Raw genomic sequence first — 131,494 nt, 5'->3', positions numbered from 1 at the left:
GGGTAGGAAAACAGAAATGGAGACAACTTAATATAGATGATGCTTATGAAGCAAAATAACAGACATTGAAGGGTAGGGTATGCCAAAAGATGGTGTACAGATTAAAGGAATATGAATGACTGTGAGGAAGCAGTCATTTAGAAGCATATTGGAGTATAAATGTTGTCAGAAAATTTACCAAAATGCAAACCCTGATCAGAAAAATAAAGTGAAAAGGTCCATAAAAGTGTTAGAGAGCAGAAAAAGAAGGAAAATATAAATTTAATGACAACTCATATGCAGTATTAAATATACCAGGATGTAGGCCAACCCACAAAATTCACACACTCATGCAAGTACACAAACACACATGTACACATGTACACAGAGCAGCTGAAAGTTACCTTTTTCAGGAGAATATTGGTTATGAATATAAAAGAAGAAACAATGAATTTACTTAGGAAAAATATCTGGAACAGTTGTAATAAAAAATGTTTCTGACATGGTTTTATGTAATTTTTGCAAAGAATTTCTTTAAAATGAAAAGGATAAAAATGAATGAACTTTCTGAATTGAAAAAAAATTATTTCTTCCTATTATTATCATACAAAAATTATGTTGATCCCATTCAAATTGTTTAACTTTCTAATTACTTGGAGGTTAACCTTCATAAATTCCTTGACTGCTACTAAATATAGAGTCACTGCTTATTATTTTGGTAGCACTAGCTGTACAGTAGCCACACTCGCTGAATTAAAGGAGTCTGAACCACTGCTAATAGAAAAAATACCAAGTTAGGTTCCTGGGTGCTCATTTTCACAAAATTTTCTACAACTGAGTAAACTATAACTTTTAAAACATAGATTAATATTTAAATTGATGGCTAAAAGAAGTTCATTTTAATTAAATCACATGAAAAAAGGAAATGATGCTCTAGACATAGCATATGGGGATTGAAATAAAATGGCTGGGCATATGTGGGACAAACTTTCACATTAGTTCCTGAGGATGCCAATACTTTATAAATGTATGATTAATAAAATTTACACAGTAGGAAGGGTCTGTTAATGCCAGTTTAAGCAAGTGACAAAGAAGTGATAACTGGGGAAATTGAATGAGAAATAAAAATGGTGAATTTCACTTGAAAAGACAAAATAATGAGACAAAACTCTATAAAAGTATGTATAAAGACTTAAAGACAAAGGTACCAGAAAAGAAAGAATCCATGACTAGGTAAGCAAGGAAGATGCCTTTATGTTGGGGACTTGACCTTTTTCTCCTCACATGAAAAAGGAAAAGAACTCAAAATGCATTTAAAATGATAATCCAATGTGAAGAAGAAACAAAGAAAAATTGGAAAAACTTCCATACTTTACTCTGTGGTTCAAACATAACCTAATTTTTTGTAAGATTTGAAGAGCTTTCTAGAAATCTGGGAAAAGATTGTTTTACTTTCATTCACCCTTTGAGGTTAAAGGAATCAAGATAAGAAATGACACTGGGGAAGGAGATAGAATAGAACTTCCTCTTGGATAAACAATGTCTGTCATTAGTCCTGTATTAAACCTTCTACATTTTTCAGAATAAATTGCAGACTCACAGTTTTGCACAAAAGAACAGCTTAAAAAGAGGTGAGGAAGCAAAGACAAAAGGCATTCATTTTTCAAAAACAATGTATAACAATAGTCATATGAATCTTGCTACATGCATTAAAGAAATATATTCCTAAATTCCATTCCCTTTGAAGACAAAATTATAATAGAAAATTTCATTAGAAGAGAAGGATGTTAAGTTTAAAATAACTCTATTCAGATCAGATCAGATCAGTCGCTCAGTAGTGTCCTACTCTTTGCGACCCCATGAATTGCAGCACGCTAGGCCTCCCTGTCCATTACCAACTCCCAGAGTTCACTCAGACTCACATCCATCGAGTCAGCGATGCCATCCAGCCATCTCATCCTCTGTCGTCCCCTTCTCCTCTTGCCCCCAATCCCTCCCAGCATCAGAGTCTTTTCCAATGAGTCAACTCTTCGCATGAGGTGGCCAAAGTACTGGAGTTTCAGCTTTAGCATCATTCCTTCCAAAGGACACCCAGGGCTGATCTCCTTCAGAATGGACTGGTTGGATCTCCTTGCAGTCCAAGGGACTCTCAAGAGTCTTCTCCAACACCACAGTTCAAAAGCATCAATTCTTCGGTGCTCAGCTTTCTTCACAGTCCAACTCTCGCATCCATACATGACCACTGGAAAAACCATAGCCTTGACTAGACAGATCTTTGTTGGCAAAGTAATGTCTATGCTTTTAAATATGCTATCTAGGTTGGTCATAACTTTCCTTCCACGGAATAAGCGTCTTTTAATTTCCTGGCTGCAATCACCATCTGCAGTGATTTTGGAGCCCAAAAAGATAAAGTCTGACACTGTTTCCACTGTTTCCCCATCTATTTCCCATGAAGTGGTGGGACCGGATGCCATGATCTTCATTTTCTGAATGTTGAGCTTTAAGCCAACTTTTTCACTCTCCACTTTCACTTTCAACAAGAGGCTTTTTACTTCCTCTTCATTTTCTGCCATAAGGGTGGTGTCATCTGCATATCTGAGGTTATTGATATTTCTCCTGGCAATCTTGATTCCAGTTTGTGTTTCTTCCAGTCCAATATAGTGTGATATAAACAAAAGAAAACAACAATAAAAACTGCAACAAAGAAATTGGCTACATCTGATGGGAGGAGAACAGAAATACGGAATGCTTTTGTAGCTTACTCCAAGTTTCAAAGTGACCAATATTTTTTAAATTGGAAGCAAATATTTCCAAAGGACATCTTGTCAAACAGGGCAAAGGTGTATTACACACACACACACACACATGCACACACACCACCTGATGCAAAAGTTATAGAGATGGAAAATGACACTATGAGGTAAAAGATTTCTTCTGGGATAAACAACATCAGTCATATATGTTTCACTGGACTTTCCCCTTTTTCTCAGAATACAATCCAAACATGCACATGTACATGAGTGCTTAAAGTGCTTAAGAAATCATGAGCAAGCCTACAACAAAAGCATCCATCTGGCTAAAACTCTATCAATAGCAGTAGACCTATGAAGTCCTTCATGCATTAAAGAGGTGTATTCCTTAGTTCCATCTAATCTGTAACCAAAAATATAATTGAAAATTATCACTGTAAAAAGAAGGTTGTTAAGCTTTTAATGGTTATATTAGTGCTTCATTAAAAAAATGTATATATGTATATGTATATATATATACATATATATATATATATATATATATATTTTTAGGAGTATCCTAGAACTCTAGCCTCTTGTGTCATTCACACAAAATTTCAAGATGGAGAAATATGTTATAAAAAATCTTGCTCAATATATAACCTTCCACAAACACTTAAAAGTTATTGCAGTGTGACAAATTAATAATTATGTCAAAAAATACAAGAAAAAGACAGTAAAATTCCTATCGTATGAGAGAAAATTAAGCCAGAAGTGGTATGTAAAATATCTGTGCCTGAGAGAAGACTCTAGTGAATGGTCTAGGGTATTGACCCTAAAGCCCACATTAGATCTACAAGGTATACCTGAATTTGTACTGTCTTTGAAAGAATATCTCAGCAAATCTAGAGTCTAGTCTTAAAGTTTGGAGAGGTATCAGTGGCATATTAAAGACTCCTTGAATTTTGAATACATGACAGAAACCCTAAGTTATTAAAAGTGTACCAGAAAATAAGTACAGAATGTAAGCCACATGCTCATCAGTCTCATCCCCTTCATCTCACAAAATTCATAGTGAAACTGACAAGGATCTGGATGAGAGAAGAAGACAGGGTATATAGGGAGGGAATATAGGAAATGAAACAAGAAGCACTGAGAAAGAATCAGGTTAGGGTAATAGATGGAAAGAATTTAATATGACAGAAGTCCATAAACAAAAACATCAAGGAGAGAAGAGTAGAGAATAAGATAAAGTGTGAATGAAAATTGGGTTTATAGATAAACAGAAAAGGAATGTTAAAAGAACCAAGAAAGTAGTTGTTTAAAGCTTATTGGAATAAAAATGTTTTCAGGGAAATTTATCTAATTTTTTCCCAAAGATTAAATGAAAATTTAAAAGAAAACATGCAGGTAAGTATAATGGGATTAAAGCACCAGGGAAATTCAAATTTAGTGAAAAATTCACATAAAATGTTAAATGTAGTAAGATTTAAACAAGTGCAAACACATACACAAATGTGGTGATATACACAATGTGCCACAGTTTCTGACAGCTTCCTTTGGTTTTGATCAAAAATTAAAGGAAGAAAAAGATCAGTCTTGCTAACTTGAGTAAAAATTTCAGGCATATTAGTGGTGATGTTTACCATGCAAAAATGTTCTTGAATTATTTGGACACTACATGGGCTGTTATTGTTTGGTAGATTACCTTTAATAAATCCTTTGGCTGCTACTAAATATACATTATTAAGTCTCACAATTATTGTAGCTATGTTGCATAAAGTATCCACAAACAGTGAATTAGAGGCTACTGGACTGCTTCAAGAGAAAAATGCAGGGCTTGGTTCTTAGGAACCTCTGTTTACACTTTGTTAAACAATGATGACATGATTTTCTTTCTGGAGAACTGCTGTATTAGCCCATGGCAAAATGAAGCTCATCTTATCGTGACTGCCTTTTCAGAAAAAAAGGTAAACATGTGCCTATGAAAGCAGAATTGGTTAAGAAGAGATGAGGAACTAAGGAGAAAAAGAATCACTCATTTGTTCAAAATAGTATATGTAGCAGTGCCTGCATGCATTAAAGAGGTAATCTGATTTTTCTCTGCAGATAAAAATATAGTGAAAAATGTCATTAAAAATAGGATATTTCATTAGAACTGATTCAAATGTATTCTTTTTAATGGCTGAGTAATACTCCATTGTGTATATGTACCACTGCTTTCTTATCCATTCATCTGCTCATGGGCATCTAGGTTGCTTCCATGTCCTGGCTATTATAAACAGTGCTGGTATGAACATTGGGGGTACACGTGTCTCTTTCCCTTCTGGTTTCCTCAGTGTGTATGCCCAGCAGTGGGATTGCTGGATCATAAGGCAGTTCTATTTCCAGTTTTTTAAGGAATCTCCACACTGTTCTCCATAGTGGTTGTACTAGTTTGCATTCCCACCAACAGTGTAAGAGAGTTCCCTTTTCTCCACACCCTCTCCAGCATTTATTGCTTGTAGACTTATGGATCGCAGCCATTCTGACTGGCGTGAAATGGTACCTCATAGTGGTTTTGATCTGCATTTCTCTGATAATGAGTGATGTTGAACATCTTTTCATGTGTTTGTTAGCCATCTGTATGTCTTCTTTGGAGAAATGTCTATTTAGTTCTTTGGCCCATTTTTTGATTGGGTCATTTATTTTTCTGGAGTTGAGCTGTAGGAGTTGCTTGTATATTTTTGAGATTAGTTGTTTGTCAGTTGCTTCATTTGCTATTATTTTCTCCCATTCTGAAGGCTGTCTTTTCACCTTGCTAATAGTTTCCTTTGATGTGCAGAAGCTTTTAGGTTTAATTAGGTCCCATTTGTTTATTTTTGCTTTTATTTCCAATATTCTGGGAGGTGGGTCATAGAGGATCCTGCTGTGATGTATGTCAGAGAGTGTTTTGCCTATGTTCTCCTCTAGGAGTTGGTATACCTGTGGTGGATTCATTTCGATATTTGGCAAAACTAATACAATATTGTAAGTTTAAAAATAAAATAAAATTAAAAAAATAGGATATTTAAATTTTAATGGATAATTTTGCATCTTATGGAAAATATTTTTGAAAGCATTGAAGACTATGGTTTGTGGCTTCATTCATATAAAATATCAAGTTAAGAGATAAAAAGTTCCTAACAATACAAATCTTTCCACGAATATTTGAAGTACTTGCAGTTGACCAAATTGACAGTTGTGTTAATAAAAGTAAGGAACAACGAATTAAAATTATTCTCTTCATATATAAAACAAATTGGAGGGGAAAATGGTGAAAAGTATTTTAATACTTGGAGTAGCAGATTTAGGGCAGTGTAAGAATGACCCTCAAGTTTACATGTGACCAATGAATGATTTCAGATATTATTCAGGTTTTGAAGACCAGAAAGAGAGTACTATGGGAGAAGTCAACAAGCAAAATATTGCCTTAGGATGGCAGAGATCTGGATAGTGCAAGGCAAGGATGGTACATTGACTGAAAACTGGTATATGATTAAGACATCAGGAAAGTAAGGATTTTAAAGTCTTTTGGGAATAAAGGGATGCCAAAGATACTTTCCAATTTTTAAAAATTTCATCTGTAAAATTCAAAGATGTGTCAATATAAATGTCAGTGGAAAGAAATACACAAAAAATTCATATTTGTTAAAAACTGTATGTAAATTTAAATAATTAGGATACAGATAAACACACAAACCCCACTCATTTACACCAACACACACACAGGCACACATACAGTGTTTGAAATTTCCGTTTAGAGAAATGAATAGTATTCAATAAATGAATAAGGAAAAAAGGAATACATTTTTGAATTGAGAAGACAAAACATTTTTTTTTTTTGTTAAATATCTGATGAAATTATTATGATTCCTTTCAGCAATATGTTTGGCCTGGAGAATTCCCTGGACAGAGGAGCCTGGAAGGCTACAGTTCATGGGGTTGCAAAGAGTTGGACATACTGAAAGATTAACACACTCAGCAATATGTACTCTTTTGTTACCAACTTTTTTATCTTTAATAAGTGATTACATGTTGTTAAACATATCAATAAATACACAACTGTCCTAGAGTAGTAGTTTTGCCATATAAAATCACCAAACACTGAATTATTGGATCCCAAACAACTGTTCTTATAGGTTATCACTTTCAGGTTCATGGTGCCTCTTTCCACATTTTAGTCAACTGATTAATACGTAACTGTATTTTATGAGAGTTTGATTTTAACTCATTCCTCAATGAAACTTACCTTCACAAAGTAAAATAAAGGGAATGGAGATGAAATAATAAGTGGCAGTGAGGGAGCTTTTAAATTAAATGAATGAAAATATCTTGGACAAAAATTTCAAATCAGAAACTTAAAAATGGCAAAATTTTATAGGTAAGTTAGTACATATATACACTTTCCCAAAAGGAAAATATCTACATGAATTACACAGATGGGACAAATCAAAGCAAAAGTGATAGAGCATTGAATAACAAACGAAGGGGGCAGACTTCAGTTGAAATAATCATAAAATGAGAAAGAATGATGTAAAGCTATACGTACATTGCAGCTGAGGAAGATGATTGCTGAGAGTTGAAGACTAAAGTCAAGGAAACAAAAGAAACATGACAAACTGCAAACTGTGAAACATTAGTGGGACTTACATTTATCCTGTTCACCCTTATCTGAAAAAATAAAAGGAAGAAAGAGCCATGTAAACCAAACTAAGGCACAATGTAAAAGGAGACAATAATTTGATTCCTTTCCATCATTTACTCATTCAATAAAAATGACCTCCCTTGTCTAAGAGTTGGAACCTAATGTTCCAAAGGCCATATCACTCATGTGAGATAATGCTGCTTTTTATTCCCTCATCCTTTGTGGCAAAGGAATAACTATAGGAAGGGAAATCAGGTAAAGTGAATTCAGTTTATCCCAGTTTATCCTCTGGGATAAGCTGAATAAATACCATATATGAACGCACATACCACTAGACCATTCAGGTATGACCTAAATAAAATCCCTTATGATTATACAGTGGAAGTGAGAAATAGATTTAAGGAACTAGATCTGATAGACAGAGTGCCTGATGAACAATGGACGGAAGTTCATGACATTGTACAGGAGACAGGGATCAAGACCATCCCCATGGAAAAGAAATGCAAAAAAACAAAATGGCTGTCTGGGGAGGCCTTACAAAAAGCTGTGAAAAGAAGAGAAGTGAAAAGCAAAGGAGAAAAGGAAAGATGCAAACATCGGAATGCAGAGTTCCAAAGAATAGCAAGAAGAGATAAGAAAGCCTTCTTCAGTGATCAGTGCAAACAAATAGAGGAAAACAACAGAATGGGAAAGACTAGAGATCTCTTCAAGAAAATTAGAGATACCAAAGGAAACATTCCATGCAAAGATGGGCTCGATAAAGGACAGAAATGGTATGGACCTAAAAGAAGCAGAAGATATTAAGAAGAGGTGGCAAGAATACACAGAAGAACTGTACAGAAAAGATCTTCATGACCCAGATAATCACAATGGTGTGATCACTGACCTAGACCCAGACATCCTGGAATGTGAAGTCAAGTGGGCCTTAGGAAGCATCACTACGAACAAAGCTAGTGGAGGTGATGGAATTCCAGTTGAGCTATTTCCAATCCTGAAAGATGATGCTGTGAAAGTGTTGCACTCAATATGCCAGCAAATTTGGAAAACTCAGCAGTGACCACAGGACTGGAAAAGATCAGTTTTCATTCCAATCCCAAAGAAAGGCAATGCCAAAGAATGCTCAAACTACCACACTATTGCACTCATCTCACATGCTAGTAAAGTAATGCTCAAAATTCTCCAAGCCAGGCTTCAGCAATATGTGAACCGTGAAATTCCAGATGTTCGAGCTGGTTTTAGAAAAGGCAGAGGAACCAGAGATCAAATTGCCAACATCCGCTGGATCATGGAAAAAGCAAGAGAGTTCCAGAAAAACATCTATTTCTGCTTTATTGACTATGCCAAAGCCTTCGACTGTGTGGATCACAATAAACTGTGGAAAATTCTGAAAGAGATGGGAATACCAGACCACCTGACCTGCCTCTTGAGAAATCTGTATGCAGGTCAGGAAGCAACAGTTAGAACTGGACATGGAACAACAGACTGGTTCCAAATAGGAAAAGGAGTACGTCAGGGCTGTATATTGTCACCCTGCTTATTTAACTTATATGCAGAGTATATCGTGAGAAACGCTGGGCTGGAAGAAGCACAAGCTGGAATCAAGATTGCCAGGAGAAATATCAATAACCTCAGATATGCAGATGACACCACCCTTATAGCAGAAAGTGAAGAGGAACTAAAAAGCCTCTTGATGAAAGTGAAAGAGGAGAGTGAAAAAGTTGGCTTAAAGTGCAACATTCAGAAGACGAAGATCATGGCATCTGGTCCCATCACTTCATGGGAAATAGATGGGGAAACAGTGGTAGATTTATGTTTTTGGGGGCTCCAAAATCACTGCATTGGTGATTGCAGCCATGAAATTAAAAGACTCTTGCTCCTTGGAAGGAAAGTTATGACCAACCTAGATAGCATATTTAAAAGCATAGACATTACTTTGCCAACAAAGATCTGTCTAGTCAAGGCTATGGTTTTTCCAGTGGTCATGTATGGATGCGAGAGTTGGACTGTGAAGAAAGCTGAGCACCGAAGAATTGATGCTTTTGAACTGTGGTGTTGGAGAAGACTCTTGAGAGTCCCTTGGACTGCAAGGAGATCCAACCAGTCCATTCTGAAGGAGATCAGCCCTGGGATTTCTTTGGAAGGAATGATGCTAAAGCTGAAACTCCAGTACTTTGGCCACCTCATGCGAAGAGTTGACTCATTGGAAATAACTCTGATGCTGGGAGAGATTGGGGGCAAGAGGAGAAGGGGACGACAGAGGATGAGATGGCTGGATGGCATCACTGACTTGATGGACATGAGTCTGAGTGAACTCTGGGAGTTGGTAACGGACAGGGAGGTCTGGCGTGCTGCAATTCATGGGGTCGCAAAGAGTCGGGTACGACTGAGAGACTGAACTGAATTGAACTGAACTGAATATTCATATGAAGCTTGCTACATGAATTAAGGGATATGTACCCAAGTTCGATCCGACATAAAAGCCAAGATACAGTTGAAACATATCATTAGCAAAGTAAGATGTTAAACTTTGAAACTTGAATTGCGTATTGAAAAAAAACTTTGGAATCATCCTAGGAAAATAGCTTTCCTTGTCATTCGCATAAAAAGTCCTGAATTTTAGATATAGTATATGTGAGTTTTTCTTAATATATAACATCCTTGTATATTTATTGAAAAGACATTGCAGTTTTTATAACTATTAATTATGTGGATAAAAAATGTAAAAGTATAAAAAATAAAGTAGATAGAAAAAGACAGAAAAGTACTCTAAAATATTTTAAAAACAGGAATATTTGAGTAATACACTCAAAAACAGTAAAAGCATGTGACTCCGTCTCACAGTTAATCTAACAGTGGATGGCATCAAGTTTTATAATATCTTTAACAGGAAAATGGGAGGAGAATCTTCATTATCAAATTGGAAATCCTCTTTTATCTTAAACTTGGGAAGGAATTAATAGCATAGTAATGTCTCCTTCAACTTTAGAACATGTTAAGGTCCTAAATTAACTGACAGCTTTCAGAAAACATAGAATGGTAAACCGTGTGATGGTCAGTCCAATTCCTTTACCTCAGAAAATCAAAACAAGTTTGGTAAGTCCTGGGCAGACAGACAAAGGCAATATGATAGGATGGAAATGGAAAAAGTGTAATGAGCAAGGGTGGATGGAACATAGGTAAACAGCAATGAAAAGAATGAAATAAAAAAGAGGCTCATATCCTAAAATTGCCCGGAGGTGAATGGACAGCCAGGTGAAAAGTGAGTGAGATAAAAGGCCAGAAGATGTTCAAGACAACATGAAAGCAGGCAATGGAAGAGTTACTGGAGTGAAGAGTTACAAATTTACCAAGTCTTTTCCGAAGATCACCTGGAAAATAAAATGGAAAGCTTCATGTAAACACCATGGAATACAAACACGAAGAAAAGTGAAATATTTTGAAGAAACCAAAAGTAATGTCAACACTCTCTAGATACACTGAAACACACTCACCCATGCACATTATGAACACAAAATAAACTCACCGACAATGGCTGAGAGCTCCTCTGTTTTATCCGGAGAATATTCTGTGTTAAGAAAGAGAAAGAGTTGAGCTGTAGGAGTTGCTCAAAAAATGGGCCAAAGAACTAAATAGACATTTCTCCAAAGAAGACATACAGATGGCTAACAAACACATGAAAAGATGTTCAACATCACTCATTATCAGAGAAATGCAAATCAAAACCACTATGAGGTACCATTTCATGCCAGTCAGAATGGCTGCGATCCAAAAGTCTGCAAGCAATAAATGCTGGAGAGGGTGTGGAGAAAAGGGAACCCTCTTACACTGTTGGTGGGAATGCAAACTAGTACAGCCACTATGGAGAACAGTGTGGAGATTCCTTAAAAAACTGGAAATAGAGCTGCCTTATGACCCAGCAATCCCACTGCTGGGCATACACACTCAGGAAGAAGGGAAAGAGACACGTGTACCCCAATGTTCATTGCAGCACTGTTTATAATAGCCAGGACATGGAAGCAACCTAGATGCCCATGAGCAGATGAATGGATAAGAAAGCAGTGGTACATATACACAATGGAGGATTACTCAGCCATTAAAAAGAATACATTTGAATCAGTTCTAATGAGGTGGATGAAACTGGAGCCTATTATACAGAGTGAAGTAAGCCAGAAGGACAAACACCAATACAGTATACTAACGCATATATATGGAATTTAGAAAGATGGTAACAATAACCCTGTGTACAAGACAGCAAAAGAGACACTGATGTATAGCTCAGTCTTATGGACTCTGTGGGAGAGGGAGAGGGTGGGGAGATTTGGGAGAATGGCATTGAAACATGTATAATATCATGTATGAAACGAGTCGCCAGCCCAGGTTCGATGCACGATACTGGATGCTTGGGGCTGGTGCACAGGGAGGACCCAGAGGGAGGGTATGGGGGGCTGGGAGGAGGGAGGAGGGTTCAGGATGGGGAGCACGGGTATACCTGTGGTGGATTCATTTTGATGTTTGGCAAAACTAATACAATATTGTAAAGTTTAAAAATAAAATAGAATTTAAAAAAAAAAGAAAGAGAAAGAACAAAAGGGAATTGCATTCAACTTTTTAAACGAAGAGAGGTTTTTAGAAATATTTGTTCAGATAGTTGCATTTTCAAAATTTTTGTGTTCCTTTTGACTTTATATGGGCTTAAATTTTTTTTAAATTTTATTTTTAAACTTTACAATATTGTATTGGTTTTGCCAAATATCGAAATGAATCTGCCACAGGTATACATGTGTTCCCCATCCTGAACCCTCCTCCTCCCCATACCATCCCTCTGGGTCGTCCCAGTGCACCAGCCCCAAGCATCCAGTATCGTGCATCGAACCTGGACTGGCGACTCATTCCATATATGATATTATACGTATTTCAATGTCATTCTCCCAAATCATCCCACCCTCTCCCTCTCCCACAGAGTCCAAAAGACTGTTCTATACATCAGTGTCTCTTTTGCTGTCTTGTACACAGGGTTATTGTTACCATCTTTCTAAATTCCATATATATGCGTTAGTATACTGTATTGGTGTTTTTCTTTCTGGCTTACTTCAGTCTGTGTAATAGGCTCCAGTTTCATCCACCTCATTAGAACTGATTCAAATGTATTCTTTTTAATGGCTGAGTAATCCTCCATTGTGTATATGTACCACTGCTTTCTTATCCATTCATCTGCTCATGGGCATCTAGGTTGCTTCCATGTCCTGGCTATTATAAACAGTGCTGGTATGAACATTGGGGGTACACGTGTCTCTTTCCCTTCTGGTTTCCTTAGGGTGTATGCCCAGCAGTGGGATTGCTGGATCATAAGGCAGCTCTATTTCCAGTTTTTTAAGGAATCTCCACATTGTTCTCCATAGTGGCTGTACTAGTTTGCATTCCCACCAACAGTGTAAGAGGGTTCCCTTTTCTCCACACCCTCTCCAGCATTTATTGCTTGTAGACTTTTGGATTGCAGCCATTCTGACTGGTGTGAAATGGTGCCTCATTGTGGTTTTGATTTGCATTTCTCTGATAATGAGTGATGTTGAGCATCTTTTCATGTGTTTGTTAGCCATCTGTATGTCTTCTTTGGAGAAATGTCTATTTAGTTCTTTGGCCCATTTTTTGATTGGGTCATTTATTTTTCTGGAATTGAGCTGTAAAAGTTGCTTATATATTTTTGAGATTAGTTGTTTGTCAGTTGCTTCATTTGCTATTATTTTCTCCCATTCTGAAGGCTGTCTTTTCACCTTGCTTATAGTTTCCTTTGTTGTGCAGAAGCTTTTAATTTTAATTAGGTTCCATTTGTCTATTTCTGCTTTTATTTCCAATATTCTGGGAGGTGGGTCATAGAGGATCCTGCTGTGATGTATGTTGGAGAGTGTTTTGCCTATGTTCTCCTCTAAGAGTTTTATAGTTTCTGGTCTTATGTTTAGATCTTTAATCCATTTTGAGTTTATTTTTGTGTATGGTGTTAGAAAGTGCTCTAGTTTCATTCTTTTACAAGTGGTTGACCAGTTTTCCCAGCACCACTTGTTAAAGAGATTGTCTTTTCTCCATTGTATATTCTTGCCTCCTTTGTCAAAAATAAGGTGTCCATATGTGCGTGGATTTATCTCTGGGCTTTCTATTTTGTTCCATTGATCTATATTTCTGTCTTTGTGCCAGTACCATACTGTCTTGAGGACTGTGGCTTTCTAGTAGAGCCTGAAGTCAGGTAGGTTGATTCCTCCAGTTCCATTCTTCTTTCTCAAGATAGCTTTGGCTATTCGAGGTTTTTTGTATTTCCATACAAATTGTGAAATTATTTGTTCTAGCTCTGTGAAGAATACCGTTGGTAGCTTGATAGGGATGGAAGAATCAATATAGTGAAAATGAGTATACTACCCAGAGCAATTTACAGATTCAGTGCAATCCCTATATGGGCTTTTATTATTCAGTATGCTTGCTGTAATAAGTTTCTTAACATCTACTAAATATAATGTAAATATATTGTAATCTTTTTACATAATATATTTGTATAATATCTACATAAATATAAAGTAGTCCAAATCTTAGTTTTGTTATATCTCAATTGAATGTTAGTCATAAACACTGAATCAAGAATCTTTAGCCACTGCTTCTAGTAGAAAACATTGAATTATTTTCCTAGTTTCTTTTGTTCACATTATCTTCATTGGCCAAATAATATATCACCTTGTTTTATGTGTGTTTCTATCAATGAATGCCTAAATGAACTTGAAGACAATGGTACAAGAAAAGATGTATCTTTAACTAGGTTCACAGGGAAATACATCAAGGGGAATTGGGATTTTTTTTCTTCTCACTTTTTGAGAAGTGAGAATTAATTCAAACTGAAGGTGTAATACCAGGAAAGGAAAAGGACAGACATTTGAAAAACTTCCATCCTTCCCACTGTGTCTCAGCCTGACCCACATTTTCTGAGAACTGGCATCATTTTCAGAGAAGGTTCAGTGCCCTTCCCAGAAGTCAAAGGAAACTTTTTTTTTTTTTTTTTTTACTTTCATTCAACCCTTGTGCCAAAGAAACAAGACCAGAAATGATAGCAGGGGAGGAGGTAGGACAGGATTTCTTCTGGGATAAAAAACACCATCATGGGTGTGAGCTTAGAGCCCACACTGGACCAATGAATTCACACAGTCTTTGAAAGGACAAGAGCAGTAGAAACTTCACTCAATAACTTTGGAGTCTTGTTTTATCTCATAAGGTTTGAAGAGGTATCCATGGCATATTAATGGCCCCTGTTCTTTGAAAACATAACAGAGGTTCCAAGTGGAATGGGAGTGCTCCAGAAAACAAATATAGAATGTAAACCATGTTCTGATCAGTCTTACCTCCTTCACCTCACAAAACATAATGAAACGGGCAAAACTCTAAATGATAGAATGCAACAGTATTTATAGGGAAGGAACATAGGAATAGGCAAAGGAAGCATTGGGAAAGAATCAGGTATAGGGTAACATAAATGAAGAGAATATTAGTGAAGTTCCTAAGCAAATAATTTGGGAAGTTAGAGTAGGTGTCCGTGCAGAAATAGTTTAAGGTTAAAAGGACAGGAAATATTCAAACTGTTGAGAAAGGATAGTTTAGTGAGGGCTTGGAATATCAGTGGTAAGAAAAATTTACCAATTTTTTTCTGAAGGTCACCTGAAAAAAATAAAAGGAAACACCATTATAAATATGCCTCAGAAACGAAAAGGAATTTAAATGTAGTGGAAATTTCACATACAATATTAAATGTAACAGAGATAGACAAACACAGATACTTACACAACATATGTGCAGGCATACACATATGTACCAATATGACTGGTAACTTCCTTTTGTTCTGAGAATATTGGTCGAAAATTAAAAGAGGAAAAGGAGTGATCTCACTGACCTGAGGAAAAATTTCAGGAATGATACTACTCGTGGTTATCCTTTTGTTTTTGATTTACCTGACATCACTTGGGGTCTTACTGTATGGTCTGTTGCTGCTGTTGCTGTTTAGTTGCTAAGTTGTGTCTGACTCATTTGTGAACCCATGGATTATAGTCTGCCAGGCTCCTCTGTCCATGGGATTTCCCAGGCAAGAATACAGGAGTGAGAAGGAAGTCACAGTTGCCAGCAATTCCAGCCCTCCAGGATGCTCAGGAAGGAGAAGAATATCTGTGCAATCTGGCAGCCCCCAGGCTGCAGCCACTCCTTATGATGAGCACTGAGGAACTCAGGATGTGGAAAAAAACACAGGATACTGGTCCCAGGATGGCTGAGGTGCATATGAAAAGAATGATTTCAGTTAGCCCAGAAAACTCTTGCATCCTCCCATACATACAAAAGTGCTAAATTCCTTAACTTAGGATATCTAGTCCTGTTTAATTCACAAAAATATTTTTGATTTTCTGACTGCATGCCCTTTGTTGCAAACTTCTATATAACCTGACTTCTTCCCCTGCCTCCTCAGAGCAGTTCTCTCAATGTCACTTGAGATACCGTCTCCCAGGCTTGAAGTCTTAAAATTCCCCACCGAATAAAACACAACTCAACTTTTGTGTTGTGACTGTTTTTAAGTTGACAATGGTCTTTTCTATTATCAAGACCTTGACAATTTGGTATAGTGAAATTTTATTGATTTACAAATACTTTCATGTTTCTTTTCTCCTTTCAGAATTGAGCTTGCTCAGTTTGAGAGTCAGGCTTGTTTTGGTTAAGAATTTTCAGGTTAGGGACAATTGCAAGACAAAGGAACAAATAGTCCTGTGGTTTTCTTCCATAACATTTCAGTGATTTGCATAATTTATGATTCTTTAGTGCTCAGACAGTAAAGAATCTTCCTGCAATGCAGGAGACCCAAGTTTGATCCCTGGGTTGGGAAGATCCCCGGAGAAGGGAATGGCAAACCACTCCAGTATTCTTACCTGGAGAATCCCATGGATAGAGGAGACTGGCAGGCTACAGTTCATGGGGTTGCAAAGAGTCAGACATGACTGAGTGACTAACACACATACACACAAAACTAAGAGCTAGCTTGATTTCATTTAACTGAGCTATACTAATATATTGGGGAAAAGTATTCAACTTTCAGATATAAATGTTCTCAACTTAAAAAAAGAATACTGGAGTGGATTATCACCGCCTTCTCCAGGGGATCTACATGACACAGGGATCCTACCCATATCTCTTGAATTGGCAGGTGGATTCTTTACCCCTGAGCCACCAAGGGAGCCCATTTGGTTGGTTACTTTTAATAAATTCTTTGCCTGCTACTAAAAACAAGCAATCAAGTCTCGTATTTGTTTTAACTATGTTGTATAAAATATCCACAATAGTGAACTAGAGAATACTGAACTGCTTGAAGAAAAAAATGCACGGTTTGGTTTTTTAGACTATCTATTCACATTTTATTAAATGATGATGACATAACTACTTTCGCACATGTCAAAATGGAGTTCATGATATCTCAATCACCTTTTCAGAAAAAAAAAAAAGATATTACATGCACCTATGCAAACAGTATTAGTTAAAAAGAGATGAAAAACCAGAGAGAAAAAAAATCATCCACTTGTTCAAAACAGTATCTGTAGCAGTGGCTGGCTTCCCAGGTGGTGTTAGTGATAAAGAACTCGCCTGCCAATGCAGAAGATGTAAGAGATGGGGTTTTGATTCCTGGGTCAGGAAGATACTCTGGAGAAGGGCATGGAAATCTACTCCAATATTCTTGCCTAGAGAATCCCACATACAGAGGAGTCTGGCAGGCTAGAGTCCATAGGGTCACAAAGAGTCAAACACAACTGAAGTGACTCAGCACACAGCACAGCACAGCAGTGGCCACATGACCTCTGCTGCCTGACTTAAAGAGGTAAATTTTATTTCTTCTAAAAACAAAAGTATATTGAAAAATGTCATTAGAAAAACAGGATATATTAAAGTTTTAATGAATAATTTCTGCTTTTGTGGGGGAAAAATCTTTTGGAGACACTGCAGGATGGTAGTTTTGGTGAAATTTACATAAAGTATTTGGGTTTGATATATGTATTATTTTTCAGCTTTCCTAACAATATAAAGTTGATAGTCCCCTGGACTGCAAGGAGATACAACCAGTCCATTCTAAGGGAAATCAGTCCTGGGTGTTCATTGGAAGGACTGATGCTAAAGCTGAAGCTCCAATACTTTGGACACCTCATGCGAAGAGTTGACTCGTTGGAAAAGACTCTGATGCTGGGAGGGATTGGGGGCAGGAGGAGAAGGGGACGACAGAAGATGAGATGGCTGGATGGCATCACTGACTCGATGGACATGAGTTTGAGTGAACTCTGGGAGTTGGTGATGGACAGGGAGGCCTAGCGTGCTGCGATTCATGGTGTCACAAAGAGTTGGACACGACTGAGTGACTGAACTGAACTGAACTGAACAATATAAAGGGGCTTCCCAGGTGGTACTAGTGGTAAATTACCTGCCTGCCAACGCAGGAGGTGTAAGACACCCGAGTTCCATTCCTGGGTCAGGAAGATCCCCTGCAGGAGGACATGGCAACCCACTCCAGTATTTGTTCCTGATAAATCCCACTGATAGAGGAGCCTGGCAGGCTACAGTCCATAGGGTTGTACAGAGTTAGACATGACTGAAGTGACTTAGTATGCAATCATGCAGTAATAGAAAATCTTTCCACAAATATTTGAAGTAATTGCAATTGGCCAAATTGACAGTTGTGTCAATAAAAGTAAATAAGAATGAATTAAAATTGTAGTCTTTGCATGTAAAAAAAGTTCCAGGAAAAAATTATATTTTAGTATTTGATACTTAAGGGTAATAGACTTAAGGGCAATGTAAGAAGGACCCTCAAGTTTACCCTTCGCCAATAAATGATTTCAAATTTTATTCAGATCTTGAAAGAAAAGAAGAGGGAGGCATATGGTAGAAGTCCATAAGCAAACCTTTGCCCTAGAAGGGTAGAGATTCAGGAAAGTATAGGCCAATGAGGGCATGTTGAATAAAAGCTGGGATATGTTTAAGACATCAGGAAAGCAAGTCTTTAAAGTGTTTGGGGAATAAAGGGATGTCAAATATACTTTACCAATTTTTATCTGAAGTTTGTATGTAAAATAAAATGAAAGACAATTTAAATTTCATTGGAAAGAAACACAAAGAAAATTCAGGTTTGTTGAAAATTGTATATAAAATTAAATTATCAGAATATAGATGAACACACAAAACACAAACACACACATACAGATTTTGAAAGTTTCCTTTTGAGAAATAAATAGCATTCAATGAAAAAGAAAAATGAATACATTGTCTGAATTGAGAAAACTTAGGAAATATTATATTTGGTTAATTACCTAATAAAATTTTTCATGATTTCTTTTGAAAGCATTTACTCTTTTATTACTTAGTTTTTTAAAGTTTTTAATTACTTATCTGAGCCCTGCTGAATATATATATATACAAAAATCTCCTATACTTGTAGTTTCTCTGTATATAAGGTCACCAAAAGCTGAATTACAGAATTTTGATCCACTGCTCTACTGATATTCAGGGTCAGGCTAATGGGTGCCTCTTTTCACAACACTTTGTCAACTGATCAAAACATAACTGCATTTTATGGGAGTTTGATTTTAACCATGGCTTAATGAAGTTTACTCTCACAAAATCAAAGAAAGGGAGGGGTATGAAATATTAAATGAGAGTGAAAGGAAGTCTAAGTCAAATGACTGAAACTATTTGGACAAAGCTTTCATATCAGAAACTAAAAATAGCAAAATTTTGCAAATAAATTCTTAGTCGTATGTACTTGACAAAAAGGAAATTTCTTTTAGATAACAAGAACAGGATAAATCACAGAATAACACATGAAAAGCATAAACTTCAGTTGAAATAATAATAAAATGAAAAAAATATGATGGGAAGTTAGGTATATAGGTTGGGGTTGATAGAGATGGAAATGACAATTAAAGACAATGTAAAAGAAATAGATGAGACATAAGATACAGAGTGTAAAAAATTACTGGTATTTATCTTTATCCTGTTCACCCCTAACTGAAAAATGAAACAAAGAAATAATCATTCAAATAAATAAATCATTCAAATATCGGCAAGAGGACAATAATTTGCAACATTTTTTATTATTTATTCTTCTTTTAAAACTGTCCCATCTTTCTAAGGATTGAAATCAAATTTTTCCAATGCCATGTAACCCAAGAGAAGTAATGTTGCTTTATAACCTTTCATTTTTTTTTTCTCATTTACAGAGTGAAACCAAAACCAAAATATGACATTATTATTTCCCAAGGATTTTTCTCCTTTCTTTTTTAATTGGAGGGTAACTGCTTTACCATGTTGTGTTAGTTTCTGCCATACAAGGATAGGAATCAATTTTTATATATCATTATATAATCAATCAATCATTATATATAAATTTATTTATAATATATGTTCTCTCTTTCTTGAGCTTCCCTTCACCATCCTATCCCACCCCTCTAGGTAGTCACACAGCACCACTTTGGTTTCCTGTGTTCTATAGTAGCTTCCCACTACCTATCTGCTGTACAGGTGATAGTGTACATATGTCAATGGTACTTTCTCAGTTTGTCCTCCCCTCTCCTTTCCCTGTAGTGTCCACAAATCTGTTCTCTAGTCTGTGTATCCATTCCTTCCTTGCAAATAGGTTCATTAGTACTATTTTTCTAGATTCCATATATATGGTTAATACACAATACTTATTTTACTCTTTCTGACTTATTTCACTCTTTTTAACAGGCTCTAGTCATATACCTCACTCCAACTAACTCAAATTTGTTCCTTTTTATGGCTGAGTAATATTTCATTGTGTATATGTACTGCATCGTATTTATCCATTCATCTGTCCATGGACATCTAGGTTGCTTCCATGTCCTAGATATTATAAATAGTGCTGCAAAGAAAACTGGGATACATGATTTTTGAATCATGATTTTCTTAGGATATACACCCAATAGTAGGATTGCAGTGTCATATAGTAGTTTTAGTCCTAGTTTTTTTTTTTTTTAAAGAATCTCCATAACTATTCTCCATAGTGACTGTAACAACTTACATTCCCATCAACATTAATTGTTTGTAGTTTTCTGAGGATGGTCATTTAGATTGGCATGAGGTGATACTTCATTGCGGTTTTGATTTGCATTTCTCTAATAATGAGCAGTGTTGATCATCTTTTCATGTGCTTATTGGCTATCTGTATATCTTTTTTGGAGAAGTCCCTCACAGTTTTGTGCAAAGAAGATTAACTTGAGAAAGAAAATAATGACAGAATATAGAGTAGAACTTTCCCTGGTATAAGCCATGAAAATCATTAATCCTACAATGGGCTCATGGGCTCTTTCACAATAAAAGACAAAGATGATCACATGTATAATAAGATATCTACAGTTTTACTTGTGAAAGCATATGGTAAAAGTACCCTCGTGTTACAAACTGCATTTGTTATTATATCCGTATGAAGTCTACTTCATGTTATTAACAAGATATGTTCCCTAATTTCATTCAATTTGTAAATCAAAATATAATAAAAATATTATAAATATTTATTTAGAAAAACCTTTTCGATTTATGCTAGAACAGCAGCATCCTCTGTCATTGACATCAAAAGTTATAAATTGAGATATGTATTGTGCATAAACTTTTCTTAAAATATAACCTCCTTCTGCAAACATTGAAAAATGATTGCAGTTTGAAGAATTAATATTTATGTTAAAAAGTATAAAAGAATGAAGAACATTTATTGTAGTTGAAAAAAAAGGAAAGTATTGTAAAGTATTTGTAATATTGGGAACAGTTTGGTAATAAGATAACAGATTAGGAAGGGAGGAGGACAACATTTTGAAACTACCATAGTGTTCTGTGGGATTCTAACAGACACATATTTCTGAGACTGAAAATGTGAGATTCCAAGGTTATCTCAGTAATTAGAAGATAACGTTTTTGTACTACCATACATGTCTGGTTGCAAAAAAATAAATATTGAAAATGATACCCAACAATGCTGCTGTATAGCACTCCCTCTTGTATAAAAAGATATCAATCATTGTTCTTGCATTGAACCTTCCACTTTTTCAGAATATGATGGAAACATATACTCATTCACCAGAAAGGTAACTGAAAATAAATGACAAAGACAAAGTAAAGACAACCATCTGTCCATAGTTCTGCTGTAACAGTAGTCAAATAAGTCTGCTACATAAATAAGTTTAATATATAACTGAAATGAATTCTTTCTGAAACGAAAATTATCATTAAAACTGTCTTTTAAAAATATCAGTTTTAAGGATTATATCCTGTTTTTGGAAAAATTCTTTGGCAATTTCCTAGGACAACGTTTTCCTTGACTTTCACATCAAAAGTTAAGAACTGAGAGAGAGGTGTAAACCAAATGCAAAATTTTTGGCATATAAATTTATTCTAAAACATCAAACAAAATTCAAGTTGTCAACACGATCACTGTGTCATTCAAAATCCAAAAAAGAAAGAAAACAATTTTAAAAAGGAAAATTGCCATTGTTAGAAGAAAAAAAAATCCCAAACCAGTCTTTGGAAATATTCTTATGCCTTGGAATGCTAAGGTAATGTATTTGGGTACAGTGGGTCAACCGCCTTTTCCAAAATTCAGTAAAAACAGACTACAGGAGAGGTACTTGACAAGGATGAGGAAGAACAGAGTAAAGAAACCCATCTGTCCACAATCTACCTGCAGCAGAAGTATCAAGCTTCTTAGATACATAATTTGATATATAACTGAATTAAATTATCTTTAAAACAAAATATACCATTGAAAGATATCATTAAAAAGTATTAAAGTTTTACATATTCTATCATGCTGTAGGAAAAATAATATTTGGCAACTTGCTAGGGCAATGGTTTCTTAGTCTTTCAAACTGAAAACTGAGAGAGGAATATAAACAATTGAAAATTTCCCAGGATACATATTTCTTCTAAAACCATTAAGTAAAATTTGGTTGTGAAGAAGATCATGTGTTATTCAAAGTGCAAAACAAAGAATGAAAAGGGAAAAAATTACTAATATTGGAAGAAAACATTGCAAGGATAACATTGGAAATATTATTATATCTGAAAATGTGTTCAGACACAGTGGAAGAATGAGTATCAAGTTAATGGACCAAGAAAAGAAAGCAGAATTTATACAGGCTTTGAAGATTCAATGAGTAGTCAAGCTTTACTCAGCCTGTTAGTGGTCTTCTCTGATCTCTGCAGGTTTGGGAAAGTCTCGTTGACCTAAATTTGGGCCCTAGATATTGGAATTAGCCAGAGGACCTAATTGTGATGTGTTCTGACAAATGACGAGAAGGAACACAGTTCCTGTCAACCTAATATCCTTCATTTCCTCACCTTTTAAGTAAGCCTATAACATTTCTTAAAAAAGAAAAAAAAGTTAATGTAAACAGGAAAGAAATGCCATGGAATGGAATAAGGAGGCATTGAAATGGGTTTTTAGAAGTGGAAATTAATGAAAAGAACTCTCTATGGACAAGTCTATAACTAACATTTGGAGAGAGAAAAGTAGACATCCAAAAATAGTGCAATACAAAGAAAGCGTATGGATTAAGAGACTGGGAATGTCAAGGCCTCAGAAAATCACTTATGTAAAATAGGTTTGTGAGAAACATGTTTAAGAATACTTACCATTTTTTCCCTAAGGTTCTTTAGAAAAATAAAATAAGAAGTTTAAGGGCAATGTCATGGAAATGGTACATTAGGAAACAAAATTTGTTATAAAATTCATATTTATGTCTTAACGATCTAAATGCAAATACATAAACATGCCCACACACATACACAGAGTGGCTGAGAGCTCACTTGTTTAAGAGACTATTCTCCCAAACGGAATATGCATAAAAAGTAAAAGTATTGTGCTAATTGTGAAAAAAATTTAAAATAATAATTCTAAAGTCTACATTTAAAAAATATTCATTATCTATATTGAATATACTACTGTTGTTGCTTTCCAGCTTATTATGTCTAATTTGTCACTGGGCTTTTATTCTATAAATGGAGTCAACTTCATCAGTGCTATACCTAAGAGAGATTGCAACAACAGGACAAATCACAGAAGCACCTATGTGGGAAATTGACTAACAAGTATATATGGCACACAACCATTGAAAGGACATAAAAATGAGATAAAATCATACAAGAATGTGTGTACTGACTCTAAGGAAGATGATGATCAAGCATTGAAGGCAAACTTACAAAAGAAAAATGAAGCTATGACTAGGTACACAGGGAAATACGTTAACAAGAGTTGGATTTAAAGAAGTAACTTGTTAGGAATGGTAGAGGACGATATTTTCAAACACTGCCATATTTTTCTGTGGAGTTCTAACCAACACACATTTATAAATATTTGAACCATGAGAGTCAAAGGCTATTTCAGCAATTAGAGGGAAATGAGTTGTACTTTTTATATGCCTGAGTTCCAACACTTCCCTGGTGGCTCAGACAGTAAAGCATCCGTCTACAATGCGGGAGACCTGGGTTTGATCCTTGGGTCGGGAAGATCCTCTGGAGAAGAAAACGGCAACCCACTCCAGTACTCTTGCCTGGAAAATCCCACGGATGGAAAAGCCTGGTAGGTTACAGTCCGTGGGGTCACAAAGAGTCAGACATGACTGAGCGACTTCACCTTCACCTTATGCCTGAGTTCTAAAAAGAATAAGATTGAAAATGATACGAAGCAAACAGGTAGTATAGTTCACCCTTAGTGATAAAAATCATATCAATAATAGGTCTTGCCTTAAGCCATTTCTTTTTAAGAACACACAGACAGCAAACAAAAGCTCATTTGCAAGAGAGGTAGTTGAGAAGACACGAGGAGGACGGAGTTCCTCTGTCCACAAATCTACCCTGTAACAGTGGTCATTTAACTCCTGTCAAATATGTTAATTTGACATATTCCTGAGTTGAATTATCTTTGAAATAAAAATTATCACTGAGGGCGGTCCTAAGACGGTGGAGGAGTAGGACGGGGAGACCACTTTCTCCCCTACAAATTCATCAAAAGAGCATTTAAACGCTGAGTAAATTCCACAAAACAACTTCTGAATGCTGGCAGAAGACATCAGGTACACAGAAAAGCAGCCCATTGTCTTTGAAAGGAGGTAGGAAAAATGTAAAAGACAAAAAAAGAGACAAAAGAGGGAGGGATGGAGCTCCGTTCCGGGAAGGGAGTCTTAAAAAGACAGAAGTTTCCAAACACCAGGAAACACTCTCACTGCTGAGTCTGCGGCGAGCCTTGGAAGCACAGAGGGCAACATAATAGGGAGGAAAAATAAGTAAATAATTAAAACCCACAGGTTACTAGCCCAACAGTAACTCCCCCAGCAGAGAAGCAGTATAGACGCCTGCACTCACCACTAGCAAGCAGGGGCTGGGCAGGGAGGCACGGGCTGCATTGCTTAGAGTAAGGATCAGGCCTGAATGCCCTGAGGGTAATCAGAGTGAACTAATTTGGGCTAGCAAACCAGACTGTGGGATAGCTACCATGCGAAAAGCCCTAAGACTCCACCAGGCCAGCCACAGAACAAAGGGCTGAACAGAACTAGCCGGCTGCAGACCATCCCCCTCCAGTGACAGGCAGCCAGAGCTGGAAGGGGGCAGTTGCATCCCCAGAGAGACATTATCTACCAAACTGCAAGCAGGCTTCTTTGCTAACTAAGACTTCTTGGGGTTCTGGACAGTCATCATCCGCCTGAGAAGGTGCACCGGTTGTACACCCAGAAAACCGAGCAGCAGGGACGGGAGAGGCGATAAGTCGCAGTGACTGCGGTCACCAAACACATCATCATCTGAGCTGCTCGGACCTGGGAAGGGCACAAAAAGCAGGCCCAACAGCGTCTGTGCCCCTGGGGACTACCTGAGTGCCTGAACCTGAGCGGCTTACACCTGGGAGGTGCATGCAGCCCAGGGCTGGCCTCAGGCGGTTCCCAACAAAGCAACCTAGAGCCTGAGCAGTGTGGGCAGGGAGAGTGCACGTGCCATGAGCAGGGGCAGGCCTAGTGTGGCTGAGACACTGTGAGCACACGCCAGTGTTATTTGTTTGCAGCGTCCCTCCATCCCCACAGAGCGACTGAACAAGTGAGCCTAAAAAAAAAAAAAAAAAAGTGTCCACCACCGCCCGGCTTGTGTCAGGGCAGAAATCAGACACTGAAGAGACCCAACAGAAGAAGCTAAAACTGAGGGAACCACCTTGGAAGTGACAGGTGCAATAGATTAAAACCCTGTAGTTAGTACTGACGACATAGGAAGGGGCCTATAGATCTTGAGAAATATAAGCCAGACCAAGGAAGTATCCGGAAATGAACTGACCCCACACCCCACACTGCCCACAAGAACACCAGAGAAAGTCCTAGATATATTTTTACTATTTTTCTGATCATTCTTTTTTTTGTTCTTTCTTTCTTTTTTAATGTTTTTAAAATTTTAAGTCCTCTTTTACTCCTTTAATTTTCATTTTTATAACCTACTGCTGCTGCTGCTAAGTCGCTTCAGTTGTGTCCGACTCTGTGCGACCCCATAGACGGCAGCCCACCAAGCTTCTCTGTCTCTGGGACTCTCCAGGCAAGAACACTGGAGTGGGTTGCCATTTCCTTCTCCAATGCATGAAAGTGAAAAGTGAAAGTGAAGTCCGACTCTTAGTGACCCCATGGACTGCAGCCTACCAGGCTCCTGTGTCCATGGGATTTTCCAGGCAAAAGTACTGGAGTGGGGTGCCAATGCCTTCTCCTATAATCTACCATTACTTTTCAAAAAAAAAAAAAAAAAAACTTTTTAAAAGCAAACTTCATATATATATATTTAAAATAATTTTTGTGACTTTTTTTTCTTCTTCTTTCTTTAATATTGTATTTTTGAAAATCCAACCTCTACTCTAGAATTTTAATCTTTGCTTTTTGGTATTTGTTATCAATTTTGTACCTTTAAGAACCCAATCTTCAGTACCCATTTTTACTTGGGAGAGAGATTACTGGCTTGATTGCTGTCTCTCCCTTTGGACTCTCCTTTTTCTCCATGAGGTCGCCTCGGTCTCCTCCCTCCCACTTCTCTTCTCTACCCAACTCTGTGAATCTCTGTGTGTTCCAGACTGTGGAGAACACTTAGGGAACTGATTACTGGTGGGATCTGTCTCTCTCATTTTCATTCCCCCCTTTTATCCTCCTGGCCACCTCTGTCTCCTTCCTCCCTCTTCTCTTCTCTGTATAAATCCATGAACATCTCTGAGCGGTCCAGACTGTGGAGTGCACATAAGGAAGTGATTACTGGTAGCTTGTTGTCTCCTCTTTTGATTCCACCTCATCTCATTCAAGTCACCTCTAACTCCCTCCTCCCTCTTCTCTTCACCATGTAACTCTGTGAACCTCTCTGGGTGTCCCTCACTGTGGAGAAACTTTTCATCTTTAACCTAGATGTTTTATCAATGGTGCTATATAGAAGGAGAAGTCTTGAGACTACTGTAAAAATAAGACTGAAAACTAGAAGCAGGAGGCTTAAGTCCAAATCCTGAGAACACCAGAGAACTCCTGACTCCAGGGAACATTAATCGACAGGAGCTCATTGAACGCCTCCATACCTACACTGAAACCAAGCACCACCCAAAGGCCAACAAGTTCCAGAGCAAGACATACCACGCAAATTCTCCAGCAACACAGGAACACAGCCCTGAGCTTCAATATACAGGCTTCCCAAAGCTACTCCAAAACCATTGATATCTCATAACTCATTACTAGACACTTCACTGCACTCAAGAGAGAAGAAATCCAGCTCCACCCACCAGAACACTGACACAAGCTTGTCTAACCAGAAACCTTGGCAAGCCACCAATACAACCCCACCCACAGTGAGGAAACTCCATAATAAAGAGAACTCCACAAAAAGCCAGAATACAGAAAGGCCACCCCAAACTCAGCAATATAAAGAAGATGAAGAGACAGAGGAATACCTGGCAGGTAAAGGAACAGGATAAATGCCCACCAAACCAAACAAAAGAGGAAGAGATAGGGAATCTACCTCATAAAGAATTCCAAATAATGATGGTGAAAATGATCCAAAATCTTGAAAACAAAATGGAATCACAGATAAATAGCCTGGAGACAAGGATTGAGAAGATGCAAGAAAGGTTTAACAAGGACCTAGAAGAAATGAAAAAGAGTCAATATATAATGAATAATGCAATAAATGAAATTAAAAACACTCTGGAGGAAACAAATAGTAGAATAACAGAGGCAGAAGATAGGATTAGTGAAGTAGAAGATAGAATGGTAGAAATAAATGAATTAGAGAGGTAAAAAGAAAAACGAATTAAAAGAAATGAGGACAATCTCAGAAACCTCCAGGACAATAAAAACGCTCCAACATTCGATTCATAGGAGTCCCAGAAGAAGAAGACAAAAAGAAAGACCATGAGAAAATACTTGAGGAGATAATAGTTGAAAATTTCCCTAAAATGGAGAAGGAAATAATCACCCAAGTCCAAGAAACCCAGAGAGTTCCAAACAGGATAAACCCAAGGTGAAACACCTCAAGACACATATTAATCAAATTAACAAAGATCAAACACAAAGAACAAATATTAAAAGCAACAAGGGAAAAACAACAAATAACACACAAAGGGATTCCCATAAGGATAACAGCTGGTCTTTCAATAGAAACTCGTCAGGCCAGGAGGGAATGGCAAGACATACTTAAAGTGTTGAAAGAAAATAACCTACAGACCAGATTACTGTACCCAGCAAGGATCTCATTCAAATATGAAGGAGAAATCAAAAGCTTTTCAGACAAGCAAAAGCTGAGAGAATTCTGCACCACCAAACCAGCTCTCCAACAAATGCTAAAGGATATTCTCTAGACAGGAGACACAAAAACGGTGTATAAACTCGAACCCAAAACAATAGAGTAAATGGCAATGGGATCATACTTCAATAATTACCTTAAACATAAATGGGTTGAATGCCCCAACCAAAAGACAAAGACTGGCTGAATGGATATAAAAACAAGACCCCTATACAGGGGACACGTACAGACCGAAAGTGAAGGGCTGGAAAAAGATATTCCATGCAAATAGAGATCAAAAGAAATCAGGAGTAGCAATACTCATATCAGATAAAATAGACCTTAAAATAAAGGCTGTGGAAAGAGACAAAGAAGGACACTACATAATGATCAAAGGATCAATCGAAGAAGAAGATATAACAACTATAAATCTATATGCACCCAACATAGGAGCACTGCAATATGTAAGACAAATGCTAACAAGTATGAAAGTGGAAATTAACAATAACACAATAATAGTGGGAGACTTTAACCCCACTCACATCTATGGATAGATCAACTAAACAGAAAATTAACAAGGAAACACAAACTTTAAATGATACAGTAGACCAGATAGACCTAATTGATATCTATAGGACATTTCACCCCAAAACAATGAATTTTACCTTTTTCTCAAGCACACATGGAACCTTCTCCAGGATAGATCACATCCTAGGCCATAAATCTAGCCTTGGTAAATTAAAAAAAAATGGAGATCATTCCAAGCATCTTTTCTGACCACAATGCAGTAAGATTAGATCTCAATTTCAGGAGAAAAACTATTAAAAATTCCAACATATGGAGGCTGAACAACACGCTGCTGAATAGCCAACAAATCACAGAAGAAATCAAAAAAGAAATCAAAATATGCATAGAAATGAATGAAAATAAAACACAACAACTCCAAACCTATAGGATGCTGTAAAAGCAGTGCTAACAGGAAAGTTCATAGCAATACAGGCATACCTCAAAAAACAAGAACAAAGTCAAATAAATAACCTAACTTTACACCTAAAGCAACTAGAAAAGCAAGAAATGAAGAACCCCAGGGTTAGTAGAAGGAAAGAAATCTTAAAAATTAGGGCAGAAATAAATGCAAAAGAAACAAAGGAGACCATAGCAAAAATCAACAAAGCCAAAAGCTGGTTCTTTGAAAGGATAAATAAAATTGACAAACCATTAGCCAGACTCATCAAGAAACAAAGACAGAAAAGTCAAATCAATAAAATTTGAAATGAAAATGGAGAGATCACAACAGACAACACAGAAATACAAAGGATCATAAGAGACTACTATCAGCAATTATATGCCAATAAAATGGACAATGTGGAAGAAATGGACAAATTCTTAGAAAAGTACAACTTTCCAAAACTGAACCAGGAAGAAATAAAAAATCTTAACAGACCCACCACAAGCATGGAAATCGAAATTGTAATCAGAAATCTTCCAGCAAAAAAAGCCCAGGTCCAGATGGCTTCACAGCTGAATTCTACCAAAAATTTAGAGAAGAGCTAACACCTATCCTGCTCAAACTCTTCCAGAAAATTGCAAAGGAATTTTCAAATTCCTTCCAAACTCATTCTATGAAGCCACCATCACCCTAATACCAAAACCTGACAAAGATGCCACAAAAAAAGAAAACTACAGGCCAATATCACTGATGAACACAGATGCAAAAATCCTTAACGAAATTCTAGCAATCAGAATCCAACAACACATTAAAAAGATCATACACCATGACCAAGTGGGCTTTATCCCAGGGATGCAAGATTCTTCAATATCTGCAAATCAATCAATGTAATACACCACATTAACAAATTGAAAAATAAAAGCCATATGATTATCTCAATAGATGCAGAGAAAGCCTTTGAAAAAATTCAAGATCCATTTATGATAAAAACTCTCCAGAAAGCAGGAATAGAAGGAACATACCTCAACATAATAAAAGCTATATATGACAAACCCACAGCAAACATTATCCTCAATGGTGGAAAATTGAAAGCATTTCCTCTAAAGTCAGGAACAAGACAAGCATGCCCACTTTCACCACTACTATTCAACATAGTTTTGGAAGTTGCAGCCACAGCAATCAGAGCAGAAAAAGAAATTAAAAGGAATCCAGATTGGAAAAGAAGAAGTAAAACTCTCACTGTTTGCAGATGACATGATCCTCTACATAGAAAACCCTAAAGACTTCACCCAAAAATTACTAGAGCTAATCAATGAATATAGTAAAATTGCAGGATATAAAATCAATACACAGAAATCCCTTACATTCTATACACTAATAATGAGAAAATAGAAAGTGAAATTAAGGAAACAATCCCATTCACCATTGCAACGAAAAGAATAAAATACTTAGGAATATATCTACCTAAAGAAACTAAAGACCTATATATAGAAAACTATAAAACACTGGTGAAAGAAATCAAAGAGGACACTAATAGATGGAGTAATATACCATGTTCATGGATCAGAAGAATCAATATAGTGAAAATGAGTATACTACCCAAGGCAATCTATAGATTCAATGCAATCCCTATCAAGCTACCAACGGTATTTTTCACAGAGCTAGAACAAATAATTTCCAATTTGTATGGAAATACAAAAAACCTCGAATAGCCAAAGCAATCTTGAGAAAGAAGAATGGAACAGGAGGAATCAACCTGCCTGACTTCAGGCTCTACTAGAAAGCCACAGTCCTCAAGACAGTATGGTACTGGCACAAAGACAGAAATATAGATCAATGAAACAAAATAGAAAGCCCAGAGATAAACCCACGCACATATGGACACCTTATCTTTGACAAAGGAGGTAAGAATATACAATGGTTTAAAGACAATCTCTTTAACAAGTGGTGCTGGGAAAACTGGTCAACCACTTGTAAAAGAATGAAGCTGGAACACTTTCTAACACCATACACAAAAATAAACTCAAAATGGATTAAAGATCTAAATGTAAGACCAGAAACTATAAAACTCTTAGAGGAGAACAGGCAAAACACTCTCCGACATAAATCACAACAGTATCCTCTATGACCCACCTCCCAGAATACTGGAAATAAAAGCAAAAATAAACAAATGGGATCTAATTAAAATTAAAAGCTTCTTCACAACAAAAGAAACTATAAGCAAGGTGAAAAGACAGCCTTCAGAATGGGAGAAAATAGCAAATGAAGCAACGGACAAGCAACTAATCTCAAAAATATACAAGCAACTCCTACAGCTCAATTCCAAAAAAATAAAGGACCCAATCAAAATGGACCAAAGAACTAAATAGACGTTTCTCCAAAGAAGACATACAGTTGGCTAACAAACACATGAAAAGATGCTCAACATCACTCATTATCAGTGAAATGCAAATAAAAACTACAGTGAGGTACCATTTCACGCCAGTCAGAATGGCTGCGATCCAGAAGTCTACAAGCAATAAATGCTGGAGAGGATGTGGAGAAAAGGGAACCCTCTTACATTGTTGGGCGAATGCAAACTAGTACAGCCACTATGGAGAACAGTGTGGAGATTCCTTAAAAAACTGGAAATAAAACTGCCATACGACCCAGCAATCCCACTGCTGGGCATACACACAGAGGAAACCAGAATTGAAAGAGACATGTGTACCCCAATGTTCATCTCAGCACTGTTTATAATAGCCAGGACATGGAAGCAACCTAGATGTCCATCAGCAGATGAATGGATAAGAAAGCAGTGGTACATATACAGAATGGAGTATTACTCAGCCATTAAAAAGAATACATTTGAATCAGTTCTAATGAGGTGGATGAAACTGGAGCCGATTATACAGAGTGAAGTAAGCCAGAAAGAAAAACATCAATACAGTATACTAACACATATATATGGAAAATAGAAAGATGGTAACAATAACCCTGTATGCGAGACAGCAAAAGACACACAGGTGTATAAAACAGTCTTTTGGACTCTGTGGGAGAGGGAGGAGGGGGATGATTTGGGAGAATGGCATTGAAATATGTATAATATCAAATAAGAAATGAATTGCCAGTCCAGGTTTGATGCAGGATACACGATGCTTGGGGCTGGTGCACTGGGATGACCCAGAGGGATGATATGGGGAGGGAGGTGGCAGGGGGGTTCAGGATTGGGAACACGTGTACACCCGTGGCAGATTCATTTTGATGTATGTCAAAACCAATACCATATTGTAAAGTAATTAGCCTCTAATTAAAATAAATTTAAATTAAAAAATTAAAAATTATCACTGAAAATTGTCATTAAAGGATATTAAAATTGTTAAAATTTTATCCTCTTATAGCAAAACATAATTCTCAGTGACTTCCCAGGTAATGGTTTCTTTATCTTTCACATCAAAAGTCAAGAAACAAAACAGAATAATATAAACAATTGAACATTTCCTAAGATATAAATTTCTTCTGCAATTATTAAGCAGAATTCAGATCGCCATGATGACCTGTCATTCACAATATAAACAAAAAGCATTAAAAGATGATTACTATTCTTGGAAGAAAAAAAAATCTAAGAATAACATTGGAAATATTCTTAAAACTAGGAGTGCTTGGGTAAAGTACTCAAGGACATGGAAGAATGTGCCTCAAGTTTATGAATGATGGAAAGATAGCAGAATTTGCACAGGATTTGAAGGGACAATATTTCCCTTGTAGCTCAGCTGGTGAAGAATCCACGTGCAATGCAGGAAACCCTGGTTCGATTGCTGGGTTAGTAAGATCCCCTGGAAAAGGGAACAGCTATCCAGTCCAGTATTCTGGCCTGGAGAATTTCATGGACTATCCATGAAGTGGCAAAGAGTTGGACACAACTGAGTGACTTTCACTCACTTTCACTTTGAAGGGACAACGAATATGGAAATTTGACTCCGTCTTTTAAGCATTTTCTTTCATCACTGCGGGTTTGAGAAGGCTTCATTGACATAAATGTGGACCCATGAAGTTGGATTTTCTTGGAAGTGCTAACTAGTAAAGTGCTAACTAGTCCTGGGAGATAAACAGAGTGGAGCCCAGTGCCTTTTAACTTAATGTTCTTCATCTCATCACCATCTTAGTGAACCTATAACAAGTCACTAAAAGGGTTTCCCTCATGGCTCAGACGGTAAAGAATTTGCCCACATTGTGGGAGACTTGGGTTGAATCCCTGGGTTGAGAAGGTCCCCTGGAGAAGGGAATGGCAACCCAATCCAGTATTCTTGACTGGAGAATTCCATGAACAGAGGAGACTAGTGGGCTATAGTCCACAGGATTGCAAAGAGTCGGACAAGAATGAGCAACTTTCACTTCACTAAAATAGGAAAAAACGAATGTTAACAGGACAAAAATGATATGGATACACACTACTATATGGAAAATAGTCAAAGAGGATCTACTCTATAGTACAGGAAACTCTACTTATTCTAATATTTATTATATGTCAAATGGGAAAAATTTGAAAAAAATAGATACATGTCTATAGAAATGAATTACTTTCTTGTACACCTGAAATCATGATGGTGTGATCACTCACCTAGAGCCAGACATCCTGGAATGTGAAGTCAAGTGGGCCTTAGGAAGCATCACTACAAACAAAACTAGTGATGGTGATTGAATTCCAGTTGAGCTCTTTCAAATCCTAAAAGATGATGCTGTGAAAGTGCTGCACTCCGTATGTCAGTAATTTGGAAAACTCAGCAATGGCCTCAGGACTGGAAAAGGTCAGTTTTAATTCCAATCCCAAAGAAAGAAAAACGCCAAAGAATGTTCAAACTACGGGACAATTGCACTCATCTCACACGCTAGTAAAGTAATGCTTAAATTCTCCAAGCCAGGCTTTAGCAGTACGTGAACCATGAACTTCCAGATGTTCAAGCTGGTTTTAGAAAAGGCAGAGGAACCAGAGATCAAATTGCCAACATCCGCTGGATCATGGAAAAAGCAAGAGAGTTCCAGAAAAACATCTATTTCTGCTTTATTGACTATGCCAAAGCCTTTGGCTTGTAGATCACAAAAAACTGTGGAAAATTCTTCAAGAGTTAGGAATACCATACCACTTGACCTGCCTGTTGAGAAATATATTTGCAGGTCAGGAAGCAACAATCAGAACTGGACATGGAACAACAGACTGGTTCCAAATAGGAAAAGGAGTACGTCAGGGTTGTATATTGTCACCCTGCTTATTTAACTTATATGCAGAGTACATCATGAGAAACACTGGGCTGGAAGAAGCACAGATTGGAATCAAGATTGCCAGGAGAAATATCAATAACCTCAGATATGCATATGAAACTACCCTTATGGCAGAAAGTGAAGAAGGACTAAAGAGCCTCTTGATGAAAGTGAAAGAGGAGAGTGAAAAAGTTGGCTTAACTCAACATTCAGAAAATGAAGATCATGGCATCTGGTCCCATCACTTCATGGCAAATAGATGGGGAAACCATGGAAACAGTGACAGACTTTATTTTCTTAGGCTCCAAAATCACTGCAGATGGTGACCGCTGCCATGAAATTAAAAGACGCTTACTCCTTGGAAGGAAAGTTATGACCAACCTAGACAGCATTTTAAAAAGCAGAGACATTACTTTGGCAACAAATGTCCGTCTAGTCAAAGCTCTGGTTTTTCCAGTAGTCATGTATGGATGTGAGAGTTGGACTATAAAGAAAGCTGATCACTGAAGAATTGATGCTTTTGAACTGTGGTGTTTGAGAAGACTCTTGAGAGTCCCTTAGACTGCAAGGCGATCAAACAAGTCCATCCTAAAGGAAATCATTCCTGAATATTCATTGGAAGGACTGATGCTGAAGCTGAAACTCCAATACTTTGGCCACCTGATTGGAAGAACTGATTCATTTGAAAGGAGGCTGATGTTGGGTAAGATTGAAGGCAGAAGAATAAAGGGATGACAGAGGATGAGACGGTTGGATGGCATCACTGACTCAATGGATTTGAGTTTGAGTAAACTCCGGGAGTTGGCGATGGACGGGCGGCCTGGCATGCTGCAGTCCAGGGGGTTGCAAAGCGTTGGACATGGCTGAGAGACTGAACTGAACTGATGGATCAATAAAAAAACTATATTCCTGTAGTATGAAAGATATTTGACATTATCTTTGGTAACTGCGTCTCATGAAATTTTAATGAAAACTGATATTTTAGAGATATTTATAATAGACCAATTCCTGAGATATAGGTCTTTCTATAATTATGTATCAGGAGGGTCAATTTGGCAGTTTAAATTATGTTAATGAAAACGCAAAAATAAAAAGAACAAAATGATTGCTCATTAAAGTTTTTCCAAGAGAATCATGTAAAATTATTTATATACTTGGAAATATTTTGAGAACATGTTAAAAAGAATTGAATAAATAAGCCTTAATTTCATATTAACTAATGATTGAAATTTACTCATGTTTCAGAGGACAATGGATGGAGAAACATCACTCACATGATAGATATCTTCTCTTGTCTCTAAATATTTGGGATATATAATTGATATATTAATAGACATGGCCTCTTGGACTTGGTATATGTGAGAGTTCCTATCTTTGGATGTGTTTTAGAAAGACAATAAAACATTCCTGTCAACTTAATTGCCTTTAATCTCACCAATTTCTCCAAGAAGCTATTGCAAGTCTCTAGAAAACAAAAAAAGTCTGACCTGCCTCTTGAGAAACCTGTATGCAGGTCAGGAAGCAACAGTTAGAACTGGACATGGAACAACAGATTGGTTCATAATAGGAAATGGAGTACGTCAAGGCTGTATATTGTCACCCTGCTTGTTTAACTTATATGCAGAACACATCATGATAAATGCTGGGCTGGAAGAAGCACAGGCTGGAATCAAGATTGCCGGGAGAAATATCAGTAACCTCAGATATGCAGATGACACCACCCTTATGGCAGAAAGTGAAGAGGAACTAAAAAGCCTCTTGATGAAAGTGAAAGAGGAGAGTGAAAAAGTTGGCTTAAAGCTCAACATTCAGAAAACGAAGATTATGGCATCTGGTCCCATCACTTCATGGGAAATAGATGGGGAAACAGTGGAAATAGTTTCAGACTTTATTTTTTGGGGCTCCAAAATCACTGCAGATGGTGAATGCAGCCATGAAATTAAAAGACGCTTACTCCTTGGAAGGAAAGTTATGACCAACATAGATATCATATTGAAAAGCAGAGACATTACTTTGCCAACAAAGGTCCATTTAATCAAGGCTCTGCTTTTTCCAGTGGTCATGTATGGATGTGAGAGTTGGACTGTGAAGAAGACTGAGCACCAAAGAATTGATGCTTTTGAACTGTGGTGTTGGAGAAGACTCTTGAGAGTCCCTTGGACTGCAAGGAGATCCAACCAGTCCATTCTAAAGGAGATCAGTCCTGGGATTTCCTTGGAAGGAATGATGCTAAAGCTGAAACTCCAATACTTTGGCCACCTCATGCGAAGAGCTGACTCATTGGAAAAGACTCTGATGCTGGGAGGGATTGGGGGCAGGAGGAGAAGGGGACAACAGAGGATGAGATGGCTGGATGGCATCACTGACTCGATGGACATGAGTCTGAGTGAACTCCCGGAGTTGGTGATGGACAGGGAGGCCTGGCCTGCTGCAACTCATGGGGTTGCAAAGAGTCAGACACGACTAAGCGACTGCACTGAAATGAACTGAACTGAACTGAATAGGTAAAGAATGGTATGAAATAAATGAAGTTAAGAATGGAATATGAAGGAAAATGGGAAAGTAAAAGGAAATTAACTTCAAGTAACTTAAGAAAGAAGTGCATAGATATTTAATTGAGAGAGAAGGTAGATATACCAGAGAAGAGCAAGCCAATGGATCATTATAGATTAAAAGGCAAAAGACATCAATGCAAGGAGAAACCATCATTTTAATGGTGTTGAGAACAATAGGTTTTTTGAAAAATTTACCTATTTTAACTGATGTTCTTTCTGAAGAAGAAAATAAAAAGATCAAAGTAAATATAATATAAAAATGGGACGATAATTCAAATTGAATGCGAAATCTACATTTTGAACCCACATGAATGTGCACACAAATACACACATGTATGTACCACTGCAGGAAGGCACACACATTCACATACTTATACACATGCCCAGTAGCTGAGAGTTCAGTTTTATTCAATGAGTGTTTTTCTCAAAGTGAAAATGGGCATAAAATGAGTGAGTATTCTGACTTGTGAGAACTTTTAGAAATAGCAGTTCTCATGCTTATCTTTAAAATATTACTCTCCTCTTTGAGATAGTTAGGCTTTTATTATTCAGTTTGTATGCTTTCCCGATAGCTCAGCTGGTAAAGAATCCTCCTGCAATGCAGGAGACCCCAGTTTGATTTCTGGGTTGGAAAGATCTGCTGGTAGAAGGGATAGGCTACCCATTCCAGTGTTCTTGGGCTTCCCTTGTGGCTTAGCTGGTAAAGAATCCTCCCGCAATGCAAGAGACTTGGGTTTGATTCCTGGGTTGGGAAGATCTCTTGGAGAAGCAAAAGGCTACCCACTCCAGTATTCTGGCCAGGAGAATTCCACGGACTGTATAGGCCATGGGGTCGCAAAGAGTTGGACACAACCGAGAGACTTTCACTTTCACTTTGTATGTTGTAATAATTACTTTGCCTTTTAATTAACATGTGCATTCAATCTGGTTATTATGACATCTATATGTGATAAAATAGCCACAAACACTGATTTGGAGGATCTTAGACCACTGCTTCCAGAGGTACTATAGGGTATATTACCTGGCCTCCTCTATTAAGAATGTTTTCATCACCTAAAGAATATATAACATGGTGCATGCAAATTTATCTTTTAAGTATGCACAAATAAAATTTTTCTTAATTTCCATGAATAGAAAAGAAATATTAAAAGTCAGTAAAGTAGGTCTGAATGAAGTGACCTGAGCATATCTTGAACAAAATTTTCACTTCAGCCACTTGAAAAGACAATAGTTTAGAGGAATATTATTGATAAAATTTACTTGACTCAATAGGAATGCCTGCATACATGACAGCAATAGGACAAATCAAATAGCTATACTGGGGGATAATTGAATAGCTAATGAATATGGAACCCTTTAGTTGCAAAGATAAGATTGAAGTGAAAAAATCATGTAAAATATGTGTATCTTGGAGTTGAGAAAAATAATGTTTGGAAGTTGAAATAAAAGGTATTAAAACAAGTAACAGTTGAAATAAGACTCAGTGGTAAAGAATCCGCCTGCCAAGCAGGAAATATAGGTTTGATCCATGGATTGGGAGATACTCTGGAGAAGGAAATGGCAACCCCACTCTAGTATTCCTGCCTGAGAAATGCCATGGACAGAGGAGACTGGCAGGCTACAGTCCATGGGACTGAAAAGGGTCAGACACCACTTAGTGACTAAGCAATAAAGAGTTGAAACCATGCTTAGGTACACAGGGAATAATGTTTATGGGATTTATGTTTTTTTCTTCACCTTTGTCAATAACTAAAAGAAAGAAACCATTCATTCAAAATGATGCACAAGGTCACAAAAGAGGAGCACAAAACTTTCAAACATTTCCAAAGTTGCTTCTGACAGTTGTCTTCTGAGAATTGAAAGTTCAGTGTTCAAAGACCATCTCACTAATCAAAGGAAGATTTATTTCACTTCTGCATATCTTTTGATGATAAGGGACTAAGCAGAAATTACAGAATGCAAGGCCGTGGAATAGTACTCCCTCTGGGTTAAAGGCTATGCGTATGTATACTAAGTTGCTTCAGTTGAGTCTGACTCTTTGAGACCCTATGGACTGTAGCCCGCCAGGCTCCTCTTTCCATGGGATTCTCCAGGCAAGAATATTGGAGTGGGTGTCCATGCCCTCCTCTAGGAGCTCTTTCCAACCCAGGGATCGGATCCATCTCTCTATGTCTCCTGCATTGGCAGGCAGGTTCTTTACCACTAATGCCACCTGGGAAGCCTGGGTTAAAGGCTATAGGATACATCGATCATTGATTTCTATTGGGTTTTTGACTTTTTTAAGAAAAATTTTTCTTTTTTAAAAGTTTTTCTTTTTTAAAGAAAAACACACAGGCATACGCAGAAAGAGGTACTTGAAAAGAGACAGACTGAATAAATAAAGGCCCCATTGTCCAATACTCTCTGCATTACTAAACTTCAGTTCAGTTCAGTCACTCAGCCATGTCTGACTCTTTGAGACCCTGTGGATGGCAGCATGCCAGGCTTCCCTGTCCATCACCAACTCCCAGAGCCTGCTCGAATTCATGTCAATCGAGTCAGTGATGCCATCCAACCATCTCATCCTTGGTTGTCCCCTTCTCCTCCTGCTAAACTTATAGACAGTTGCTAAACTTATACACAATTTTATAGGAGCATTGAATCAATATATGCTTGAATTGAATTCCTCTTAAAATAGAATTTTCATTTAAAATAACGTTACTTGGAGTAAATGTACAAATTAAGGAGAAGGGTGAGCAAAGGAAAGAATACAGATTAACAGACTGGGAATATTAAGGCCTCAAGAAATCCACCATGTAAAAGGGTTTGTGCCGGGAGCCACCACGGGAGATCCCATCCATGACAAGGTCATGTGGAAGAGCCATGACAAGCAAGGTGGATCATGGCTCAAGGGACCCCCTGAATCTGCTCAAGCATCTATCCCAAAGCCAGAATCTGTCTGTCTTACTATTTTGTGCCTTTCACCAACTCTTCTGACATTAACAGGGGGCTATCTCCGACCACCTTTCTCTGGAAAAAATCAACTTAGGGCTTTAGTTAATAAGTCTCCTGGGCATGAAAGGAATATTTATATTTTAACCCCTCTGTTGGCATTCTAGCTTTCCTGACAGGTTTATCCATACTCTTACAATTAACACACATGATTGTTCACAACTCCCCAACCTTGAAAGGCACGGGAAGCCAAAACATTCTAAAAGTCCTAATGAGCATAGAGTCCTTTAAGGGATGAAAAATTATTAGAATAGATAGTACTGGTAAAGGGCTTCATTATTGGGCCAATGCTTGCTGCCAAGTTCCCATATCCCTTATCCATTGTGCACCTGGGAGTGCATTGGTTAACATAGTTGGAATGTAACAAAAACAAGTAGCAGCCTTGGAATTAACCACATCAGACCTTTGAGCTAATTTGTTCTTTCTTTGTTGTAACTTACTGCACCTTTGCTCTGTGAAAATGTAACTCTGTTTAGCACTTTCTGAGGCTGACATAGATTAGCAATATAAAGAAAAAACACTTCAAGGGAAAATAAGTTTTCTGGCTGATCAGCCTTTATCAAAAAAGGGTCATAAAATGTCCACAGGCCTCCAAGGTCAGAAGATAATGTACACAACATTCTTTATGGGAAAGGTATGCAGAAAAAACCCTGGTTTTGATAAAGACAAAACAGATGTAATGTTTGGGCTGACTCTGTATGACTTTGCGTCTTTCATTTCCCTCTATGTACAAGTCAAGGTAAAGTTATGGGCCTCGCTCACTGAAGCTTGGTCTCCCCGTGTCATTCTTTTTTTTTCCTTTTCTCTCTTTTTCTCTCTCTGTTCTTCTTTCAGGATGACTCCTTGGAACACAGGAGCTTTATTGGTTTTCTGTGTAAACCAAAGAAGATCAAGCCTCTCTCTCTCTCTCTTTTTACTTTCCTTATTGCCTATGCCGTCATCCTGAGGGTACCCCTGGATCCTGCTGGGGCTGGACCCTGGCAAGTTTGTGAGCAACAAGTTTTTAGCAAACATACAATTTCTTTCCTGTGTTTCTTTAGAAAAATAAAATGTAAGTTTAAGGGCAATATCATGGAAATGGAACACCAAAACCCCAAAATTTATTGAAAAATTCATATTCAAAATTATAGCTATCTGAAAACATATACAAACACACACTACAGGAACACACACACACCACACACACACACAAAACAGTTGAGAGCTCGTTTTGTCAGGAGACTCTTCTTCCATATGAGAATAGGGTAAAAGTTAAAACTTTGTGTGTTAATTGTAGAAAAATATTAAAATAATAGTTTTGAAGTTTACCTTTAAAATATGCTCTTTATCTATTTAGTTATTACTAGGGCTAATATTCTGTTTATTAACTCCAATAGGTTCTTTGGCAGTTATTAAGCAGATGGAGCCAAGTTTATTACTGTAATAGCTAAAATGTGTTAAGAAGGCATGAACATTGAAATAACATCTTGAACCATTGACATAGAGAAAATGCCTGGTTCATTTCTTGTGTGATTCTATTCATACTTAGGTCAACTGGTGAATACATAAACTCTTATAATGTGAACTTCTACTTTAGCTGAAACCTGAGTGATACATGTCTTAATGAGATCACACAAAAAAGGGATTTAACTACTAAATGATAGTGAAATTGGTTATAAATCAAATGATGTGCATATACTGGAGAAAACCCACACTTCAATATCTTGAGAATGGCAAAAGTATGAAAAGCACCATTACTCACATTTAGTTGACACAAAAGTAATGTCTTCCTGCTGCTGCTAAGTCTCTTCAGTCGTGTCCGACTCTATGAGACCCCACTGCTGCTGCTGCGGCTAAGTCACTTTAGTCGTGTCCGACTCTGTGTGACCCCATAGACGACAGCCCACCAGGCTCCCCCGTCCCTGGGATTCTCCAGGCAAGAACACTGGAGTGGGTTGCCATTTCCTTCTCCAATGCATGAAAATAAAAAGTGAAAGGGAAGTCTCTCAGTCATGTCCGACTCTTCACGACCCCATGAACTGCAGCCCACCAGGCTCCTCCGTCCATGGGATTTTCCAGGCAAGAGTACTGGAGTGGGGTGCCATTGCCTTCTAGATTACATCAAGATGAGAAATCACAGAAGTACTAATGGAGAAAACTGAATAACAATCACAGAAGGTGAACTTCTAATACCTAGCCTAATATCTCTCATGCCTATAAAAATCAATAAAATAAGGGCACTTCACTGATGACATGTACAATAAAACCCTAATGCTTACAGAGAGGAAAAGGTGTGCAATGAAAATCAAGAAATGAAAAAGGAAAGAATTAGTAAAAACAGATCAAAGACATTAATACAGCATAGTCTACATCCAAAAAATTGGGAGGGAAGGGTGAGCCATGGGTGGCATACACATAGAAAGGCAGAGAATTTTAGCATTCATTTAAGGTTATGGGGCAAAGAATGTCAGAAAAAATTATCAGTTTCCCCCCATAAATTCTGAAAAATAAAATGTAAATATCAAAAGAAAAAAAGATATTTCAATTTTATTGAAAAATTTTATAAAAATTTGTATGTGCTATAAATTAATTAATGTAAAGATATACACACACACATACTAGGAACACCTCTATGGAAGACATGAATATATAAGAACACACACACACAAATATGCTCACAAGTCCACACTGGCAAATCTTGCTCTTGCTCAAGGATAGTCTCCAGAAATAGAGAGGGTCATAAACTGAGTAAATGTAATATGTTTAGAAATATATTTAGAAACTTAGTCCTGGAATTTACCTTTCAAAAAATTTCTTAATTATATTTATCATCAGTTTTACTGTCTTTTTCAGTCTGTAAGACAAAACAAGCTATTTGGGTGCTACTATGCATCTTGAAGGTAGTAGGGAAAATCACTAGACCATTCAGGAATAACAATTCAAGTCCCTTACAATTATACAGTGGAAGTGACAAATAGATTCAGGGATTAGACCTGATAAAGTGCTTGAAGAACTATGGATGGAGGTTCGCAACATTGTACAGGAGGTGGTGACCAAAACCATCTCCAAGAAAAAGAAATGCAACAAGGCAAAACGGTTGTCTGAGGAGATCTTACAGATAGTTGAGAAAAGAAGAGAAGCATAAGGCAAAGGAGAAAGGGAAACATATACCCATCTGAATGCGATGTTCCAAAGAATAGCAAGGAGAAATAAGAAAGCTTTCTTAAGTGAACAATGCAAAGAAATAAGGGAAAACAATAGAATTCAAAAGACTAGAGATCTCTTCAAGAAAATTAGATACCAAGGGAACATTTCATGCAAAGATGGGCACAATAAAGGACAGAAACGGTATGGACCTAACAGAGGCAGAAGAGATTAAGAAGAGATGACAAGAATACCCAAAATAACTATACAAAAAACATCTTAATGACCCAGAAAACCATGATGGTGTGGTCACTCAACTAGAGCCAGATATCCTGCAGTGTGAAGTCAAGTGAGTCATTGCTACAAACAAAGCTAATGGAGGTGATGGAATTCCAGCTGAGCTATTTCAAATCCTAAAAGATGATGCTAAAGTGTTGTACCCAATATGGTAGCAAATATGGAAAACTCAGCAGTGGTCATAGGACTGGAAAAGGTCAATTTTCATTCTAGTCCTAGAGAAGGGCAATGCCTAAGAATGCTCAAGCATATCGCACATTTGCGCTCACTTCACATGCTAGCAGAGTAATGCTCAAAATCCTTCAAGCTAGGCTTCAACAGTATGTGAACTGAGAACTTCCAGATGTACAAGCTGGATTTAGAAAAGGTGGAGGAACCAGAGATCAAATTGGCAACATCTGTTGGTTCATAGGAAAATCAAGAGAATTCCATGAAAACCCCTACTTCTGCCTCACTGACTATGCTAGAGCCTTTAACTGTGGAGCATAACAAACTGTGGAAAATTCTCAGAGATGAGAATACCAGACCATCTTACCAGCATCCTGAGAAATCTGTATGCGGGTCAAGAAGCAAAAGTTAGAACCAGACATGGACAAAGGACTGATTCCAAAGGAGTGAGTCAGGAAAAGGAGTATGTCAAGGCTGTATACTGTCACTCTGCTTATTTAATTTACATACATCATGTGAAATGCCAGGATGGATGAATCACTAGCTATAATTAAGGTTTCCAGGATAAATATCCGCAAACTCAGATAGGCAGATGACACCACCTTAATGGCAGAAAGCAAAGAGGGACTAAAAAGCCTCTTGATGAAGTTAACAGAGGAGAGTGAAAAAACTGGTTTAAAACTCAACATTCAAAAAACTAAGATCATAACATCTGGTCTCATCACTTCATGGCAAGAAGGTGGGGAAACAATAGAAACAGTGACAAGCATTATTTTCTTGGGCTCCAAAATCACTGCCAATGGTAACTTCGGTCATAAAATTAAAAGATACTTTCTCCTTGAAAGAAACGTTTTAACAAACTTAGACAGCATATTAAAAAGCAGAGACATCACTTTGCTGATAAAGGTCTCCTTAGTCAAAGCTGTGGTTTTTTCAGTAGCCATGTATGGATGTGAGAGCTGGACCATAAAGAAGGCGAAGGCCATAGAATTGATGCTTTCAAACTGTGGAGCTGGAGAAGACTCTTGAGAGTGTACTGGGCAGCAAGGAGAACAAATCAGTCAATCCTAAAGGAAATCAACCCTTAATATTCATGTGAAGGGTGAAGCTGAAGCTCTGATATTTTGGCCACCTGATGCAAAGAGCCAACTCATTGGAAATGATCCTGATGCTGGGAAAAGTTGAAGGCAGGAGGAGAAGGGGGTGACAGAAGATGAGATGGTTAGATGGCATCACCGAATCAATGGACATGAGTTTGAGCAAACTCCAGGAGATAGTGAAGGACAGAGGAGCCTGTCATATTGCAGTCCATGGGGTCGCAAAGAGTTGGACATAGACTGAGCGATTGAACAATAACAAATGCATCTCTGGGCTTCCTTAGTGGTTCAGATAATAAAGAATCTGCCTGCAGTGCAGGATACTCCGTTTCAATCCTCTGTCAGGAAGAACCCCTGGAGGAGGGCATGGCAACTCACTCCAGTATTCTTGCCTGGAGAATTCTATGGACAGAGGAGCCTGGCAGGCTACAGTTCAAATGGTCACAAAGAGTAATAAATGACAAGCAACTTGGCACACATGCACCATTTGAGCCAATGCCTAAATGAAATCATCTGAATTAAATCTCATGAAACGAAGGGAAATAAAATATTCAATTCCAGTGAAAGAAGTTTAAATTACAGGACAATAATTTGTATTAGACAAACATATTACATCAGCCACAATGAATATGACAGTATTTCAGTGGTATGTGATCACTAACTTTAACTGGATTGGAATAAAACATCTGCAGAGATTGCAACTCTAGGATGGATCATAAAAGTACCAATGGGGAAAACTGAATGACAGCAGAATATGTCAAATATCCTTGAAAAGACAAAGAAATGAGAGAAAAATCATACAAGAATGTTCATACAATATCTTTGAAAACGATGGTAACTGAACATTAATGACAAAAATACAGTATCAGATGGATCCATGACTAGGTACACAGGGAAACACATTAATAGGACTTGCCACTTTCCCCCCACATTTATTCATAAAATCAAAAGCACAAATAAACAATTCATTCAAAATGAAAATAAAAAGTCAGGAAGGAAAGAGGACAAAATTTTCAACCTACTGGAGTTATCTGTGAGGTTCTTATAGACACATATTTCTGAGCACTGAAACCGTGAGATTCCAAGACTATCTCATTAATTATAAAATAGTTATGCTTCTATGCCTAGGTACAAAACAGAATATTATTGATAACGACACCAGGTAAAGTGGTAGTATAGCAGCCCTTCTTGGATAAAAACCTATCAATCATTCTTTCATTGGGCCTTCCACCTTTTCCAGAACAGAATGAAACCATATATCAACGCATATACATACCAGAGAGGTAGAGGAGTCAGATTCAGAGATGGAGAATAGAATGGTGTTTGCACATGGTGGGGAGAGAGGAAATGGAATGTTTGTTTAATGGGAACAGAGTTTTAACTAGTGAAGATGAAAAGTTCTAGAGTTGGAGAGTGCTGATGGTTGGAGAAAAATGTGAATGTACTTAATGCTACTGAATTGTACACTTAAAATGGCAAATCTTATGCTGTTTATTTTACCACAATAAAAAATAGTGAAAAAAAAAAAAAAAAGAGAGAGACATGAGAAGAACAGAGTAAAGGCGCCTGTCTGTCCACAATTCTAGCTGTAACTGTAGTCAGATAAAACCTGCTATATAAATAAATTTGATGTTTAACTGAATTGAATTATTTTTGAAGTGAACATTATCACTAAAAATGTCTTTAAGAAATGTCAAAGTTTCAAGGATTATATCCTGTTGTAGGAAAAAAAATTCTTTGGTTACTTCCTACAACAATGTTTTCTTTGACTTTCACATCAAAAGTTAAGAACACACAGCTGAAAAATTCCTGGAATATATATTTCTTGTAAAAACAGTAAACAAAGTTTGGGTTGCCAAGATGTTCATTGTGGCATTCAAAATGAAAACAAAATATCAAATAAAAAGGAAATAATTACCATTGTTGGAAGAAAAAAATTCCAAGAATAACTGGAAATATTCTTATGTCTGGGAATGCTAGGGTAATATATTTGGGTACCATAAAAGAATGTGTCAAGTTTATGGACCAAGAAAAGAAAGCAGAATTTACACAGGCTTTGAAAGGACAATAAATAGGCAAACTTCACTCAGCCTGTTAGGTGTCTTTTTTCATCTCTGAAGATTTGGGAAAGTCTCATTGACCTAAATGTGTGCCCTTTAAAATAGAAAATGATGAAATTCCTGACTAGGGATGTGCCCAGAAGATAAATAGGATGGAACCCTGGGCTTTAAATTTAATGTCCTTTATCTCATCAAGTTTTCAGTAGACCTATAACAAGTCTCTGGAAAACAGAAAAAGCTGATAAGTGTAGGAAAGAAATGATATGGAATGGGAAAAGTGGAAACTGAAATGGCTTCTAGGAGGAGAAACTAAATGGAAAGAACATCCTCTGAATAAGTCTATAACAAATTTGGAGATATAAGACAGACATCCAGGGGAAGGGCAAGACAAGGAAACCTATGGATTAAGAGAGTGGGAATTGTTAGGTGTCAAGAAATTAGTCATGTAAAATTCATTTATGAGTAATAAGTTTTACTTGCCAGTCCTTTCCTGAGGTTCTTTAGAAAAATAAAATGGAAAGTTTAAGGTCAATCATGGAAATTCAAGAGACAAAATTTATGGAAAATATTGATACATATGATATCATGTATCATACATGTATCATGTTTAAAATGATAACTAACACACAGACACAACAGAAACACACAGAAAACAAGTGGTTCTGGGAAAACTGGTCAACCACCTGTAAAAGAATGAAACTAGAACACTTTCTAACACCATACACAAAAATAAACTCAAAATGGATTAAAGATCTAAATGTAAGACCAGAAACTATAAAACTCCTAAAGGAAAACATAGGCAAAACACTCTCTGACATAAATCACTGCAGGATCCTCTATGACTCACCTCCCAGAGTAATGGAAAAAAAGCAAAAATAAACAAATAGGACCTAATTAAACTTAAAAACTTTTGTACAACGAAGGAAACTATAAGCAAGGTGAAAAGACAGCCTTCAGAATGGGAGAAAATAATAGCAAATGAAGCAACTGACAAATAATTAATCTCAAAAATATACAAGCAGCTCTTGCACCTCAATTCCAGAAAAATAAACGACCCAATCAAAAAATGAGCCAAAGAACGAAACAGACATTTCTCCAAAGAAGACATACAGATGGCTAACAAACACATGAAAAGATGCTCAACATCATTCATTACCAGAGAAATGCAAATCAAAACCACAATGGGGTACCATCTCACGCCTGTCAGAATGGCTGCTATCAAAAAGTCTACAAACAATAAATGCTGGAGAGAGTGCAGAGAAAAGGAACCTTCTTACACTGTTGGTGGGAATTCAAGCTAGTACAACCACTATGGAGAACAGTGTGGAGATTCCTTAAAAAACTGGAAATGGAACTGCCATATGACCCAGCAATCCCACTGCTGGGCATACACAGTGAGGAAACCAGAATTGAAAGAGGCACGTGTACCCCAGTGTTTTTCACAGCACTGTATACAAATAGCTAGGACATGGAAGCAACCTAGATGTCCATCGGCAGATTAATGGATAAGAAAGCAGTGGTACATATACACAATGGAATATTACTCAGCTATTAAAAGGACACATTTGTATCAGTTCTAATGAGGTGGATGAAACTGGACCTATTATATAGAGAGAAGTAAGTCAGAAAGAAAAACCACAATACAGTATATTAACACATATATATGGAATTTAGAAAGATGATAATGACGACCCTATATGCGAGACAGCAAAAGAGACACAGATATAAAGAATAGACTTTTGGACTCTGTGGGAGAAGGTGAGGGTGGGATGATTTGAGAGAATAGCATTGAAATATGTATATTACCATATATGAAATTGATCACCAGTCCAAGTTTGATGCATGAAACAGGGCACTCAAAGCTGTTGCACTGGGATAACCCTGAGAGATGGGGTGGGAAGGGAGATGGGAGGGGTTTCAGGATGGGAGACACATGCACATCTATAATTGATTCATGTCAATGAATGGCACAAACCATTACAATATTGCAAAGTAATTAGCCTCCAATTAAAATAAATAAATAAAAAAAAGAAAACACATACTGTGGACTATGAATGAGAGCTCATTTTTTAAATATAGTATTCTCCTGAAAGAGAACAGGTGTAAAAATAAAAGTCTTGTCTAAATTGGGAAAAAGTATTGAATACAGGGTTTGTAGACTGGATGATTCTATTCACATGTTTGTCAATAAATGAATATATAAACTCAATTCAGTTCAGTTCAGTTCAGTCACTGAGTAGTGTCCGACTCTTTGTGACCCCATGGACTGCAGTACACCAGGTCTCCTTGTCCATTGCCAACTCCCGGAGTTTACTCAAACTCATGTCCATTGAGTCAATGATGCCATCCAACCATCTCATCCTCTGCATCCCCTTTGCCTCCTGCCTTCAATCTTTCCCAGCATCAGAATCTTTTCAAATGGGTCAGTTCTTCGCATCAGGTGGCCAAAGTATTGGAGTTTCAGCTTCAGCATCAGTCCTTTCAGTGAATATTAAGGACCAATTTCCTTTAGGATGGACAGGTTGGATCTCCTTGCAGTCCATGGGACTCTCAAGAGTCTTCTCCAACACCACAGTTCAAAAGCATCAATTTTTCAATACTCAGTTTCCTTTATAGTCCAACTTTCACATCCATACATGACTACTGGAAAAACCATAGCCTTGACTAGACGGATCTTTGTTGGCAAAATAATGTCTCTGCTTTTTAATATGCTGTCTAGGTTGGTCATAGCTTTCCTTCCAAGGAGTAAGTGTCTTTTAATTTCATGGCTGCAATCACCATCTGCAGTGATTTTGAAGCCCCCACCCCCCCGCCCCAAATCTGACATTGTTTCTACTGTTTCCCATCTATTTGCCATGAAGTGATGGGACCAGACGTCATGATCTTAGTTTTCTGAATGTTGAGTTTTAAGCCAACTTTTTCACTCTCCTCTTTCACTTTCATCAAGAGGCTCTTTAGTTCTTTGTTTTCTGCCATGAGGGTGGTGTCATCTGCATATCTGAGGTTATTGATATTTCTCCCAGCAATCTTGATTCCAGCTTGTGCTTCATCCAGCCCAGTGTTTCTCATGATGTACTCTGCATATAAGTTAAATAAGCAGGGTGACAAGATACCCTTGAAGTACTCCTTTCCTTATTTGGAACCAATCTGTTGTTTCATGTCCAGTTCTAACTGTTGTTTCCTGACCTGCATACAAATTTCTCAAGAGGCAGGTCAGGTGGTCTGGTATTCTCATCACTTTCAGAATTTTCCACAGTTTATTGTGATCCACACAGTCAAAAGCTTTGGCATAGTCAATAAAGCAGAAATATAACTCTTGCTTTTTCCATGATCCAATGGATGTTGGCAATTTGATCTCTGGTTCCTCTGCCTTTTCTAAGACCAGCTTGAACATCTGGAAGTTCATGGTTCATGTACTGTTGAAGCCTGGCTTGGAGAATTTTGAGCATTACTTTACTAGTGTGTGAGATGAGTGCAATTGTGCGGTAGTTTGAGCATTCTTTGGCATTGCCTTTCTTTGGGATTGGAATGAAAACTGACCTTATATATATATAAACTAGTGTTATGCAAATTTCTCTTTTAGCTAAAGTCTAAGTGAGGCAGGTCTTTTATGTATGAAAACACGTGAAGGAAATGTATAAGTACTAAATGATAGTGAAAGTGTTTGCACATCAAAAGACTGAGCATATATTGGAGAAAACTCACACTTCAGAAGCTTGAAACTGGTAAATCTTTGAAATATACAAATATTAACATTTTGTTGACAAAAAAGAAATGTCTGCCTAGGTTGTATCAAGAAGAGAAAATCACAGAAGTACTAATGGGGAAAATGGAATGTCAAATACAGAAGGCAAACTAAATTTGGGAAGATTGAATAAAAAGACAAATCATGTAAGCTATTTATATGATGGTGTTTAGAGACATGGAAATAGATTATTGAGGAAAAGGATATAAAAACACAGATGAAACCGTGTGTATATTCACAGTGAAATACATTTGGAATCATATGTTTTCCTTCTTTACTCTAATTGATCAACAAAATAAAAGAAATTCAATACATTCAAAAGAGAGAACAATGTCAGGAAGGGACTAGGTCAAAAATTGGAAAAACTCCCTTAGTTTTTTTTTTTTTTTGGTTCAAATGGACCACGATTTATTAGAATTAAAACTAAAAGTTTCAAAGTCCATCATACTAATGAGAAATAACCATTTCATGCCATTCATTCCACTGTGCAAAATGACCCAAGATTGGAAATGGCACCATCAGAAAAGTTAAATTAGGAGTTTTGAGTTCAACAGTATCAGGTCCTTGGTTTTGTGTAAGCACTTCTCCCTATCTCAGAATAGGAAATTAGCATGAATAGATGTATGAGCAACATATTTAAAAAGTGATGAGGACCTATAAAGGGACCTTTAGTACACATGTATCAGTAACCACTTTTAGCCTCCTACTATACTGCTAAATTCTATTTCCTCTGAAACAAAAATATAAATGAAAAACATCAAGAGAATAAAGGAGATAAATATTTAGTGTTTGAATTAGTGTGTTCCGAATAAATCTTTTAAATATGCATTTTGCACCAATAGAAATTTTGAGTTCAAAGGCTGCACAATACTGTAGGGCTTCCTTATTGGATAAAACATTTGTATACCTGGAAACAACTGGGTTTCCAGGTATACAGGGGGGATGGGAGAGTAGGTTTAGAGGTCACATGTAATCAAGGAACGTCATCTGAATTAATAGTCTTTGAAAGAGCAGAAGGCAGAATAATTTACTCAACAAATTTGGAATCTTCTGTTCACTTAAGTTTTGGGTCAGTATCGATCACATAGTTATTGTCCCTTAAACTTAAAAGGTCATAATGACTCAACATTAGTGGTCATTTGCATGAAAACATCTATTGCATGGGAGTGATGTGGTGATCAGCCTGATATCCCTCATGCTTACAAAAATTAGAATCAAATCAAGACAACTCTCAGGAGACATAAAAAGGAAGAAAGAAAACCAATGAAGTTTATAGAAAAGACCAGGTATATAATGAAAAGCAAGGAATAGGAAGAGTTGGAACTAGGGAAAAACAGATAGAAGAAGTTGATATGAAAGTAGTCCATATACAAACAATTGGAGAGGGTTGAGGGGAAGAATGAGTGAAATGATGCCAAAGAGAAAGAAAGGGAGGGAATGATAGTAATCATTTAAATGGTTATGGGAGAAGTGTCTGAAATAATTACCAATTTTTTCCCCTAAAATATCCAAAAAATAAAATGAAGATATCCATGTAAATATCAAAAGATACAAACACATAATAACTCTATTCTACTGTAAAATTTGGCATTTACAGTTCAATTTATTAGTGTTCAGAAACACAAAACACTCATATAGAACATGTATATACACAGAAGAGCTCAAATAGGAATATCAATACCGACAATCTAACACATCCATAGTGAGAAACCCTCCATTTGCTCACTGTATCTCCAGAAATTCAGAGGGGACAAAAATGAAGTAAATTTACCACACTACAGAGAATTTTAGGAATGCTAGTCCTAGAAGTTACCTTTTTAAAAGGTTTTTAATCACTTGTGACACTAGTTAGGCATTCATTGTTTTAAGTTGAAGTATAAATGATTTACAACATTGTGTTAAAGTTTCAGCTGTACAGCACAATAATTCATATATATATATGCACACATATTTTTTCAAATTCATTTCCATTATAGATTATTATAATGTATTGGATATAGTTCTCTGTGCTATACAGTAGGTCCTTGTTTTTCATCTGTTTTATATGTAGTAGTATGTATTTGTTAATTCCTTACTTCTATTTACCCTACCCACTCTTTCTTTGAAAACCAGAGGTTTGTTTTCAATGTCTCTGAGTCTGTTTCTGTTTGTAAATAGGATTTTGGTATTATTTTTAATATTCCATATAAAAGTGAATATTACGTAATATTTGTCTTTTATTTTAATGCACACTAGGGTTGCTTCCATGTCTTATAAATAGTGCTGCCATGAACATTGGGGTACATGATAATGTGTATTTCCAAAATAATTTCTTCTTCATTAATCAGTAACATGGCCTAAATTTCTTTGCTATGTCACTTCTTCACAAATTTATTGTTTCTTTGTTTAAAAAGTATATAAACATCCAACTTGGATTACTTCCTAGTTTTCACATCTATGAGACCTCTGTTTGGACAAAATTAATTTTTTTCCCTGTTAATCTACCTGTGTCAATGTCATTATTAGACCAGCAAAAGAACAAAGAGAGATGGGGGAATTTTTTTTCCTTCTCTGGGAATGTTGCTTTTCCCTAAATGGTCCAGGACAAAATTTATATTACTCTTTCCTTATTTTCATTTTCCCACTCATTTTATTGGTTTTGTCATAATTTATTGTATTACATTTTTAAATCTTACCCAGTTTATTGTCTATTTTCCTGCAATAGTAAATTCCAATTATGAACATTCCAGTTCTAAGCAGTTCTATTACACCTTTCCATGCAAATTTTTCTGAAAAGCAAAACAAAATATAGATATGTACAGTTAGATTTAATATTCATTCTTACTCCCCTTTCACCCCAAAAGAATCCACTTTCATTTTTCTTCTCGCATTTGGAGGAATTTAAAGGATGTCTTTTTGTTCAAAAAAACAAAAACATGTTTTTTAACATCAGCTATGTTTGTGATATTACACTAGTTGTGATGGGGAACGCATCAAAACAGAATTTACACTTTCTTTGCTCAGGAAGGTTCCCTGCAGTTATATGATGTATTAGTTGGATCTCCAGGAGTTCTTGTCCTTAAAAAGTTAGGTACACCTTAGAAAAATGGCCAATGAATGGTTGATTAACTTAATTTAGCCATAGAGGACTAAACTAGGAAAGAAAATTTGTGGAGACTCTTTATGGATCCCCATCAAAACAGCAAAAGGAAATAGAATTTAAAATTTGCAGAGAGTTTAAGGGGACTCTGTGACCATATCAAGCATATTCACTTTCACATTATAGAGGTCCCAAGAGGAGAAGAAAGAAAGGAACAGAAAACACATTTGAAGATATAATGGCTGAAAACTTCTCTACCCTGGGGAAGGAAATAGGTATCTAGGCTCAGGAAGCACAGAGTCATAAGTGAGGTGATTTCGTAAGAGATTTACACCAAGTCATTTAAGAATTAAAATGGCAAATGATAAAGATGGAGAATATTAAAGGAAAGGAGAGAGGTCTTTGCCATAAAAAATTCTTTCTGTTTAGTTTTCCTACTTGCTAAATATCAGGTCTTCCTTGGTGGATCAGATGGTAAAGAATCTGCCTGCAATTTGGGAGACCTGGTTCGAACCCTGGGTTGAGAAGAGCCCTTGGAGAAGGGAATGGCAATCCACTCCTGTATTCCTGACTGGAGAATTCCATGGACAGAGGAGCCTGGCGGGTTACAGTCCATGGAAAAGTCGGGCATGACTTTGCTAAATAAGTCAGACAGAGAAAGAGATATTGTATAATTTCATTTATATGTGGAATCTAAATAATACAACAAACTAGTGAATGTAACAAAAAGAAGCAGACAAAGATACAAAGAACAAACTACTGGTTACCAGTGGGGAGGGGAGAAGGGCAATATAGGGATTAGGGCCAGGGAGATACAAATTATTGGGTGTAAGAAAGGCTCAAGGATGTGTTGTTTAACCCTGAGAATATAAACAGTATTTTGTTAATAATTATAAATGGAGAGTAACCTTTAAAAACTGTATAAAAATAAAAAAAAATCTAAACTTCCAACCTAATATCTGATGAAAATAGAAGCAAATTAAATCCATGAAAAGTAGAAGGAATAAAATAATAGAGATTAGAATAGAAATAAATTAACTAGAAAATATATGATACAGCTATTCTACTTTCAAGATAAATGAAATCGTACATCTATACAAAAACTTTCCCAGAAAGTGCATACCAGTTTTATTTACTATCCAAAAAGATGGAAACAAACCAAATGCTTGTAAACAGGTTAACAGATGAATCAATTGTGATACATCTATATAATAGGATACTACTCAGTAATAAATAACATGGATGAATATCAAAATAATTACTGATTGGAAGAAGCCAGAAGATAAAATATGGATGTAGTATGTCATTCCATATTCATAAAAATCTATATAAAAGAATGTGGGCTGTGTTCTTAGTCACACAGTCATGTCCAGCTCTTTGTCACCCCATGGACTGTAGTCCGCTGTCCACAGGGATTCTCCAGACAAGAATGCTGGAGTGGGTTGCCATGCCCTCTTCCAATATAAAAGAATAATTTTTATATATAACTTATAAAAAGAGACTAAAATGGTCTGGTTTCCTCAAATTTGTATTAAAAAACCATAGTGATATATTGAGGATTTCTCTTTATCAAAACAATCTTGTGACACTGTATGCATATACAATATTTTACAAATAAGTCTCTAAAGCACAAAACTACAAAATATCTCCATATACAGTTGAGAATGATGCAGAAACATATTTTGTGATAGAAGGAATAATGGTCTTCTAAAAATGCCCACATACTAATCTTTGGGTTCTGTGAATATGTTATCTTATATAGCAAAAGGGACTCTGCAAATGTGATTAAGCTGACATCCAGATGGGGAAGCTATATTTGATTTTCTGGGTGGGTCAAATGCAATCACAAGGAAAAGTGAAGGAGGGAGGTGGAATGTCAGAATCAGAGGAGGTATGAAGAAAAAGAAGGCAAGGTGTGGAAGAAAGGGTACATTTAAAAATCATATAACCTTCAGCCTGAGAGGCAAATTTAAATATTATTTATATGCCTTCTCACGGAGAAGGCAATGGCAACCTACTCCAGTACTCTTGCCTGGAAAATCCCATGGACAGAGGAGCCTGGAAGGCTGCAGTCCATGGGGTTGCTGAGGGTTGGACACGACTGAGCGACTTCGCTTTCACTTTCATGCATTGGAGAAGGAAATGCAACCCACTCCAGTGTTCTTGCCTGGGGAGTCCCGGGGACGGCGGAGCCAGGTGGGTTGCTGTCTATGGGGTCACACAGAGTCGGACACGACTGAAGTGACTTAGCAGCAGTAGCAGAGCATACGCAAGCTTCAGTCTGAGAGATACATTTTTCCAGGTGGCGCTAGTGGTAAAGAACCTGCCTGTCAAAGAAGGAGACATAAGAGACATGGGTTTGATCCGTGGGTTGGGAAGATCCTCTGAAGGAGGAGATGGCAACCCACTCCAGTATTCTTGCCTGGAGAATCCTATGGACGGGGGAACCTGGCGGGCTATAGTCCATGGGGTCTCAAAAAGTCAGACGTGACTGAAACGACTTAGCAATATGCCTAGGAACATAAAGAAATTCAATGAAAGGTGAAAGCCCAAGGGAAAAACTGAAAAGCTAAAAAAATAGCAATAGTGAGTAAGTAGATGTAAATAGGGCAATGAAACTCATCTTCTTTTGCTTCTGAGCAGTTTCTTGACAAAGCTGTGCAGAAAATATCAAATTCAATCAATAAAATTAGGAAGCAGATAAATCATTCGGTTTGGTGATACAGGTTCCCAAAGCAACGTCGTCTGACAATTATAAGTGGGAGCATTCAACAATGACAGAATGACAAAGGAGAAATTATGACTTAGATCTTTTAAGATGTTAATAAAGATTTATTGATAATGTCAGTTAAAAAGAATTTCTCTAAAGTAATAGTCACCAAAAATAAATTTATTAGCCACTTTGGATACAGTTAGGCTCCTTGAAGATTTGAAAAAATTAAAATGAGTGCTTCAAGGAAATGCTACATCAGAAAGTACAATAAATAACCAAAATCTCAAAAGCTTTGAAGAAGCTATTCTACAAATAGTGACTTCAGGCTCTATACATCAGTACTTCTCATCTCAACATCTTTATACCTCGATAACTCTCATCTCAACATCTCAAAGAATATGGTAATCATTGGAGTTCACTAAACAAAAATATTGCTCACCTCTCTCTGTATTGATCACTAAAAAACAAAAGAAAAATTGTGGCTAGTGAGCAAAGTAAAAGTGAAAGAAAAAGAGAAATGGGATAGATTAAAGTTGAAGAATAAAAGTTAGAAAAGATTAAGATAGAACAATCTGGATATCAACAAAGTTATATAAAATTGCCATTTTCTTGAAGGCATGGATAGAAAAGAGGAAATTTAAAAATAAATATGTAAATACCAGTGAAGACAAATAATACAAAAATGTACTGAAAAACCCACAAATAAGATAGACACTAGGATAACACTAAGGAAAAATATTACTCATGTTCTCTCTGTATTGATCACTAAAAAACAAAGGAAAGATCTTCAGCATTTATGCAAACATCAGAATAATTAAGAAAATTTGTGTTCGTGTTCTAGAGAGGTAAGTAGGCTAATTTTCAATTTGTTTCTCATAGACTATTTTGCAGATTTTATTTCTGCCTCTTATCTATAGCATATATACTATTATCATCCTGAATCACTTATATGGACAAACAACCATCACACTCTTGCCATTTCCATTTACATATAGATTGCATTATTTTCAACTTAATGTAAATGTATAGCTTTTCAAGCACTTTTTTTTGGTCTTTATTTATTTATTTATTTTGGTTAATAAATTTTTTTTTTTTTTTTTACTTTACAATATTGTATTGGTTTTGCCATACATCAACATGAATCCGCCACAGGTATACATGTGTTCCCCATCCCGAACCCTCCTCCCTCCTCCCTCCTCATACCATCCCTCTGGGTCGTCCCAGTGCACCAGCCCCAAGCAACCAGTATCATGCATAGAACTTGGACTGGCGATTCATTTCATATATATTATACATGTTTCAATGCCATTCTCCCAAATCATCCCACCCTCTCTCTCTCCCACAGAGTCCAAAAGACTGTTCTATACATCTGTGTCAAGGAAGTGTAATATCTCCATTTTATTCTTGTTCAAGATTGCTTTGGATCTTTTGTGTCTTTTGTGGTTTCATACACATTTTAGCATTGATTTTTCTATGTAAAATACCATTGAGATTTTAATAGGAATTTCATTGAATCTGTGGATTACTCTGGGTAGTATGGCCATTTTAACACTATTAATTCTTCCAATCCATGAACATATTTGTCCATTTATTTGTGTCTTCTCAAATTTCTTTTATCAATATTTTGTAGTTTGAGTATATAGATCTTTTACTTTCCTTGTATTTGTATTTGGTTAAATGTATTTTGCTCTTTTTGATGATTCTGTAAATGGGGTTGTTTTCTGTAAATGGGAAGGTTTTCTTGATTTCTTTTTTGGATATTTTGTTTTTAATGTAAAGATATGGTACTGAATTTTGTGTTTATTTATCTTGAAAATTTATATGATTTTTTAATGAGTTCTAGAAGTTTTTTTGTGACATCTTTATGGTTTTCTACATGTAGAAGCATGCAATCTGGGAATAGAGACAATTTTATTTTTCCTTTGTGATTTGGATAACTTTAATTTTTTCATGTATAATTGCTCTTGCTAGTACTTCCATTACTAGGTTGAATAGAAGGGAGAGAATGGGCATGCTTGCCTTGTACAGGATCTTAAATAAAAAGCTTTTTCTTATTAATTATAATTCTATCTGTGGGCTGTTCACATATGGCCTTTATTGTGTTAAGTTCCTTTTATATCTATTTTGTTTGGAATCTTTCTTTTTCTAAAGCATGAATGGATATTGAATTTGGTCAAATGCTTTTTCTGCATCTACTGAGGTGATCATGTTGTTTTAAATATTATGGTCTGCGATGTCCCTTGGACTGCAAGGAGATCCAACCAGTCCATCCTAAAGGAGATCAGTCCTGGGTGTCCATTGGAAGGACTGATATTGAAGCTGAAACTTCAATACTTTGGCCACCTGATGTGAAGAGCTGACTCATTGGAAAAGACCCTGATGCTGGGAAAGATTGGGGCACAAGATGAGAAGGGGAGGACAGAGGATGAGATGGCTGGATGGCATTACTGACTCGATGGACATGAGTTTGGGTAAACTCTGAGAGTTGGTGATGGACAGGGAAGCCTGGCGGTGCTACAATTCATGGGGTCGCAAAGAGTTGGACACGACTGAACGACTGAACTGACTGACTGATGTTGTATCACACTGACTGATCTGGGTACGTGGAACCAACGCTGTATCCCACTGGTAAAATCCCATTTGGGCATAGTTTATAGTTTTTTGATGTGCTGTTGAATTCAGTTTGCTAGCTTTTGACTGAGGATTATTACTTCTATGTCTAAGCAGTACTAAAAGGGAAGTTTCTAGTTATAAAAGATTACACTAAAAATATCTCCAAAGTTTGAAAAAAAGATCTCAAATAAATGATGTTATATCTCAAGGAACTATAAAAAGAATAAACTAAACTCAAAGTTAGCAAAAGGATGGAAATAATACCTGTGGTGGATTCATTTCAATGTTTGGCAAAACTAATACAATATTGTAAAGTTTAAAAATAAAATAAAATTAAAAAAAAAAAGAAAACAGAAACAATGAAAAAAATTAACAAAACAATAAGTGAGGTTTTTCAAAAAAGATAAAATTTGCAAGCACTTAGCAGCAGCTAGACATGATTAATTAAGAAAAAAAGAAGACTCCAATAAGTAAAACAAAAAATGAATGAGACATTGTAAAAGATCTCTGAGAGATTTTTTAAAAAAGGATCCTAAGGCCTTGCTCATCTGTATATTTTCTTTGGAAAAACATCTATTTAGTTCTTTTGCTCTTTTATGAATTAGCTCTTTTTAATATTGTGTTGTATGAATTGTTTATATATTTTGGATATTAACCCATTTGGTCATATCATTTGCAAATATTTTCTTCCATTCAGTGGGTTGTCTTTTCTTTTGTACAAAAACTTCTAAGCTTAATTAGGTTCCATTTGCTTATTTTTGCTTTTGTTTCCCTTGCTTGAAGAGAAAGTTCTAAAAAATATTGCTAAAACATGTCAAAGAGTGTACTGCCTATGTATTCTTCTGGAGTTTTATGGTTTCTGATCTTACATTAAGGTCTTTAATCCATTTTGAATTTATTTTTGTATATAGTGTGAGAAAATGTTCTAATTTCATTCTTTTACAGGTAGCTGTCCAGTTTTCCTGGCATAGGTAAGGATATAATTTACAACATAATAGAGGTAATAACAATGCTTTACATTATAGGTGAACATTGTTAAGAGAATAAATCTTAAGAGGTTTCATCACAAGAAAAATTTTCCTATTTTATAAATATGTGTTTATATGAGATGAGGATGTTCATTAAAATTATTGTGATAATCATTTCATGATAAATAAAAGGCAAAAGATGCTGTATGCCTTAAACTTATACACTGTTGCCTATTAACTTTTAATAAACCTGGAAGAACAAATTGAAAAACAGTAAACATTTACTGTGGATTAAAAAAATAATTCATACAGATTAGTCCTAGTTCTGCTTGAGTAATCCCCTCAATTGACTGTTCATTAAACTAGATAGTCCATTATATATTTGAAAGTAAAATAATTGCTACATTTCACAAAGCTTTCCTTTCCCTAAGTCTTTTATTTATTTAATCATTTTCTCTCCATTAGAGTTTGCAGACCCTGCAGATTCTGGAAAATATAATCTGATGTCTTTGGCAATGTTGATTCCCAAAATTAATACAGATTTTATATAACCACTGAATGATGAAATGATAAAGTGAGTTTATCAGATATGGTCCATATAAGTTACTTTCTTCAGATATGCTAAAATGCTGTTCAGATTTTTTCTGGCACCATGCAGAAGTCTAATATTATAAATATTCAGATCTGTCACTTCACTCATTTTTTAAACTTACCATATCCTATAGCAGCCAAAGTGACAGTGAATAATTTAATCATAATGTCAGATGTGAAATATGGAACTCCAGAGATCTCTTAGTTGGTTCCTATATACAAAACAGTGTTTTTCTTCCCTTCTTTCCTGTAAACAGAAAAATCACAGCTCAGGTCCATTTTCCTCAGGAACGCTGACCTCCATCATTCCCTGGGGAGTCAAGGGAAGATTGCTGGGTCTGGGTTGGCCCATGGTGGGAATTCAAGGAGGGGTTGGTATGAGAAGGAACTTCTCTCCTGGGTCCTGTGCTGTGAGTGAGGTAACCTCATCTGACAGCACCAGCACATGGGAGTGAGGGAAGCTCCACCTGACCACAGACCTGCTCTCATTCCATCTTCCTTCCTGAAGGAGTGTGAGAAGCTGGAAGAGGTAGGAAAGATTCCAGACCTTTAGAAGAAGGTTTGCCTGAATGAATTCTCACATTGGGTTTGGATGAGTGATTGAGTTCAGGGGAGGAAATGCAGATGAAAGACTCAGTGTTCTCATCTGACACAGAATAAATGCCTCTCCTGGATAGACAGTGAAGGAAAGAAAACCGAGAGATGTAGAGATAATGCAAGGATCATGAAATGTATCCAGAATCAACCGGAGATAAATAAGTTCTGAGGACCAGAGAAAGATAAAAGCCAAGTATCTGAGATTGGAGAAGATTACAGCTTTTCTAGAAGAAACTTTAATGTTTTCTAACTAGGGAAAGAAAGAAATCAGAACAAAGATAGACAAATCAGAAGAGTCAAAGACGCTGACTTTAGATCCTTTTTCTTAGAGTCTCTGCTGTCTCTATTGACCTTTCTCAGATCCTTCACACACACACACACACGCATACACATACTCCACCAGTGCCCTTCTTATACATGATAAACGTTTCTTTTTACACTTACCTGGCTTAATCACCAACAGAAAATATCAGTTTATTAGCACACACTGAACATCTCTCTTCTCTTAAGCCTGCTCTGAAATACTGAAGCCCTAGAAGCGTCAGTCAGACCACTCAGTTGCTTCCCGTCTATGCACTCCAACCAATAGGAACAGAAGCATAGCGCAAAGACACAAGGTAGCTGGGAGGGGACTTTAGATTGCACTTTGCTCTTCTCCATTCATGAGACCATAATAAAACCCCCACATGACCGTAAAGCCAAGTATTTAATCCAAATAGGTATGTCCGCATATGAACACACACACAGACTGCCTTTTTCCCCTGCTTTTATTGCTTTTGTTATTATTTTACAGTTCATAGCATACAGTAGAGATTTAAACAATACATTCTCACACCAACTTCTGAGATTTATGTATTTACCTTAATCAGAGGAAGGAATGTGTATATATGCTACCTCTACAAGTTTTTGCAGTCTTAGCCTTATTAACCCTATGGTTTATGGAAAATCTACTTAGGACATTGAAAATAGCTGATTTCCACATCTCCAGCCCCATAAATATTTCTAGCCCTTTCATTCAAAAAGCTGCTGCAGTTATTGACAATCATCAAGAGTTTATTTTCTCCAAGATATTCCCATGAATTATGTATTTTCAGACCATAATATTAAATTAGAACTCTAATGATTGCTCTAGGCAAGAGGAACAGGAACCATCAACCTTTCATGTGTTGTTGGAACATCTGCATTCCAGTTTAATCCATTAGGACAAAAACTAAATCCTTGGGATCATGAACTGAATTTATAAGATATCTCCTGGTTCCTTGCATTTGATCCCTGATGCTGCTGCTGCTGCTAACCACTGTAATTGACCTGCAAGGCTCCCAGGCCCTATACTTATGTCAACATCATGCACTTCTTAGGCCTTGGAGCTGTTTCCTCCTGGTCTAAGAATGCTCTATGTGGTCCTGCCTCTCACATGGCAATTTGGGTGACTTAGTGCAGCAAATTCCCAAATGTTTCCCCTCCTGCTTTCATATTAGAGAAAATATCCACACAGGAACCTTTGCTGATGAAAACTGCTTAACTATGCTGTTTGGAGGATGCTCCCTGGTGGCTCAAAGAGTAAAGCATCTGCTTGCAAGGCAGGAGACCTCGGTTTAATCCCTGGGTAGGGAAGATCCCCTGGAGAAGGAAATGGCAACTTTCTCTAGTATTCTTGCCTGGAAAATCCCATGGATGGAGGAGCCTGGTGGGCTACAGTCCACGGGGTTGCAAAGAGTCTGACATGACTGAGCAACTTCACTTTCTTTCTTCCTTTTAAATGGACAAGATTAAGAACAGATTTCAATGGTCTTGAAAGCACAAGGGAGACCAGAAATGCAAACACCTCTCAAAACCTCTCCCCTGCTTTGGAGAATTTCATGGACTTGAAGGATGGTATGGCCTGCGCCTGTGCAGCACCTGTGGCTACCTCGTCTCTTTGAGCCTGTCTAGTGATTGCTAATAACTCTCTTTTTACTGGACAAATTGTTAGCTCCATGGCCAACGTCAAACAAAAAATGTTAAATAGGAAAAATCTAAGGCAAAAAGCAATAGCCAACACCTATTATAAAAATTCCATTAAAAATATTGGGAATTTCTACCACTCGGGATTCCCAGGTGGTGCTAGTGGTAAAGAACCCAGCTACCAATGCAGGTTGATGTAAGAGACGTGGGTTTGATCCCTGGGTGGGGAGGATCACCTAGAAAAGGGCATGGCAACCCATCTCAGTGTTCTTGCCTGGAGAATCCCATGGACAGAGAAGCCTGGCAGGCTGCAGTCCATAAAGTCACACTCAGCTGGACATGACAGAAGTGACTTAGCACAGACACATGCAAACCCACTATTATTCTAAGCTGCTCAGGTGGGAGATTTGGCTACTGGTGCTAGAGGAATGGGAATTGGTTTCTCTACCACTTACCTTTATGGAGAGCTCCAAAAAGAAAAAAAATTATAAAGACATTTCTGGAGCTTTTTTGCTTTAAATCCTGAATTCCCTAGGTAAAGACAACTGCTTAGGTTTCCCTGATTTGAGACTATGTCTTGTTCCCATGGAGAAGGCAATGGCAACCCACTCCAGTACTCTTGCCTGGAGAGTCCCATGGATGGAGGAGCCTGGTAGGCTGCAGTCCATGGGGTCGGTAAGAGTCAGACACGACTGAACAACTTCACTTTCACTTTTCACTTTCATGTATTGGAGAAGGAAATGGCAACCTGCTCCAGTATTCTTGCCTGGAGAATCCCAGGGATGGCGGAGCTTGGTGGGCTGCCGTCTATGGGGTCGCACAGAGTTGGACACGACTGAAGCGACTTAGCAGCAGCAGCAGCAGCAGCAGCAGCAGCAGCAGCTTGTTCCCATATATCAATATTCTGTCTGTGTAATTTTCCTTCTGTTTTAGTTTCTGGCATATATATATTCTCCAATTACATAGTGATTCCTGAAAATTTATTTCAAATAATGAATTCAGTCACATGTCAAATCAAGGGACAATAATTTATTTGTCTCTCCTAATGCTCAGGAAACAATTTCCTTGATTGCAAGCTTGTTTTAATTTTGTTAGTTTATACTGGCTTGCACAGAGTGAAAGAGGGTAAAAACCTAGTAATTACATTTAGAATAAATGAACAATTGAATGAATGAATGTCATTTTTCATTATATTTACTGTCTTTACCATTCTCTTGCCACTTATATTTCAAAGTAATTCATATAGAATAATCTGCAAATTGTTTTTCCCCCAGAGTTTGCTGATTTTCTCATCTCTGTTTGCTCTCCCTGGACTTTCTGCTGAGTGTCATAGGTGCCTGTCTGTCTTTTTTAAATTCCTTTTTAGGTTATTTTTTACCTTTAAACACCTTAATTTATATAATGAGGAAAAGCTATGTAAGATTTTATTGCCTACATGCTAACGATTGCAGCAATAAATCAGCCACAACTTAGGACTTAGTGAAGATATCTGGGTTGTAAATTGGTTGACCTTTGTCCACGAGGGAAGGGTAAGGAAAGATATAGTTTTTATTGCTGGGAGAGTAATTTGATGAGAAATTTTTTTATGTGCTTCATTGTTAAAAACAGAGAGAATTTCCCAGGTTCATAAACATATTAGGACATTTCAGAGGCAAAATCATGACAGAAATGGTGCACAAGCACAATGAGAGAAAAGGAGATTTGAAAATAATTTAACAGTTAAATATAATACAGGTTAGAGGAAACTTTGAGAAAGACTGAAAGTAAATATCTGGAAGGAGCTGACAGAATGTTGGAAAGTCATTTCTGCTCAAGATATGATGTTGATTATGGATGTCATCAGTACTACATGTAAAGAGAGGCATCCTCTAGGTCTTTTGCTCCTATGGTAAAGAATCTGCCAGCAATGCAGGAGACCCAGCTTCGATCCCTAGGTGGGGAAGATCTCCTGGAGTAGGGAATAGCAAGCCACTCCAGTATTCTTGCCTGGAGAATGGACAGAGGAGCTAGAGGGCTATAATCCATGGGATCACAAAGAGTTGGACACAACTGAGCGACCAACACTTTTCTATAGGATCACAACTCCGGGTTCAATCTAGGGTTGTAATAATTAGATACAAACTTCATGTGACTTGGCAGTGTTTGAGCTCCACTCTTGAAAAGGTCAAGTGGCGGCAAACAAGAAGAGGCAAAAATGAGACTGAAACCATTTTTATGATTTATCTGCACAAACAATTCCACAGTTTCTCATACTCGTTTATTGTCTTAGACACTCAGTGATGCCCCTCTCCCCAGAATGTGTTGTTCCCTCTGTTCTCATGATGTTTCTACCAGTTTTTGAGAGTCTTGTCCTCCAGAAGCATTCACTCTCCACAGGGTGTAACCTTGCGTAGATTAGTTTAGTCAACTCATAACTGTAGCTGAAATGACTACTTTACTCATAATTTAGTAGTAATGTTCTTCTGCCTTGATGATATTTTCCACTTCTGTGGGGCTTCCAAAGTGGCTCAGTGGTAAGAATCTGCCAGCCAATGCAGGAGCTGCAGGAGCTATGGGCTGGATCCCTGGGTTGGGAAGATCCCCTGGAGGAGGAAATGGCAACACACTCCAGTATTCTTACCAGGGTAATCCCAAGGACAGAGGAACCTGGTGGGCTACAGTGTACTGGGTTGCAAAGAATTGGACACAACTGAGTATGAACACACACACACACACACACACACTCGTTCTCTTATGCAGTCCTCACTAGAGGGTGAAATATCACCTCCTATATTCTTTCCCAGGCACAATCACTTCGGATAACATCATTCCCCTGTGTCTTCCATCTCTCACTCTGTTCTCCTTTCTATATAAATATATATTTTTATATTTCCCATTTAAAAACAGAATAAAATTAAGCAAAGCTATTCAAAACAAGCTCAAACAAAATTCCTTCCTTCTAACCTGCCTTCTGTTAAAGATTCTGACATTTCTCTTTTTTGGGTATTAGTTCTAGAAGGTCTTGTAGGTCATCATAGAACTGTTCAACTTCAGCTTCTTCAGCATGAATGGGAGGGGCATAGGCCTGGATTACTCTGATATTGAATGGTTTGCCTTGAAAACAAACAGAGATCATTCTGTCATTTTTGAGATTGCACCCAAGTACTGGATTTGGACTCATTTTTCAGTGTCATATCTTTTTGTCTTTCCATACTGTTCATGGGTTCTCAAGGCAAGAATAATGAAGTAGTTTGCCATTCCTTTCTCCAGTGTATCATGTTTTGTCAGAACTCTCCACCATGACCTGTCCGTCTTAGGTGGCCCTATATAGCATGGCTCATAGTTTCACTGAATTAGACAAGGCTGTGATCCATGTGATTAGTTTGGTTAGTTTTCTGTGATTGTGGTTTTCCTTCTGTCTGCCTCCTGATGGATAAGGATAAGAGGCTTGTGGAAGCTTCGTGGTGGGAGAGACTGACTGTGGGGGAATCTGAATCTTGTTCTGATGGGTGGGACAGTGCTTAGTAATTATTTAATCCATTTTTCTGTTGATTGGGCTGTGTTCTCTCCCTGTTGTTTGGCCTGAGGCCAAACTATAGTAGGGTTAATGGTGGTAATGGCGACCTCCTTCAAAAGGACTTATTCAGTGCCCCTGATCCCTCAGCAGGCCACAGTCAACCCATGCCTCCACCAGAGACTCCTGGACACTCACAGGCAAGTCTGGCTCAGTCTCTTGGGACACTGCTCCTTTCTCCTGGGTCCTAGTGTGCGCAATATTTGGCTTGTGCCTTCCAAGAATCTGTTTCCCCAGTACTGTGGAAGTTTTGTAGTCAAATCCCACTGGCCTCCAAAGTCAAGTTCCTTGGGAGTTCTCAGTCCCTTTTTCAGATACCCAGGTTGGAAAATCTGTTGTGGGTCCTAGAACTTTCTTAACAGTGTTCTGCAGTTTGTGGGTCATCTGCTCAGTGGTTCTATGGTGGGGCTAATGGCGATCTCCTACAAGAGGGCTTATGCTACATGCTGTGTGTCCCAGATCTGTTGCAGCCAGAGCCCCTGTCCCTGTGGCAGGCCACTGCTGACCCACTCCTTTGCAGGAGACACTCAACATTCAAAGGCAGGTTGGCTCAGTCTCTGTAGGGTCTCTGGATCCTCATGTGCACAAGGATTTCTTTTGAGCCCTCTGAGTGTCTCTGATGGGTATGGGGTTTGATTCTAAACGTGATTTTGCCCCTCCTACCATCTTATTGGGACTTTTCTTTTGCCCTTGGATGTGGGGTATCTTTTTTTGGTGGGATCCAACATTCTCCATCTGATGGTTGTTCAAAAGTGAGTTACAATTTTGGAACTAACACCAGAATTTTGGAACTAACACCTTCTAGAGCTAACACCATAATAAGATGTCATTTTCATCATAGGGGACTAGAATGCAAAAGTAGGAAGTCAAGAGATGCCTGGAGTAACAGGCAAGTTTGGCCTTGGAGTACAAAATGAAGCAGGGCAAAGGCTAACAGAATTTTGCCAAGGGAACACACTGGTCATAGCAAACACCCTGTTCCAACAACACAAGAGACAACTCTGCACATGGACATCACCAGATGGTCAACACCTAAATCAGATTGATTATATTCTTTGCAGCCAAAGATAAAGAAGCTGTATACAGTCAGCAAAAACAAGACTGGGAACTGACTGTGGCTCAGATCATGAACTCTTTATTGCAAAATTCAGACTTAAATTGAAGAAAGTAGGGAAAACCACTAGACCATTCAGGTATGACCTAAATAAAATACCTTATGATTAAGCAGTGTAAGTGACAAATAGATTCAAGGGATTATATCTGTTAGACAGAGTGCCTGAAGAATTATTAATGGAGTTTCATGACATTGTACAGGAGGCAGTGATCAAGAACATCCCTAAGAAAAAGAAATATAAAAAGGCAAAACAGTTGTCTGTGAAGTCCTTCCAAATAGCTAAGAAATGAAGAGAAGCTAAAGGTAAAGGAGAAAAAGAAAGATATACCCATCTGAATGCAGAGTTCCAAAAAATACCAAGGAGAGAAATAAGAAAGTCTTCCTAAGAAATCAATGCAAAGAAACAGAGGAAAATAATAGAATGGGAAAGACTAGAGACCTCTTCAAGAAAATTAGAGATACCAAGGGAACATTTCATGCAAAAATGGGCACAATAAAGGACAGAAATAGTAAGGACCTAATAGAAGTAGAATATCTTAAAAAGAGGTGGCAAGAGTACACTAAAGAATTATACAAAAAAAGATCTTCATGATCCAGATAACCATGATTGTGTGATCACTCACCTAGAGCCAGACATCCTGCTGTGTGAAGTCAAGTGGACCTTAGGAAGCATCACTACAAACAAAGCTAGTGGAGGTTATGGAATTCCAATTGAGCTATTTCAAATCCTAAAAGATGATGCTGTGAAAGTGCTGCACTCAACATGCCAGCAAAGCTGGAAAACTCAGCAGTGGCCACAGGACTGGAAAAGGTCAGTTTTCATTCCAATCCCAAAGAAAGGAAATGCCAAAGAATGTTCAAACTACCATACAATTGTGCTTATCTCACATGCTAGGAAAGTAATGCTCAAATTCTCCAAGTGAGGCTTCAACACTATGTGAACCGAGAACTTCCAGATATTCAAGCTGGTTTTAGAAAAGGCAGAGGAACCATAGATCCAATTGCCAACATCCATTGGATCATAGAAAAAGCAAGAGAGTTCCAGAAAACATCTAATTCTGCTTTATTGACTATGCCAATAGTCATTAACAAACTGTGTAAAATTCTTCAAGAGACTGGAATACCAGACCACGTTATCTGCCTCCTGAGAAATCTGTATATAGCTCAAGAAGCAACAATTAGAACCAGACATGGAAAAACAGACTGGTTAAATTGGGAGGAGTTCATCAAGACTATATATTGTTGCCCTGCTTATTTAACTTGTATGCAGAGTACCTCATACAAAATGCTGGGCTGGATGAAGCACAAGCTGGAATCAAGATTGCAGAGAGAAATAGCAATAACCTCAGATGTGCAGATGACACCACCATTATGGCCAAAATCAAAGAGGAACCAAAGAGCCTACTGATGAAAATAAAAGAGCAGAGTGAAGAAGCTGGCTTAAAACTCAGCATTCAAAAAACTAAGATCATGGTATCTGGTCCCATCACTTCATCGTAAATAAATGTTGAAACAATGGAAGCAGTGACAGACTTTATTTTCTTGGGCTCCAAATTCACAGCAGAGGGTGCCTGCAGCCATATAATTAAAAGATGCTTGCTCCTTGGAAGAAGAGCTATGACCAACCTAGACAACATATTAAAAAGCAGAGATAGTACTTTGCTGACAAAGGTCTGTTTAGTCAAAGCTGTGGTTTTTCCAGTAGTCATGTATCAATGTGAGAGTTGGACCACAAAAAATCTGAGTGCCAAAGAATTGATGCTTTTGAACTGTGGCAGTGGATAAGACTCTTGAGAGTCCTTTGGACTGCAGGGATATCAAACCAGTCAATCCTAAAGGAAATCAGTCCTGAATATTCATTAGAAGGAGTGATGCTGAAGCTGAAACTCCAGTACTTTGGCCACCTGATGTGAAGAACTGACTCTTCTTGATGTGGAAAAGACTCTGATGCTGGGAAAGATTGAAGGCAGGAGGAGAAAGGGATGACAGAGGATGAGATGGTTGGATGGCATCACCGACTTGATGGACATGAGTTTGAGCAAGCTCCAGGAATTGGTGATGGACAGAGAAGCCTGGCATGCTGCAGTCCACAGGATCACAAAGAGTTGGACATGACTGAGCTACTGAGCTGACCTGAACTGATTTCTTTTTACCTTTTACAGCTAATGTTTCTTTGAAAGAGTGGTTCACAGTCATCCTCCTCACTCATCTAATAGCCATTGTTTATAAGATTTCACAATGTTAGCATTCTAATGCCTTTTAATTGAAGAATGAATAAACACAATGTGGTATATCCATACAGTGCTGCTACTGCTGCTGCTGCTAAGTCGCTTCAGTCGTGTCCAACTCTGTGTGACCCCATAGAAGGCAGCCAACCAGGCTCCTCCATTCCTGGGATTCTCCAGGCAAGAATACTGAAATGGGTTGCCGTTTCCTTCTCCAATGCATGCACGCATGCTAAGTTGCTTCAGTCATGTCCAACTCTGTGTGACCCCATGGACAGCAGCCCACCAGGCTCCTCTGTCCACAGGATTCTCCAGGCAAGAATACTGGAGTGGGTTGCCACTTCCTTCTTCAAGATAAATTCTATCAAAAAGGAACAAACCACTGAAATATGAAAAGTGTGTGTCTCTAAGATATTATGCTAAATGAAAGAAGCTAGACATAAAAGACCATATATTATATGACTGCAACTGTATATATCCAGAAAAGGCAAATCTATGTATAGAGAAAATAGATTAGTGATCCCTGGGCCTGGGAACAAAGATTATTTGAAAACGAAAGCAAGAGCTCTTTTGGGGAGATGGAATCCTTTACGATTGGATCAATGATGATTGCTGAACTATGTAAATATGTTAAAAATTATTGAGATGATTTTTTAGAATGAATGAACACTTGAATGAATGTATGGTATGCAAATAACATCTCAACAAACCTTTTTCTCAGAATTATCACAGAATTAAGTACCTTGTATGGATTTATCAGTTTCAGAATTCTTACTTTATTTAAGGTACATTTTATCTATGTTGATTTTCAACCATGGCATGAAATTTGTGTAAATGTAGAAACCCCTTGTAATTTCCATAACATAGTGTTTACTTCTGGATTATTTTTATTAAAGAAAACAAATGAGCAGATTGTATTTAACAAAAGAGAATTGTATTTGTTTGCTACACCTTCTACTATACCACAACAAAATACTACAAGCTGAGTAGCTTAAATGTTGGAAGTTATTTCAATATAGTTGCGGAGGCCAGAAGTCTGAGTTCAAGATGCGGATTCATTTTGATATTTGGCAAAACTAATACAATTATGTAAAGTTTAAAAATAAAATAAAATTAAAAAAAAAAAACAAAAAAACACAAGATGTTGACATGGTGATGCTTCCTCTGAAGGTGCTAGAAAAAGATTGGTTCCAAGCCTTTTTTTAAACTTCAGGTGCTTTGCCAGCAGGCTTGGACCTTCCTTGCCTTGTGGCAGCAAAACTCCAACCTTCACAAGCTGTTCTTTCTGTGCATGTTTATGTCCAAATTTTCCCTTTTCATAAGGACTCCAGTTACGTTGATTTAGGCACCCGTTCTATGCCATCTTAACTAACTATATCTACAATGACCCTATTTCCAAATAAGGTCACACAGTGGGGTATTGGTGGTGAGGATTTGCATATCATAGAGTATACTAAGAAGGAAATAAAAATGAGGGAATATAAATAGAGACTTTAGATAAATGTTTTGAGAAGTTTGATTATGAAAGAGAGTCAAAAGGGTTAATAAGAAGATGTAGAGTTGATGGAAAATTGCATTGTTGTGATTTTAAGATGGACAAGATTTAAAATTGTTAAGTTTATGGTAGAAAAACTAGTTGGAACACTGAGAGGAATAATTGATGGACCTTAGTACCATGTAAGATAGTATAAGGTGGAAAGATGGGTATAGAGGAGAGTAGGTTGGTGTTCCCTGTAAAGGAAGAGGGATATTTCTCTTAATGTAACAGTGAGGGAGGAGTAATGTAGAGTTGGGAGATTTTGATAATTTCGCTGTATTTGTCATTACAATGATGAGACAATTCCCCTCTGATTGATTCTATTTGTTATTATCTTTACTGTTTTTTCAAAATGGAAATACACTCTTATACTGAGAATTAGGTGGGAGTAGAGTTAGAAGTTTTCAAAAGTGGAATTTTTAATGAAATTGACTGGAAAGGCAAGGGACTGTAAATGACTGGAGACACATGGGAAGATTGCCAGATAGAAAAGTGCCATCAACAGTGCTAGTGCCCAAGTTGTGACAGGTTACTGCACACGTATAGAGTAACCACTCTACTCATCTGTATGGACTTTTATAGCATGTTCAACTTCCAGTATGAGCAATGAATAATAGATTCATTCATTTTGGGGTTTCTTTCCAAGCAGATGTGAAAGGACAATGAGATCAGGAATTTTCACTTATTAGTAAAAGAATACCTAAAATTATTAACCCTGGCATCTAAATAGGAAAGAGAAGGAAGTGAAGTCAGGAGGGTCTGATGAGTCAGGAGTAATTGGGAGACCCTAACTTGACTCATACACTGGAGGAGCAGGAGTTGCTAAGAAATCAAGTACAGGACTTTATGCCTACTATTTCACTTAAATATTCAACTGTGGGTGTCATCTGTTGCCATCCTTAAAGGGAGGGTATACAAACTAGGATTAAATTCAATTATAAATGACAAAAATCCAAAGTATAAAAAGCTTAGAGAGAGAACAGTTTATTTCTCACTGAATATAATTTAGGAACTGAGTAATAGAATAGTTTCACAAGTTATCAAAAACCTAAGCCACTGTATCTTGTCTGCCATCCATGATTTTTACATGGTCACAGATGTTTCATTAATGATAGATTTCAGGCATCGTAAAAAGTAAACAATGAGAAAACATAGTTTTCCTTTAAAGAAACATCCCAGAAATTACACAGAATAATAAATCTATAATGCATTGGTCATCATTTAGTGATATTCAGCTGGTAGTCTAGAAAATTTAATCTTTATACTAGGTTGTCACAGGCATAGTAATAATAGGAGTTTATAATTAAGGAAGAAGTAAGAAGTGATATGAGAGGCAACAATCAGTCAGTCTCACAGAACTTCACCTCGAGAATGAACCAATATGCAGGAGGGGGAAAAAATCATGTTGTGGCCAGTGGGGAGAATTGTAATGATCACTTGGGCCCAATGTTATACTTTCTCAGGGAGGTGTAGGCACATGAATTACATCAGTGTGTTCTACTCCACCTCGACAATGGTCAAGGGGCCAGAGTCAGGGAACCAAAGTCTGAAAAGTGGTCTTAGGACACCATAAAATGTCTGTTTGGAAAATGTGAAAATGTGGGATTCATCTGTCATATTATAGAAAGATACATCTCCTGCCTCATAATCCAGGAATATCCCCACACTAAGGGGTTTTTCTCTTAGAGTAAGATGAGTTTCTGAGATGGTAAGGGCCCAGTAATCCTCCTGGTAGAGCCTAATGGCCCAGAAACCATTCTGTGGGGACATTTGGAAAGTCCCCTTTCTTGATACATTATCCCTACAAACTCCCAGGTCCCAGGAATGCAGTTCCCCAACTTTCACCTCCCAGTAGTATCTCCCTGAACAGATTTGTGGCTGACCCAGCACACAGGGAATGGAGACAAATCTCTGTGTGGAGCTGGGTAGATCTTGCTGTATTTCTTGCAAGGTTACTCCTCTCCCCTCTTCAGTCAGGAGGAGGCTGGGATGAGCAGTGGCTTCATCAAGAATCACATTTACTGCAAAAACAATTAGACTGTCATGTTTATGAAAAGAGTCTCAGTAGGCCTGGGCCAGAGGGTCCCCATTCTGTGAGAACTTCTCTGGCCCTGGGAACATCCACGTCATCTTCACCCATCTTCCTTTCTTACCCCACAAGGAGCAGGGTCCCTCCTGGACCATCATACTCACCAGCTTGGAACTCTTCTTTCCTCCAATCTGCAAGGAACATATGAATGTGAGAAGCCCCATCTGATAGATAAATATATCCATCTGCTAAGATTATGAGTATAAATTCTCAAGGTTAATTTATAAATGATAATAATCAAAGAAAATATTCTTTGATATACTGGCACCTCTTTTCACAGTCTGTTAAATTATGTCTGGCTTGAAGAACTGATTTCTTCAACCAACATTCCCATAGGATAAGTGTCCCTAATCTATTTAAGATGTTGGAAGAGAAATAGAGATTATGATATGCCTGATCAAATAAATTCTCTTTGTTGTGGTTTCCTCAGACTTTATAGGAGATGATCTTTTACTTATCCTCAAAGCATTATTTGAGATGTCAGTTAAAAAATAATAAAACAAATAATAAATGTTGGCTAGGATGTGGAGAAAAGGAAACCTTGTAAATGGTTGATGGATGTAAACTGGTGGAAAATAGTATAAAGGCTCCTCAAAATACTAAAAATAGAACTGCCATATGATCCAGCAATTCTACACCTGGGTATATAACCAAAGAAAATGAAAACACAAATTTGAAAAGGTACATGCACCCCATTGTTCATACTATACCTGAATTTAATGTATATATATATATATATATATATATACACACACTACAAGTGACTAAATATTGTTTCTTTGTGTGTGTGTGTATATATATATATATACACACACATACTGATTACTGTTCCTTTGTGTGTGTGTGTGTGTGTGTGTGTGTGTATACACATACATGAAATTTTGACATTTGCAACAATATGGATGGACTTGGATGGTATTACTATTAATGAAATAAGTCAGACAGAGGAAGATAAATAGAGTATGTTATCACTAATATGTGGAATCTAAAAAATAAAATAGTGAATATAACAAAACAGAAACAGACTTACAGATATAGAGAGCAAACATAATTATCAGTGGAGAGAGGAAAGGGGGGAGGAATAATATTACAGTTTCAGAGGTACAAACTACTATGTATAAAATAAATAAACCTAAAGGATATATTGTACAGCATGGGGAATATGCTTCTCTGGGCTGGGAAGATCTCCTGGGGAAGGAAATGGCAACCCACTCCAGTACTCTTGCCTGGAGAATCCCATGGATGGAGGAGCCTGCTAGGCTACAGTCCACTGGATCACAAAGAGTCAGACATGACTGAGTGACTTCCCTTTCTTTCATGGGAAATATAGCCAATTTTTATAATAATTTAAATGGAGTATAGCCTACAAAATTTTGAAGTCACTATGTTGTACACCTGAAACTAATGTAATATTGTAAGCCAACTATGCCTGGTAGAAAGTGAAGAAGAACTAAAGAGCCTTTTGATGAAAGTGAAAGAGGAGAGTGAAAAAGTTGGCTTAAAGCTCAACATTCAGAAACTAAGATCATGGCATCCGGTCCCATCACTTTATGGCAGATAGATGGGGAAACAGTGGAAAAAGTGTCTGGCTTTATTTTTCTGGGCTCCAAAATCACTGCAGATGGTGATTGCAGCAATGAAATTAAATGACACCTACTCATTGGAAGGAAAATTATGACCTAACCTAGACAGCATATTAAAAAGCAGAGACATTACTTTGTCAACAAAGGTCCATCTAGTCAAGGCTACAGTTTTTCTAGTGGTCATGTATGGATGTGAGAATTGGACTATAAAGAAAGCTGAACACAGAAAATTGGTGCTTTTGAACTGTGGTGTTGGAGAAGACTCTTGAGAGTCCCTGAAACTTCAAGGAGATCCAACCAGTCCATTCTAAAGGAGATCAGTCCTGGGTGTTCGTTGGAAGGACTGATGTTGAAGATGAAACTCCAATACTTTGGCCACCTCATACGAAGAGCTGACCCATTGGAAAAGACTCTGATGCTGGGAAAGATTGGGAGCAGGAGGAGAAGCGGATGACAGAGGATGAGATGGCTGGATGGCATCATCAACTCGATGGACATGGGTTTGGGTGCACTCCGGGAGTTGGTAATGGACAGGGTGGCCTGGAGTGCTGTGATTCATGGGGTTGCAAAGAGTCAGACATGACTGAGTGAGTGACTTAACTGAACTGAACTATGCTTCAATTATTAAAAAATCAAATAGAAAATAATAATGGTCAAATTGCTAAATTTAATATTTTAAGTACATTATTATTTTTTAAAATACTGAGTAATCTATTGAGTTCATAGAATGCATATTTTGGAGTTTTGTTAGTTTTTATTGTATTGTTTTACATGCAATAGGTATTCATTTAAAATATATTTTGCAATAGGACAGCCTTTATCAGAATCCATGTCACTCACCAGGGTATAATGTTGACTCCCTCCAGCCTGCAAAAACCAAAACAGGAAACTTTACTTTTTTTTCTTCCATTTTTTTTTCTCATTGTCTTTTTCATTTCTCCTTGTCTTTGTCATATATTTTCTTCTGCATTCTTTGGACTTCCTCTTTTTATCTCATATTCTCATATTCCATTTTTAGAAAACACAATGATAAAAATGATCAGGTGGAGGGTAGATAGAAACATAGAAGCAATAAAAAGTGGGAGGGATGAAGGAGAAGTGGGAAGGAGAGGACATGAAATAAATTAAGGAAGGAAGGGGAGAGAAGGAAGAACATGCTGAATCACTGGTGGCTTGTCTTTTGAAAATAATTTATTGAAATTACTAGAATTTAGGAAGATAACATTTGAAATGCTTTTTGCCTACTATAAGCATTTTTGTTGCTTTTCTAAATCCTATTCAATTTCTACAGTGGAAGAATCTGAGATTTAGAAGAATAAAGTTTCTTGGGAAATAAGCTTTACTTACCTAATTTGAACTGAGCCTTCCTCCTATCTGAGAGAAAAAAAAAAACAAGTATAAATACACATATATAATGTTAACTAATTAATTTAAAAAACTGTTTTCTTAACATCATGAAAAAGATTCAAGTAAAGTCATACATCTGCACATATATCTGCCAATGCCAGTAGTGTCTGAAAGTTGACCAAGTAATATCCATTTTATTTTTTATTTTTTAAATATAAATTTATTTATTTTAATTGGAGGTTAATTATTTTACAATATTGTATTGGTTTTGCCATGTGCATTTTAAAAGCAACTAAAGAAATCTCTGAAGCCTACTACATCTAAAAACCTTCCTACAATTTGAAGAATATAATTTTATATGTAGGGATATGAGAGTTTAATAATTCTTATGATATAATACCAAAATAGTGTAGGAATAACTTGGAAAATAACTTTAGATTTTAGGTTTACAATGAAGTTTATTTGAGTGAAAAAAAATGTATGTATAAAGACCTTGAAGTATTAATGATTAAAAAGCTAAAAATAAAAGAACAACAATAATTATGGTTGGGAAAAAAATCCAGCAAAGTTGTGAAAAAAATATTTATACATCTTAAATCACTTGAGAATATAGTCAAGAAAAATGGACTAGTAAGTCGCAAGATTAACTTGACATCAATATATATAGCATAATATACAAGTAAAAAAAAAAAAAGGAACTTATCTCACTCAGCAACTTTGGAGTTTTAACTTTCCCATAAAAACAAGCAGAATATCATGCATAAAACAATGGGCACTCCATATCAGAGCACATGTTGAAGAACCCAAATTAAAAGAAACTTTCTGTCATCATTCTTAGCTTAATCACCTTTATCTCACCAAGTGTAAAACTAACTACTGTACAGTGAATTACTATAAAATTCCAGTAATCACCTGGGATATATTAATAGAAGAAGCCTAAAAATAAAGCATAGAAAGGGAAGGAAGTGAACAAAACCTGAAAGAATGAAAAGGGAACTTAACATGGAATGAGTTCAGGAAGATAAAAAGAAAACAGATAGGGTAATTTGAAATCCACAAGAAGAAAAAGACAAGACAGGAGTGAGTAAGAGGTAATGAGACAGGAAGTGACAAGGAATTTTTTTCAAAGAAATATATCAGTAAAAAAGAATGTCAGAAAAAAGTTACCAATTTCTTTCTGAAGATCTTCTGAAAAATAAAATGGAAATCTCATGTAAATATCAAGAGAAACCAATATAGAAAATGAAAATGAATAGAAAATTTCCACTGCATAGTAAACTGGAAGGATGAATGTGATTAGAAAAAAACAAACAAAAACTCCTGAAAAGAAAAAAAAAAAGCCAAGGAAGCACAGTTCTATCTTCAAAAACTGAGAAAAGGAAGTGAATTTCCCCAGTTGAATAAATAAAGAAGAATGATGATGATTAGGGCAGAAAAACTAACTAGGATTTTATCCCATACATACATATTTTATGAACAGTATTAAGGACATTCACAATTGAAGATTTGGACAAAATCCATATTTAATAAAGGAATAAAATAATTCCATAACAAATGTTATCTTTCATAGTAGTATGTTGAAACTGATTTTGAATTTTGCAAGTCTTTCTATGTCAGATTAAACAAGTTGTCTTTAAGTGAAACAATTTGTGAATTGTAGTCAACAAACACTAAGTCCTGAGAATATCTTTTTTAGAAGATGTCATAGCCATTAAGAAAGCAAATGACTATAATGTTTGAGTACAATCTTTGGCGACTGCAGCCATGAAATTAAAAGCTGCTTGCTTGCTCCTTGGAAGAAAACCTATGACCAACCTAGATAGCATGTTAAAAAGCAGAGACATTAATTTGCCAACAAAGGTACGACTAGTCAAAGCTATGGTTTTTCCAATAGTCATGTATGGATGTGAGAGTTGGACTATAAAGAAAGCTGAGTGCCAAAGAATGGATGCTTTTGAACTGTGGTGCTGGAAAAGACTCTTGAGAGTCCCCTGGACTGCAAGGAGATCCAACCAGTCCATCTTAAAGGAAATCAGTCCTGAATATTCATTGGAAGGACTGATGCTGAGGCTGAAACTCCAATACTTTGGCCACTTGATGGGAAGAACTGACTCTTTGGAAAAGACCCTGATGTTGGGTAAGACTGAAGGTGGGAGGAGAAGGAGATAGCAGAGGATGAGATGGTTGGATTGTATCACTGACTCAATGGACATGAGTTTGAGCAAGCTGTGGGAGTTGGTGATGAACAGGGAAGCCTGGCGTGCTGCAGTCCATGTGGTCACAAAATCTGATACAACTGAGTGACTGAACTGAACTGACATCTTTCCTGAAGTCCGATGGTTTCTATTTACATTGAATAATAGTGCAATGAAATTTAATTGAGTTGTCAGTTGAGAGAACTTTTAAAATTAGATTTGATAAACTCACACTCTCAATTTTATCATGTACCTCAGAAGAAGTTCAAAGAATTGAAGTTAGGACTATAATGAAACTTCCATTTCTATTAACTTACAAATAAGTACACCATTTATCAGCACATAAATATTTTATAAGCAAGCAGAAAATTAATGACATAAATTAATGTTTATTTTAGATTCATGTATTTGAAGGGACTTAAAATATGAGTTAATGGAGATAAAGTAATGCAAGTATTACATGAGAAAAATGTTAGAAGATCATTCTTTAAGCAGTTTCTTTTTAATTTTATTCCTATAATGCAACTTTAGGCTTTATGGGATTTCCCTGGTGGCTCAGATGATAAAGAATTGCATGCAATGAGGGAGACTCAGGTTTGATCCCTGGGTGGGGAAGATTCCCTGGAGATGGGAATGGCTACCCATTCCAGTATTGTTGCCTGGAGCATTCCATGAACAGAGAAGCCTGGTGGGCTACAGTCCATGGGGTTGTAAAGAGTGAGACATGACTGAGTGAATAACACTTTCACTTCACTTTCAGGTTTTATTAGAGTCCTTTAAAAAACTTACATATACATTTCAAGAGATAAGCTCTTGTCTAGAATTCATGTGTTGTAAAAAGTATCTTGGGCATTCTTGCATGTTATAAATTTTAAGCTTTTATATAATATTTACATAAAAGTACAGGGCTTTCCTGGTGGCTCAGTGGTAAAGAATCTGCTGCAGGAGATTCTCTCCCTGAAGAAGAAAATAGCAACCCTATCCAGTATTCTTCCCTTGAGAATTCTATGGACAGAAGAGCCTGGTGGGCTACAGTCCATGGGGTTGCAAAAGAGTTGGGTACAACTTAGAGACTAAACAACAATGATGACATAAAAGTACATATGTGCTTTTCCTACATTCTTTGAAGAAACCTCTTTGGTGGTGTTAATTTTACTGCTTCCTCCTTTTCCCATCATTCCTGTATTCTCTAGACTTAACCATTTATTAATACTCATTCATGTCTCTCAAGTTATGACCTTCTTGAATTTTTATGCATTCTAACCCAATTTTCCTCATAGGAAAAATGAGGATACTATTATACAATTCCCATGGAGAAAATTTCTTATAATTTCTATGCAATGAAATGAAAGGAAGGGAAATAAAATATTAAAAGGCAGGTGAAGTGGGCTCTAATAATATTACCTGAGCTTATCTTGGATAAAGGTAGCAAAACAGTTTTCTAAAAAATACCATAAACTTCTAAAGTATATTATTAATAAAAATTTATTTTACAGAAAAGATCTGTATACATAGATTGGGATGGCAGGATAAATTATGCCAACAATAATGGTGAAAACTGAATAACAAATGAAGATGCAAAACTTCAGTTGGAATCACAGGATCATCAGAAAAAATCATTTAATGCATATGTAGATTGGAATTGCAGAAAGTATTCTTTGATAGTTGAAGAAATAAGTACAAGGAGATCAAACCGGTCAATCCTAAAGGAAATCAACCCTGAGTATTCATTGGAAGGACTGATGCTGAAGCTGAAGCTGAGATACTTTGGTCACCTGATGCAAAGAGCTGACTCATTGGAAAAGACCCTGATGCTGGGAAATGTTGGAGGCAAAAGGAGAAGGGGATGACAGAGAATGAGATGGTTGGATAGCGTCGTTAACTCAATGCACATGATTTGAGCAAACTCAAGGTGATAGTGGAAGGTAGGGAAGACTGGCATGCTGTAGTCCATGGAGTCACAAGGAATCAGACATGACTTAGCATCTGAACAACAACAAGAGGTGACATAATGACTAGATAACAGTAAACTACATAAATGGGATTAACTTTTTCATTGTTCATACTCAGCAGAAAATAAAAAAAGAAAGAACCAATTCATTTAAAAACAAGTCACTCTGTCAGGAAGGAAAAGGACAAAAATTTGAAACACATCCATAGTTTTCAAAATGACTCCTATCTTTGACAAGTTGAAACTACAGGGTTCAAAGGCCATCTCAAAGGCCAATAAAAGGCAATAGTGTTTTACATGACCCCCATCCCTTACACAAAAGAAGGAATTAAGACAGGAAACAAAACCTGAGAGGAGATATCATAAGATTTGTCTGGGGTAAATTATATCAATCATTCATCTTCAATTGAACTGTCACCTTTTTAAGAAAAAAATGCAGGAAGATTGCTTACAAGATGGTGGAGTAGAAAAACCCTGAACTCCTCTCCTCTCATGAGCACACCAAAACCACAACTATCTGCTAAACAACCATCAATAAAAGGCACTGGGACTTACCAAACAGATTTTCTATAACTAAAAACACAAAGAAGAAATCACATTGAGATGGTAGGAGGGGCACAATTGTGATATAATCAAGTCCAAAATCCCCTGAGTGGGTGACCCCAAAACTAGAGAATGGTTGTATTGCACAGGTTTTCCCACAAGAGTGAGAGTTCTGAATCCCATGTCTCTGCAGCCTGGGGGTTTGGTATCAGGAAGAGGAGCTCCCAAATTACTTGACTTTGAAGGCCAGTGGGGCTTAAATTGCAGGGGCTCCACAGGACTGGGGGACAAGAGGCTTCATTCTTAAAGGGTGCACACAAAATCTCAAATGTACCAGTACTGAGGGCACAGTAACTTCATAGGAGCCTGGGCCAGACTTACCTGCTGGTCTTGGAAGTTCTCCTGGGAACATAAGGGGGGCACAGCTGTAGCTTACTCTGGGGAATAGACACAGCAGTGGATATATTGGGGAGTATTCATGTGCATGAACTCTCACTGGAGGTTGACATCTTGCTTAGGTCATTAACACCAAGTTCTGGCCCCACCCAACAGTTGGTAGGAGCCAGTGCTGGGATGCTTCAGGCCAAACAACCAACTGGGGGAAACACAGCCCCACCAATCAGCAGACAGGCTGTCCAAAGATTTTTTAAGCCCACAGCCACCTCTAGACACACCCCTTGACATGGCCCTACCCACCAGAGGGCCAGGACCTAGCTCTACTCATCAGTGGTCAGGCACTGGCCCCTCCTGCCAGAAAGCCTACACAAACCTCTAGACCAGACTCATCTACCAGGGAGCAGATGCCAGAAGCAAGAAAACCACAATCCCACAGTCAGTGGAACTGAGCCTGCAATATACACTACCATGTGAAGAGCCGACTCTGGGAAAGGACCCTGATGCTAGGAAAATTTGAGGGCAGAGGAGAAGGGGGCGACAGAAGATGAGATGGTTGGATGCATCACCGACTCAATGGACATAAGTTTGAGCAAACTCTGGGAGATAATGAAGGACAGGGAAGCCTGACAAGTCTGCCATTCATGGAGTTGCAAACAGTCGGACACAACTGAGCGACTGAACAACAAATGTGTAAAATGATAGCTGGTGAGAAGTTGCTGTGCAACACAGGGAGCCCAGCCTGGCACTCTGTGATGACCTAGAGGGATGAAATGGGGGGAGGGGAGGGAGGCTCAAGAGGTAGGTGATATTTGTATAGTTATGGCTTATTAGCTTTGCTGTATAGAAGAAACCAACACAACCTTGTAAAGCAATTTTCTCCCATTAAATAATAAATAAATAAAACAAACAAACAGATCAGACCTTACCCTGGGACCAGCTGATCCCTGACCCTTGAGTGGTGTGAGGGGAGTGCACTTCTGGGACACCTAAGACATTCCCTACATAGGATTACTTCTCCAAGGTCGAGGAATGTAGCTAACCTCTGCGTGTGTGTGTGTGTTTGTTGCTCAGTTATGTCCAATTCTAACATACATAAAAACACAAACAGAACTTCAGATAAGATGAAGCAGCAGAGGTATATGTTCCAGATGTAGGAACAAGAAAGAAATGCAAATATGCAGATACACACTAGACAGGCGCTCAAAAAATGATAGGGAATTGCATGGTAAAAGCACTCATTTATCCAAAACTGTATCTGCAGCAGTAGTCATATGTGTTCAATATTTCAACACAGACCATTAGAGTGAAATGGCTTTAATGTTTTGATAACTTATATAAGCAAAACCTAAGCTAGGAAAGGTATGGAACTAACAGAAGCAGAGGAGATTAAGGAGAGGTGGCAAGAATACACAGAATTATACAAAAAAGATATTAATGACCTAGATAACCATGATGGTGTGATCACTCACCTAGAGCCAGACATCCTTGAGTGTGAAGCCAAGTGGGCCTTAGGAAGCATCACTATGAACAAAGCTAGTGGAGGTGATGGAATTGCAGCTGAGCTATTTCAAATCTTGAAGGATGATGCTGTGAAAGTGCTGCACTTAATATGCCAGCAAATTTGGAAAACTCAGCAGTGGCCACAGGACTGGAAAAGGTCAGTTTTCATTCCAATCCCAAAGATAGGCAATGCCAAAGAATGCTCAAACTACCACACAATTGCACTCATCTCACACACTAGCAAAGTAATTCTCAAAATTCTCCAAGCAAGGCTTTACCAATATGTGAACTAAGAACATCCAGATGTTCGAGCTGGTTTTAGAAAAGGCAGAGGAACCAGATATCAAATTGCCATCATCCACTGGATCATAGAAAAAGCAAGAGAATTCCAGAAAACATCTACTTCTGCTTCATTTGACTACGCCAAAGATTTTGGCTGTGTGGATCACAACAAACTGTGGAAAATTCTTCAAGAGATTGGAATATAAGACCTTGTTATCTGCCTCCTGAGAAATCTGTATGCAGGTCAAGAAGCAACAGTTAGAACTGGAATGGAACAATGGACTGGTTCCAAATTGGGAAAGGAGTTCATCCAGCCTGTATATTGTCACCCTGCCTCTTTAACTTGTATGCAGAGTACATCGTGCAAAATGCTGGGCTGGATAAAGCACAAGCTGGGATCAAGATTACTGGGAGAAATATCAATAACCTCAGATATGCAGATGACACTACTCTTATGGCACAAATTGAAGAGGAACTAAAGAGCCTCTTGATGAAAGTGAAAGAGGAGAGTGAAAAATCTGGCTTAAAACTCAGCTTTCAAAAAAAGATCATGGCATTCAGTCCCATCACTTCATGGCAAATAGATGGGGAAACAGTGACTTTATTTTCTTGGGCTCCAAAATCACTGCAGATGGCAACTGAAGCCAAGAAATTAAAGGACACATGCTTCTTGGAAGAAAAGCTATGACCAACCTAGACAGCATCTTAAAAAGCAGAGACATTACTTTGCCTACAAAAGTCTGTCTAGTCAAAATTATGGTTCTTCCAGTAGTCATGTGTGGATGTGAGAGTTGGACCATAAAGAAAGCTGAGCACTGAAGAAATGATGCTTTTGAACTGTGGTGTTGGAGAAGACTCTTGAGAGTCCCTTGGACTGCAAGGAGATCCAACCAGTCAAACCTAAAGGAAATCAGTCCTGAATGTTCATTGGAAGGACTGATGCTGAAGCTGAAGCTCAAATACTTTGGCCACCTGATGAAAAGAAGTGACTTATTAGAAAAGACCCTGATGCTGGACAAGATTGAAGATAGGAGGAGAAGGGGATGACAGATAATGAGATGGTTGGATGGCATCAGTGACTTGATGGACATGAATTTGAGCAAGCTCTGGGAGTTGGTGATGGACAGGAAAGTCTTGTGTGCTGCAGTTTATGGGGTTACAAAGAGTTGGACACGACTAAATGACTAAACCGAGCTGAAGCCAAAGTCAAGGCCCTTCAATCCAAGAAGATAGAACTTAACAACAGCCAATCACAGTCAAATAAGCTTTCATAAATAAGGCAACAGTTTAAGCTATGACCAGTAAAATAATTGCTTTGCTTCTGCATCATTTTCTCTATAAAGAGCTTGCCCCTAGTTTCTTTTGGTAGAGCACACTTAACCACTTTCAGTTTAGTGCTGCCAATTTGAATTGATGTTTACTCAGATAAACCCTTGAAAATGATATTGTGCCTCAGGTTATCTTTTAGTATATGAAAACTAGTGTATCATTAAAGAGACATATTCTTAAATTCAATTCCCTCTAAAAACAAAAATATATTTGAATGTCTTTAGAAAAAAAGGTTATAAAACATGATAATTACATTAGTGTTTCACTAAAAAATCTTTTGGAAATATCTCAGGAATCATGCTTCATATGTGATTCACACACAAAATTCAAAATTGAGAGATATATTATATTTGAACTTTCCTTAAAATTAAAATCCTCCTATAAGTATTTGAAAGGAATTACAGTTTGTTGATCTGATAATAAAAATGAAAAAGGTGAAGAAAAATTTTTGTGGTTGAAAAGTTTAAAAATTTAAGAAAACTTAAGTAAAATAATATATACCTGGAAACTCTGGGATAATATGTTCAGTGTAGTGTAAGAATGAATTTTGACCAAGGAATTATATCTGAATTCACACAGTAGTTGAAAGAACAATATAGAAAGAAACTTTAATCAGCAAGTTTGGAGACTTCCTCTCATCTCCTAAAGTATGAGAAAGTATCAATTTCATAGTAATAGGCCTTCAGATTTAGAATACAGATGTCCAAATTTTGGGTATTTTCAAGAAATACATATATAGTGTAGAAACCATGTGCCTATCAGCCTAAGCTCCTACATTGCATAAATTTCATAGAGAAACTTTTGCAAGTTTCTAGAAACAGAAGAGGCAAGTGCATGTGGGGGAAGATCAGGTATGAAATTAAAAAAAGAAGGAATAGGAAGAATGAAGGCAGGGAAACAAAATGAATAGCACTTAATATGAACAAAGTTTATAATGCAAAATTCATGTGGGAACAGGAGACATCCAGAGTGAGCCAAAAGGTGACATGTTTATAAAAAGGCATGGAATAGAAAGATATCAAGAAAGTAGTTATTTAAAAGTGTTTTAGAAAGACGTGGACGTTAGAGAAAATTTACCTGATTTTTTCTGAAGTTCTTCTGAAAAAAAAAGGAAAGATCACTGTAAATTTTACGAGAAAGAAATATGAATAAAATGCACATTTATTGAAAGGATGTGTTTAATATTAAACCTATAATGACCCATGTAAACACATGCATATGCATGAATACATACGTGCATGCACACACACATGTGAACACACACACACACACACACATAGACACACATACACTTGGCTGAAAGCTCCCTTTTGTGCCAAGAATACTCTTCAAAAGATGAAGAAGGAGGAAATGAATGAATTTTCTGAATTGAAAACAAGCTGGAATTTTTGTTCTGATCATTATACAATTTTTCTTGATCCCTTTTGAAATTATGGATGTTTACAGAAGTTCTTAGTGCTTATAAGTTCTTTGCTCTTAATTATATGTCAGTTATAATTACAGGGTTAAGTTCATGGATGCCTTTATTCACAACATTTTTTCAACCAATTAAAGCATCATCTTATTTTATGCTTTTGATTTTAACTCATACCTAAATGCAACTTATCTTAAAAATAGTCAGATGAAAGAAATGGAGATAAGGTATTAAATGACAGTGAAGGCTGTTATAAATCAAAAGACATAAAGTTCAGATCAGAAACCTTAAAAAATACCAAAATATTACAGATAAATTGTTACTAAAATTTACTCAGCAGAAAGAAAATACATGCAGAGTTTGCAGTAACAGGAAAAATCAGTAATAATGAAACAGATACATAAGAAATGATGAAGAAGCATTACCTTTCAAATACTGTATCTGAATTACAGGTGAAGAGAGTTAATTTTATTTGAAAAAATAAAATAATAAAAAAGCATGAACATGTAAAACTATATGCACATTGGCATTGAGGAAGATAATTATTGAAGTTGAAGACGAAGGTAAAATAAGCAGGAAAACATTGCCTAGGCATGAAGTGAAATATATTAATGGCATTTACCTTTTTCCTGTTTATATTTATCTGAAAAATAGAAGAAAGAAAAACCAATTCATTAAAAATGAAAACACAGTATTAGGGAGAAAAGAGTAGAAAAATTTGAAATCCTATGAGCTTTACTTCTTTAAAAGAATTGATGGTTATTTCTAAAATATTGGAACTAAAAATTTGCAAAGACCATCTAACCCAATGAAAGGCAATGCTGTTTTCCATACAACCCCTTAGTGCAAAAGGAATTAAGAAATGAAACCATAGGATAAATAATGTCAATCATCCTTCATTGGGCTATCTCCTCTTTTTCAGACTAAAATACCATATTAACATACACAAATATGACATAGGAACTTAAAATGTAATGAAAAGCCTATAGAAAATGTACTCATTAGTCAAAACTGCATCTGTTGTAGTAATTACATGGAACCTGCTACATGCATTAAAGATATAAGTTCCCAAACTATATTCAACCTGTAAACAGAAATATAATTTAAAATTTGGAAAAGAAAGATGCTGAACTTTTAGTGATTATATTGATGTTTTATGAAAAAATCTTTCAGAATCATGTTAGGAAAATAGCTTTTTGTGTCATTCACAAAGAATTTTGAATTGAAGACACATGAAATTTTCTTGATATAATATCCTTCTACAAACATTTAATAGGTATTGCAGTTCATAGAATTAATAACTGTGTGACCGAAAGTGCAAAAGAATAAGAACATTTATTATAGTTTGGAAAATAGCCAGAAAAAATTGTGTAAAATATTTGTATGACTGAGAACACTTGAGTAATATGATCAAGGGCAGTGAAAGAGTGAGATCCAAGGTCATAGGTGACCTGTGAATGCCAGTGGAATTTATACGGTCTTTGACAGGATAATGCAGGAAGAAACTTCACTCATGAAATCTGAAATCTTCTTTTATCTTGGGAAAATATCAATTGTACAGTAATGGCTTCTTGAACTTGGAATATGTACAGTGACCCTAAGTTAATGGATGTTTTCAAAACAGTATGTACAGACTGGAACTCATACATCTGTTGGCCTAATCAATCCCCTTATGTCACAAAACTAATAAAGGATCAATGGCAAGTCAGTGGAAGACAGGAGAAGCCAATGTTTCTAGAAAGGGGCAGTATGGAATGAAGAAAAAAAAAAAGAATGAGGAAATGATAGAAAGTAGGAAAATGGAAATGGACAGTATTTAATGTAGAAGTCCATAAACAAACAAAAACCCTGAAGAAGGAGCAGTAGACATACAAAAGAAGAATGAACCAATAGATCACATTTGGTAAAAAGTCATGGAATGTTAAAAACATCAAGAAAGCAGTCATTTAAAAAGGACAATGGAATAAAAAGTTATCAGAGATAATTTACCCAGTTTTTTCTGAAGTTCTTCTGAAAAACATAATGGAGAGAACAATGTAAATAACATAGGAAACAAAATCAAATAAAATTCAAATTTATTGAAAAATATCCATGTATTAAATGTAAAAATTGGACTAAATGTGAGAGTTGGACTATAATGATTTGAGATTTGGGCTATAAAGAAAACTGAGTGCTAAAGAATTGATGCTTTTGAACTGTGGTGTTGGAGAAGACTTTTGAGAATTCCTTGGACAGCAAGGAGATCCAACCAGTCAATCCTAAAGGAATTCAATCCTGAATATTCATTGGAAGGACTGATGCTGAAGCTGAAACTCCAATGCTTTGGCCACCTGATGCAAAGAATTGTCTCATTTGACAATACCCTGATGCTGGGAAAGATTGAAGGTGAGAGAAGAAGGGGATGACAGAGGATGAGATGGTTGGATGGTATCACTGACTCGATGGACATGAGTTTGAGTAAACTCTGGCAGTTGGTGATGGACAGGGAAGCCTGGCGTGCTGCAGTCCATGGGGTGGCAAAGAGTCAGACACGACTGAGAGACTGAACTGAAAGTGAAAGTTGTTCAGTCATGTCCGACTGTTTGCAACCCCATGGACATAGTCCATGTAAATCTCCCTGCCAGAATACTGGAGTGGGTAGCCTTTCCTTTCTCCAGGGGATCTTCCCAAACCAGGGACTGAACCCAGGTCTCCTGCACTGTAGGTGGATTCTTTACCAGCTGAGCCACAAGGGAAATCCAGAACTGAACTGAACTGAAAGTTAAATGTATCAGAATACAGATAAACACACACATATGTGTGCCTGCACACACTTGTGAACCAACACTGGTTGAAGGATCACTTGTGTCCAGAAAATATATTTCAAATGTTAAAGGGGGGAAAGGACTGAATTTAGTGAATTGAGATAAAAAAAATTCAGGGGCACATTAGTTCTGCTGTTTACCTTATAAAAATACTATTGATCTGTTTTTAGCCTTATTTAGGCTTTTATTGGAGAAGGCAATGGCACCCCACTCCAGTACTTTTGCCTAGAAAATCCCATGGATGGAGGAGCCTGGTAGGCTGCAGTCCATGGGGTCACTAGAGTTGGACACGTCTGGGCGACTTCACTTTCATTTTTCACTTTCATGCATTGGAGAAGGAAATGGCAACCCACTCCAGTGTTCTTGCCTGGAGAATCCCAGGGACGGGGAAGCCTGGTGGGCTGCCGTCTATGGGGTCGCACAGAGTGGGACACGACTGAAGCGACTTAGCAGCAGCAGCAGCAGCAGGCTTTTATTATTCAATTGTTAACTTTATATGTTCTTTGACTTCCATGAAATATATATATAAGTCATTCTGGTTATTGCAGTAGCTTTGTCATGTATAGTCACCAAAAGTCACTGTTCCAGTATAGTGAAACACTATTCCAGAAGGAAATCTGTGTTAGGTTTCTAGGAATCTCTATTCATAACATTTTCATGAACCCATTAATATTGAATTTGTTTTGTGCAAGTTTATATTTTAGCATGTACTTGAATGAAGCTTATCTTATCTAAATCACATTAATAGAAGGCGAATGCTGTGTGAGATGACAGTGAAAGGGGTTCTTGAATTATCTTGGGATACACCTATACATTAGCCATTCTAAAAATGACAAAACATCAGAGACATACTATTAATATAATTTACTTGACAAAAGTATTTGTCTACAAGTGTTGAAATGCAGGACAATCCAGAGCAATAATAATACAGGAAAGTGAATTAAAAAGAGAAATGGCATACTCAAAATAATGAAACAAAATCATGGCAAAATATACAGATACAGGAATAGAAGGTGATGATCATTGATACTTAAAGACAGGTGCAAAAGACACATGAAAGCATGACTAGGCACACATTACTAGGACTTGTCTTTTTTCTGTTTACACTTATACTAATATAAAAAGAAAAACAATCAATCTACATTCAAAATGAGGATACATATCAGTAAGTGAAGAGGATAAAAATTTGAAACACTTCCATAATTTTCTCTACAGTTCAAACTGACCAATAATTCTAAGAACTGGAATTGGAAGATTCCAAAGCCACCTCACCAATCAGAGGCAATATTCTTTTACTTCCGTATGGACTTGGTGCACAAGAGCTAAACAGAAAACTGATCATGAGAGGAAGTTGATATAACTTTGTTGGATAAACAATATCAATCCGTGGTCTTTTAGAGGCACTTCTTTCATTTTAAAACAGAGTACAAATACACAAAACACAAAGATAGGTTGTTAAGAGATGAGGAAGAAAATAGTAAAAGCATCCCTCTAACCAAATCTATTTATCAAGTAGATGTATTTCAAACCTATTCAGTCTGACAAAAAAATGGAAAAATACCATTAGAAATGGAGAATGTTAAACTTTAAATGATTATATTTGTATTATATTATAAAAATTTTTGGAAAAATTCCAGTGTCTTTGTGTCATTGACCTACATCATTCTCAATTGAGAGATTAATCAATGAACTTTCCTTAATATATGAAAGTTTTTCTCTTAACATTTAAAAGGAATTGAAATTTTCAGAATTCATAATTGTGTTAATGAAAGTATAATCAAAATTCATTTTGATTTAAAAGAAAAAAGATAGGAAAGATTATGCAAAATATTTGTATACCTGAGAACATTTGAATAACATATTCACAGGCTATATAAGACTAAGCCTCCAGTTCACATTTGACCAATGAATGGGAGTAAAACTATATTTAGCTAATAAGCGTTCTTGTTAAAGTTTGGTGAATAATTAATTGCATCTTAACTGGCTCTCATATTTCTTATACAAAACAGAAGTCCTAAATTAGTGGGCAGTGTCCATAAAATATATATAGAATAGAAACCATGTGAATATCAGCCAAATTTCTTTCATCTCTCCAACTTGATAATGCAATAAGTATGACAAGTCTCTGGAAGAACACAAGATCAATGTTTATAGGGAGGTACAGATATTGAATGAAAAAGAAGGATTGAGAATGAATGAAAAGTATAGAAATAGAAATGAAGAGAACATAATGTGAGAGAAGACCATGAGCAGAAATAAAGTGAATGGGACACGTAGACATCCAGAAGAATGAGCCACTGGAAACCATATAGGTAAAATGGAACTCTAAAGACACCAAAAAAGCAGTCATTTATATGGTTATGGGAAATGTCAGAGAAAATTTACCAATTGTTTGGGGAAGATCTTCTGAAAAATAAAATACAAAGATAAATGTAAATATCATGGGAAGTAGATGTGAAGAAAATTAAATGTATTGAAAATTCTAAATATAAGCCCAAAATTAAACCTATTAACATGCAAAAGCACACACACACACTTACTCACATACACACTACCTCACACATAAGTACCAACAGAGGAGGAAATCCCACTTCTGTCCACAGAATATTTTACAAAAAAATCAAACTAGAAATGGAATGAAATTACTGAAAGAGAAAATTTTTTAGAAATATTAGTTGTGGTGGTTACCTCTTAAAATATGCTATTGACATTTTTTGGCATTATTTAGGCTTTTATTGATGGACAGGGAGGCCTGGCGTGCTGCAATTCATGGAGTCGCAAAGAGTCGGACACGACTGAGTGACTGAACTGAACTGAACTGAGCTGAGGCTTTTATTATTTGATTTGTTAGCTTTGGTAAGTTCTTGTGTTGTGCTGTGCTCAGTTTCGTTCCACCCTTTGCAACCCCAGGGACTGCCAGGCTCCTTTGTTCATAGAATTTTCCAGGCAAGAATACTGGAGTGGTTTTGCCATTTCCTTCTCCAGGGGATCTTCCTGGCCCAGGGACCAAACCAGAGTCTCTTGTGTCTCCTGAACTGGCAGGTGAATTCTTTACCAGTAGTGCCTCCCAAAAAGCCCCAACCCATGGATATATATAGCCTTGTTACATGAAAAGAAGGAAATTGAAATATTAAGTGGCAGTGATGGCAGTTCCAAATCAGATGGCCTCAAGTTATCTTGAATAAAGTTCAATATCAGAAAGTTTAAAAATGCAGACATATATTTTAATGCAGGAGGCCCAGGTTCAATCTCTGGGTCAGGAAGATCCCCTGGTGAAGGAAATGGCAACCCACTCCATATTCTTGCCTGGAGAATTCCATGGACAGAGGAACCTAGTGGGCTACAGTCCATGGAGTTGCAAAGAGTCAGACATGACTGAGTGAATAACACATACACACAGAATAATGAATAAATTCTCTAATATCCTGCTACCTTAACCAATGTAACTGTGTATTATCAGCAACATGTAGATATTTAACATGCTTGATGAGTTTAAGATTTTCCAGTCAGTATTTCTTTGATGCTCAATCTCTAAAATCATTATGAAGTGGGATCTTATTTAAGTTGAAACCTGTGTCCTCTTCAAAGGACCCCAGAAGCCTAATGTAGCTTCCTTGCTGTTCATTTAACAAGATATTCCAAAGTAAGTTTGACATTTTCTACCTAATCTGGAAATGGCTATTTTTTTTCAAGACATTTTACATTCTTTTAGTGAGAAATTGTTTAGAGAAATCACGGTCTTGGAAATGGGAACAGGAATTTCTGGGAAGTTGATCATAGTATCCAGACCTATTCAGTGAAACAGATATATGTGTACATATGAAATAATAATACATCATTGGAACTTGCCTTTTCCCTGTTCCTTCTTGTCTGAAAAATAAAAATAAGAAAGAATTAACATTCAAAATGAAAGTACAATGTCAGGAAGAGATGAATATAAAATTTTTAGAAGCATTGAGTTTACTCTGTAGTTTAAGCTAATATTTCTGGGAATTGGAACCACAAGTTTCCTAAAGCCATCAAACCAATCAAAGGCAGCGTTGCTGTACAACTTTCACCCACTGTGCAAAGCAGTTAAGATAGGTGGTGACACCTTGAGAGAAAGTAGACATGACTTCCTCTGGGATATATATATATATGTGTGTGTGTGTGTGTGTTTATATATATATATACACACACATATAATCAATCATTATTCTTTCAACAGACCTTCTTTTTCAGAATAAAGTGCAAGCATGTTCACATACAAGACAGATACTTAAAAAGTGATGAGGAAGCATATAATATAAACATTCATCTGACCAAAACTGTATCTGTAGCAGTAGTTATATGAAGCCTGCCACATATATGAAAGAAGTATATTCCTAAATTCTATGCAACCTGGAAACATAAAAGCAATTTTAAAATTAAGGAGGGCAATAACCTTACAGAAGTATTCTAGGATAATAGCTTTTTAAGTAATAGGTATATATTATCAAGAAATGTATTAAAGATATAAATTGCTTCTACATCCATAAAAGAATTTTATATGGTATAGTTAAGTTCTATGCCAACAAAATGCAAAAATATAAGGAGAATGACTATAGTTGGTAGAAAAAATATGAGTAGGAATTGTGTAAAATATCTATATACTTGTGAACACTTGGGTAAAAAGATTGATTGCAGTGGAAGACAGCTTCATGCTTACAAATGGCCATTAAATAAAATCAGAATTTACACATTTTTGATAGAACAATCGGTGGGGATATTTAATCACATGTTTATTGTCTCATAAGTAATAAACTTTGATAAGTGTCTATTGCAAAGAAATGAGCCCTAATATTTGGAGCACGTGACAGAGGTCCAAAGTTTGAATATTTTCCAGAAAAACAGATAGAATAAAAATCATATGCCATTTGTCTCATGACTTCTCATTGAAACTGTGGAAGGTCTCTGGGTACAAAAAAAAGGACAGTATTTATAGAGAAGAAATGGTGTGGAATGAAAAAAGTGAGCACAAATGGAAGGAAGGGACAAGAAATGGAGACAAGTTAATAGAGGAGAGGTAACCAAAAACTTGGGGAGGGAAGTGTAGACACCCAGGAGAAGAGTGAGCCAATGGATGACATATAGATAAAAGATAGATAATCTCAAAGACACCAAGAAAGGAATAATTATAAAAGGATTTGGGAGTAATGAGTTGTCAGAAAATTTACCGAATATTTTCTGTGGTCTCTCTGAAAAATAAAATGAAAAGATTAGTGAAAATATTTTGTGAAAGAAACAGAAAAAATCAAATATTACAATTTTTAAATTTAAAATAAACCCATTAGTTTTCAGGTAAAAAAACACACACAAATATTTTCCATGCAAAGATGCACATATACACACACACACACTGTCTAAGAGCTCATATTTATCAGAGAATTGTCTACAAAAATGAAAAGAGGAGTGAAAGAGAGAATTTACTGAACTGAGAAAAATTTAGAAATGTTAGATAAAATATGTGTGTGCTGTGCTCAGTTGCTCAGTCATGTCTGACTCTTTGCAACCTCATGAACTGTAGCCTGCCAGGCTCCTCTATCCATGGGACTTTGTGGGCAAGAATACTGGAGCAGGCTAACATTTCCTCCTCCAGGGGATCTTCCCTACCCAAGGATCATACTGGAGTCTTTGCACTGGCAGGCAAATTCTTTACCACTGAGTCACCTGGAAATTCCTATTAGATAAAATAACTACCTTTAAAAAGTGTTCTTAATCCCTTTTGACATTGTTTAGGCTTTTATTATTTGCTATGCTAGCTTTAATAAGATCTGTGGCTGCTATCAATAGTGATATAGTCAATTCTTGTTTTTGTGATATCTATGTTGTATAACCAGGTGGCGTTAGTGGTAAAGAATCTGCCTGCCAATGCAGGAGATGCGGATTCTATCTCTGGTTTGGGAAGATCCCCTGGGGAAGGAAATGGCAACCCACTCCAGTATTCTTGCCTGGAGAATCCCATGGACAGAGGAGCCTTGTGGGCTATAGCCCATGGGGCCATGAAGAACATGTAGGACATGACTGACTGGTTGAACACACACATGTTGTATAAAGTTGCTTAAAATACTGAAGTAGGTAATACTGGTCCTAGAGAAAATGCAGGGTTATGTTCCTGGGCGCCTCTATTCACTTCTCTGTTCACCTATTTAATGAAACCTAACTGTAGTTTAACTTCTATTTTAATTCATACCTGAATGAGCTAACAAACAAATTATTTGATAGGAAGTGGAATAGATATTAAATGTTGGTAGAAGTGGTCCTCAGTCAAACAGCTTGAACCTTTTTTAGAGAAAATTTATACACCATAAGCTTTAAAAGTACAAAACTTTTCAGATATATTATTAACAAAATTTATACAACAGAATGAATCTGTTTATATTGTTTCAATGATTAAGACAAATGAAAGAGAATATTGGGGAAAATGTAATAACAAATGATGATGGCAAACTATAGTTGGAAAGATAACAAGACTAAGTCATGAAAAATATGTCTGTTGGAACTGAGGAGTATAATCATACTGAAGACAAAGGTAGAAGAAACAGATGAAACATGGCTAGGTATACAATGAAATAGCTTAATTGGACTTGCCTTTTTCTTGTTTACTCTTATCTGAAAAATAAAAGAAAGAAAACCAGTTTGTTCAAAGTGAGGGCTCAATGTCAGGAAGGAAGAGGATAAAAAACTTTTAAAGTTTTATAGTTTATGGTTCAAATTGATTCTTATTTATGAGAATAGGAACCTTACGGATGATCAATCAGAGGCAGTACTGTTTTATATTCTCCTACCTCTTATGCAAAAGGAAATAAATAGGAAATTACCTACTGAGAGGAGACTGACTAGGAATTCTTCTTGAATAACTAGTATAAATATTTTGTTTTTCATTAGAACTTTTTCTTTTTTTCAGAATAAAATGCAAACGAGTACACATACATAAGATAGGTACTTAAAAAGTGATGAGAAAGTATACACTAAAACACCTTTGTGTCCATAACTGTACTAGTACATGTACATAAGACGCCTGTGTGTGCTCAGTCACTCAGTTGTGTCTGATTCTTTTGTGATCCCTGGACTATAGCTTATCAGGCTCCTCTATCTCTGAAAATTTTCCAGGCAGGAATATTGGAGTGGGTTGCCATTTCCTTCTCCAGGGGAATGTCCCAATCCAGGGATTTAACCTGAGTGCCCTGAATCTCTTGAATTTGCAAGCTGGCTCTTTACCACTGAGCCACTTGGGAAGCCCATAAGAAGCCTGTTCCATTCATTAAAGATATATGTTCCTAAATTTCACTCCTGAAAACGAAAATGTAATGGAAAAATATCACTGGGAAAAGAAAAATATTAAAACTAGTAATTGTATTAGTGTTAATGAAAACATTTTAGGAATATCTTGGGACAATAGCATAAAAAGGTAGCAGAAAGCTCACTGATCATTATTGATAAATAGTCAAAGTTAAATTTGGTAATATAATTGTGATTCATAATTCACTCAGAATTCAAAGTTAAAATAATGAATGTAGTAAAATAGCCATAACTACAACAAACTGTTGCTAGTTACAAATATTAAAAAAATATGTAACTTGTAATAGCAATAACCTAAACTGTGAGATGGGAGAAGGCAATGGCAAACCACTCCAGTACTCTTGCCCAGAAAATCCCGTGGAGTCAGACACAACTGAGCGACTTCATTTTCACTTTTCACTTTCATGCATTAGAGAAGGAAATGGCAACCCGCTCCAGTGTTCTTGCCTGGAGAACCCCAGGGACGGGGAGCCTGGTGGGCTTCCGTCTATGGGGTCGCACAGAGTTGGACACAACTGAAGTGACTTAGCAGCAAAACGTGAGGTGAAGAAGCAAAAAGTGTAAGGTTTAGGAATTCTTCTGAAGTTATGTTATTATCAGCTTGAAATAGGGTGTTATAATTTAAGATATTTTATGTAAACTTCATAGTAACCCAAAGGGAAACAAAATCTGTAATAATTATGCAAAAGAATATGATAAAGAAATTAAATCATACTGATAAAAAAAAGACATCAACACACATATATACACATGCAAAACAGAGTAAGAAACAGGGAACAACAGACCTACAGAATAACGGAAAAACAATTAACAAAATGGCACTAGTAAGTTTTTACCTATCCAACCAGCACGCTAAAGCGCCGGTGGCTGCGACCGGCGCGCTAAAGCGCGGGCGGCTGCAACTGGTGCGCTAAAGCACAGCTGAGAGGAGCTACCCGACGTCGGAGGTCAGGGGCAGAAGCCAGGAGGACCCTATGCCTGAAGGGCAGTGGCCAAGAGGAGTTACCCCACGTCCGAGGTCAGGGGCAGCGGCTGAGAGTGCCAGGCTGCGACAGCGCAGGAACTGCCGAGAGGAGCTACCCCGCGTGCGAGGTCAGGGGCAGCGGCCGGGAGGAGCTACCCCACGACCCTATGCCGGAGGCCAGGGGCGGCGGCCGGGAGGACCAACCCCACGTCCAAGGAGCGGTGGCTGCGTGGGCACAGAGGGCCTAGAGGAGCTATCCCACGTTGAAGGTCAGGAAGGGCGGTGGTGAGGAGATACCCCTCATCCAAAGTAAGGAGCAAGGGCTCTGCTTTGCTGGAGCAGATGTGAAGAGATACCCCACGCCCAAGGTAAGAGAAACCCAAGTAAGATGGTAGGTGTTGCAAGAGGGCATCAGAGGGCAGACACACTGAAACCATACTCACAGAAAACTAGTCAATCTAATCACACTAGGACCACAGCCTTGTCTAACTCAATGAAACTAAGCCATGCCTGTGGGGCAACCCAAGATGGGCGGGTCATGGTGGAGAGATCTGACAGAATGTGGTCCACTGGAGAAGGGAATGGCAAACCACTTCAGTATTCTTGCCTTGAGAACCCCATAAACAGTATGAAAAAGCAAAATTATAGGATGCTGAAAGAGGAACTCCCCAGGTCAGTAGGTGCCCAATATGCTACTGGGGATCAGTAGAGAAATAACTCCAGAAAGAATGAAAGGATGGAGCCAAAGCGAAAACAATACCCAGTCGTGGATGTGACTGGTGATAGAAGCAAGGTCCAATGCTGTAAGAGCAATATTGCATAGGAACCTGGAATGTCAGGTCCATGAATCAAGGCAAATTGGAAGTAGTCAAACAAGAGATGGCAAGAGTGAAAGTCGACATTCTAGGAATCAGCAAACTAAAATGGACTGGAATGGGTGAATTTAACTCAGATGACCATTATATCTACTACTGTGGGCAGGAATCCCTCAGAAGAAATGGAGTAGCTATCATGGTCAACAAAAGAGTCCGAAATGCAGTACTTGGATGCAATCTCAAAAATGACAGAATGATCTCTGTTCATTTCCAAGGCAAACCATTCAATACCACAGTAATTCAATTCTATGCCCCAACCAGTAACACTGAAGAAGCTGAAGTTGAACAGTTCTATGAAGACCTACAAGACGTTTTAAAACTAACACCCGAAAAAGATGTCCTTTTCATTATAGGGGACTGCAATGCAAAAGTAGGAAGTCAAGAAACACCTGGAGTAACAGGCAAATTTGGTCTTGGAATACGGAATGAAGCAGGGAAAAGACTAATAGAGTTTTGCCAAGAGAATGCACTGGTCATAGCAAACACCCTCTTCCAAAAGCACAAGAGAAGACTCTACACATGGACATCTGAAATCAGACTGATTACATTCTTTGCAGCCAAAGATGGAGAAGCTCTATACAGTCAGCAAAAACAAGACTGGGAGCTGACTGTGGCTCAGATCATGAACTCCTTATTACCAAATTCAGCCTGAAATTTAGGAAAGTAGGGAAAACCACTAGACCATTAAGGTATGACCTCAATCAAATCCCTTATGATTATACAGTGGAAGTGAGAAATAGATTTAAGGGACTAGATCTGATAGATAGAGTGCCTGATGAACTATGGAATGAGGTTCATGACATTGTACAGGAGACAGGGATCAAGACCATCCCCATGGAAAAGAAATGCAAAAAAGCAAAATGGCTGTCTAGGGAGGCCTTACAAATAGCTGTGAAAAGAAGAGAAGCGAAAAGCAAAGCAGAAAAGGAAAGATATAAGCTTCCGAATGCAGAGTTCCAAAGAATAGCAAGAAGAGATAAGAAAGCCTTCTTCAGCAATCAATGCAAAGAAATAGAGGAAAACAACAGAATGGGAGAGACTAGAGATCTCTTCAAGAAAATTAGAGATACCAAGGAACATTTCATGCAAAGATGGGCTCGATAAAGGACAGAAATGGTATGGACCTAACAGAAGCAGAAGAGATTAAGAAGAGGTGGCAAGAATACACAGAAGAACTGTACAAAAAGATCTTTATGACCCAGATAATCACGATGGTTGATCACTGACCTAGAGCCAGACATACTGGAATGTGAAGTCAAGTGGGCCTTAGAAAGCATCACTACGAACAAAGCTAGTGGAGGTGATGGAATTCCAGTAGAGCTCTTTCAAATCCTGAAAGATGATGCTGTGAAAGTGCTGCACTCAATATGCCAGCAAATTTGGAAAACTCAGCAGTGGCCACAGGACTGGAAAAGGTCAGTTTTCATTCCACTCCCAAAGAAAGGCAATGCCAAAGAATGCTCAAACTACTGCACAGTTGCACTCATCTCACACGCTAGTAAAGTAATGCTCAAAATTCTCCAAGCCAGGCTTCAGCAATATGTGAACTGTGAACTTCCTGATGTTCAAGCTGGTTTTAGAAAAGGCAGAGGAACCAGAGATCAAATTGCCAACATCCACTGGATCATGGAAAAAGCAAGAGAGTTCCAGAAAAACATCTGCTTTATTGACTATGCCAAAGCCTTTGGCTGTGTGGATCACAATAAACTGGAAAATTCTGAAAGAGATGGGAATACCAGACCACCTGATCTGCCTCTTGAGAAATATATATGCAGGTCAGGAAGCAACAGTTAGAACTGGACATGGAACAACAGACTGGTTCCAAATAGAAAAAGGAGTATGTCAAGGCTGTATATTGTCATCCTGCTTATTTAACTTATATGCAGAATACATCATGAGAAATGCTGGACTGAAAGAAACGCAATCTGGAATCAAGATTGCCAGGAGAAATATCAATAAACTCAGATATGCAGATAACACCACCCTTATGGCAGAAAGTGAAGAGGAACTCAAAAGCCTCTTGATGAATGTGAAAGTGGGGAGTGAAAAAGTTGGCTTAAAGCTCAACATGCAGAAAATGAAGATCATGGCATCCGGTCCCATCACTTCATGGGAAATAGATGTGGAAACAGTGGAAAGAGTGTCAGACTTTATTTTTGGGGGCTCCCAAATTACTACAGATGGTGATTGCAGCCATGAAATTAAAAGACGCTTACTCCTTGGAAGGAAAGTTATGTCCAACCTAGACAGCATATTGAAAAGCAGAGACATTACTTTGCCAACAAAGGTCCGTCTAGTCAAGGCTATGGTTTTTCCTGTGGTCATGTATGGGTGTGAGAGTTGGACTGTGAAGAAGGCTGAGCACCAAAGAATTGAACTGTAGTGTTGGAGAAGACTCTTGAGAGTCCCTTGGACTGCAAGGAGATCCAACCAGGCCATTCTGAAGGAGATCAGCCCTGGGATTTCTTTGGAAGGAATGATGCTACAGCTGAAACTCCAGTACTTTGGCCACCTCATGCAAAGAGTTGACTCATTGGAAAAGACTCTGATGCTGGAAGGGATTGGGGACAGGAGGAGAAGGGGACGACAGAGGATGAGATGGCTGGATGGCATCACTGACTCAATGAACTGAGCCTGCGTGAACTCCGGGAGTTGGTGATGGACAGGGAGGCCTGGTGTGCTGCGATTCATGGGGTCGCAAAGAGTCGGACATGACTGAGCGACTGAACTGGACTGAACTGATCAACAGTTATGTTAAATATAAATAAATATTCCAATCAAAAGACATAGAGCGGCTGAATGGAAAAACTAATTTAAAAAAAGATAGATTCAATTTTATGTTACCTACAAGAGACCCACTTTCACCTTAAAGACACACATGGATTGAAGGTGAAGGGACGGAAAAAGACATTTCAAGCCAAAAAGAGGAAAATGAGACATATATATTTCATTACATAGTGAAAAAGGGGGTTAATTCTGAAGATATAAAAATTATAAATGTCTATGTGTCTAATTTTGTAGCACCTAAATATACAAGACACATATTCACAGAGATAAAAGGAGAAATAAATAGCAATACAACAGTAGTGGGGTACTTGAATACCTCACTCCCAACAATGAATAGATCACATAGGCAATCAATTAGGAAACAGTGGATCTGAACAACACTATAAGCCAAATAAACCTCACAAATATATCAAGAACACTTATCCATCAACAGAAAATACATATTCTTCAGAATCACACATGGAATATTTTATATTTAGATCATATATTGGGCCACAAAACAAAGTCTTAGCAAATTCAAGAAGACTGAAATCCTACTAAATATTTTGTCTGCTCACAATGGTATGGAACTACCAATAAGATGAGTCCAAAAATCAATAAGAAATAGAAAACTGGAAAATTTACAAATGCATGAAATTAAACAACACTCATTAAAAGCTAATGGATCAATGAAGAATTTAAGGGGGCATACATTTTCTTGAGACAAAGAACATGAAAACACAACATATCAGAACTCATGGAATGTAGCAAAAGCAGATCTAAGCGGGAAGTTCATAGCAATAATAACCCATTATAATAAAAAAATGAAAAAAAATCCCCAAATAAAAACCAAACCCTATGTCTTATGCAACGAGAAAAAGCAAATTGAGCTAAAAGTTGAAAGAAGAAAGGAAATAATAATAGTTAAAGCCAAAGCAATAAAGAATAGAAAAACAATTGAAAGGATAAACCAAACTGAGTTAATGTTTTGGAAAGTTAAAATTGACAAACTTTTATTTAGAATAATCAGTGAAAAAAGAAAGGCTGCAAATCAATAAAATTATAGATGAAAAAAGTGGACATTACAATTATTATTACAGAAATGCAGAAGGCAGTAAGAGGTTATATGAACATCTATATGCCAACAAACTGGACAACTTAGAAGGAAAACAAACCCTCTTAGAAATATACAACCTACCCAAGACTGGAAGAAATAGAAATCTTAACAGACCGATTTCTAGTGAGGAGATTGAATCAGTAAGAAAAATTCCCTAGTGAAGCAAAGTCCAGGACTTGATGGCTTCACTGGTCAATTTTACAAATCACTAAAAGAAGAATTAACACCAATCTTGAACCAAAGTTTCCAAAATATCAAAGAAGAGGAAATAATCCCAAACTCATTTTACAAGGCCAGCATTATTCTGATAACAAAGCCAGGTAAGAACATTATCAGAAAAGAAAACTACAGACCAATGTCCCTGCTGAATATGGATGCAAAAAATTCTCAACAAAATACTCTTAAATCTAATTAGGCAGCACATTAAAAAGAACATTCATCATGATCAAGCGGTATTTATCTGTGTGATCCAAGGATGGTTTAACATATGCAATGCAATGTGATACATCACACTAATAGAATGAAAGAAAAGAATCATATTATCATCTCAATAATTCAAAAAATGGCAAAAATTCAGCATCTTTCATGATACAAACATATAGCAAATTAGGTGCAGAAAGGACATATTTTAACATAATGAGGACCATTTATGAGAAGCCCATAGCTAACATACTCAATGATGAAAGCTGGAAAGCTTTTCCTCTAAGATCAGAAGTAAGACAGGGGTGCTCACTCTTACCATTCTTACTCAACATAATACTGGAAGTCTTCAGTAGAAGACTAAATGGCATCAGAATCGGAAAGGAAGATGTAAAGCCATCTCTATTTGCTGATGACATGATTTTATACACAGTAAACTCTAAGAACTTGATTAAAACTGTTCATAACCAATCAAGGAATTCAATAAAGTTGCAGGGACAAAATCAACACATAAAAATCAGTAACACTTCAACATACTGACCACAAACTTTCTGAAAAATAAATTTAAAAATTGATCTCATGTATTGTGAACAGTATCAAAAAATTAAAATACTTAGATTCCTAAAATTAAAATACTTAGATTCCTAAATTTAGCTAAGGCAGTGAAGGATCTCTACTATGAAAACTACATACTTTCATGAAAGAAAATAAAGCGTACACCAAAAAATGCAAATTTATCTCATCTACATGCTTGAAAGAATTAATATTGTTAAAATATTGATACAACCAAAAGCCATCTATAGATTCAAAGCAATTCCTAGTAGGATTTTTTTTTTACAGAAATAGAAAATACACTCTTCCTTAAAAATCTTATGAAACCACAAATGACTCCATATAGCCAAAGAAATTTTGACAAAGAATAACAAGTATCTCAATTCTGATTTAAGCTATCTTGTAACAGTATAGACCTATAGTAATTGAAACAGTATCATACTGGCAAAAAACTTACAAATAGACCAATGGAAAAGAATTGAGAACCCAGAAATAAAACCAAGTATATATGGCTAACTAGTATTTGACAAAGAAGTCAGGAAGAATCAGTGGGGAAAAGACAGTCTCTTCAATAAATAGTGCTGGAATATTACTCATCTGTTAAAAAGAATGCATTTGAATCAGTTCTAATGAGGTAGATGAAACTGGAGCCTATTATACAGAGTGAAGTAAGTCAGAAAGAATAACACCAATACTGTATATTAATGCATATATATGGAATTTAGAAAGATGGTAACAACGACCCTATATGTGAGACAGAAAAAGAGACACAGATGTAAACAACAGACTTTTGGACTCTGTGGGAGAAAGTGACAGTGGGATGATTTAGGAGAATAGCATTGAAACATGTATATTATCATATGTGAAACAGATCACCAGCTGAGGTTCGATGCATGAGACAGGGTGCTCAGGGCTGGTGCACTGGGATGACCCTGAGGGATGGGATGGGGAGGGAAGTGTGAGGGAGGGTCAGGATGGGGAACACATGTACATCTATGGCTGATTCATGTGAATGTATGGCAAAACCACCACAATATCGTAAAGTAATTAGCCTCCAATTAAAATTTAAAAAAAAGTAAAGAAAAAAAATAGTGCTGGAAAAACAGGATAGTCACAGTGAAAGAAAGAAACTTGATCCTATTTTATATCACTCACAAAAAGTAACTCAAAATGGATTAAAAACTTAATGTAAGACTTAAAGCTGAAACTCCAATACTTTGGCCACCAGATGTGAAGAGCCAACTCATTGGAAAAGACCCTGATGCTGGGAAAGACTGAAGGCAGGGGGAGAAGGAGACGACAGAGGATGAGATGGTTGGGTGGCATCATGGACTCAATGGACATGAGTTTGAGCAATTCAGGAGATAGTGAAGGACAGGGAGGCTGGGGATGCTGCAGTTCAAGGGGTCACAAAGAGTCAGACAGGACATAGTGACTGAACAACAACATTAAAAATATCAGGATGTAAACACACAAACACATATATGCAAGCACACAGATGTGTACCAACAGTGGCTGCAAGCTTCATTTCAACCTGAATATGCTGGTCAAATATTAAAAAATAAAAGGTAATAAACTTACTGACGTGAGCAAAAGTTTCAGGAATATTTGTATTTGTGGTATTGTTTTCAAAATGTTCTTAAACTCTTTGGCTATGGCTGGGCTACTATTATTCTGTCAGTCGTCATTGATCAGTTCTTTAGCTAGTACTGAAAAGAAGTGATCATTTCCCTCATTTTTGTAGCTCTGTAGTATGAGGTGCACACAAACAGTGAACTGGAGGATCCTGACCCACCACTTCCAGAGAAAATACAGGGATTGGTTCTTAGGAGCCTGCGTTTACATTTTCATCAAACAGTGACTACATTACCACCTTCAGCTGAGTTCTTGTTTTAATTCATGCCCAAATAGACTTCATCTTTTCTCACTCACCTTTTCAAAAGAAAATGGACACATACACCCATACAGAAGAAAGTTAGTTAGAAAGAAATGAGGAAGCAAAGAGAAAAAAGCAGCCCTTTGTGACATACAGTAGCTGTGGCAACCTTTATATGAAGCCTCCTATGTGCATTAAATTTCACTCCCTCTGAAAATAAAAATATAACTCTCAAGTGTCATTTACAAGTGAAGTTTTGAACTTTTAATGGTATATTCATGTTTTATGAAAACATTTTTAGGAGACATTGATGGACAATAGGCTCTTGTGTCATTCACACAAAATTTCAGTGTTGAGACATATATGATTATTGAATTTTCCTTAAAATATAGAACCCTTCTACACACATTTTGGAGAAGGCAATGGCACCCCACTCCAGTATTCTTGCCTGGAAAATCCTATGGATGGAGGGGCCTGGTGGGCTACAGTCCATGGGGTCGCTAAGAGTCGGACACGACCGAGCAACTTCACTTTCACTTTTCACTTTCATACATTGGAGAAGGAAATGGCAAGCCACTCCAGTGTTCTTGCCTGGAGAATCCCAGGGACGGGGGAGCCTGGTGGGCTGCCATCTAGGGGGTCGCACAGAGTCGGACACGACTGAAGTGACTTAGCACACACGTTTAAGAGGAATTGCAGTTTCCCAAATTGTGCCAACAAAAATAAAAACAGGAAGTAAAAGTGCAATTGTTGACAAGAAAAATTTCTAAAAAGTTTAGGTGAAATATCTGTATGAATACTCTGGGAACAGATGGGTAATAAGTTCAAGGTCGGTGGAAAAATGACTCTCAACTTTACTCTTGACCCTTAAAATATATCAGAATTGATACTGACTTTGGAAGACAATGAGGAGAGACAACTAGGAGAGAAGCTCCAACCTAAAAATTCAGGTTAGAGAAGTAGACATGCGGAGTAGCGTGAAGCTTTGAATGACAGACCAATAAAACAGTGAGAAATGTTAAAAATCCATCAGAAATACAGTCATTTTAATGTGTTTTGGGAGTAACATGACTTCAAAGATACTTTACCAAATTGGTGTTGAAGTTCTTCTGAAAAAGAAAATGGATAAACAATGTAAATCTCATGGGAAAGACATAAGAAGAAAATTCAAATGTGTTAAAGATATATATTTAAAATTGAATCCATTAAGATGTAGATGCACACACACGTACAAACAAATACAACAACACATACAGATGAATATACACAGACTTGTCTGAAGGAGGTTTTCTGAGGAAAGAACAGTATTTAACAAAAGAAAGCAGGAGAAATGCATAAATAAATAAGTATTCTGAATTGAGAAATCATTATAAGGAGTGTAACTCTGGTAATTATCTCACTCAATTTTTCATGATCAATTGGACCTTATTTAGTGTTTTATTGCTCAGTTTTTCTTCTTTAAGCAGTCTTCTGATGGCTGCTAAGGATATATAGTTAATCCTACTGTTGAAGCTATGCTATGTATAATACTACAGACACTGAAGTACAGAGTGGTGAGCTACTGTTCCTATAGGATCTGCAAGGTTAGGTTCCTGGGTGCCTCCATTCACCACTCTTTCTCAACTGATTCATACCCCACTGTATTTGTGTGAGTTAACTCATTCTTAATGAAACGTACTTTAACAAGTGTCCGATGAAAGGAAGGTTGAATGAGGTATTAAACAGCAGCAAAGAGGGGTCTGAATCAAGTGAACTGAAACTATCTTGGAAAATATTTTCAGATCAGAAATAAAAATAGCAAAACTGTACAGATAGATTATTACTAATATATCCTTGACAGAAGGAAGCATGTGCATACATTGTAAGGAGAGGACAACTGAAGAAAAAGTAATGGGAGAAATTGAATATAACATGAAGATTTCAGACTTCGGTTACAACAATAAGAACATGAGACAATCTGATGTACGGCTCCCTGGACATTGAAGATGATCATTGAGAGTTGAAGATCAATGCCAAAGAAACTAGTGAAACCTGACCAGGTACAAAGTGTAATGGACTACTGGGCCTTTCCTTTTGACAGTTCACCATTTTATAAAACAAAAGGAAAAAATAACCCATTTGTACATAGAGAAGGCACAATGTCAGGAAGACAAGGGGACAATCATCTGAAGCCAATAGATTGCTTGTTTTCTTTCTTTTTTTTTTTTTCCAACAAAACAAACATAACTTTCTATGAATTGGAACCAAAAGTTACAAAGACCACTTAACCCATGAGGCAGTGTTGTCTTACCTCTCCCCAGCCATTTGTGCAAAAACTTTTAAGATAGGAAATGGAATCATGACTGAATATACAGTAGGACTTCCTCTTTGCTAAACTGTATCAATCCTTGGTCTTGTTCAAGCCTTCCAGATTTTTCATAATAGACCAACATTCTTGCCAGAAAAAATTATGGAATATTGTGGTGGTGTAATTAAGAACATGAGGATAATATGATCAAGGACAGTGAAATGTGAGACTCAAACTTAACCTGGACTCTGAAGTGACATCAGAATTTATACAGGCTTTGACAAGACAATAGAAGACATTTCATTCATCTGGTTTGGGATGTTGTCATCTCTCAAGGTTTGGGATGATATCATCATAGCAATGTCCACTTCATATTGAATATTTTCTGATATATCAGAAAATAAAGTGTGAAAAACATGGGCCTATTAGTTTAATTGCTCTCATCAACAACATTTAAAATATAAGTATAATAAATCTCTGAAAGAGAGATGAAATCAGTGATGTAGGAAAGAAAGTTATGACATAAAAAACAAAGTAATGGGAAATGGTGGAACATAAAGCAATATCAATGGAAAGAAGTTAATAAGAGAGAAACTGATGTCCAGGAAACAGAGGGAAGAATGGACAATCAAGAGAGAAGAGGAGTCAATGGAGGGCATAGAGATAAAAGGGCAGACTGACACCAGAGGTCATTAAAGGTTTAACGGAATAAAATTTTGTCAGAGAATTTCACCAATTACTTTCCAAAGATCATCTGAAAAATAAAATGGAAAGATTGAAGTAAATACTGTAGAAAACACACATGAAGAAAAATCAAATTTTTTGAGTAATCTGAGTGCAATTATCAATGTATGGGATGCAGATGAAAACACACATGCATACATCAGGCATATAAGTTGGTTATTAGTTAATGAGGAAGCAAAGAATATAAATAGCCCTTTGTGAAATACAGTAGCTGTTACAACCTTTGGATGCAACCTCCTACAGGCATGAAAGAGATACATTCCTAAATTTTACTCCCTCTGAAAATAAAAATACAACTATAAAATGTCATTTAAAAGTGAAGTTTTAAACTTTTAATGGATTTATTAATGTTTAATGAAAAAGTCTTTAGGAGACATTGATGGACAATAGGTTCTCATGTCATTTGCACAAAAATTCAGTGTTGAGATATTTAGTTATTGAATTTTCCTTAAGATATAGAACCCTTCTACACATGTTTAAGAGGAATTGCAGTTTCCCAAACTGTGCCAACAAAAATAAAAACAGGAAGTAAAATTGTAATTGCTGGCAAGAAAAATTTCTAAAAAGTTTATGTGACGAGACAGCAAAAGTGACGCTGATGTATGGAACAGTCTTATGGACTCTGTGGGAGAGGGAGAGGGTGGGAAGATTTGGGAGAATGGCATTGAAACATGTAAAATATCATGTATGAAATGAAATGCCAGTCCAGGTTCAATGCACGATACTGGATGCTTGGGGCTGGTGCACTGGGACGACCCAGAGGGATGGTATGGGGAGGGAGGAGGGAGGAGGGTTCAGGATGGGGAACACATGTATACCTGTGATGGATTCATTTTGATATTTGGCAAAACTAATACAATATTGTAAAGTTTAAAAAAAAAAAGTTTATGTGAAATATTTATATGAATACCCTCGGAACAGATGGGTAATAAGTTCAAGGTCAGTGGAAAAATGACTCTCAACTTTACTCTTGACCCTTAAAATATATCAGAATTGATACTGACTTTGAAAGGCAATGAGGAGAGACAACTAGGAGAGAAGCTCCAACCTAAAAATTCAGGTTAGAGAAGTAGACATGCAGAGTAGCGTGAAGCTTAGAATGATAGATCAATAAAACAGTGAGAAATGTTTAAATCATCAAATATACAGTCATTTTAATGTGTTTTGGGAGTAACATGAACTGAAAGATACTTTACCAAATTGGTGTTGAAGTTCTTCTGAAAAAAAAAAAAATGGATAAACAATGTAAATCTCATGGGAAAGACATAAGAAGAAAATTCAAATGTATTAAAGATATCTCTTTAAAATTGAACCCATTAGGCTGTAGAAACACACACATATACAAACAAATACAACACATAAACAGATCTTTATATTGAGCATGCATTCTTATCTTTGTGGTAGTCTGGTTAATGTGTAAAACGGATGTATTAGTTGTGCATTGCACATTTAGCAATATCAGACACATACAGATGAATACACACAAACTTGTCTAAAAGAGGTTTTTTTCTGGAAAGAACAGTATTTAATAAAAGAAAATAGGGGGAATGAGAAGAAAAATTCTGAACTGATAAATCATTATAAAAATAGTAACTCTGGTCATTATCTCATACAATTTTTCATAATCAATTGGACCTTGTTTAGTTTTTTATTACTCAGTTTTTCATCTTTAAGCAGCTTTCTGATTGTTGGTAAAGAGATATAGTTAATCTTGTTGTTGAAGCTATAGACAGAGGAGCCTGGGGAGCTATAGTCCATGGGATAGCAAAGAGTCAGACACAACTGAGAGGCCAACACTTTCACTTTGTTTTCATGCTGTGCATAATGCCACAGACACTGAAGAACAGAGTCCTGAGCTACTGTTCCTATAGGATCTGCAGGGTTAGGTTCCTGGGTGCCTCTGTTCACCATTTTTTCTCAACTGATTCATGGAATGAAGTGAAAGTGAAAGTTGCTCAGTTGTGTCCAACTCTTTGCGGCCCTATGGACTATACAGTCCATGGAATTCTCCAGGCCAGAATACTGGAGTGGGTAGCCTTTCCCTTCTCCAGGGAATATTCCCAACCCAGGGATCGAATCCAGGTCTCCCACATTGTAAGTGGATTCTTTACCAACTGAGCTATGAGGGATACCTAACTGTATTTGTGTGAGTTAACTCATATCTTTATGAAGCTTACTTTAACAGTGTCAGATGAGAGGAAGATAAATCAGCTATTAAACAGCAGAGATATGTGGCTTGAATGAAATGATTTTTTTCATTGAAAATTCTATTAACAGTCAATAGAAGGGAAAAAGGAATGTTTTCCCAGTCAATCTGATGATTATAATCAGGGAGGTGGAATCTCAGAATTTCTGAGAACTGTTCTACTCGTTAGAAATGGAAGGCACAGTTATATTTTGAAGACAAGGGACAATACATCACATTTTATATAAAGTTCACCAAAGATACATTGTCCAAGTAAGTATATACAAAGCAAGTAGCAAGTCACTGTAACATCCTGTATACAGTCAACCTTTTAGAAAGTTACATTGCTAGCATCAGAAAAAAGGAGAAAAAATATCTTTAGGTTGAGCATGCCTTCCTATCTTTGTGGAAGTCTGGTTAATGGGTAAAGCAGGTAGATGTACTAGATGTACATTGTGCATTTAAGAGTACAGGAGGAGACTCAAATGGACAGAGAGAGGAAATTCTATTTTTAAATTTTATTGTCTTGCTGTAAAATATAAATTTTATTTTATCACCTGAAATTATCTTGGATAAAAATTTCAGATCAGAAACTTTGAAAACAGCAAAAGCTTAAATTTAAATTATTGCTAGTAACTCCTTGCCAAAGGAAATGTGTGGATAAATTTCAAGGAAAGAACACATCAAATAAAAACAAATAGGGGGAAATGAATAATGTCTGAAGATGGCAGACTTCAGTTGCAAGGATAATAACATGGAAAAGATAGATAAATAAAGCTCCAGGTACATTGGAGTTGGGGACAAAGAAACCGATGAGACTTGAGTAGGTATAAAGTGTAATACACTAATGGGACTTACCATTTCCTGTCCTCTCATATAAAAAAAAGAAGGGAGAAATAAACCATTCAAAACAATGAAGGCAGAATATAAGGAAGAGAGGAAGACAATAATTTTAAAATTTTCAATTGATTATTCATTCATTAAAAATGAACCACCCTTCCAAGAGTTGGCATTAAAACTTCCAAAAACTATACAATCCATGAGAGGTAATAATGTTTTAAATTCTGTCACTCATCTGTACAAAAAGAAGTAAGATAGGAAATGAAATCATAACAGAAAGTATAGCAGGACATCACTTGGATAAATCTTATGAATCACTGGTGTTGCATTGGGCCATCCACTATTTTAGAACAAACTATTGATACAAACATGATTACGACATGAGACTGGAAGTTAAAATGTGATTTAAAAAAAACCTACAGTAAAAGTCAAAGCTGTACCACTCCTCTGTCAAAAGCTGTACCACCAGCCATATGAAATGTGCTATATGATTTAAAAAGACGTGTTCTCAAATTCCATTCAAAATGCAAAACAAAATATAATTTTAAAATATAATTAGGAAAAATGTTAAATTTCATTTTTTAGTGCTTCATTAAGAAAATCTTAGGACTGCAGCATCTATAGTCATTCATGTAGAAATTTCTGAGTTGAGAGATGTATATTATACATGAATTTTCCTTAAAATTTAACATTCTTCTTCAAACATTAAGAAGGTATTGGTGTGAAGAATTAATGATTATGCAAATAGAGATGCAAAAGAATGCAGAATATTTACTATAGATGGAGAGGAAGAAATGACATGAACAATTCTAGAATATAATTGTAGTATAAATGAGAACATGTAAGTAATATGATCAAAAGAAATAAAAGAGTGAGACTCAAGCTTACCAAATACTCATAAAGGATATTAGAATTTTTACAGTCTCTTACAAGACAGAAAAGAGAAAACTCATGTATCAAGTTTGGGATCTTCTCATCTCCTAAAGTTTGGGAAGGTTCAACAGCATAGTAATGGCCCCTTTAATAGGGATACTTGAAATGATCCTTTGATAATGAAATTGTTTCAGAAAATAGAGTGTGAAAACCATAGACTTATTAGTCTCATCACCCTGATCTCAAAAAACTCATCATGCAAGTAAAGCAAGTCTCTGGAATACAGATGAAGTTGATGCTATAGGAAAGGAAACATATGAAACAAGCAAAAGATGGAATGAGAAATGCTGGAGCCTATGGAACCAACATTGGAGGAACTTAGTGAGAGAGAAGCTCGTTAACAATAAGTAGGGAGGGAAGAACAGACATCCCCGAGAAGGGGAGCCAAAGATATATGTATAACTGAAAGGGCACCAACTTACAGACACCAACTGATCAGTCACTGAAGAGTTAAAGGAGTAAAGATTTGTCAGAGAACCTTATCAAACTTTCCCCAAAGATTTTCTGAAAAAGGAAATAGAATATTCATGTAAATACCATGAAAATTGAGAAGAAAAAATTTTTAGAAAAATTTGAACACAATGTTCAAAGTATCAGGATATTGACAAACAAACATACATACTTTAGGCACACTAAATAAACTCACCAAGAATAGATGAGGACTGCTCCTTCTTACTCAGAGAGTATTCTATAAAGAAAATAGAAAAGAGCAACAAAAATAAAGAAAAAGCAGAAAAAAATTATATTTTCTAACTAGAGAAAAAAAATTTTAGGAGCAATATTTCTGAAGCTTCACTTTTCCATATGTTCATAACCTCATTTGACATTATACATTCTTTTATTATTCAATATGGTTGCTCTTATCAGTTTATTGGCTGCTATTAAAGATGTATTGTCAATTCTGATTTTTGCTGTTGCTCTGTTATATATGAAATCATTGATTTCATTAAAAATTTTAATACTCTTTTAAAAAAAACTTTTGAGTAATATTTTTGTTTTCAAAAGAAATAGAATTCAGGAATATATTTCCTGAATAATTTCCTGCCTAAGCATAACTGATTCAGTTTGCTGTACACCTGAAACTTATACAACATTGTAATATCAGATCAGATCAGTCGCTCAGTCGTGTCCGACTCTTTGTGACACCATGAATCGCAGCAAGCCAGGCCTCCCTGTCCATCACCAACTCCCGGAGTTCACTCAGACTCACGCCCATCAAGTCGGTGATGCCATCCAGCCATCTCATCCTCTGTCGTCCCCTTCTCCTCCTGCCCCCAATCCCTCCCAGCATCAGAGTCTTTTCCAATGAGTCAAGTCTTCGCATGAGGTGGCCAAAGTACTGGAGTTTCAGCTTTAGCATCATTCCTTCCAAAGAAATCCCAGGGCTGATCTTCTGAATGGACTGGTTGGATCTCCCTGCAGTCCAAGGGACTCTCAAGAGTCTTCTCCAACACCACAGTTCAAAAGCATCAAATTCTTCAGTGCTCAGCCTTCTTCACAGTCCAACTCTCACATCCATACCATGACCACAGGAAAAACCATGGCCTTGACTTTGTTGGCAAAGTAATGTCTCTGCTTTTGAATATGCTATCTAGGTTGGTCATAACTTTCCTTCCAAGGAGTAAGCGTCTTTTAATTTCATGGCTGCAGTCACCATCTGTAGTGATTTTGGAGCCCAGAAAAATAAAGTCTGACACTGTTTCCACTGTTTCCCCATCTATTTCCCATGAAGTGATGGGACCGGATGCCATGATCTTCATTTTCTGAATGTTGAGCTTTAAGCCAACTTTTTCATTCTCCTCTTTCACTTTCATCAAGAGGCTTTTTAGTTCCTCTTCACTTTCTGCCATAAGGGTGGCATCATCTGCATATCTGAGGTTATTGATATTTCTCCTGGCAATCTTGATTCCAGCTTGTGTTTCTTCCAGTCCAGCGTTTCTCATGATGTACTCTGCATAGAAGTTAAATAAGCAGGGTGACAATATACAGCCTTGATGAACTCCTTTTCCTATTTGGAACCAGTCTGTTGTTCCATGTCCAGTTCTAACTGTTGCTTCCTGACCTGCATACAAATTTCTCAAGAGGCTGATCAGGTGGTCTGGGATATGTAATATCAACCATACTCAAATAAAAAGCAAAAAAATAAATAAAATAACATTTTACTGAATATATCATGTTTTATGAAAAAATCTTTAGGAAACATTGCAGGCAATAGGTTTTGGTATCATTTGCTTAAAAAAATCAAATTTGAGAGAGAGGCACTGTTACTAAACATTCTTTATGATACAGAACCCTTCAAAACATCATTAAAAGGAATTATAATCTCAGACTGACAATTGTGTCAATAAATACAAAAATGAAAAGTAAAATTACTATTGTTGACAATTTTAAAAAGTATTTAAAATATGTTAAACATTTTTATACCCTGGAAAACCTGGGTAATAAATTCAAGGTCAGTGAAAAAATAAACTTCAACTTACCACTGACATTGATAGATATCAAAATTTACATTTTCTTTGAGGACAAAGAAGAGAGAAAACTATGGTGGAAGTCCATAACCAAAAATTCAGGTTAGAAGTGCACACATGCAGGAAATGTGTGAGCCAATAAAGAGGATATAGATAAAATGTTGAGAAATGTTAAAAAAAAATCAGAAATCCAGTCATTTTAAACTATTGGTGAATAAAATGATATCTAAGATACATACCAAATTTGTGCTGATATTCTTCTGAAAAATAAAATGGATAAACAGTGTAAATTTTATGGGAAAGACAAGAAGAAAATTCAAATTACCTATAGGAACCATGGAATTAGGATCCTGGGCATCTCCATTAACCACCTTTTCTCAATTGATTCATACACAACCATATTTGTATGAGTTTTAACTCATGCCTTAATAAAGCTTACTTTAACAGAGTCAGAAAGGAAGGGAAATGAGATAGTAAATAGCAGAAAAGAGGGTTGTAAATGAAATAAACTGAAGCTATCTTGGAGAAACATTGCATATAAAAACATTTTAAATTACAAAAACCTACAGATAAATTTCTGCTAATAATCTCCTGGAAGAAAGGAAACACACATAAATTGCAAGGACAGGACAAATTGAAGAAAAATGATGAGGAAACTGAATAACACCCAAAGATGGTAGAGTTCAGTAGCCAAAAAACAAAACAAGAGTAAATGATGTAAAACTCTATCTATGTTGGAATTGAGGAAGATGATCTTTGAGAGTTGAAAACGAGTGTCAAAGAGATAAATGAATTTTGACTAGATACAAAATATAACTCAATAATGAGATTTGTACTGTCCTGTTCACACAGGGTGAAAAAAAGATGAAAAAAAAAAAAAACATTCAAATATAAAAGACACAATAGGAAATGAGGACCATTTGAAACCATTTCATTTCATGTGAAACCAATAATTTGAAACCATTTCCTGGATAGTCTTTCCTTAAAACTAGACTAACATTTCTAAGAACTGGACCAAAGTTTCCTAGAGCCTTGATGTTCATGAGAAGCAATGTTGTGTTACTACCATTAATAGTTTTTTTTTTTTTTTTTTTGTAAAAAGTAGTTAATGAATCCATGAGAGACATTAGAGTAGTACTTCTTCTGAGATAGGCCCCACCAATTATTGGTCTCACACTGAGACCTCCAGCTGTTGCATAAAAAAAGCAAACATGTTTACATTCATGAGACTGAAAACTAAAGAATAATTGAAAATACTATTAGAAAAGGGGGATGCTAAACCTTAAATTATTATGTTAATTCTTTAATAAAAATAATAATCCTAAGACCACAGCTTCCCCAATCACTCACATAAAAATTCTAAATTGAGAGATATAGTAGACATGTGTGTTCCTTAAGATTCAAGGTCCTTCTTCACTGATTGAAAATGTATTTTAATGTGAAAAATTAATAACTGTGAATAAAAATGCAAAAATATAAAGAACATTTACTATAACTTAAAAGGAAGAAAAGCTAGGAAAAAAAAAACTGGAATGTAAATATAGTATAACTGAGAATATATGGATAAGGTGATCAAGAGCTATAAAAGAGTGAGACTCAAGCTCACCCCGGACAAAAGAATGAGATTAGAATGTATGAAGTCTTTGACAGGAAAATGGAGGGAGAAACTTCATCCATCACATTGGAAAGCTTCTCATCTTCTAAAGACTAGGGAATTAACAGTAGCATAATATTTGCCCCTTCAAATTGGATAAGTGAAATGATCCTACATAATGAATTTGTCCCAGGAAAGAAAGATGGAAACCATGGGCCAATTAATCTCATCACTTTCATCTCACAAAATCCATAATACAGTATAGAAAGTCTCTGGAAGACAGATAAAGCCAAAGTCACAGGGAAGGATAAGTATGGAACAATGAGAACAAAAGATGCTATGGGAAAAGATGGAACATAAGGAAAAAACTATGGAGAAAAGTGAATAAGAGAGACGTTCTTATCCAAAACCTGGGGAAAGAAGAATGTACATTTGGAAGGGAGCTGATGGAGGTTATGTGGATGAAAAAGTGGGGACTCTTATAGATACTCTAAAAGAGATGAGTAAAGATTTGTCAGAGAATCTTACCAAATTTTCCCCAAATATCACCTGAAAAAGGAAAAAGTCATATAAATACCATGGAAACACACATGAAGAAAAATCAAATTTTTTGAAAAATCTGAATGCAATGTTTGAAGTATTGGGATGCAGACAAAAGCATATGCACAAACACACAGACACACAAAAAACATCAGGCACAAAAAATAAACGCACCAACAGTGGCCGAAAGCTGCTCCCTTATCTCCAGGATATTTCCTACTAAAAATGAAAGAAAAAGCAAAAACTAAGTGAATTTGCTGAATGGATAAAAATTCTTAGGAGTAATATTTCTAGTAGTTAACTTTTCCACATGTTCATTAAACCATTTGACATGATTTAGGATTTACTGATTCAGTATGGTTTCTCTAATAGGTTCATCGGCTGCTACTAAATATATATTGTCAATTTTCATTTTGAGACAAAACTACATCGTGCTCAGTCGCTCAGTCATGTCCAACTCTTTTGTGACCCCATGGACTGTACCCCGCCAGGCTCCTCTGTCCACGGCATTCTCCAGGCAAGAATACTGGAGTGGGTTAGCATTTTCTCCTCCAGGAAAAACTATATAGAAATATGCAAATTTTGGATTTGAGGAAAATATTCATAGAGACCTGAAGACAAAAGTATGAGAAAAGGATGAAACTATAACTAGGCTCACAGGTAAATACTTGAATGGAACTTGTTGTTTTCCTCTTCACAATTATTGATAAAAATAACAGGAAAAAACTCAAATTCACCCAAAATGAGGTCCTAATGTAAAGAAGAGACAAGGGCCAAAATTTCAACTGCTCAGTTATGTCCATCTCTTGAGACCCCATGGACTGCAGCCTTCCAGGCTTCTCTGTTCATGGACTCTCCCAGGCAAGAATACTGGAGTGGGTTGCCATTTCCTTCTCCAGGTGATCTTCCCAACCCAGGGATCAAACTCAGGTCTCTTGTATTGTACGTAGACTCTTTACCCATTGAGCCACCAAGGAAGCCAATAAAAGTGGGAAAAGCACTCAAATTCATCCAAATGAGGGCCCGATGTGAGGAAGAGACAAGGGTCCAAATTTCAAACACTTCCATTTTTACTCTGTGACTCAACCTGACCCATGTTTCTGAGAAATTACCCCATATCATCCAAAAGCCATCTCACCAATCAGAGGAAAGTTTTATTGACTTCCATTCACCTGCTGGTGTAAAGGGAAATGAGAAGAGATATGACACCATGACAGGACGTAGAATAGGACTTCCTCTACGATAAACAGTGATCATCAGTGTTGCATTGGGCCTTCCTTCACAGAGTAAATTGCAAAGGCACACTCATACACAAAAGAATCCCTTAAAATGAAATGAAGAAGTAAAGAGGCAATCACCATTTTCTCCAGATTCCATGAAATCTGCTACATGCATGAAAAAATACATTCCTAAAACCTGCTTCTTTTGAAAACAAATTTATAACTAGAAAATATCTTTAGAAAACAAGAACATTAAACCTTTAATGATTTTGTCAGTGGGGTAAAAACAAAGCCAAAGGAAACAAATGTTGGCTACATTCTGATGGAAGAAGAAGGAAACTTATAGCCCTTTCCTAGTGCAGTCCATGGTTCAAAATGATCATTATTTTGAGAATTGGGAGCATTGATTTCCAATGGACACTTGGCTAACCAGAAGAAATGCTGTACTTCATCCCCACCAACTCTTGGTGCAAAATGAAAAAAGGATGGGCAATGATACAAGGAGAGGAAGTAGAGAAGGGATGGGAACCTCTGGGTTAAAAATTAATAACTTGTCATCATTCATTTGTCCTTCCTTTAATTTTACAGAATCCAAGGCAATGTGACCTGATTCATGAGTCAGGTACTCAAGATGTCACAAGGAAGCCTTAAGTGAAAGCACCCATCTATCTAAGTCTGTAGCAGTAGTCCTATGAAACCTGTGCCATATATTAAAGATATAGATATAAAGAAAAGATATAGATTTCTTAATTCCATTTAATCTGTAACAAAAATACAATTGTGAATGTCATTAGCAAATGAAAGATGTTAAACATGTAAGTTTTAGTACTAAGTCATTAATCCTCTCTTCAGAGTATTCCTTGGTAGCTCACACTGTAAAGAATCTGCCTGCAATGCAGAAGACCTGGGTTCGATTCCTGGGTTGGGAAGATTCCCGAGAGAAGGAAATGGCAACCCACTCCAGTATTGTTTCCTGGAGAATCCCACTGAGAGAGGAGCACGGAGGGTTACAGTCCATGGGGCTGCAAAGAGTCAGACACAATTGACTGACTTTCACTTTCACTAAAAGTATTCTAAGACTGTAGCCTCTCTTGCTATTTGCATAAAATTTCAAAATAAACTAATACAAGGGAATTTGCATTAATATATTAAGTTCTTCTACAAACAAGGTACTTGCATTTCCCCCCCAATTGTGGGCAAATAATGCATTGAAAAGATAATATAATTACTATGGTATGAAATAATTTAAACTCGGGAAATAGTATTTAAAATATCTGTAAACATAGAGAATATGTTAGGAACTGGACAGAGCAGGGCAAGTAAGCCTAAAGTCCACAATGGTTCAATGAATTATATCTTAATTTACACAATCTTTGCAAGTACAATGTATTAAGGGACATGACTCAGCAAATTTGTAGACTTAGCTCATCTCATAAGGTTTGTGGCGGTATCAATTGCCTAGTAATGGTCCCTCAACTGGAAATATATGAGATATGTACTAACTTAATGGGCATTTTCCAGAAAAAAAAATATAATGAAAACCAGGTCCCCATTAATCTTATCATGTTTATCCCAAATTTATAATATAACTGACCACAGTCTGGATGAAAGAAGATAATGTATATAATGTATAATTATGTGAAATGAAAAAAGAAAAAGAATTGGGCAAGATGTAAAGGTAGGGAAAAAGAAAAAGTGAGAAATTTATATGGGTGATTTTATGAACAAATAATAGACCGGGAAGGATCAGCATCTGGGAAAAGGGGGTCAACACTGCCATAGAGATAAAAAGAAAGGGAACATTAAAGGCATTGAGAAAGGATTCATTTAGAGGGTTATTTTGGTAAAAAGGTTGTCAGAGAAATTTACCACATATTTTCTGAAGGTCACCTGAAAAATAAAAAGGAAAGATCCATGTTAATATTACGGCACAGAAAAGGGTGGGGGGATTTAAAAGTAGTGAAAAATTCACATGCAATGGTGAAGATACCAAAATGCAGACAAACATACACATCCCCACACATGTGTGCAGACATATGCGCTTATACGATTAATAATAGTGTCTGAAAGCTCACAAAATTAAACAAAAATTTAATAGGAGTAAAAGAAATTAACTTATTGCCTGTGCAAGAATTTCAGGACTATTAGTTTTGTCCATGATCTTTTAAAGTTATTCTTCATCTATGTGGACATTACATTAGATGCTAGTATTCTGTTGGTTGCCTTTAATAAGTTCTTTGGCTGCTAGGAAAAAGAAATAATCAATTCCCTTCATGTTGCAGCTATGCTGTATAAAGTATTCCCAAGCAGTGAAATAGAGAATAATGAACCCACACCTTGAGAGAAAATTCAGGGATTGTTTCTCAGACACCTGTATAAACATTTTCATGAAACAATGATTTATGATCTGTTTTTGGCAAGTTTCTATTTTAACCTATCTCAAAATGAAGTACATCTTATTTGATCACCTTTTCAGAATAATATGAAAACCCAGACTCATTACGGGCAAGAGTTAGCTTAAAAGAGATGAAAAACCAAATAAAACAGCACTCCTTTGTGCAAAACACTAGCTGTAGCAGCCCTTACATGAAGGCTACTCCCTGTCCAATTCTAAAGTCCATTCTAAAGGAGATCAGTCCTGGGTGCTCATTGGAAGGACTGATGTTAAAGCTGATTAGGCCACCTCATGCGAAGAGTTGACTCATTGGAAAAGACCCTGATGCTGGGAGGGATTGGGGGCAGGAGGAGAAGGGGACAACAGAGGATGAGATGGCTGGACGGCATCACCAACTCGATGGACATGAGTTTGAATGAACTCCGGGAGTTGGTGATGGATAGGGAGGCCTGGCGAGCTGTGATTCATGGCATCACAAAGAGTCAGACACGACCGAGCCACTGAACTGAACAGAACTCCCTATATTAAAGAGATATATCTCTAAATTCTATTCCCTCTAAAAGCAAAAATATGATTCAAAAAATTCATTTAAAAAGAGGATATTAATCATTAAATGGATATATTAGTGTTTTATGAAAAAAGCTTTAGGAAACATTGCAGACAATAGTTTCTGGTTCTTTCTGCCTAAAAATTCAGAACTGAGAGATGTAGAGACATTAGGTTTTCCATAAGATAGAAAATACTCCTACACATCAGTAAAAGGAATTGCAGTCTCTTAAATTAGCAACTGTGTTAATTAAAAGACAAAATATAAATTCAATTGGAAATTTTTAAAATTCCAAAAGATTATGTCAAACACATTATACCTGAGAAAATTTGAAAGAACAAGGAAGAAAGAAAGTAATGGCTTTCCCCTACTTTCTCTCTTCCTTATTCTTTCAAATGTAAAGTAATTAGCCTCCAATTAAAATAAATAAAATTATATTAAAAAATTCAAGTTAGGATAGTAATCAGCCAGGAAAAGAGTAAGACAGTGAATGACATATCAGAAGAATGAAGGGAAATGTTAAAAACATCAGGAATGTATTTTCAAGTGTTTTGGGTATAAAGAGATGTCAGAGATATGTTACCAAATTTGTGCTGAAGTTCTTCTGTAAAATAAAAAGGAAAAATCAGTGTAAATCTCATGGGGAAAACACAGGAAGAAAAATTAAATTTATTAAAAAGCATGTATTTAAAATTAAAGCATTTAGGATACAGACACACACACATAAATGCAAGAACTCACACCAGGAAGACACATACACACTCACAAAAACACACAAATACACAGACAATGTGAACAAATTTGGTTTAAAGTGCATTATTGAAGAAACGAGTATTTAATGAAACACAAAGGTGGAGATGAATACATTTTCTGAATCAAGGACACATTTTTAAAAACAGAGATTCTGATAACTACTAATACAATTTTTCCAGATTCCTTTTGTTCTTATTTAGAATTTTGTTGCTCAGTTTTTCATCTCTAGAGAGTCCTCTGACTGCTGCTTATATGGTCACTTCTGTTGGGGAAACTATGTATAATCCACAAACACTGATGTATATACAGAGTGCTGAGTTCCTAGAGAATGTGCAGCGTGAGGGTCAAGGGGGCCTCTATCACCATTTCCCTCAACTGAAACATATATAACTGTATTTTATGTGAATATGGTTTTAACTCATGTCTCAATAAGGTCACATGAAAGAAAGGAAAATAAAGTTTTTTTTTGTTTGTTTGTTTTTACTTTTAAACTTTTTGTTTTATATTGAGGTATAGCTGATGCCTGGAGAATCCCGTGGACAGAGGAGCCTGGTGGGCTGCTGTCCATAGTGTCACACAGAGTTGAACGTGACTGAAGCCACTTAGCAGCAGCAGCAGCAGCAACAGCAGCTGATTGACAATGTTGTGACAGCTTCAGATGAACAGCAAAGACGCACAGCCATACATGCCATGTTTTAATTCTCCCCCAAACTCCTCTCCCATCCAGGCTGCCACATAACATTAAGTAGAGTTCCATACTGTATAGCTATACAGTAGGTCCTTGTTGGCTATCCATTTTAAACATAGCAGTGTATACATATCCATCCTAAACTCCCCAACTACCCCTTCTCCACTTTCCTCCCACCATCAACCATAGGTTTGTTCTCCAAGTCTGTGAATCTCTTTCTGTTTTGTAAGTTCATGTGTATCAGGCAAATGAAGTATCAATGTCAAGGAAGGAATTTTAAATTAAATGATGCAAACTATGGGCTTCCCTCGTGGCTCAGAGGGTAAAAGCATCTGCCTGCAATGCGGGAGACCTGGGTTCGATCCCTGGGTCAGGAAGATCCCCTGGGGAAGGAAATGGCAACCCACTCCAGTATTCTTGCCTGGAAAATCCCATGGATGGAGGAACCTGGTAGGCTACAGTCCCTGGGGTCACAAAGAGTCGGACACGACCGAGCAACTTCACTTTCACTTTCATCTTGGAAAAACTTTCAAATCAGAAAATTTTAAAATGACTAAACCTTGCTAAAAGATTACTCCTAATACTCCTTGAAGAAGGTAACATATATGTGCATAAATGGAAAGGACAGGACAAACCAAAGAAAAAGTAATGAGGAAACTGAGTAACATCTAAGAATTACAGACATCACGAAAAAGCAAAAACTGCATGACAAAAAAGTGATGTAAAGGTCTACGTACATTGGAGTTGAAGGAGGTGATCATGGAGAACTGAAAACCAATGTCAATGAAACACATGAAACTTGAGTAGGCACAGAGTATAATATAATAATAGGACTTGCCTTTGTCATGTTCACACTTATCTGAAAAAAATAATATAAAGTTATTGAAACATAATGAAGGCACAGTGTTAGGAAGAAGGAGGATAATAATTTGAATTCCTCACATTGCTTATTCTTTTGTTAAAACTGGATGCACCTTTCTAAGAACTGTAACCAAACTTCCAAAGTACATGCAACCCATGAGAGGGAAGATTGTTTTATCTCTGCCCAGCCATTTGTACAAAAGGAATTAATATAGGGAATGGAATCAGGACTAATGTTAGCATAGGACTTTCTCTGAGATAAGACCACCACAGTAGCACAGTAATGGCTTCTTCAACTTGGATAAATGAAAAGATCCTATATAGACCAGCCCCAAAAAGAGAGAGTGAAAATCATGGACCTGTTAATCTCATTGCTTTCATCTCAAAAAATTCATAATGCATTACAGAAAGTCTCTGGAAGACAGACAAACCCATTGTTATAGGAAAGAAAAGGTATAGGATATGAGAACAACAACAACAAAAAGATGAAATGGTGGGCAAAAAAGGAACAACGATGGGAGGAAATTAAGAGAGAAGTTCAAATTTAAGAGTGAACATTCATGAGAAGGAGAGCTAATGGAGGGCACAGAGAAGAAAGGGTGGGGACTGTTACAGACACCAAAGATGTAGTCCTTAAAGAGTTAAAGGAGCAAAGATTTCTCAGAGGATCTTACCAAGTTTTCCACAAATATCATCTGAAAAATAAAATGAAAAAACTCTTGTAAATACCATGGAAACACATACAAAGAAAAATAAAATTTTTGAAAAATCTGAATGCAATGGCCAAAGTATTGGATGCAGATAAAAGCATACACACACACACACACACACACACACACACACACAGACAATATCAAGCACAAATGTAAACACACCCACAGTAGCTGAAAGCTTCTCCATTCTATCCAGATTATGTGCTACAAAAAAGAAAGAAATAAAAATGAACAAAGAGAATTTTCTGAATGGATAAGACTTTTTGGAATAGTATTTTTGGTAGTTAACTTTTCCACATGCTCATAGTGTCATCTGGCATAATTAAGGTTTTAATTATTCAGTATGCTTGCTCTAATAGGTTTATTGGCTGCTATTAAATATATGCTGCTAACTCTCATTTTGGTGTAGCTCCATTATATAAAATCACCACAAACACTGACTCAGAGTATCCTGGACCACTCCTCCTCAAGAAACCACAGGATTTTAATTCCTGGATAATGATTTACAACATTTTTGTCAATAGGTGTCACAACATAACCTTATATTTTGTGAATTTTTATTACAATTCATGTTGAAAAGATGCTCATCTTAATTAGATCATGTGAAACAACAAATAAAGCAATGAACACAAGTAATGAGGGAGTTGAAATCACATATTCAGGGCACATGTTGGACAAAACTTTCACACCAGTCCTTGAACATTCCATCACTTCAAAAGTATATGATTAATAAAATTTATATGGCAGAAAGTGTCTGTTTGTGCCAGTTGAATGGACAGGACAAAGCCAAGAAATTATGATGGAAGAAACTGAGTGAAAAATAAAGATGATGAATTTCAGTTGGAAAGATTGGATAATGAGACAGACTATGTAAAAATATGCAAATGTTGGATTTGAGGAAGATGGTCATAGAGACCTGAAGATAAAGATATGATAAAAGGATAAGACTGACATTTTCCTCTTCGTATTTCATATAAATTAACAGGAAAAAGAACTGAAAATTCATTCCAGTTGAGGTTCTGATGTGAAGAAGGAACAAGGGCCAAAATTTCAAACTCTTCTATATTTTACTATTTGGCTCAACCTGACTCATATTTCTGAGTATTGACTCCATGTCATCTGGAGGTCATATCACCAATCAGTGAAAGTTTTATTGATTTCCATTTTCCTACTGGTTCAAAATGGAATCAGAAGGTATATGACACCATGGGAGGTGGTAGCATAGGAATTCCTCTTGGAAAACAGCATCTGTCCCTGGTGTTTCACTGAGACTTTTGCTTCTCAGAATCAACTGCACACCCACAATCATACTTAAGAGACTTACCTAAAATGAGGTGAAGAAATAAAGAGCACAATTACTTCTCTGTCCAAATGACATGTTACGGTAGTCAGAGAAATCCTGCTACATATATCAAATAAATATAATCCTAAAAGCATTCCCTTTGAAAGCAAAATCATAATTGAAAAATGTCATCAGAAAAGGAGGAAAATTTTAAGGACTTAATGAAGTATAAAGCAAAAGAATAGCCCATGGTTCAAAATGACCAGTATTTTTAGATCTAAAGGCACCAATTTCCAAAAGACATCTTGCCAATTATAGGTAATGTATTTTTTTCCCATGGAAATTTTGGTGCAAAATGAACATAGATGGGAGATAATACAAAGAGAGGAATTAGAATAAGACATCTCTGAGATAAACTGTAACAGTCTTTCATCTTTCTTTGGCCCCTCTTTTTGTTTTTAAGAATAGAATGCAGTTCTGCCCATATTCAGGTCATAAGGAAGCTACAATGAAAGTACTCTTCCATCTAAATCTATATCTTTAGCAGTACTTGTATGAATCCTGGTCTATGTGTGAAAGAGATATATTCCTTAATTCCATTCAGTCTTTAACAAAAATATAATTGTAAATATCATTAATGAAAGAAGGATGTTAAACGTTTATTGGCTTTAGCAGTGAGTTATTAACCATCTCTTAGGAATATTCTAAGACTTAGCCTCTCAGGCCATTCACACAAAATTTCAAAATAGACTAGTATGTTATAAATGAAATCCCCTTAATATATAAAGTCCTATAAATACTTAAGGTATTTCAATTTTCCCCATCATGTCCAAATAAAGTAATGAAATTACATCACAATTACTACAGTATGAAATAATTTAAACTTGGAAAGTAGTATTTAAAATATATGTATGCCTATAGAATATGTGAGCAAATAATCTGAACAGGTGAAAGGGAGTCTCAAGCCCAAAGTATTCCAAGAGTTACATTTGCGTTTACACAGTTTGAGAGAAGAATGGATGGAGGTGTGTCACTTAGCAAGTTTGTAGACTTAGCTCATTTCATAAGGTTTTGGAGGTATCGACTGTATAGTAGTAATGTCCCTGAACTAGAAATACATGAGATAAGTAGTAACATAGTAGCCATTTTCCAGAAAACAAATTATATGATGTAAAGTAAGTTCTCATCAATGTCATCCCTTTCACATCAAAAAATTCATAATGAAATTCTCGTAAGGCTCTAATGATTGTTGGAAACAATGTTTGTATAAAGACAATATGTTAAATGAAAAAAAAAAGTAGAATTGGGCAATGTTTAAGGGCAAGGAAAGAGAATAAGTGAGAACTCCATATGATTGATTTTATAAACTAATTGGGTAAGGATGGGTCGACATCCCATAGTAGGGGGATCAACAGCTGGTATATAGTTTAAGAGACTGGAAAGTATAGGCACTGAGAAAGTGACCATCTAGAAGGTTACTGAAGCAGAAAGATTGTCAGGGAAATTTACCCCACTTTTTCTGAAGGTCATCTGAAAGATACAATGGAAAAGTTCTTGTCAATACCATGGCACAGAAACAGTGAAAAAACTTGTAAGCAGAGAAAAATTCATATGCAAAGATGAACATACCAGGATTCATACAAACACAGACATACACAAACACACCTATGTGCAGGCACACACATATACCAACTGTATCTGAAAGCTGAGCACACTGGTCAAAATTTACTACAAGGAAAAGGAGCAATGTTACTGCCTTGTGCAAGCATTATAGGGTTATTGGTTGTGTCAGTGATCTTTTAAAATTTTTCTTATTTGTACATTACATGGGATACTAGAATTCTGTTTTTGGATGCTAGGAAAAAGAAATAATAAATTTCTTTTAGATTGTAGCTATTTTGTATAAAGTATCCACAAATAGTGAAGTAGAGAATTCTGAACCCATGCTTCCAGAGAAGATTCAGGGATTGGTGCTCAGATACCTGTATAAACATTTTCATGAAACAGTGATGTCATGACCTGTTTTTGTTGAGTTTCTATTTTAACTTATGCCAAAATGAACCATATCTTAAGTCATCTTTTCAGAATAATATGAAAACCCAGACTCATTATGGGTGAGAATTAGTTTAAAAGAGATGAAAATCCAATGATAAAACAGCATTAGCCATAGCAGTCATTAACCTGTATTAAAGTAATATATCCCTAAATTCTATTCCCTCTGAAAACAAAAATACGGCTGAAACTATAATTTAAAAAGAAGATATTTATCTTAATTGGATAAGTTAGTGTTTTATGAAATAAGCTTTAGGAAACATTGCAGGCAATAGGTTCTGGTCTTTTCTGTATAAAAATTCAGAACTGAGAGATGTAGAGAAATTGAACTTTCTAAAAGATAAAGAATACTCCTACGTATCAGTAAAAGGAATTGCATTTTCTTAAATCAACAACAGTGTTAATTAAAAGAGAAAATAGAGTTATTATTGTTGGAAATTTTAAAAATTCCAGAAACTTATATATGAAATCCATGTATGCTCAAGAACATTTGTATAATAAGTTCAAAACAAGTGGAAAAATAGCCCTTGATCTTTGAATGTTATCGGAATATATATAAACTTTGAAAGGACAAAGAAGAGAGAAAAGAAGAGGAGAAATCTATAAGTAAAGATTCAGGTTTGAAGTGTAGACATGCAGACGAGTGAGGCAATGAATGGCATATTGATAGAATGGTGGAAATGTTTAAAAACATCAGGAAATCAGTCATTTTCAAGCATTTTAGGCACAAAGGGATGTCAAAGATATGTTACCAAATTTGTGCTGAAGATCTTCTGAAAAATAAAATGGAAAAAATCAATGTCAATCTATGGAAAGACACAGGAAGAAAATTTGAATTTATTGAAAAAAATGTATTTAACATTAAAATCATTAGGATGTAGATAAACACAAACTCAAGAAATCATAAATACTCATTCAGTCACATTCAGATAAATGCTGATGAACTTGGATCAAAGTACCCTTTTGAGGATAAAGTAGCTTTTAGTGAAACAAAGCAGAAGGCATGAATAAGTTTTGCAATTTAAAGAAACATTTTAAGAACCATAGCTCTGGTAATTACTTGACACAATTTTTAGTAATCTCCTTGATCTTAGTTTTTAATTATTCAGTTTTTTATCTTTAATGAGTTTTATGATTTGGCTAATGATGAATAGTCAATACTTCTATTGAGAAAGCTCTGCTATATATAATCCACAAACACTAAAGTGAACAATGCTGAACTATTGCTCCTGTAAGACCTGTAGATTACAGATGTAGTCACTGTGTTTTCTCAACAGCTTCATGCATAACTGTATTTTATATGAATATAATTTTAACTCATGCTTCAATAAAATCACATGAAAGAAGGGAAATGAAATACTAAAGTCAAGAAAGAATTTTTTTTGCAAGTCAATCTCTATTGAAAACTGCAGTATTAATACGTAACAATTCTTATTACAATAAACGTGCTTTTAAGAATTTTAAATCTAAGTTCGTCTGCTTATCAGAATACATACAATTTAAAATAGTATGAATTTACACATAATGGAATTGGTTCAGGGTGGATGTTCCATTCCTTCGTATTGACTGACACCTTAGTTCAACACAGAGGTAAGGGGTGACTTTAACACTGGAAGACAATGCTGACTTAAGTTTTTTAAATGTACTGAGGTAATGGTCTAAAAAACCAGTACTCAAAAATCATTAAAAAAAAAAAAAAGAACCATTTCCTAGTCAGTAAAGAAAAGTTATGACCAACCTAGATACCATATTGAAAAGCAGAAACATTACTTTGCCAACAAAGGTCAGTCTAGTCAAGGCTATGGTTTTTCCAGTGGTTATGTATGGATGTGAGAATTGAACTGTGAAGAAACCTGAGCGCTGAAGAATTGCTGCTTTTGAACTGTGGTGTTGGAGAAGACTTCTGAAAGTCCCTTGGACTGCAAGGAGATCCAACCAGTCCATTCTAAAGGAGATCAGCCCTGGGTGTTCTTTGGAGGAAATGATGCTAAAGCTGAAACTCCAGTACTTTGGCCACCTCATGCGAAGACTTGACTCATTGGAAAAGACTCTGATGCTGGGAGGGATTGGGGGCAGGAGGAGAAGGGGACGACAGAGGATGAGATGGCTGGATGGCATCACCGACTCGATGGACTTGAGTCTGAGTGAACTCCGGGAGTTGGTGATGGACAGGGAGGCCTGGTGTGCTGCGATTCATGGGGTTGCAAAGAGTTGGACACGACTGACCGACTGAACTGAACTGAACTGAACAGTGGGCCCAGGGGTCTCTCTTGAGTGGGCATCACAACAATACCACCAGGAACACAGGAAAGCTGACTTTCTACCAACCACTGGACTGCACAAGGCCCTACAGGAGACTTCCACAGGGCTCAGGAGGCCAAGATAAGAAACCTGTCATTTCCAAAATACCCATCCTGGGAGCACAGCATGCCCTGATGCTCACTACAACTTCCCTGAACAGAGATACCAAAGTCTCTTTGGTCCCCCTGGTCCAAGTGACTTGAGGTTGATCCTGGGGATTCAAATAAGATTACCCCAGAGCTTTTAAGAAAGGACTTTTAAAATGAAATGATTGGAGCTATCTTGAAAAAGTTTTCAAATCTGAAATTTTAAATACTACAGAAGTTTGCTAGAAAATTACAAAGAATATTTCCTTGGCAGAAAGGAAATATGAATGGGCATAAATTGCAGGGATGGGACAAACCAAAGAGAATAGTAGTCAGGAAGGTGATTACATTTAAAGATTTCAGACTTCATTTACAATAAGAACACCATGAAAAAGAAGTATATAAAGCTCTATGTACATTAGAATTGAGAAAATTGATCATGGTGAGTTGAAGACCAATGTCAAAGAAACTGATGAACTTGAATGGATACAAAGAGTAATACACTAATTGTACTTGCCTTTTTCCTCTTCATATTTATCTGAAAAAAGAAAAATAAAATTATTCAAACATAAAGACGGTACAATGTTAGGAAGAGAGAAGGACAATAATTTGACTTCCCCATATTGTTAATTCTTTTGTTAAAACTAAACCCACCTTGCTAAGAACTAGATGCGAAGGCTCCCAAAGGTCATGTAACCCATGAGAGAGAAGATTGTTTTACCTCTCCGAGCCATTTGTGTGACAGGAATTAATATAAGGAATGAAATCATGACTGAAGTTAGTGTAGTACTTCCTCTGAGATAAGCCTTACCAATCACTGATATTGCATTAAACTTAGCTTTGCAGAATAAAAGACAAGCAAGCTTACATTAATGAGACAGGAACTTAAAATGTGATGAAAACCCTACAGTAAAAGTACCACTCTTGTCAAAAACTCTTTCTATAGCAGTTTGTCATAAGAAACCTGCTACCCACATTAAAGATAAGTGTTCCAAAATTGCATTCAATCAGTAAACCAAAATATAATTGACATATCATTTGAAAAGGAGGATGTTATTGGCACTAAAACAGACATATAGTTCAATGGGACAGAATAGAAAGCCCAGAAATAAATTTGCACACTTATGGTCAATTAATCTTCCACCAAAGTGGCAAGCATATACAATGGGGAAAAGACAGTCTCTTTGGCAAGTGGCCTTAGGAAAGCTGGACAGCCATATAAATCAATGAAGTTAGAATACTTGCTCACACCATACACAAAAATAAACTCAAATGCCTTAAAGACCTAAATATAAGACATAACACCATAAAATTCCTAGAAGAGAACATAGGGAAAACATTCTCTGGCATAACTTATAGCCATATTTTAAGGTCAAAGAAATAAAGGTAAAAGAAATAAAAACAAAATTTAACAAATTGGACTTAATCAGCTTTGCTTTTGTTTAGCAAAGGAAACAAAATGAAAATACAATATATAGACTAAGAGAAAATAATTGCAAACAATGTGACTTTCCCAAGAAGGACTTAACTTCTATAATATACAAACAACTCATACAATTTAATAGTAAAAATCCAAAACAACCTAATCAAAAAATAGGGAGGAGACCTAAATAGACATTTCTGCAAAGAAGACATACAGATGGCCAACAAGCACATGAAAAAATACTCAGTGTTGCTAATTATTAGACAAATGCAAATCAAAACTAAAATGAGATATCACCTCAACTCAGTCAGAATGGCCATCAAAAAATCTACAAATAGTAAATGCTGGAGGGGGTGTGGAGAAAGGGGAACTGTCACACTGTTGGTGGGAATATAAATTGGTGTACCACTATGAAGAACGGTATGGAGTTTTCTTAAAAAATAAAAAATCCCACTCCTAGGCCAAAACTGTAACTCAAAAAGATACATGCACTCCAATGTTCATTAAAGCAATAGTTGCAATAGCCAAGACAAAGGAGTAAACTAAGTGTTCATTGACAGATGAATAGATAAAGAAAAGGTTGTATGTATACACATATGTGTGTATATATATATATATATATATATATATATATATGTAATGAGATATTACTCAGCCATGAGAAAGAAAGAAATAACACCATTTGCAGCAACATGGATATACTTAGAAATTATTATACTTAGTGAAGCAAGTCCTAACAGAGAAAGACAAATATTGCATGATATCACTTTAGAGTCTAAAACATTATACAAATGAACTTATGTACAAAACAAACAGACTCAGAGATACAGAAAATAAACTTATGGTTACCAAAGGGGAGTGGGAGAGAAGAGATAAATTAGGAGTTTGGGATT

The 131,494-nt window shown here is 36.6% G+C and overlaps 1 protein-coding gene across 1 annotated transcript; it reads right to left on the bottom strand.

The window, feature by feature from the left end:
• Positions 1-72,334: 72,334 nt before the first annotated feature.
• LOC133236442 (butyrophilin subfamily 1 member A1-like) lies at positions 72,335-129,711 on the bottom strand. Its single transcript, XM_061398467.1, has 26 exons — positions 129,696-129,711; positions 127,544-127,564; positions 126,249-126,269; positions 123,620-123,661; positions 123,419-123,439; positions 122,722-122,742; positions 121,026-121,046; positions 119,370-119,390; positions 116,455-116,499; positions 116,269-116,289; positions 114,386-114,406; positions 112,325-112,366; positions 108,917-108,937; positions 105,778-105,798; positions 95,405-95,429; positions 93,995-94,011; positions 92,649-92,669; positions 91,185-91,205; positions 87,985-88,005; positions 86,618-86,638; positions 85,659-85,679; positions 77,553-77,573; positions 76,386-76,412; positions 75,879-75,905; positions 73,560-73,586; positions 72,335-73,387 (listed from the first exon to the last, which is right to left on the bottom strand). Exons 4-26 carry the CDS (start codon positions 123,642-123,644, stop codon positions 72,864-72,866), a joined length of 1,053 nt encoding a protein of 350 aa, XP_061254451.1. The 5' UTR covers positions 123,645-123,661; positions 126,249-126,269; positions 127,544-127,564; positions 129,696-129,711; the 3' UTR covers positions 72,335-72,863.
• Positions 129,712-131,494: the final 1,783 nt, after the last annotated feature.

This window comes from Bos javanicus, chromosome 23 (assembly GCF_032452875.1).
Source record: "Bos javanicus breed banteng chromosome 23, ARS-OSU_banteng_1.0, whole genome shotgun sequence".
NCBI lineage: Eukaryota > Metazoa > Chordata > Mammalia > Artiodactyla > Bovidae > Bos > Bos javanicus.
This window is presented reverse-complemented; position numbering and strand designations above follow the sequence as displayed.

Coding starts and splice junctions, on each gene's coding strand:
- LOC133236442 (XM_061398467.1), bottom strand. CDS start 123,644: ATGGAGAAGCTTTCAGCTACTGTGG. Junction 116,290..116,454: donor GCAGCTTTCGGCCACTGTTG/GTGCGTTTATTT, acceptor TTCCTTTTTCAG/GTGATATTTGGGGAAAATTT. Junction 95,430..105,777: donor AGAACTTCAACACCAATTTG/GTAAAGTATCTT, acceptor TTTATTTTTCAG/ATAAGAGTAAACAAGAAAAA.